The 144,179-nt window shown below is 37.7% G+C and overlaps 3 protein-coding genes and 1 long non-coding RNA gene across 4 annotated transcripts; all 4 read left to right on the top strand.

Moving 5' to 3' along the window:
- Window positions 1–41,383: 41,383 nt before the first annotated feature.
- LOC149243729 (uncharacterized) lies at window positions 41,384–103,154 on the top strand. Its single transcript, XR_016245800.1, has 3 exons — window positions 41,384–41,513; window positions 41,643–41,845; window positions 102,890–103,154. It is a non-coding gene; the product is annotated as an uncharacterized LOC149243729 (long non-coding RNA).
- Window positions 49,270–56,871, top strand: LOC149243730 (disease resistance protein RUN1-like). The gene is made up of 3 exons (XM_089367851.1): window positions 49,270–49,372; window positions 49,468–50,189; window positions 56,588–56,871. Coding segments are annotated over exons 1-3 (804 nt in total). The 5' UTR covers window positions 49,270–49,292; the 3' UTR covers window positions 56,590–56,871.
- LOC149243731 (uncharacterized) lies at window positions 57,095–57,849 on the top strand. The gene is made up of 2 exons (XM_089367852.1): window positions 57,095–57,279; window positions 57,497–57,849. The coding sequence occupies exons 1-2, from the start codon at window positions 57,160–57,162 to the stop codon at window positions 57,782–57,784; spliced, it is 408 nt and encodes a 135-aa protein (XP_089223978.1). The 5' UTR covers window positions 57,095–57,159; the 3' UTR covers window positions 57,785–57,849.
- On the top strand, window positions 57,884–59,948 carry LOC149243732 (uncharacterized). Its single transcript, XM_089367853.1, has 3 exons — window positions 57,884–59,160; window positions 59,294–59,356; window positions 59,451–59,948. The coding sequence occupies exons 1-3, from the start codon at window positions 59,128–59,130 to the stop codon at window positions 59,904–59,906; spliced, it is 552 nt and encodes a 183-aa protein (XP_089223979.1). The 5' UTR covers window positions 57,884–59,127; the 3' UTR covers window positions 59,907–59,948.
- Window positions 103,155–144,179: the final 41,025 nt, after the last annotated feature.

Consider the following 144,179-nt stretch of genomic DNA (forward strand, 5'->3'; position numbering starts at 1 on the left):
CATTTTTAAATTTTTAATATGGAAAACATTTGCAGAATGCAAAGGTATGTACAATATTACAAGGCTTAACCTTAGTCATTCAAAATTATGACTCCTATTGGTATAGGAACCTAACACAACCTATAGCTTACCATTAAAAAATGGGTTGTGATCATTTAGTGCTAGCACAAGTGAGTGTGGATGTCTACATGTAGCTGGCTCAAGACAAGCCAGGATTTGTGTCGGGGGCCTATTAGAGCCCAAGTGTGAACTTGGGTTAATTATGCAAATTTAATATAAATGTAAAATGTACATGTGAAATGACATCAAATGTAAATGCAAAAGGAAAATATGAAGTGATATGAAATGTAAATGCCATGAAATTTGCATTTATGATGGAGGGAAATTTAGATAAAGATATTTTTATTAAAATGTTAAAATAACCCCTCCTATTTTTATGGTTAGGGGGTTTTGAAATGTGTGTGTAATGATATTTTGGAGGAGTTGTCTCTCTCGTTGGAATTGGAGATAAGCTTTTGTGGGCTCCACGCGAGGAGTTTTTGGAGATGTCGTGCAACCTCCTTGCTTCCATGGCAGCTAGGGATGCATATTCTGATGTAAATGTATGTTCATGTTAATAAGAAGAATCTAGATTCTAGTTCCATGTTATTATTTGTAGTAGTTTTTTACGTATTGCAACAACTTGTGGGTTCGTTTGTTGTACATTTTGTGTTGTGACAACATGTTTTCATGTAAACAAATTTGTGAAATGTAATGTGTTGGTTTTGGTTTGTTTTTCATAAATATTGTATGTTCAATTTCTGCAACTCTGTGTCATTTATTTTGTTGTGCATAAATGGTTTTCTGTTGATATTGAGAAGAAAAGTTTTTTTGTGTTTTACTAGCAACAACTTTTTTTAAAGTGTAGTAGCATTACGTGCTTATTTCTAGTTTAGTGTGTTTATTTGTAGTAGCAACCCATGGTCGTTTGTAGTTGTTTGCATCGTACTCTACAAAAACTATGTTTTTGTAGTTTCTGGTTTTATTTACAATAGTGGCATAATGTATGTGTTTCCACCGCAATTGGTGCATAATTGTCTATGTAATTGATGTCGGTGTAGTAGTTTCTCATGTTTCCTGATCTGAACTTAAACAGGAATGCAACAAATTACGGATATAATCATAAACACATAGATGCAGTAGAAAAACACTTCATTTCATTAATAGAAAAGTAATGAACTATGCTTACATATAGAATGGAAATAAGATAGCGCGGGCGATGGTAGCTTATCTCTGAGAAGAGATGTGGCAGTCTACATGGCTCTGAACTGAGTTAAAATGAGGCTCAAGCACCTTTTTATTATTGAAAAATAAGGAAAAACCATAAACAACCAAAATCCTAACCCGAGGAGAGGTAACACCAATATTTTATGGGTCATGTTGGGGTTAGTTGGGCAACCAACTTCCTGGGGTCGTAACTTGGTCATATTATCTTTGTTTGACGCGTATGATACCTCGTTGGAAATACATCTCTAGGGAATACAACTTCAGACATGACTTCCATAGCAATTGCAGAAGGAATGTTTCCAAAAAAACGTCATTTAGGGCCCCAAAACGGCTCTGAAAGTTTAGCACCAAAAAAACTACCAAAAATAGTAAATTGTGCTACAATTAAGGAAACAGACAAAACTGACTGGGTGGTATAGGTGGAATAGGTGGGTGTCCACCAATACAACCAAGATCATTCCCCCCCTTATGAAGCAATGGTCCCCATTGCATTCAGATCCTCCATGAGGTGAGGAAATTTATGTTGAACTTGGTCTGTGGTGAACCACTTGCCCTAGTGACGGAGTTGGCCTGCTTTGACAACTTGATATAGTTGTATCCTCTATTACCGAGTGTTCTTGATATGTGTGTCCATGATTTGATCAGTTGTGGCCTTTTCCATGCAGTCTGGGTTGAGCTCTATTGGTGTGAGTTGTTCTGCAATGTCAGACGTGTCCAACAATGGTGGGAAGTATGGTCAAAGGCGATCTACATTGAACATTGGGTGCAGACCAAGGAACGGTGGGATGTTGAGCTCGAACGCATTATGACCGATGACCTTGGTGATGGTTTATGGCCCATATCGAAGCAGGCAAAGCTTGTGGTGAGGTCCAACGAGGTGCTCTTTCTGCAAATGAAGCCAAACTTTGTCGCCCACCTGGGACTTGTGCGGCACTCGATGTTGATCATGGTGTTGCTTATACATACCATTGGATCTATCCAATATATCATGAACCTGTTGGCGAATGTTTTGAATGTGCTCAATGAATTTGTTATCCCTTTCAGCTTCGGACTGCATGTGAGCCGAATCTATCTAAGTGGCTACAAAAGGTATGGCCACATCAATGGGGCATAATGGCTGAAATCCCAGCCCTACCTGAAAGGGGTTGTGGCTTGTTGAGTTGTGGAGAACTCTATTGTAGCTATGTTGGACATAGGGGAGACCTTCATCCCATGTGTGTGGATGCTCCCAGTTGTACATGCACAGAGTGTGTACGATCATCCTGTTGACAACCTCTGTTTGGCCATCAGTTTGGGGATGGAAAGTCGTGGACTTAGTGAGTTTTGTATCTAGCATCAACCATAGACTTGACCAAAATGCACTCAGGAATCTGTTGTCTCGATCTGAGATAATGGACTAGGAGATCCCAAATTGTACCCACACTCACTCAAATAAGAGCTTAACAGTGGCCTCTGCTATGATACTCTTCTTACATATTGACATGATGGCCATCTTAGAGAATCTGTCGACGACCACGAAAATGTGATCATTGTTGTGCTTAGTGGAAGGAAGGTCCGACATATAATCCATGGAGACAGTTTCCCAAGGCTGAATAGGAGTAGGTAGAGGAGTATGCAGGCCTTGCTTCTTGATGGTTTGTTTGGCATGGCTAAGGCGGTGCAGTATCTAATGTAATTCCCAACATCTTGTGAAAGTTTCGGCCAATAAAAATACTTCTACAATAATGCCATTGTTTTCTCTACTCTGAAATGTCCAGTGACCCAACTGTAGCGTGTCTCTCAAATCATCTGGTCACGCTCACTTGAAGGAACACATATGTGTCCTAAGTGGCATAATAGTGCATCTTGAAGGTTAAAATTTGTAACTTTCTTCCCTTCCAAAATTTTCTAGTATATGCTCCCGAATTCTGGCTCGCTCTTGTAAAGATGTGGCCACCCTGATGTCTCGTTCCCAAAGGAGTTGAGCACAGTGATTAGCACCATGACCGATGGTCGGATGCGACAATCAGCGACATTATTGGTGTTTCCCTTCTTATATTTAATGTTCAAGTGGAACTGTTGCAGATAGGTGGACCCTTTCTGATGGCGATCATTCTGCAACTTCCATTGTGTCTGTATAAAATGTAGTGGTTGGTGGTCTATGTGGATGACCCTTTTCTTCCCCATAATGTAATGCATCCATTGACAGCATGCCTGCACAATGGAATACATTTATTTGTCGTAAGTGGGGTACTTCGGGTCTGTGTCTGAAAGTGTCTCACTGTAGTAAGCCACTGGATGTCCATGTTGAGTAAGAACTGCACCAATAACATGATCAAAGGTATTTATCTCAATCTTAAATGGTTATTGCAGGTCTGGTAATGTAAGAACTGGTACAAAAAAAAGGTGATTATTCAACTTGGAGAATGCTCGTTGTTGGGTTTCCGACCAAAAATAACATTACTTTCACTCTGCCCTTGGTGACTTGACTTAAAGGCCAAGTGATATGAGAGAGCCCCAACACGAACCTACAGTAGAAATTGGCAAGACCCAAAAAGTTGTGGAGATCTGTTAGAGTGGTTGGGGCTGGCTAATCCCGAATGCCTTGTATCTTGGATGTGTCCACATGTACACCCTGTTCATCAATGATCTTGGGTATCTATTCTGGACAATGATCTTGTTCAATGCCTTATAGTCAATACAGAGCCTCGAGGTCCCATCCTTCTTCTATACCATTGCAATCGGGCTCCCACAAGGTGATGATCTTGGCCTGATGTGCCCTTTCTGTAGTAGTTCATGAATCTTCCTCTTGACCTCATTGTTCTCCAGAACATCAATAGATTGGTCCATTGGGAATTGATGCGCCCGGGGTCAGATCGATGGAGTCCTTGACCTGACAGTGCAAAGGTACCCCTGTGGGTGAGGCGAAAATGTCCCTGTACTCCTCCATGACCTTATCCATTTGTTGCTTATGTGCATAGGATCCCTACCTGGAAGTTGTGGCCACAACCTTCTTCCTGCCTTGGGGGTGAATCATAAGGAAAACAAATTTCCTGGTCTTGGAAATTATCTTGTTGCATTTCTTTGCAATGATTAAAGAGATGGTTGTGGGCAGGGCTACCTCTGATATCCTATATAACTTATTAGCCAAAGTAATAATCATAGAGCGAGGTATAGACTCATATACAACATGTTGCTTCCACAAGTATGGTTTTCCTAACAATACATCAGAAACTTCAAGAGGAGAAACATCACATAGTACCTCATCTGTGAAGGGCTTGATACTGTAGGGAAGGTGACACTACTAGCTAACCTGAATATCTTGTCCTTGATGAAGCCACCCGATGTTGTATAGTTGTGGATGTGTTGTTGTCTTTAGGGATAATCGCTTCATGACTTCTTTTGAAATGAGGTTCTTTTGGCTCCCGATGTCGACAATGAACTACAACGGAGAACCCTTTACCCACATCTATGAGTGGAAGAGGTGTTCCCCCTCCTCTGGATCTTCAGGCTCAATTTTATGGATCTTTGTGGTGGCCACAGTGGCACTGGGCTATGTATCAATGATCTGCTTCCCTTTGTCATTCCCCTTATCAGGTTCTGATTCAGATTCGGAACCTACATCTGACTCAGAAGCCTTCAACTCGGCCACTAGTGACTGCTTGGCTCGACACTCACTTGTATTGTGAGTGGAACTCTTATGGAACTCACACAATTTTACTGTGTCCTTCTTCGTCTTCGTGGTGTTGTTCTTTTCTTGCGGCCTTGGCGGGCTGTCTTGGGTAGCCCTGCCTTGGCTTGGTCCCTTGTTCTATGGTTTGTGGGCGTGTTCTCCTTGCTTTGGATTCGCAGATCCAGAGTCCCTCTTCTTCTGTTTAAACTTCTGCTCAATCTTTATAGCATACTTATACGTCGTGCCAAGAGAGGAAATGTCCAGGAACTCCATCTTGTTCTGAATGTACTTGTGTAGATAGTCGCGGTACTTGAGCACCAAATTCCACTCAATATCCTTGGTACCTAGCTTCATGCGAAGGGTATGGAAAGTATTTTTGAACTCCAGCACATCCCTTCCCTGTCGTAGCATGGTCCACTTTATGTATTTATCTTCATATCTCCTCACAGGGTATTACTGATCCTTGATGGAATCTCGGAAAGAATTCCACGTGGGTGCAGCTGAAAACAATGAGGGTTCACTGCCATCCTTTTGTTCACAGTAGGTTTCCCACCAGTCCTTGACGTGTGGGGCGGCTTTGAGAAGTGAAAAGTAATCTTTTCCTGATTGGAAAAGTCATGAACTGAAAAATATCCTTCCAATAGATTTAACCATTTATCTAAGGTGTCTGCTTCTATCAGGACTTTGAATATGGGAATATCGAAGTTAACTTCTACCTTAAAAGGAGTGGCTGCTAGATGAAGATGCATCACCTGTGGGTAGTCGTCAAAGGATTTGGGAAAAGCTATCCATCATCGCATCCCTTCGTCACTTGGGGGCTTCCTCGAGCAACATTTTAAAAGGATCTCCTACCCCCTTGTCTTTCTTTTCTTCCGCCAAGAGAGGTTTTCAGGTTTTGTGAGGTTAATCCTACAATGGTTCAACTAGATCGAGCCCTAACTCCTTATACCCTAACCTCGTTGGGGACATGCAAAGAAAAATAGAGAAAGAGAAGACCGCTCTGATACCATTGATTTGAACTTAAATAGGAACACAAAAACTTAAAGATATAATCATAAACACATAGATGCAACAGAAAAACAATTCATTTCATTAATATTAAAATATTGAACTATGCTTACAAACAGAATGGAAATAAGGTAGCTCGAGCAATGGTAGCTTATCTCTTAGAAGAGACGTGGCAGGCTATATGCCTTTGAAATGAGTTACAATTAGGGTCAAGGGTCTTTCTATTATTGAATAATAAGGGAAACCCTAAACAACCAAAACCCTAACTCAAGGAGATGTAACACCAAGAGTTCATGGGCCTCGTTGAGCAGCAACTTCCCGGGGTCGTAACTTTGTCATATTATCTCCTTTTGACACATATGATACCTCGCTGGAAAGATATCTCCGAGGACTACAACTGTTAATGCGATTTCCATAGCTATTACTGATTTAATTTTGCCAAAAACATGTTGTTTAGGGCCTCAAAATGGCTCGGGAAGTTCTGGACCCGAAAAACTGCCAAAAATAGTAAACTATGTGACAATTAAGGAAATAGATGAAACTAAATGGAGGGTCTAGGTGGAATAGGCAAGTGGCCACCAATATCCACCTGGATCATTTCTGTTGTTGGCGGTGTCACACTTATCTTTGTTTCTGTCATTATTTATGTCGCAATTGTCTATGTTATGTCGTTGTTGATGCCGCACTTTTATGTGTTTCCATTGTTGTCTATGTCATCATTTTTTGTGTTATGCTACTATCCATGTAATAGTTGTTTGTGTTTCTACAATTGTATCAGTGTCCCTATGTTGAATTTATTTTTTCTTTTCAATTTTTTTCTATTATTGGTGCTCCTCACCAAATCGGTCCAACAATAATTGAGCTAACCTCATGGGATTAGACATACATATGTGTTTATATATGGAGTTGTGGGCCCACCATATGACATACCATAAACCACCAACCAATCAACATCCCAAAAGTGATAGTGCTACCCCCGTGAACATGTTTCTGCATGGATGGTTTCCAGTCATGATATGATGATCCTTTGTCGTTCCTTCCATTTGATGGTAGTCAGGACTCTAAATCTCCTTTGTTGACATCATAGGTGAAGAAACCCCATCATGATCTTGACCATTTATTCCTCAGAACCCATCCAACAATCTAGATTAAGGCGGGACCTCTCCCATCCCTTGTTGACATCATAGAGAGGGAGGTCTCGTTCTGTTCCCAACCATCAATTTTTACACTTGATCATTTTCATCTGTTTGGTATGGCCTCCACACATGGTTATGCGCTCATTCATATGGACTAAATATCTAACCTTTGAGCTAAGCCCCCATGTGACATGGTGAAACCTGCCACAATTATAGGACAAGTTTTTATAAAATATAAGTGTGAACCCTTCGGACTATACCCCCAACTCATTACATTTTCGCTACCCATGGGGCTCGTTCTTTTGTTTTCAACCATTACGTATGGTCGTATGGGTCTATGATAGCCCCAGGGCTTAAGCCTTTGACTTCGTCTGGTTACAAGACACGATCTTATGGGGCTATAGGCCCCGGATCTTAGGGATAATCCCTAACCAATCGATATTATGTTTACGAATGTTAGAACTCGATATATATATATATATATATATATATATATATATATATATATATATATATATATATATATATAGATATATATATATATAGATACGTTTTTATAAAATATAAGTGCGAACCCTTCGGACTATACCTCCAAGTCATTACATTTTTGCTACCCATGGGGCTCGTTCTTTTGTTTTCGACCATTACATATGGTCGTATGGGGTCTATGATAGCCCTAGGGCTTAAGCCTTTGACTTCGTCTGGTTACAAGACACGATCTTATGGGGCTATAGGCCCCGGATCTTAGGGATAATCCCTAACCAATCGATATGATGTTTACCAATGTTAGAACTCGACATCCCATTCTATATATATATATATATATATATATATATATATATATATATAGATATATATATATATCTAGATATATATATAGATATATGGCATTATATCCAGGCTTGAACACCATAACACTAAAACAACCATTTTCACATATATGTATAATCACATGTATTTCACCATAGGTTACATGGGGCCTCATTTTTCATTTCAACAATAGTTCACACACACACACTTTCAATATGTTATATGTGCACACAACCACGGGTGTAAAAATTTCCATGTGCTCGCATGTTCATTTCATTAAGGTGTGTGAGCCTCGTTATGCTAATTATACCAATGAGTATACCAGTGTTGTGAACATAAGTCGGACCTCACTATACAAGCCCATTGTAATTATCAATCTCCATTGTTTCCAACTTAAACATTGAACTTACATTTAATCAAATTATCATACATGAATATACATTCTCCCAATATTTTATACACAACAACAAAGTTGTATTTAGCCAGTGCATACAAAACTCATACACATGATTTTATATATACATATACTTCCTTCATGAAGAACATTAGCACAAAAATCATGACAATAAGGCACCAAATATTAGAAATTGCTTTGTCGGGCATAAGAGACCATGCATATTTCATACAAAGACACATGCCAACTTAACAATATAAGATACATTTCATGACATATAGTGTATGCGAGGAAAACCTATATTGAGTTAAAGTTAAAGATGGGAAAATGAGAGTAGGACTGTCACTCTCCATTGAACGATAGACAATTGCAGCCAAGACTTACTTGTAATTTTTCCCCCTAAGCCGAATTCCAGTGCTTAAGGCAGAATGCTTTTGGAAGGGAAACCAAATAATTTCTTTAGCTAAATAGGATGTCACAAGATCACAACAACTTCATTCACCAACTACACATATCTCCACTTAGTATTCCAAACTTGCAACCAAGATTAGCAACCCTACTAGGATACCATACAATAGAGAATTTCTAACTCGATATCAGGAGAAGAGAATCTACATTGCAAGAAGTTTCTTCAGTGGATATGCTATTTCTACGTGGAAGGAATTATCTCCCTAGGTGGTTCATAAGAGAGACAAACACCAGTACTTCAGCCCCCAAGGCAGCTCGTGGTGATTCATCAACCTCGCAATCAACTAAGTGATTCTCCCCAATGCCATTGGTTCTTCAACCCTAAGATCTTGGTGGTTTCTTCAACCTTCAGTCAACCCTATGCTCTCTATATTTTCTTCCCAATAAACATCTTCCCGAGGATTATTCGTCTAATATTTCTCATAGCACTCTCCACAACACTCTACCCTTGAGCTTATTTACTATGCACAAACAAACTAGTAAGAGAATCCATATATCATGGTCTAAGTGCATACTCATATACCATAATGATTGAATGGTTGTGTCTCTTAACAGACAAACTATCCATCTCTTCCCAAGGTTCCATGCAACCCACTGCTTCTTGAACAATGCGACCCATGTTGCCCTTAATTCTTTGTCCTCTTCTTGCTTGCTATTGTAGCTGAAGGAAACCTGGGTTTGTCCTTATCTCTACAATAATATTTAATACCTAGTCAACTCATTTAATCTCCTTAGCCAACCATGGCTGATGTATTTAATTTTTTTCCAATTCCTCTAGCGACCTCCCATCTCAAGCAAATTGAAATTTGTGTCCCTTCTCATAACCTTTGAGTAAATTACAATTATTTATAATGGGGAAAATTTAACTAGGGACTGTTATAATTGTCCATATTGGTGATTTTTTTCCAACATACTACAATCATGTTGGTGACTGAAGAATATGTGTTTTTCTTAATATCATTATTTCACTATATACTTGTAATTTCTTATGGATTAGTTTGCCAACATACTGCAACACAACCATGTGGATGACCAAATAGCCTTCACATTAATTAAATTAAGCATGTTGTAGATAGATTTCTTGTTGTATGTAGTGTAAGGTTATTATCTTATGTAGCATAGGTTTCTTGTTTTAAATACTATTATTTACCTTCAATAGTTTGGTTAATCTACGAAAGTGCAATTTAATTCTAGTAGTGTGACAACTCACTTGCAAGTGTGATTTAGTTTTAGTTGTCTCACTTCTCACTTGCAATTATGATTTCATTTTTGTTCCCTTGCTTCTCACTTACAAGTGTCATTAGGGAAATTTTGAGGTAACAAATGAGCCTCAAAACAAAAAAAAATGTATAACAAAATTAATTTTAAAAGAACTAATAGGATTGAAGAAGATGATGTCATCACCAGGGGAAAATATTTTGAAGGGAAAATAAGAAAACTATTTTTTTATTTGTATTTTTGTCCTATCTCCTTATAGGTTTACTTAAATGTCAAGTGTGGGCCCCTGTTGGATGTGGAATTCAGTTCCACATCCAAAGAGTGCCCACTCTACATACTTATGAGTAGACCCACATTGAAAAAAAAAACATATTGAAACACATTTTTTCATGTATTTTCAACACATTTCTTTTCTATGTGGATATACTCAAAAGTATGTAGAGTGGGTACTCATTGGATGTAGAACTAAGTTCCACATCCAACATGTGCCTACACTTCACATTTTATTAAACCTATAAGGAGATAAGGCAAAATTATAAAAAAAAGGTAGTTTCCTTTCTTTTCCCTTAAAACTACTTAGTGAGCTTTGCTAGTGCATGTATTAGGAGAAGCTCGATTGGAAATGGGTTTCCTATATTGTTGGGTTGTGTTATATTCTTTCCATGTAGTTAATAGGGGGTTTGAAGGGCACCCGTAACCCCACTTTATGGGGTCCGGGGCAGCGCCCCAGAAAATTTTGGTTTTGGACCATATGTTAGGATGGGCGGACCCACCTATGGTTTTGTGCATGATTTTCGCACATGTTTTTTGGACACGATGGTTTTTGGTCCATGGTATTGGAGACGATGGTTTTCGGTCCATGGTATTGGATGCTTCGGCATGTATAAATATGTATTATGACATTGAAAGGAACATAATGAAAAATCAAGCTGGTAGTCCCGATTTTGGGATCTAGGGAAAAATCTATGTGCATATGTGTTTTATGGGTTATGCTCTCGCATTGTTTATTTTCTTTGTTTAAGAATTCGTATGCAGGTAATTTATGTACAGGGTTAAAACCTACATTTGGTATCAGAGATGTTTTGGCTTCAAGGGGACGCCTTTGTTGCTGAAGGGTTTCGCTCGGGCCTGTGGTAGACCCTGTTCAGTGGAAGATCTGCGAGATTTATTCTGGTGGTGAAAGAAGATGGCGAGCAGTGGAAAGATAGAGATTGAGAAGTTCAATGGTCAGAATTTTGAGTTGTGGAAACTCAAGATGGAGGATCTGTTGGTGGATAAAGATCAGTGGATCGCGGTAGATCCAGGTACTAAACCATCGGGAGTGACCGATGAAGAATGGAAGAAGTTGGATCGGAAGGAAAAGAGCACAATACGATTGTGTGTCTCGGATTCAGTATTGCTGAATGTATCAGGGGAAGCTACGACAAAGGCTTTGTGGGTCAAGTTAGGGACTTTGTACCAATCTAAGTCTCTGGTGAATAAACTGTTCCTGCGGAAAAAGCTGTATAACCTGAGGATGAAAGATGGAGACTCGGTGACAGAGCATCTGAATGCATTTAATACTGTGGTAAGTCAGTTATTATCTGTTGATATTAAAATTTCAGATGAAGATAAGTGCATCAGTCTGTTGTGTTCTCTACCAGATTCGTGGGATAGTCTGGTTATTGCAATAGGTAGCAATGCAACTGCTTTGTAGTTTGATGAAATAGTCTCAGCCTTGCTAACGGAGGAGATGAGACGGAAAAATATGGACAACCAGAATGGTGATGCCTTGCCTGTACGAGGACGGTCCCAGAACAGAAACAAAAATAAGTCATCGAGTGGGAGATCTAAATCTCCAGGAAAACCTACAAAGGTGGTGTGCTGGAAATGCGGAAAGGAAGGGCACTTCAGAAGGGATTGTAAATCTAAAGCTCCTGATAAAGGAAAGGGATCTGATGATGCTCCTTCTGCAGAGGCGAAAACCACCTCAGATGAAGGTGGCTTCTTCAAGTACGCATGTAGATCATGAGGCATGGTTGATTGACTCAGGTGCATCCTTTCACTTCACTCTCCATAGAGAGTGGTTCTACGAGTATGAGAAATACGATGGTGGTGATGTCTTCTTAGGAGATGATAGGAAGGCTAGAAACATTGGTCGGGGAAAAGTAAAGTTGAATTTGCAAGGTGGAAGGGTTAGAACACTTCCGGGTGTTCTACATATTCTTGCATTGGCCAGAAATCTGATTTCTGTAAGCAAGTTGGATGATGCAGGTGTAAAGACGGTGTTCGAGAAACATACCTACAAGATGGTTCGAGGAGCACTGATATTAATGCGGGGAGTTCGGATTGGAACTCTATACAAGCTGCAAGGTAGCACTATTGTTGATGGGTGCAATAGTTCTATGGTTCCTGAAAATGGAGTATAGAATCTAGTGGTCTATGGAGAGAAGACCATGTTGTGGCATCAAAGGCTTGGACATATTGGAGAGAAGGGCCTTCGAATACTTCATGGTAAAGGTATGGTAGAAGGTATGAATAATAGCTCTCTGGATTTTGATTTCTGTGAAAATTGTGTATATGGGAAGCAGAATCGGGTGAGTTTCCCCTCTGGTGGTAAGAGGACGAAATAGATATTAGAGCTTGTGCACAGTGATGTGTTTGGACATGTGAAGGTTCCATCACTGGGTAAGTCTATGTACTATGTATCATTCATAGATGACTTCTCAAGGAATACATGGATATATTTTCTTAAGAAGAAATATGAAGTCTTTGACAGGTTTAAAGAATTTAATGCTCTGGTGGAAAAACAGACAGAGAAGAAGATAAAGGTGCTGAGGACAGATAATGGTGGAGAATTTTGCAGCAAGGAAGCTGAAGAATTTTGTAAGAAGTGTGGTATAGCACGGCAGAAGACTACTCCATATACACCTCAGCAAAATGGAGTCGCAGAAAGAATGAACAAGACATTGATGGAAAGGGCAAGAAGCATGCTCAGTGGTGCCGGGTTAGGACAGGAATTCTGGGCAGAGGTGGTGGATACTGCATGTTACCTGATCAATAGATCACCTTCATCAGCGTTGGAGGATAAGACTCCACAAGAAGTATGGACTGGTAAGAAACCCTCTCTTTCACATCTAAGGGTATTTGGATGTGATCCATATGTACATGTTCCAAAGGAGAAACGAACCAAGTTGGATGGTAAATCTGAAAAGTGCATCTTTATTGGGTATAAGGATGGTTTAAAGGGTTATAAGATTTGGAACCCAGTCACACGGAAGGTTGTGTACAACCGAGATGTGTTATTCAGAGAGGTAAAAGATGTTATTAAACATGAAGTCCAACCAAAGGAACCTGAGAAGATAGAGTTTCAGCCAAAGGAGGAAGAATCAATCTCTGCAGTAGAGGAGGAATCAGAAGATGAAGAGCCACAAACTCCGGCTGTGAGAAGATCAGTTCGAGAAAGAAGGCATCCAGAAAGGTATAGTCCATCTGCTTTCAATTCAAATTTTGCTTTGTCTGTTACTGATAATGATCCCAGAACTGTGAAGGAAGCAGTGGATTCAGAGGATGGAAAACTCTGGAAAGAGGCCATGGTTGATGAAATGGCATCTTTGCACAAAATTGAGGCTTGGGATCTGGTGGAGTTGCCAGCTAGAAGGAAACCCATTGGCAGCAAATGGGTGTTCAAGAAGAAGACAAATGCATAAGGAAAGGTGGAGAAATACAAAGCTCGGTTGGTAGCAAAAGGTTATTCCCAGGTGTCGGGAATTGATTTTGGTGATATTTTTTCTCCTATTGCCAAGGTAACTTCTATTAGATTAATTTTATCTGTTGCTGCTGCTTTTGATTTTGAGGTAGAACAGATGGATGTGAAGACAACATTTCTTCACGGGGATTTGGAAGAGGAAATCTACATGAAGCAACCTGAAGGCTTTGCGGTGAAGGGTAAGAAAGATCTGGTATGCAAGTTAAAGAAGTCTCTGTATGGGTTAAAACAGTCACCAAGGATGTGGTATCAGAAATTTGATACATTTATACGGGGACTTGGCTTCACGAGAAGAAAAGTAGATCATTGTGTGTATTTTAAATTAATTGGTGACCGTATTATTTATCTGGTCTTGTATGTGGATGATATGTTGCTTGTTGGAAATGACAAAGAAATTATCCAAGATTTGAAGAACCAATTGTCCTCCAAATTCGACATGAAAGATCTTGGTGCTGCAAACTATATTTTGGGCATGGAAATTAAAAGAGATCGGTCAAAGAGGAAGCTCTGGTTAAACCAGAGGAAGTATGTCGAGACAATACTCCAAAGGTTTAATATGCAGGATAGTAAACCGGTGAAGGTTCCTATTCCTATAGGTGTGAGGTTATCTGCTGAACAGTGTCCCAAGACACAAGAAGAGGAAGAGGACATGTCCCATGTTCCATATGCAAGTGCAGTGGGTAGCCTGATGTATGCAATGGTCTGTACTAGACCAGACATTGCACATGCAGTGGGAGTATTGAGCAGGTTTATGTCAAAACCTGGGAAGGAGCACTGGACAACAGTGAAGCGCGTTTTCAGGTATTTGCGTGGCACTAGTGATTATGGTTTGTGCTACTAAGGAAGACCAGGATTGGACAGAGTGTTGGATATTCATGGCTTTGTTGGTGCAGACTGGGCTGGAGATTTGGATCAGAGAAGATCTACAAGTGGGTATGTGTTTAACCTATTTGGAGGTGCAGTCAGTTGGATGAGTAAGAAACAATCTGTAGTGGCACTATCAACTACAGAGGCAGAATACATGGTAGCCACTCATGCAAGCAAGGAAGCAGTTTGGTTGCAGAGATTGTGTTCAAGTATGGGGTTAGTACAGGGAGCTATAAGAATAGACTGTGACAGCCAAAGTGCAATTTTCTTGGCAAAGAACCCTACTTATCATTCAAAGACAAAGCACATTGATGTTCAGTATCACTTTGTGATGGATATGATAGAAGACAGAAAGGTGTTGCTGGTAAAGGTGGACACTTTGAAGAATACTGCAGATGCATTGACAAAATCTGTGAGCTCTGAGAAGTTCTCTTGGTGTAGAGAAGCAATGGGAATCTCAGGGCTGAAAAAATGACTAAGCTCTCCTGTGGCCCCCTATGGAAAGAAAACAAAAAGTGGGAGATTGTTGGGTTGTGTTATATTCTTTCCACGTAGTTAATAGGGGGTTTGAAGGGCACCCATAACCCCACTTTATGGGGTGCCCTGGAAAATTTTGGTTTTGGACCATATGTTAGGATGGGCGGACCCACCTATGGTTTTGTGCATGATTTTCGCACATGTTTTTTTGGACGCGATGGTTTTCGGTCCATGGTATTGGACGCGATGGTTTTCGGTCCATGGTATTGGATGCTTCGGCATGTATAAATATGTATTGTAACATTGAAAGGAACATAATGAAAAATCAAGCTGGTATCCCGGTTTTGGGATCTAGGGAAAAATCTCTGTGCATATGTGTTTTATGGGTTATGCTCTCGCATTGTTTATTTTCTTTGTTTAAGAATTCGTATGCAGGTAATTTCTATACAGGGTTAAAACCTACATATATGTAGGATCCAGGGAGGTGCATATCCTGAAGGTCTTGGCACACCAAGCTACGAAAGGCAAAACAACTGTATTGGCATACAAAATTGATGGTAGTTAAGGCCATCAATTGGGAAGAGGAACAAAATGGTCTAAAACTCACATGGATTTTTAGAGAAGCAAAACATATTCAACTCTACATTATTGGTGTGGCTCATTAGAAAACATGGCAACATATTGCAAGTTCCTCCTCCTCGAGGGCTTTTGCTGACAACACTCGCTGAAGGTACTAGTATGTCCAAGGTCGATCCTATCACTCTTTCTAGATATGGTGCTAATGTAGACCCCCTTGTAATGCCTATGCACTAATTTTTTATGTCCTTTGCTTATGTTATGAAAATGTTTCTAGTGTTGTTACACAACCACTCTATCAAATCTTTTTGGCATAAGTCTAGATTGTAGTTCGTCTATCTATTGAGTCTATTTTGAACTAGTCATTTGTTTTGATAAACTATGATGTGTTATGTCTCTTTTTTAAAATTTTAGGGACCAATGGGAACCCCATACTACCAAAAGTGTAACTACTGTAAAATATTCTTACTTACACACAAAGAAAAAAAATATTATTAAAAATAGAAAAATAAAAGAAATATTATTAAAAGTGTCACTATGTAACTTGTATTTTATTCTGTCAGATACTACAAAATTCACAAATTGTAATTTATTGTTTGCTAATAATTTCTTATATTTTTTTAACATATTGTTGATGGCATTGGACCCGCCAACATGTTAGGGGATCTCCCCGGTAAGAAGTCCCAACTAGACCTCAGACCATTGGAGTAGGAGTCCCAACAATGGGTAGTAAGGTATCACCTTGATTGTAGTTGCGTGTAGAGGTAAGTAAGATGTACTTGTTGGAAGCAAGGGTGTGAACTTGCATCAATTTAGGGAAGATGCATGGAAAGGCTCTAACACATGAAAGTGAAGAGGAGTGCGCCCCTTAAAAGCCTCTAATATTATGCAGCTTGAAAGGGAGCACACGAGTTGAAAGACATAACAAAATGGAAATCAGAATAGTCGACAATCCAAAGTGATGAGTTAAACCAACAACACGCTTCGATAAGATTCATACAAACATATATGGAATAGTCCATACATACATGTATAAGATACAACTACATACATTGTTAGAGTTACCAAAATAGTTGAACTACAATAACAATACATGTGTGAAACATGTTGTCTCTGTTTTATTAAAAGAGCGAAAGATAAAATCATACATACAAACATGATAGCCGCTAGCCCCAATAGTGGAACGTTACAGTCATTGTTGCTTGCTCCTCCAAATAGGTGTACTTGCTCTACACCATGGAGAAGCCAAGGCTCGTTATAATACACTTTAAGCTTTCTCCAAGTTATACCTATCAGAAGCTTGGCTCCCAAAAGCCTATACAATGAGTTATGAGGTTCTATATATAGCAAAGGGTGGGGTGACCCTTGAAATTCCCCTTTATGATTCTTAACATACCCTCACGACTCTTCAACTTACACATGATTGTTTACATTCTACTATTGACACTTCATCTTTCACTTTACAACATGTTTATAATACAATCTGGACATGTACCCATGTGAGACAAAAATGGGCTTGAGTAAGCCATGCAATACATCATTGAGACTCGAACGACTGTGGGAAGACTAAATCATCAACATCCTCTTGGTGATCGTTCGTAGCGAACGGATGCCAAGCTTGGTAGTCTACTATGGTGTCTGCGTACTCTGTGATTACATCCTTCTGAAAGAGAACTCTTGCCTCCGTTGCATCTAGGTACACTGATTTGGCACCTCAATCCAACTCGTCATATAGCATGCACATCATGGTATTGAGTGGAGCCAAACTAGCGATATACTGGTGCATAATGTTTGCGCTCATCTACAAATCTGTGCTAGTGGCTATGTGCATCAACTGATCGAAGTACATGTCTAGCTCAAGTCGGACTTGGTTCTTTGCTTTCACCTCAGTGAGTGTGTTAATGGATGGGATTGCATACGTGTGCATAATGAAATCCATGTTCCTGAACACTCATGCATGTGAAGCCTGTAAGTTGGTGATGAGTTGTGGGAGTTCCTCATAGTTTTGGATCTTACTCTGAATGCGTGCCTTGAACTCCACTGCCTTTGGCTTCATCATCTTAGGCAAGTGCAACAGGGCTCCCTTGTACCTCATTTTCCATATCTGCATGTGATCGAGAGCAATGTGTATGTCTACTAAGATGCATGCTCTCCTAGCACCGCGTTGTTGCTAGCCATTAAGATGGACAACTGACTTATGCACGGTAACAAACCTAAAGTATAGCTTCTGCATGATTGTCTCGGGAGGCGATACTTCATCAAGCATCGCTTTCTTCAACTCTTCTCTAGTGGATGTTGTAGTTTTCTCTTCTCTTTGCTTGGCCACTTGCAAATCCTTAGCCATGCACTCGTTCTCAACTATCAAGAATCTCACACTTGAGCTAGTGGCTTCAGCATATGCATTTGTAGCATTGACCAATGCAGATGGATGTTTGTACACATCAGACACGGTCGCTTGTTCTTGAAAATGTGCATGAGATGCATGGAAATCCAGAGTGGGCACTCTGTGTGAATGCACAAATTTGTGTTGTGACTTGTCAAAGGATATATTGTGCGCATCTACGTCTAGATTTTCATCAATGATTTCAATGTCTCCTTTTAATCACTTGTGGGATTTTCTTTGCTCTCGGATATGGTGAAGTTGGTGGAGTGACCTCTAGGTCCCTAGCCATGAGGTCTGTATTGTAATATTGCTCTAGCTAAACCACATCCGTGTCCATCAGCTCCAACATCTATTTAATCTCCTGAGCAAAGTCTTGCTCCTATGACTGCTCACCCTATTTTCTATCTGCCAGCTCTTCTAATTCAATAACCTGTATTTGTGTAGTTTCATCAATGTGTGCACACTGCGCTTCCTATTGTTCTTGTTCCTGTTGCGCTTCCTTCTCCCTTCTGCACATCTCTTATTCTTCCCTTAGTCGTTGCTTTGTTCCTATAATTTCTTCTCTGCCTCCTCTAGTTTATGATTCTCCCTTTGTCTTTGTGAAATCCTTCTATTTTGTTGTTGCTTCTTTGAGTCAATATTTAAAGTTTCTCTCATTACAAGTGGATCTGCCTTGAACTTGCAGATTTTCTCCACCTCTGCGCTATTGACAACCTTTCTCTTGCCTTTTTCATGCACATGTTTACTGCCCTCTGCTGCTACTGATGTTGTTCCTCTCTAAGATGATGTTTCCTTATGTACTACTAACCATTCTGCAGCCACTTTGATTGGTTCATTGAGCCTTGAGGAGTTGTAGAAGTATCTCCATGGGTCTTCCTCGGGCCAATGACATGCCCCGTGGATCCAAGTATGATACACTCTTGTACAGTGGTCCTTCACTAAGAAATATAGGTCATATGGATTGAAACTTCTAGTGTTGAAGGTGAATCTCTTGAATTCCTCTGTCTCAGGCTTAGTATGCTTGAGACTTTGGATCTCATACAACCCGATCCTCAAAGGAAGAGCAGTCCAACTTGACTTCTTCTTCATGTTCAGTCTTGTTGACAACCTTTTTGAGATGTCGTATGTGACTTCTTGCATGACCAACTTGTGCATCGAAAACTTCGGTAACACATGCAGAACCTTCTCCGTGTTGTACATCTGGATGAAGGTGCCAAGGGGAGAGACATACCAACTTGCTATGTTAACCAATGCCTCCATCGTTGCCTATGACATGCAAGGCAGATCCTAATCAAAGATCATCCTGTACACCGGGCTGATGAAGTGGTCTGATAGCTATAGTATAACTCCACAGAAACTAGACTCAGAGAACAACCTACAATAGATGTCCACAGAGGTTTTTGAAGGTGTCCATGCCCAACCCAAGCAAGGAAATTGCTAACGGGCACAAATTTCATCAAGCATGTAGGTGGACATGAATAACTTTTCTTGTTGACCCTTGGGAGGATGTCGAGCATTCGTTACTTACCCCTTTAGCTTGAGAGCAAACATGTCATACCAATTGAAAGGTCTTCCTTCATTCGCTAGCTGATCCAACACAATCACCCAACTCTGCAGGAAGGTTTCTGTACTCTATTGGTCGTATAGGCAGCATGCGAATATGACCAAGAACTGATAAGCCTTCAACATTGTCTTTGTCTTGTATACTTGGTTGGGTTTCGTCTTGAACTTAGATGACTCTCTCACCCAACTCTTCAAGATGTCTCTTGAATTCACACTCCTGCTGGGATTGGTGAAGAGTGCATCCATTTTGTTCACCAGCTACAACAAGTGATACATCTCCTGAAAATTCTCTGCCCTGAAGGTAGCAAGTTCTGTTCCCCTCACACTGCTCAACACCATTGTCTCTGGATCAGTATGTGAAACAATCCATTGGATCATGTTCGCACATGGAAATGAGGGATACTTGCATGAAACCCCGTACAAGCCAGACTTATGTATGTTGACATAGACTCTGTGGTCCTCCATATTCTCTTCAAAGGTTCCTGAAAAGATGTCATTGATGTCTTTCCATGTGATCTTGATCTAATTGTCTATGAACAACTTAGTATCTTCATATATGGGCAAGCTCAGAGACACTTGCTCGACCACATCTCCAATTGTGCTCTCAATGGTGTCATTTAACCCTGCTCTCTTGGAATCGATTGTACATGTACTACTGAGAGATTGATGAACACCCGTGATTCCTGGAGATAGAGAAAAAATCATGGTAGCAAATATGTCAGTTGAAAACCAAAAGAAACTTGAGGATTGACATGCAACATACTTGATTGAGCGATTAGAAAAATTGCACAATTTTCTCTAGGAGAGGGTAGGACAATAACTGTTGAAACTGTGCAGAGCACAATCTCAACTACAATGATATGAATGATTTTTGAAACTGCGTATAGCCAGTCTAGCTTGGCCTGCTGAGGACTGGAACTGCGCAGTGCATAGTTTCATTCAACATGACTGCTACTCGGGAAATTGCACTATGCAATCCTGAGGGCCAACTGAGACATTACCTCTTAAAATTGCACAGAGCACATCCTAGGAGGCCATTGTGAGGCAAGCTCTACGCAATTCCTGGGAGAAAGGCAAGGCCTTCCATCCCAAAAATGCGTAGAGCAAGCTGGGCAAGGCAAGGTTCGAGCCAAGGCAACTCAGACCTGCCAACGGGTGACTGAAAAGAGTAAGGACTGAATACATGTGCAAATCTAGTGTAGACATGAGTGGATGAACATGCATGTGATCCGTAAGTGCAGGATTCAGTAAGATGGGAAAACAATGAGGTGTGTGAAGCGAGTCGCCGCAACGATGATTGTTAGTGCAAAAACAGTGTCATGCATGCGACAATAAGGAAATGCAATGCAAAACTTGCAACAATGCTTCTACAAGATAACATACATTGAAAAGAAAACAAGTGTTCAACAAAACCAAGCAAACCACATTCACAAAAACTAAAATGTAAAAAGTGATAGAAAAGCAGCAAAAAGCATGAAAAGTGGACTTACCAAGAAAAGGTCGTGATGAGTGTGCCAAAGGTTCCTAAATGCGTTGGGAATGCTAGAGCTCCAAGAACGAAAGTGAAGAATGAATTATGAGGTGTCGAATAAATAGTTTTGACAAGATCGAGCCTTATGACGCGCATGCCACAATTCTAGGAAAAAGCGACACTTGGCGGGAGGTTTCCAAAATGACTTTTGAATGTAACCCCCAGCTGCTAAAAAAAGATCACTAAAATCTAGGGATGCCTTTTGATTTTTTTTCTTTTTGCTTTTTCAAGAAAAATATTCCCAAGCATGCAAGGCAAGATTGCATAGTTCTGGAGGGAAACAGTCAAACTGTGAGCACATGCAATGGTTAGCAAGCCTTGGGATGACTTCTATGTAGTTTCTTAACCGAGGGGAAACTCTGGTTGCCGCTCAAGCTCTGTGCAATTTCTAGAATGAAGCCAAGGCTGCCGGTCAGGACTGCGCAAATTCTGAGAGCAGACCTGGTGATGGGCTGCTCTGTGCAATTTTCTTAGGGAAGACAACCTGCCTACTCTACGCAATTTTGAGAGTAGTGCTGGCTGCTAGGATGCACTGCGCAATTTTAGAGAGCAAGGTTGGCTGTCCTCCAGTGCTGCACAATTTTCCAATTCAACACAAGAACCAGTTTGAGACCAAGTCAAGGGGAGTCATCTTGCGGGTGAAAGACAAACAAGTTAGCAAATACAAGTAGATAAGCCAAAGAAACTCAACTGAAGGCATAAGTACCTAGGTAGTGCAAGACACGCTGCTAAGGATGGTTGGTAGCAAGGCTCCAAAATGAAGCTAGGGAAAAAATTTGGAGGATGGTTGTAACCACTACAACACATATTTAAAATAAATCTACACCAAGCAAGTTAATTTGTCAAAATGAATACCAAAAACTCTTACAGAAGAATTCAAAATCTTCTACCATATTTAAAAAAGAAGAAATAAAGATACATAGTAAATGAACTAAAATTGTCTTTCAAACTAATTAATTGTTAAAAATCTCTCATTGTGACTTATTACTTAATTCACAATTAGTTTCTTAGAATTTTCTCCAAATTCCAATCAACTAAGATTTTCCTTGCAACAACTTTGTCTTGTAAACATTATACTGTGGAGAGGTTATACGAAGTTCACGAGTAGAACGGTAATAGCGATCAACATAATTTTTTAATGTTTTTTCCATTGTTTATGAGAATATATAACCCTACAGTGTTTCCAAGAAGGGACCAAAGATATTCAACTTGTCCTGACGATGAGCCACACTTGCTGGTTCGAAACACGTCGACAAAGATCTCTCTATATGTGATTTATGCCGAAGCTCCTCTTACAAATATTCATAGCTAGTTCAGACGTGGACAAAGTCATGCATTAAGTTGTTTCTTGGAGTTTTCTCTTCTCTTTCCATGAAAAGAGCTTTTTAGACAAGTTAGCCAACATATTTGTGTTTTGTGTAACTAACTATGTTTAAATCCGGTTTAATCGTTCAAAGTAGCAAGGGTCATTGAAAATATGTGGATAAGCAATTTTTCGGTGGCATCCAATGTTTCGAAAACTACTCTCTTAAAAAAAAAAATAGGAAACCTACTGGGAAATGCGCTTATCAGTGGACAAGTTCATTGAAAAGTAGTTGAACGTGGGACATTCCTTCATATCATCCCAGGATCGAGACGCTCCACGCACCCTAGAACACGGTTTAGAAGGACACCTCTGGCACTCACAGGTTTCGCACTACTGAATTTATTTCTGAAGTTCGCCAGGGCTTCTCCCAGTGGGGTTTTGACTGTGCATTGCATCGGTAGGTTGCGGCTACGAATCCCTTTGATAGGCATTTTATTTATTTTTTCTTCATCTCTCCTATCTTTCTGTCTTCAAGAATTCTCGTTAGTGTTTTTCATTTTGGATTTTGAGAAATGTCGTTCATTTTGTTAAAATAAGATAATTACTCTTGCATGAGGAGTTGGCTAAACATAGAGAGATAGTTAACTGAGTGATTCAGTGTTGAGTGAAATCAATTGATAGATGACTTTTAGTGTGTGACATGTGGATACATGTCAAGATATTTTAGGCAAGTTGCTAGTTGGAAAAGGATAAATACCCTTCACCGGGTTCATTGTAAGCATCATGTTTTGTGTGATCAATAGAAGAGACGCATCGTGTATATTTGTGTGTCAATTTATGCTTTGTCTCCTCTGCCTTTCCAGCAAATTGGTATCAGAGTGAGATTTCACGAGTAAAAAAAAAAAGACAGAGCGCAGTTGTAGTCTATAGAGTCACAATTTTTTTTTATATTGAGAGAGTCGTGATTGGCGACCAGTCTACAGAGCCACCATATTTACTGGGCAGGCTCAGCGACAGCCGTGACATTGTGAAGAGCCCGTGAAAAAAATAAATCACAGTCGCAACTGTCGTAAACTACCGTGTTTTCCTTGAACTATCATTCAGTGTCATCAAAGAACTCCGCCTACTGAAGATGTCAACGTTTCACTCGGACGTATTGTCATTATTGTGATTCAACATAGGTTTACAGTTTACGAAATCTTTTTTTGACCAGTGAAAGTTATTCCAAAGGTTATATGTTACGTGGAGTTTAAGTGGGCGTTTTAATTTTATGATGAAAAAGGATTGTTTCATTAAAGTTTTCAAAAATGGTTTTTTGAAAAAGTTTTTTTTTAAGTTTTTTTTTTATATATAAAATAAAAACTTGGGGTTTTATTGAATTTTTTTAAAAGGAGCTTTACAAAGTTTATAAAGGAGAAAATTTAAGGTTTTTTTAAGAGAAGTTCTTTTAAAGAAATATGGAAATCTCAAATTTCCAGCCCCAGTTCCCATCATTTACAGGGAAATATTATGATGTGTGGGCCATTAAGATGGCGACCATGTTGCAAGCACATGATGTTTGGGATATGTCCAGACCTAAGAATGAAGCAAAAGAACAAGATCTTAGTAATACAGAGAGGGAACAATGGAAGAAAGACAAGAAGAAGAATGCACAAGCATTGCAGCTTATCCAACAGGGAGTGGACCAAGTAGTTTTCCAGAAGATTATGATCACGTCTTCAGCAAAAGTAGCATGGGATACTTTGGCGAAAAACTATACAGGTATGGCCAAAGTCAATATTGTTAAGTTGCAGAATACTAGGAGAGATTTTGAAAGTCTGCAAATGAAGGAGACAGAGGACATCGATTCTTTCATGAATCAGGTTATAACTATCGTAAATCAGTTAAAAATCTATGGTGAGGAAATTAAAGATCAAATAGTGGTTGAGAAGGTCCTCAGATGTTGAATTGAGGCTTCTGTGATCCATATCAAGTTTACGATAGATTTTTCGGCATAAATCACATGGCATTTCATTTGTCGACGCGTTTCGAACCAACCAGTGTGGTTCATCGTCAGGACAAGTTGAATGAATAGATCTCGCTTTGCATATTAAATAGATAAAGCAGAACATCCAACAGGTAAATCTCATGACCAGGTAACAGCTAAATTGACAACGGCTAGATTTGAACGATTAGTATGGACAAGATTAGGGGTAAAAGTTAATTAAATAAGTTAATTCTGCTAGTTATATTCTTATTAAAATCAAAGTAAATGGACCAATTTTATAAGCTTATAATTATAAATATATATTAAAATAAATAAACTATAAAATTAATAGTTAGTTATCAAAGTTATTAAATATAAATATTAGAGTAATTAATAGTTAGTTGTAAAATTATTAAATATGTAAATATTAGATTAATAAATAAGTAGTTAGTTAAATTTTTATATATTTATAAATAAAAAGAAATTAATTATAAATTAATAGTTATTTATAAAAGATATTAAACATATAATTATTAGAGTAATATAAGGGTTGGAAGGAATATTTTAATATTTAAAATTAATTAATAGTTTATTGAAGGGTTAAAAATAGTATATTATCATAGATTAATTTCAAGATTATTTACCTTCTGATACTAGAATAAAACTAATAGCATAAAATAACCATACCTCCAACTATATCAACCCCACCTTAAAGAACAAAGGCCACAAGAAACAAGAAACAAGGGGAAATTACTTACAAGACAACAAGAAAAAGCTATACCAAGGGAGGGGGAGAAAGGAAGAAAATGACTAGGAGGAGAGGGCTGGGACCCAGCAACTGCTAATCTTCCAGCCATCCTCTCTATTGAGATTGTTTGGCCTTTTTTCAATCTCAAGGGCTTCCCTAAATTTCCAGTGATGGAATTGAGACACTCTAGCAATAACACTAGCCTCCTCGATGCAGACATGATGATTGGTTTTCTCCACATGTTTTGCTAAAGAAGAAGACTTGGTTCTCACATGCTTAAGGTCAGCTGTGTGCTCACTAATCCTTTGATTAATGGAGCGACCAGTTTCACCAATATAGGGGGTCCCACATGAACAAGGAATAATGTATAGCCCTTTCATGTCCTTAGGGTCGATAGGATCCTTTACTGATCCAAGGGACCTCAGATCTTTGTCTACAAAATTTGATGTTTTGGTAGCAGCCATTGAAGAAGCCAAGGATTTGGCATCATTGACAGCTGATGAGCTGATGGGATCACTTCTATTGCATGAGGCAAGGATAGACAGAAATAAGGATTCCACTTTAAAGACCGCTTTCAAAAGTCAGGTTTCTATTTGAAGAGACAGAGGTCGAGGCAGAAGTAGAACGGGAGGCAGAGGACAAATCGAAATATATGGTGGTCAGAGAGATGGCCGTGAAGAGCATGAACATGAAAGTGGAAGAAACTACATAAGCTTCAACAATAATCAAAGAGTTGACAAATCAAAGACGAGATGTTATTATTGCAATAAATTTGGTCACTATGCTCGTGATTGCAGGAAGAAGATCGCTGATCAAGGGAAGCAGACAGCTAATGTCACTACAAAGAGTGCTAACTCCATGTTCCTAGATTGCCATACCATGCATGAACCTTCTGCTAGTGTGTGATTGTTAGATAGTTTTTGCAATAACCACATGATAGGCAACAAGGATTTGGTTGCAAATTTCAATCAATCTGTGAAAACATAAGTAAAGTTGGGGACTAACAAGACTTTGGAAGTACATGGCAAAGGAGTGGTCAACATTCTGACCAAGCAGGGGGAGCCAAAGACAATCTCAGAGGTATATTATGTTCCTTGTCTCAAAAATAATTTGTTAAGTGTTGGTCAATTGACATAGAAAGGATACAAAGTTATCTTTCAAGGTCAAGAATGTGTTATATATGAAAATCCCCCAAGCAAGAAACTTACAGAAAAGGTGCAAATGATGAGAAACAAACTCTTTCCTCTAATTATGAATTACAGTGGTCAGGTGAGTTCTTTTATAGTTGCATGTTCTGATGATGATTGGTTATGGCACTTTTGATTTCAACACTTGCACTTTTCTGGTTTAAGATTGTTGCAGCAGAAACAAATGGTTAGAGGATTACCTCCCATGAAAGAACCTGCTAGTACTTGTGAGTGTTGCATCTTGGGAAAGAAACACTGTGAAATTTTTCCAAAGGGAGTTGCATACAGACCAAAGCAACCTCTTGAGCTAGTGCATACAGACTTGTGTGGACCTATGAGGACACAATCGATTGGTGGAAGTTGGTATTTCCTCACTTTCATTGATGACTACAGGAGAAAGACTTGGATTTACTTCTTGAAGTAGAAGTTTGAAACTTTTGCAAAATTCAAAGAATTCAAAGCCTTAGCAGAGAACCAAAGTGATAAACAAATCAAGGAATTGAGGTCAGATCGTGGTGTAGAATATGATTTAGAGGCATTCCATGATTATGAAAGAAAACATGGAATCATAAGACAATTTACAACTAGGTACAAACTACAGCAAAATGGTGTAACAGAGAGAAAGAACTGGACAATTATGAACATGGTAAGAAGCATGTTGAAAGGCAGAAACTTGTCTAATGAGTATTGGGTAGAAGCAGTTACATTTGCTATATATGTGATCAACAAATATCCTACAAAGAGTGTGATGAAGAGAGTACCAGAACAAGCATGGTCAGGTATGTATTATAGCATATCTCATATCATAATATTTGGGTGTGTAGCTTATGCACATGTGCCTAAGGAGCGAAGAGGAAAATTGGATGATAAAAGTGAAAAATGCATATTCACTAGTTATAGTGAGAAATCAAAAGCTTACAAATTGTATAACCCTGTCACAAAGAAGACCATAATTAGCATAGATGTTTTGTTCAAAGAACAAGAGTCATGGAATGGAATTATAGAGAAAACAATTGATGCACAAGTGCCACTGATAGAAGAAGATGATGTAGCAGAAAAGGAGCAGCAAGAATCACAAGTGAAGACACCAAATAGAGACACACCAACAAGGACTCCAACATTTTCAGAGCAACATGGATCTTCAAGTAGATCAATAGATCAAGATTCTCCCAGCAATCAATCAGGTGATGAATCAAGCAATGGTAAGAGAAAGATGAGAAGTTTGAAATATATTTATGATGATTTGGATGTTAATTCAAAATTTTCATTATTTTTATTCCAACCTTCTTCGTTTAAAGAAGCAATCAGAGATGAAAATTGGGTGCAAGCTATGGATGAAGAAATTGAAGCTATTGAAAAGAATGATACATGGGATTTGATTGATTTACCAAAGGACAAAAATCTCATTGGTATAAATTGGGTGTACAAGACAAATTTGAATGAGAAAGGTGAAATTGACATATTCAAAGCTAGACTTGTAGCGAAAGGATTCTTGCAGCAACCAGGAATAGACTTTGGAGAAATGTTTGCTCTGGTAGCTAGATTGGGTACCGTAAGAGAAGTTCTAACAACAATAGCTTAGAACAAGTGGAAAGTATATCAGATGGATGTGAAATCAACCTTCTTGATTGGAAATCTAGAAGAAGAAATTTATGTGCAACAACCTCCAGGTTATGAAGTTGAAGGTAACGAAGATAAATTTTACAGGTTGAAGAAACCGCTCTATGGAATTAAGCAAGCACCTAGAACTTGGTATAGAAGAATCGATAGCTACATGATTAAGAATGGATTTTGTAGAAGCAACATTGAACCTACCTTATACACAAAGGTAAATGAGCATGGACAGATTTTGATTGTTTTCTTATATGTTGATGACATGAGTTTTATAGGTGATTTTGAGATAGATGAATTTAAATCAGCCATGATGAAAGGATTTGAGATGACGGATCTTGATCTCATGAAATATTTTCTTGGCATCGAAATTGAGCAATCTAGAAAAGGAATTTTTATTTTTCAAAAAAAATATGCCAAAGATTTATTGAAAATATTCATGATGGAAAATTGCAAACATGTGCCTACACCAATTGCAACAGATACAAAGTTAAGCAAGGATGATGAATGATCAGATGTCAATCCAACTTTATTCAAAATATTGGTTGGTAGCCTCATGTATCTAACAACTACAACAACAGATATCACGCAAGGAGTGAGGTTGATTTCCAGATTTATGGAGACTCCAAAAGACACACATTTGAGTGTAGGAAAAAGAATTCTAAGATACGTAACAGGAACTAGAGATTGTGGCATAATGTATGCAAGCACAAAAAAGAAGGATTTGATTGGATACACATATAGTGATTTTGAAGCCAAATTGGATGGTAGGAAGAGAACTTCTGATTATTTGTTCCACCTTGGTTTAGATGTGATTTCATGGGCATATAAGAAGCATCCCATTGTGACACTTTCATCGGTAGAAGAAGAATATGTAGCAGCAACATTAACAGCATGTCAAGCAGTGTAGTTAAGAAGACTATTTGATGGACTCAACCAGAAACAACAAGGATCAACAACAATATATTGTGACAACACCTCAGCGATTGCACTATCCAAGAATATCGTGTTTCATCAAAAGAGCAAGCATATTGATACTAGATATCACTTTATTAGAGAACTTGTGGGCAATAGAGAAGTTCACTTGAAGCCTTGTAAATCTAGTGATTAATTTTCTCATATATTTACTAAGTCATTAGCACAAGATGTGTTTGAGTTTTATAGAATAAACTTGGGTGTTGTAACCCTAGCTAAGACATAGACCAGCAGGCATGTTTGAGTTGTCATGAGTCATGTTTTAGTTTAGCAGTCGTAATTAAGGGGGAGTATTAAAATAAGATGATTACTCCTGCATGAGGAGTTGGCTAAAGATAGAGAGTTAGTTAACTGAGTGATTGAGTGTTTGAGTGTTGAGTCAAGTCACGTTAAGTGATAGATGACTTTTAGTGTGTGGTTGCATGTGGATGCAAGTCAAGATGTTTTAGGTGAGTCGCTAGTTGGAAAAGGATAAATACCCTTCACTAGGTTCATTGTTAGCATCATGTTTTGTGTGATCAATAGAAGAGAAGCAAGTCGTGGATTTGTGTGAATTTATGCTTTGTCTCCTCCGCCTTTCCAACACATTTCAGTGTACGTCAAGGTGAACTATGCTGGTGGCCTCTATGGGGTTTTGACAATATCGGCGCACTAGTGGTTATTGTGAAAGCACAAAGCGATAATACAGAACAAACGTGACATTGAGCACAGCATTTTCAGCTGGGAATGATTAAAGCTTTAAGTTTCTTTGTCATTTACTCTGTCTCGCTAATCAGCTGCAACAAGGCGCCCATCAGCACCCTTAGATTTAACTTTGGTTAGTGCTGAGATAAACCCTCGGAATTGCTTCGTTTCAGGGCAGATTCGCACATTTTGTTGTTTTTAATTTAAGTCTTATGAATGCCTGGTCGGTTTTATTTATATTTTGACATAGATGGTTGTGTGATTCAATCTTTAAACATTAGCCTTGGAAGTTGTGGAATATAATGTCGATCTGCGTGTTTAACTGAAAAATGGGTTATCTTGATTTCTTTACTTCTGATTGTAGTTCATCAAGAAAAATACATGGCAACAGAATGCTACATGGGTTTCTTAGAGACTAGTTTCCATTTGGTGGTTCACTTCCACGCAACTATTTTGGGATAATTTAAAATATACCTCTTTGAGAACGGTTTTGTTCTGATTTACGTATTTTGATAAATTTATTATTGTTTTAATAAAATGCATCATATATTGCATGATAAAACTAGATTACATATGCATAATAATGTATATATTTAATAGTCAATTTGATGAGCATCAATATCGTATTAAAATTATTTAGTCTTTTAATAAAAATTGGGTTGTAAATTTTGTTGAAACTATATTAAAAATTGAAACTAAATCTATATTTTTCATTTTATTTTTACTTTCTCTTTCTTAGTTTCTTGATTGTGAAACCTCCAAACTCCTTTGCTCATACCATTGTCCCGTTTCTCGTTTCTGGTAACATAGCTTTTGTGTTTAGCAAAAAAACATATGAAATATAATGCCACCTTTGTTGCTTAGCAAGGAAATATATGGTCATAGAATGCTACTTTGGTTTGTTCGAGACTAGTAAGTGTTTGTCCAACATTGTCCTTTTCTATTTATGCATAATTTAGAGTAAATCTATTTGTATATTATTTTATTCTAATTAAAAATGCATCATATATATATATATATATATATATATATATATATATATATATATATATATATATATATATATATATATATATATATCTTACATGGAAAATGCATTTACATGCATATTGGAAATTTCAGAGGAAAGAAACACAAAATTCCCCTGCCCACTGAAAGACTCTCTCTATGTTTTTTGAAAAATAACCATTCTGAAAATCCCTGTGAGTATAAAAGCAATGAAAGCCAACGTAATCACCCTGACCATCTCCGAATATAGTCTTAAGTAGCAACCACTGCTCAGTTGAGTAGAAGGGAAATTTCCATGTATTAAATGGCGTTGGTCTCGGCCTACAAACCACTTAGATAGCCTACCCTGGAGAAATGGGAGACTCTCAAACCTTCAATTTTTCCAAAAGAGTGCTAAATCCATGTTCCTAGATTGCCATACCATGCATGAACCTTCTGCTAGTGTGTGATTGTTAGATAGTTTTTGCAATAACCACATGATAGGCAACAAGGATTTGGTTGCAAATTTCAATCAATCTGTGAAAACATAAGTAAAGTTGGGGACTAACAAGACTTTGGAAGTAGATGGAAAAGGAGTGGTCAACATTCTGACCAAGTAGGGGGAGCCAAATACAACCTCAGAGGTATATTATGTTCCTTGTCTCAAAAATAATTTGTTAAGTGTTGGTCAATTGACATAGAAAGGATACAAAGTTATCTTTCAAGGTCAAGAATGTGTTATATATGAAAATCCCCTAAGCAAGCAACTTATAGAAAAGGTGCAAATGATGAGAAACAAACTCTTTCCTCTAATTATGAATTACAGTGGTCAGGTGAGTTCTTTTATAGTTGCATGTTCTGATGATTATTGGTTATGGCACTTTTGATTTCGACACTTGCACTTTTCTGGTTTAAGATTGTTGCAGCAGAAACAAATGGTTAGAGGATTACCTCCCATGAAAGAACCTGCTAGTACTTATGAGTGTTGCATCTTGGGAAAGAAACACCGTGAAATTTTTCCAAAGGGAGTTGCATACAAACCAAAGCAACCTCTTGAGCTAGTGCATACAGACTTGTGTGGACCTATGAGGACACAATCGATTGGCAGAAGTTGGTATTTCCTCACTTTCATTGATGACTACAGGAGAAAGACTTGGATTTACTTCTTGAAGTAGAAGTCTGAAACTTTTTCAAAGTTCAAAGAATTCAAAGCCTTAGCAGAGAACCAAAGTGATAAACAAATCAAGGTATTGAGGTCAGATCGTGGTGTAGAATATGATTTAGAGGCATTCCATGATTATGAAATAAAACATGGAATCATAAGACAATTTACAACTAGGTACACACTACAGCAGAATGGTGTAACAGAGAGAAAGAACTGGACAATTATGAACATGGTAAGAAGCATGTTGAAAGGCAGAAACTTGTCTAATGAGTATTGGGTAGAAGCAGTTACATTTGCTATATATGTGATCAACAAATATCCTACAAAGAGTGTGATGAACAGAGTACCAGAACAAGCATGGTCAAGTATGTATTATAGCATATCTCATATCATAATATTTGGATGTGTAGCTTATGCACATGTGCCTAAGGAGCGAAGAGGAAAATTGGATGATAAAAGTGAAAAATTCATATTCACTAGTTATAGTGAGAAATCAAAAGCTTACAAATTGTATAACCCTATCACAAAGAAGACCATAATTAGCAGAGATGTTTTGTTCATAGAACAAGAGTCATGGAATGGAATTATAAACAAAACAATTGATGCACAAGTGCCACTGATAGAAGAAGATGATGTAGCAGAAAAGGAGCAGCAAGAATCACAAGTGAAGACACCAAATAGAGACACACCAACAAGGACTCCAACATTTTCATAGCAACATGGATCTTCAAGTAGATCAATAGATCAAGATTCTCCCAGCAATCAATCAAGTGATGAATCAAGCAATGGTAAGAGAAATATGATAATTTTGAAATATATTTATGATGATTTGGATGTTAGTTCAAATTTTGCATTATTTTTATTCCAACATTCTTCGTTTAAAGAAGCAATCAGAGATGAAAATTGGGTGCAAGCTATGGATGAAGAAATTGAAGCTATTGAAAAGAATGATACATGGGATTTGATTGATTTACCAAAGGACAAAAATCTCATTGGTGTAAATTGGGTGTACAATACAAAGTTGAATGAGAAAGGTGAAATTGACATATTCAAAGCTAGACTTGTAGCAAAAGGATTCTTGCAGCAACCAGGAATGGACTTTGGAGAAATGTTTGCTCTAGTAGCTAGATTGGGTACCGTAAGAGAAGTTCTAGCCACAATAGCTTAGAACAAGTGGAAAGTATATCAGATGGATGTGAAATCAACCTTCTTGATTGGAAATCTAGAAGAAGAAATTTATGTGCAACAACCTCCAGGTTATGAAGTTGAAGGTAACGAAGATAAATTTTACAGGTTGAAGAAACCGCTCTATGGAATTAAGCAAGCACCTAGAACTTGGTATAGAAGAATCGATAGCTACATGATTAAGAATGGATTTTGTAGAAGCAACATTGAACCTACCTTATACACAAAGGTAAATGAGCATGGACAGATTTTGATTGTTTTCTTATATGTTGATGACATGATCTTTATAGGTGATTTTGAGATAGATGAATTTAAATCAGCCATGATGAAAGGATTTGAGATGACGGATCTTGATCTCATGAAATATTTTCTTGGCATAGAAATTGAGCAATCTAGAAAAGGAATTTTTATTTTTCAAAAAAAATATGCCAAAGATTTATTGAAAATATTCATGATGGAAAATTGCAAACATGTGCCTACACCAGTTGCAACAGATACAAAGTTAAGCAAGGATGATGAATGATCAGATGTCAATCCAACTTTATTCAAAATATTGGTTGGTAGCCTCATGTATCTAACAACTACAACACCAGATATCACGCAAGGAGTGAGGTTGATTTCCAAATTTATGGAGACTCCAAAAGACACACATTGGAGTGTAGGAAAAAGAATTCTAAGATACATAACAGGAACTAGAGATTGTGGCATAATGTATGCAAGCACAAAAAAGAAGTATTTGATTGGATACACAGATAATGATTTTGAAGCCAAATTGGACGGTAGGAAGAGAACTTCTGGTTATTTGTTCCACCTTGGTTCAGGTGTGATTTCATGGGCATATAAGAAGCATCCCATTGTGACACTTTCATCGGTAGAAGAAGAATATGTAGCAGCAACATTAAAAGCATGTCAAGCAGTGTAGTTAAGAAGAGTATTTGATGGACTCAACCAGAAACAACAAGGATCAACAACAATATATTGTGACAACACCTCAGCGATTGCACTATCCAAGAATATCGTGTTTCATCAAAAGATCAAGCATATTGATACTAGATATCACTTTATTAGAGAACTTGTGGGCAATGGAGAAGTTCACTTGAAGCCTTGTAAATCTAGTGATTAATTGTCTGATATATTTACTAAGTCATTAGCACAAGATGTGTTTGAGTTTTATAGAATAAACTTGGGTGTTGTAACCCTAGCTAAGACATAGACCAGCAGGCATGTTTGAGTTGTAATGAGTCATGTTTTAGTTTAGCAATCGTAATTGAGGGGAGTATTAAAATATGATGATTACTCCTGCATGAGGAGTTGGCTAAACATAGAGAGTCAGTTAACTGAGTGATTGAGTGATTGAGTGTTTGAGTGTTGAGTCAAGTCACGTTAAGTGATGGATGACTTTTAGTGTGTCGTTGCATGTGGATGCATGTCAAGATGTTTTAGGCGAGTCGCTAGTTGGAAAAGGATAAATACCCTTCACTAGGTTCATTGTTAGCATCATGTTTTGTGTGATCAATAGAAGAGAAGCAAGTCGTGGATTTGTGTGTGAATTTATGCTTTGTCTCCTCCGCCTTTCCAACACATTTCAGTGTACGTCAAGGTGAACTATGCTGGTGGCCTCTATGGGGTTTTGACAATATCGGCGCGCTAGTGGTTATTGTGAAAGCACAAAGCGATAATACAGAACAAACGTGACATTGAGCACAACATTTTCAGCTGGGAATGATTAAAACTTTAAGTTTCTTTGTCATTTACTCTGTCTCGCTAATCAGCTGCAACAAGGCGCCCATCAGCACCCTTGGATTTAACTTTGGTTAGTGCTGAGATAAACCCTCGGAATTGCTTTGTTTCAGGGCAGATTCGCACATTTTGTTGTTTTAAATTTAAGTCTTATGAATTCCTGGTTGGTTTTATTTCTATTTTGACATAGATGGTTGTGTGATTCAATCTTTAAACATTAGCCTTGGAAGTTGTGGAATCTAATGTCGATCTGCGTGTTTAACTGAAAAATGGGTTATCTTGATTTCTTTACTTCTGATTGCAGTTCATCAAGAAAAATACATGGCAATAGAATGCTACATGGGTTTCTTAGAGACTAGTTTCCATTTGGTGGTTCGCTTCCCCACAACTATTTTGGGAGAATTTAAAATATACCTCTTTGAGAACGATTTTGTTCTGATTTACGTATTTTGATAAATTTATTATTGTTTTAATAAAATGCATCATATATTGCATGATAAAACTAGATTACATATGCATAATAATGTATATATTTAATAGTCAATTTGATGAGCATCAATATGGTATTAAAATTATTTAGTCTTTTAATAAAAATTGGGTTGTAAATTTTGTTGAAACTATATTAAAAATTGAAACTAAATCTATATTTTTCATTTTATGCTTATTTTCTCTTTCTTAGTTTCTTGAGTGTGAAACCTCAAAACTCCTTTGCTCGTACCATTGTCCCGTTTCTCATTTCTGGTAACATAGCTTTTGTGTTTAGCAACAAAACATATGAAATATAATGCCACCTTTGTTGTTTAGCAAGGAAATATATGGTCATAGAATGCTACTTTGGTTTGTTCGAGACTAGTAAGCGTTTGTCCAACATTGTCCTTTTCTATTTATGCATAATTTAGAGTAGATATATTTGTATATTATTTTATTCTAATTAAAAAAGCATCATATATATATATATATATATATATATATATATATATATATATATATATATATATATATATATATATATATATATATATATATATATATATATATATATATATATATATATATATATATATATTACATGGAAAATGCATTTACATGCATATTGGAAATTTCAGAGGAAAGAAACACAAAATTCCCCTACCCACTGAAAGACTCTCTCTATGTTTTTGAAAAATAACCATTCTGAAAATCCCTGTGAGTATAAAAGCAAGGAAAGCCAACATAATCACCCTGACCATCTCCGAATATAGTCTTAAGTAGCAACCACTGCTCAGTTGAGTAGAAGGGAAATTTCCATGTATTAAATGGCGTTGATCTCGGCCTACAAACCACTTAGATAGCCTACCCTGGAGAAATGGGAGACTCTCAAACCTTCAATTTTTCCAAATGGGTAGCGCTTCCGATGCCTATATGAATCAAAGTACCTATGAGGTCCAATGAATAGCCCCATTGTTGCTCCTTTTTCACGACACTCAATCATTTCAGAAGCTGAGTATCTCCGGCCAAGTTTCGACGGATGAATGATATGGGCGACAAAAAGAATCTTAGTAGACAGTCGAAAGAGTTTGATCATCAGAAGTCATGCCACACAATTTTCGAGAACTTCCTATTCAATATTCTTTGATATTATTTTCAACCCTACGGAATTTCTCTCACAGTTCTTCCAAAGTATAGTTGAATTTGGTTATAATTTCTTTAATAAATTTCAACTTTTTCATCATACCGGCTTTAGGTTCATGATAAATTAAAACGGTTACAATAATATTTATCATAAATTTAAGAATATTCAACATTTTTATTGGGTGTATATATATATATATAGATATATTATAGCTTGATATCTCTTAGGATTTAAAACAACTCTAAATTGATAATTATTATAAAAAATGATATATCATTTATAAGAATAAATTTTAAGGGAAAAAATATTATATAGTTATACACCTATTTATATTAGATATTTCATTCTACAATTAATTATATTAGATATAATATAATGAATTATTTAATTAATATTTAATATATATATTATTTATTTATAGCAATGGATATTGGATGCAACTTTGACTGTGCCAGTGGATTCTGGACTTCCTAGGAAGGAGGTGAATCCTGGTACTAGTTTTGAGGGTGGAGGTGGTTTAACCTCTAGATTCCCTTGTTGATTGATATGGGCATTGTATATTTTATTTGCTGGTTTAAAAAATGTGCATTTGTGTATATGTGTTTAATCTAAATACCGTAATGAGTTGTGATTTAAAGCTCCAGTATGTGGTATGGTTGTTATATGGTCCTGTTGTCATGATTTTTTTTACTTTTGAGCAGGTCATTCATTGCAAATACTGCAATGAGCTAAGTTATAAATCTCCATGGGCAGTATATTTTCTTTTTAGCAATCTTGCTAAGGTCTTGTTGTGGTTTAACATAGAGGATGATGTTTCCAAGGGGGAGGGTTCTGTAACAACCCTGGTGAAAATTCCATGTAATAAGTAAATAAAGGAAAAAATAAGACCATGGTTAAGGGACATGTATTCCAAGTTTAATGTTAGTTAAATATATCCTAGTGGACATCACTTAATGTGTGTATTGGCTAAGGAAAATTGGTAAAGGATAAGGCAAAGGCATTAAAAAGAAAAAAATGTATTTTTCACACATTTATTTATGAAAATAAAGGAAATTAGGAGAAAAGTAAGGTGAAAGGTCACAAGTTGCATGTGAGGAGTAAATTGAAGGAAAATAATGGAAAATGAAGAAATTAGAGGCCTCAATAATAAAAAGGCTTCTGAGGATCAGTTGACAAGCTTAGTGTTAAGCTCTTGTTCAGTTCAAGTTTGGAGCTCTCTCATTATTCTCTCTCTCTCTCTCTCACTCTTGGTCACAGAGTTTTCTTGGAGCACTCTAGTTTTGGAGAAAGGAAGGAAAAGCAAGCAAGGGAAAGGAAGGAAAGCAAGGATCAGGGAAAGGAAAACAGGGTCAAACAACTTTAGCAGGAATACTTGCAGGTAACCTTTTGCATGTGTGATTTCCTAGCTAGTTTGGACATGCATGGATTTACATGTTGATGTATGATTCGCATGGCATGGTTTTTCCGAGTTATGACAGTGGTTTTCAGCCTAACCTTGCCTTTTTCCGGATTTCGTGGAATGTTGGGATGTTTATCTCAATTTTGAGCCATGGTTCGCTAGATGGATTTCAGAATCTGGGGTAGAGGTGGTCTCAAGTTCCATTCCAAAAGGCCTAGGAATCCCTTAACTCGTTTTGAAGGGATACACAATAAAGCTTGAGGGAGGAGTCTCGGTTTAGGGCCTAGTGATCTAGGTTTGAATTGCGGTAAATCCTGAGATATTGGTCTCAGTTTAGGGCCTAGTGATCTAGGATTGGGTTGTGGTAAAGCTTGAGAGACAAGGAGACGGAAAATTCCTCAAGGATAGTGATGGATTCCAGATGGCAATCCAAAATCGGTTCGGTTGTGATCGGAGCACCGATTTTGGTGTGATCACGGTTTGATGAGGGTGGAGGTGGTCTAATATTTGGATTCCCTTAGTTGTTTTTAGATTGTTTATTCTATGAGATCCCACATTCATGCTTGGAATATGGCATGGGGGTGAATGGCTGAAAGAAAGATTTGGTTCAACCATGTCTACGGTCGGGTGGTACGTAGAAGTGCTGAACCTGGTCGGATATGCCTATGATTAATGAAAGGTCATTTCTCCTTGTATTTCTATGAGTATTATACTGGTTTATATGTGGATCTCATGGTTGATATATTTATGGTATTTTTTTGTTGCTGTGTTGGTTATATTTATGTTTTATGACATCAGCTATGTATGACTCTCATCATGTTTTTACTTGTAAATGAATGAACAATGTATCTATGACCTAATGGGTGGAATGACAGTTAAAGCGATAAGGAAATAATTCTTCATGGCGAATCTTAGATAATTATGAGACACCTATGCTCAGATATGTTATTTACACTTGTAGGTTGCATATTTACTAAGTGTTTGACAAAATGTCTGTCATGGTTAGGCTTGGTTAGGTCAAGCCCTTGATCAAGTTTTGTGTTAGACGCTTTTTCGTGGTGTCATTTATTATCTTGGAAGGTCTCATCAAATTCTAGGTATTGGTTTGGAGACTAACCCTGAAAAAGTGGCTTAAATCTTGCAGTCTCTAGCACAGAACTCGCTGAAAAGGACTGTAGTATCTCCCTTGCAGGCATTGTGGGAGCGATTATAGGGTTCCAATCACATGCATGCCTTGTCATGGGAGTGACTGTGGGTTTAATTCATTAAAATTCTAGGTTAACTCAAGGGTTGGGCACCTGGAGTGGTGGATTAGCTCCTTGGGGTCCTTAAGCATCTAAGGGAGGTCTGTAAGGTCTTGTTTTGTCAACTCCATTTCGTTAAGGTTACCTAGGAGGTTGAGTCTAATCATAGTGACCCTCATCTTATGTTTACCCCAAGAAAGCTGGTGAAAGTGGGTAAATGTGGGTGGAGGCATTACACATATCCTCAAGGTCTTGGGACACCAAGCTACGAAAGACCAAACAATTGTATTGGCATACAAAATTGATGGTAGCTAAGGCCATCAATTGGGAAGAGGAACAACAGGGTCTAAAAAGCGCACGGACTTGTTACAGAAGCAAAACATATTCAACTCTACATTACTGGTGTGGTCATTAAAAAACATGGAAACATATTGCAAGTTTCGCCTCCTGGAGGCTTTTTGCAGACAACACCTGTTGAGAGTACTAGTCTATCCAAGGTTGATCCTATCACTCTTTCTAAAGATGGTGCTAAAGTAGACCCCCTTGTAATGCCTCTGCACCAATTCTGTATTTCCTTTGCTTATATTATGCAAATGTTGCTAGTGTTGTTACATAACCACTCTATCAAATCTTTTTGACATAAGTCTAGGTTGTAGTTCCTTGGTCTATTGAGTCTATTTTGAACTAGCCATTTGTTTTGATAAACTCTGAATGTCACTTTTTTTAAATTTTAGGGACCAATGAGCACCCATACTATCAAAAGCGTAACTACTGAAATATTCTTACTTACACACAAAGAAAAAAAATATTATTAAAAATAGAAAAAAAAAGAAATATTATTGAAAATGTCCCTATGTAACTTGTATTTTATTCTCGTATAATACAAAATTTACAAAGTGTAATTTATTTTTTGCTAATATTTTTTTTATATTTTTTTAACATATTTAAAATAAAACTACACCAAACAAGTTAACTGGTCAAAATGACTACAAAAACTCTTATAGAATTCATAATCTTCTTTTATATTTAAAAAAAGAAAAGAAAAAATACTATATATATAAACTAAAATTATCTTTCAAACTAATTAATTGGTCAACATCGTTCACTCACTGTAACTTATACTTAATTCACAAATAGTTTCTTAGAGTTTTCTCCAAATTCCAATCAACTAAGAATTTCTTGGAACAACTTTGTCTCGTAAACATTACAGGGTGCAGAGGTTCTACGAAGTTCATGAGTTGAAGGGTAATCTCGACCAAAGTAATTTTGTAATGTTTTTTCCATTGTTTATGAGAATATATAAGCCTAGCCTATATTCATACCTAGCTGAGACGTGGACAAAGTCGTGCATTAAGTTGTTTTTTGGAGTTTTCGCTTCTCTTTCCACGAAGAAAGCTTTTTTGACAAGTTAGCCTACATATTTGTGTTTTGTGTAATCAACTATGTTTAACTCCACACGCAATTCCAAACCTACTTTAATCAATAAAATTTATTTAAGGTCATTTTCGCGGATTTTTTAATTGCAAATTAATGAACTGAACATTAGGTAACAAATCACATCTCCAATTATACAAATCATAGAAAATTTCCCTTTAGAACCCGAAACTTCCCCAGAAGGTCTCTTAATAATACTAATCTTAATTAAAAAGACACGTAGCGTAAACCAGAAGCAATATTGGTTTGAAAATTCTAAGACAACTCTATTCACATTATAAAATAAAAAATCATCATAATACAACATTTAGTTTTTAAAAATCTTAATAATTTAATTAAATATAATAACATAGATTTGAGATAGGATTTTGTATTAAATAATTAAAATACAGTGGCACATTTTTTTTAAGATTTCTTTCTCTCTATATTAGGATTTAATATTGATCACTAAAAATAAACAAAGCTAGGACATTGGTTATATTATTTATTAAATTATTTAGAAATTCACAGTACTCATTGAACAAGCAAAAGCTTTGACTTTACATATTACATTATTTAAACAATTTTACAACAAAATAAAAAATTAGATCAATAAAATTCATATATATTAAAATCTTGATAACAAGATTATCATCCAATTGCTAAGGTCTTTAACAATATATTAATAAACATAAATAGCAATAATACACATATCCATAACAATGAATTTTAATAGTGCAATGGTATACGAACTCCAACGAAAAAAAGGAACGAGAGATATTCATAGCTAGTTGAGACGTTGACAAAGTCGTGCATTAAGTTGTTTCTCTCTTTCCACGAAGAGAGGCTTATAGACAAGATAGCCAACATATCTGTGTTTTGTGAGTTATCCGAAAGCTTATAGCTTTGTGTAATTAACTATGTTTAACTCCAGTTTAACCCTTCAAAGTCGCAAGGGTTGTTGGAAATTTGTGGAATTTAAGCAATTATTCTCCTTCAAAAAATTAATAATTAGGAAAGCTACACCAGTGGACAAGTTCCTCGAAGTAGTTGAACGCGAATCGAGTCCCTCCACGCACTCCAGAACACGGTTTAGAAGGACACCTCTGGCACTCACAGGTTTCGCGCTATTGAATTTCTTTCTGAAGTTCGTCGGGGCTTCTCCCGGCAGGGTTTTGACTCTGCATTGCATCGGTAGGTCGCGGCTACAAATCCCTTTGCTACGCCTTTTATTTATTTTTTCTTCATCTCTGGTATCTTTCTGTCTTCCAGAATTCTCGTTACTGTTTTTCATTCTGGATTTGAGAATGCCGTTCATTTCAGTGTACTTCAGGGTGGACTATGCTGGCGGCCCCTATCGGGTTTTGACAATCTCGATAAAGAGCAGAGCGATAATACAGAGCAAACGTGACAGTGCACGGGGTTTCAGCTGGGAACGATCGGATCTTTAAGTTTCTCTGTCATTTCCTCTGTTTCGCTAATCAGCTGCAACAAGGCGCTCATCAGCACCCTTGGATTTAACCTTGGTTAGTGCTAAGATAAACCCTCAGAATTGCTTCGTTTCAGGGCAGATTCGCACATTTTGCTGTTTTAAATTTAAAACTTACGAACGATTTGTTGGTATTTATTTCCATTCTGACATAGATGGCTGCGTTATTCAGTCTTTAACCATTTATTTTGAATCTGATGTCGATCTGCGTGTTTAACTGAAAGTAGAAGTTATCCAGGAAGAGGTATCATCCCAGCATCCATAATATAATCCTCCATCTTAATCTCAATGTGCATCCCGTCCAGTTCATATAGTAACCCCCTCTTCGAGAGTCTGTCTGTGGATTGATTGAACTCCCTTCTAATGTGCTTGATCGTTGAGCCATAAAAAAATCCAAAGCTGTTGAACTTGGAATAGCCATCCTTGGAGTGTAGGTTGGTAAATTTGCGCTTGTACCGGAACATAATCAATGGGAATCTTGGAATCCCCAAATATATGCGTAGTAAGGATGTTCAGATATCTAGAGAACCATAGAAGTCTCCAGCGTGCCATAAGTTCTTCCTTCCTGTTTGTGCTGCAGCGAGCACTCCAGTGAACCCAAAATCCCTATCGCGGAGAATAGGCAATCAAGAAGCCACATCCACACCTATTCCTTTGTGAAGCTATGTCAAAATAGCCAACCGGGTAGACCAACTTTGGGTCAATTGGTTTATGAATGGTATCCTTGGGTCCTTTACCCTGTAGAGTGCCAATAGACAAACCCAATATGATGAGCTCCAGAACCCGTGATTCAGAATCTCTGAGATTGTTGAAGATTATGTTGTTTCTCCATCTCCAGATCTCCCAGAAGAAATTAAGGGGAATGTTGCGCCATGTAGGTTGTTGTTTGCTCCACCAGCTTAAGCAGTCAAAGATATGATCAAATTGTTGATATGGGAAACTAGTATAAACAACAAGTTTTTGCCAGAGTTGTATAATCTTAGGACAAAGTAAGAATAAGTGTAAATTGTTCTCCTCCGCAGCCCTGCAAATAACACAAAAACCCGGCCCATACCAATGCCTCTTTTAGAGGTTTTCCCACGTGAGATTTTTATTTTTCCATACTAGCCAAAGGAAAAGAATAATCTTAATGGGAGAATTGGATTTCCAGAAGATTGTGAACCAACATACCTCAGGATGTAATGTCTCCTGACGGCAGAGAGAAAAATATGTGTCAGCCACCATATGACCACCTTCCTTCATTTTTCCAGTCCAGGAAATCTAGTCCCTTTCAACCACATGGCAAACTCTAGCAAGTTGCATGTTAGATCTAATATGTTCCCATTCTCTCGCCATCTGCTCATCTAGTCTCAGTTCCAAAGCCCTTTTCCAGATAGGACATCTATCTTGCCATGATGAAATGACCTGATGCCAGAAGAAGATGTCACGACTATTTAAACAATATATGAGATCATCTGATATATTGGAGGCAACATCAATCCCCTGAATATGATCGAAACCAATGATAATGCAGTGGCTAATACTCAATTTACATGCCAGTTGTAGTAGGAAGTAGTAGTGAATTTTGATGAAATTGAGACAAATTGTTGATCCTGTAGTGATCCCAATACTTTGGCGTCGCATCCAGATAGAGAAATCATAGTTCTTTAAATACTTGTGACGAATGATCATATCCCAGGTGCCATCATTGAAAAACCCTCTCCACATAGATTTAAGTAATCATGCCTAGCCAAATCTTCTCAGATTCAGAATACCCCAGCCACCCAGACGCTTTGGAAGAGTGTGGTGGTCCAATTTGGCAAGGTGGTATTTGTTCTTATTTTTCATACGAGACCAAATGAAGTTTTCTGTAATACTTTTGAGCCTTTTTATAATGGTGAGGGGAAACTGGTATAAGTATGCCCAGTACACTCCCAATTGAGTGATTACAGCCCGTGTCAAGGTGATTTGGCCTCCCAAAGATAAGCATCTGAACTCCCAGCCAGATATTTTCTTATAGAAACAATCTACGAGCCACATCCAGTTGTTGACTTTATAGCTACAAGGCTTGATGTGAAATCTGAGGTATTTCATACCCCCCATCAATGGTTCAGAAGCCACACCAAATAATATTTTTATATATGTAATAATATCCTCATCACATATGTCATGGAGAATGATGGATTTCTAGAGATTCATGAGCAAACCAGAGGCATTTCCAAACTTAGCAAAAATATTAAAAAAATAGAGCCATGCAAACCTGTTAAGTATCCCCATGATGAGGACGTCGTCAACAAAGAAACTATGTGAAATATATATATCCCGCCCCATATGCAATGCTTGAAATTGCCCTTCTACCACAGCTTTTTGTATGTGAAGGCTCAGCCCATCCATAGCCAAGATGAAGAGAAGTGGAGATAGTGAGCAGCCTTGTCTGAGACCCCTCCCCACCTTGAAGAAATCTGAAGGATAGCCATTTATAACAACCGCATAATGTACATTTGAGACACAAGCCATAATCCACTCTGCAGGTCCGGCTTGAATACCAATTTTGTGAAGGACTAGCCTCAAGTAGCCCCAATCAAGACAATCAAAAGCCTTTTGTAGATCAACTTTCATTATAGCAACGTCTAATTTTTATGGTGGATAGAGTGCATACATTCCTGGGCAATCACCACAGCATCATGGATCTGTCTATTTCTGAGGAACCCAAACTGTTGAGGAGATATAAATTTGGACAATGTGTGCTTCATCCTATTTGCGATAGTTTTAGAGATGATCTTGTAGATAAGATTGCATAGAGAAATAGGTCTATATTCCAAGAAGGTGGTGGATGGAGACCTTTTCGGAATAAGAGAAATGTATGTAGAGTTTATATGAGGGTGTATATATCCACTGGTTCGGGATTCCTCAACCATGTCCATAAGATCCTGCTTGAAGAGGTCAAAAAAATGAGTGAAAAGTTCCACTGTCCACCCATCAGGTCCAGGGCTCTTATCCCCCTTGAAAGATTTTAGCACACCTAGAATTTCTTCCTCCGAAACAGGTTTAAAAAGAGTCGAGTTAGCAGCCTCATCAAACATGATTGGAAATAATTCTACACCCCAAAGTTGATCCTCCGAATAGTCCAGATCCCATTGTCGGTATGCATTATGAAAATGTTGAACAACAACTTTATAAATATCTTGTTGCGATTGAACCTTAGTGTCGGTCGCATCATTAATCTCCCAAATAGAGTTTACCTTCCTTTGGAAGTTTGCATATCTGTGATTTTTTTTTGTATTTTTGTCCCCCTCTCGAAGCCAGATGGCCCTGCTCTTTAGTCGCCAGGTGGTCTCTTTGATAAGCAGAAGTTGCTTCTTTTTGAGTTCGAGAGCATGTATGTGGTTTCTGATATGAACAGGAATATTATGCTCAAGGAGGTGTGGGTGGATCTTGTAATGCTTTAGTTATGTCATTAAGCTCTTTATTCATATGCCTACGTTTTCTTTTCTCCCATGCCTTAACCTCCATCCGAAGGGTCTTAAGCTTCTCCTAAATATGCACCACAGGGGAGCAGGATCGAATTCCATCACGATTCCAGACATCACGCACAAGGCAATTGAAATCTGGGTCATCAAGCCAAACCTAATTAAACTTAAAGGAATCCCGCCTCTATAGTCTCCCCTCCTCTAGTGAAGGGTGATAGGACGATGATCAGAGATATGATTACACACCACTTCAAAGTGGACCGTCCCGAGCCGCTCAATAATTTGTTCATGCATGAGAAAACGATCCAACTGCTTTGCAACATAAGCATCCCCAGAGATGCCATTATCCCAAGTTGGTGAAAGTGTGGAAGGGAAAATATGAACAAGATTGTGCTAAAAAACGATCTCCTTCATTCAGTCAGCTAGAGCATACACCCTTCAAGAACACCCCCATACCTCATTTAGACCAATTGTAAAATTAAAATCCCCTACAATGATAAGAGAAGCAAGATCAAGAATTTCCGAACCAATTAAGTGATCCCAGAAGGAGATGTGATCTTTGTATGGAGCATATACATTTAATATATGAACTTTACCCTGTAGGCCACGAATGTGCCCAGCTAGAAAGATGCCAACAAAACATGAAAAAGATTTAACGTTAACCCATTGTGGATCCCAAATAGCCACCAATCCCCCCGAGAGGCCATCAACATTAGTGGCCTCCATGTGCCAAGCAGGAAGCATCTTCCTGAAGTACTTAACCACCTGTGGAACCGCATGCATAGTTTCCTGCAATAGAATAATATATGGATGAAGAGAAGAGAAGAGCGCCTTGAGGGCCAAATATTTAGGAGCGGCCCCCAAACCCCAGATATTAAGAGAGAGGATGAATGTTGAAACATGAGTGGGCGTTTGTGCTCCAAGGGCCCAAGGGGGGAAAGAACCAGTGATAGGAACATCAATGAGGAAAGAAGGGTCAACAGGACTGAACGGGTGAGGCGGAGAGCGACCTCGAAAATGTCGGCTATCACGATTTTGTTTTGTGACATACAATTATATTCAAAGTAGAGGAGGCGCTGATACGGGGAGATGAAGACCCAGGTAGCTTGTGAATGGTGAGAGTGTGAAGATCTAGTGTCCTCTTCTGCAGAAGAAAATCCAAATGATGAAGACCCAGGTGGCTTGTGAATGGTGAGAGTGCGAAGATCTAGTGTCTTCTTCTGCAGAAGAAAATCCAGATCATTGTCAATCGAATTAGTGGGTGAATTAAGTGGTGAAAGTGGTGATGTAGGGCGGGTTCCAGTCGCCAGTGGGCGGGATGTGTCACATGAAGGAGACGACACAGGGATATACAAGATGTGTGAAGATGAGGGCTCATCACGTGACATTGGACGATATGATGTGAGACGTGAAGGAGGATAGTCATTGAGTGGAGGAGGGATCTTATCCGGAGGAGGAGGTGAGGTGGCGTCGGTCAGAGGAATGCCAGAACCATCCGAAGATCGGGGAAGAAGGTGTTAATATGTGTAGAGATATTCAGTTTAACAGCCTGATGTACAAAAAAAGGAGGATTCGAAATACATGTAGACTGAAGGGGGCTACGTCTAGGAGGAGGTGTCTCATACTAGCTACGTGGAGAAAAAGAAAGATGAGAATCATTTTTTCCCGACATATCATGATGATAGCATCGATGAGTCCTAAGTCTACCGCCCAGTGGTTGTGGACATTGCGCCAGAAGATGACCTGTATGGTGGCAGTAAAGACACCGAAAAGGAACCCCCCAGAAGTCGAGCCGTTGAACCAGATGAGTGGCAGCCCAGTTGATTTCAATAAGATCTGAAAAGCCCCCTCTGTATTTTTTTTCAATTAAGATCCAAGCAACGCATTTGCCTTGTGCGCCCAAACATCGCGGATCAACATACACAAATATGGTCTCGTAGCCAATGAGTGTTTGTCCAACATTGTCCTTTTTTATTTCTGCAGAATTTAGAGTAAAATCTATTTGTATATTGTTTTATTCTAATTGAAAATGCATTATATATATATATATATATATATTTCATGGAAAATGCAATTGCATGCATATTGAAAATTTCAAAGGAAAGAAACACAAAATTCTCTTGCCCACTGAAAGACTCTCTCTATGTTTATGAAAAATAACCATTCTGAAAGCAAGGAAATCCAACATAATCACCCTCATTATCTCCAAATATAATCTGAAGTAGCAACCACTGCTCAATTGAGTAGAAGGGAAATTGCCCTGTATCAAATGGCGCTGGTCTTGGCTAGCAAACCACTTAAATAGCTTGCCCTAGAAAAATGGCAGACTCTCAAACCTTCAATTTTTCCAAATGGGCAACGCTTTCGATGCCTATATGAATCAAAGTGCCTTTGAGTTCCAATGAATAGCCCTGTTGCTACTCCTTTTTCACAACACTCCATCATTTCAGAAGCTGAGTATCTCTAGCCAAGTTTTGACGGATGAATGATATGGGTGACGACCAGAAAGGTTAGTAGAGAGTCGAAAGATTCTGATCATGAGAAGTCATGCCACACAATTTCTGAGAACTTCCTATTCAATATTCTCTTATATTATTTTCAACCCTGTGCAATTTCTCTCACAGTTCTTCTAAATTATTGCTGAATTTGGTTGAAAGTTCTTTAATAAATTTCAACTTTTTCATTATATCGGGTTTAGGTTCATAATAAATTAAAACAATTACAATAATATTTATCATAAATTTAACAATATCTAACATTTTTATTTTTATTAAGTAATATATATATATATATATATATATATAATAATTATAATTAAATTAGTTTGGTATGAGAAGAGTTAAAATAGTTCTAAATTGATAATTAGTATAACTTTAATATATTATTAATAAAAAATGATATATTATTTATACGAATAAATTTTAAGAAAAGAAAATACTTTTTAATTTTACAGCTATTTATATTAGATATTTCGTTTTACCATTAATTATATTAGATATAATATAATGATTTATTTATTTAATATTTAATATATATTATTATTTATTATTTGTTTAATATTTTAATATATATTATTTTAAATTAATAAAAATTCATAATTATGGATGGTTTTTCAAGTTTTGGTTAAATTTTAACTTAGGTTTGAAAAATCTAAAGTTAAAATAAATATGAACATTTTTAAATTTGAAACTTTGATAGCAATGTAAAGTATTTAACTAGATTGAGAAGAAAACCAACACAAAAGATTGAATTCACAATCAATTACGGAAAGCAAGAATGTTGTCTTCCTAACCTAATCCTTAAACTTCAGGTTGAAGATTCATCGAACCCACAATCACTGCTTTCTTATATGGTTATGTGTGCCTTCATTTAAGTTTCTCGTTTGCAATGTAGCTCTGTTGCTGCGCTCATATTTACTATTTCATTATAGTTATAACGATTCTGGAGCTAACATATCCTAACTGCCTATGAACAGCTGGCTAGTAGACATCCGGCTACCTTCGCTAACGTAACATGCTCTCTTTTACGCTGGCGGAAAATCCATTATTTTAAATACCGTTCGCCATTTTCTGAGTCGCATATCGATCTTTCTCTCTCGCACGCGAAGTGTTCCCTTCATCCATGGAGCAAGTGCCAGAGACGGTGCTAGTGGCGGTACCATACCAGGTGTTGATAAATCACAGGGGACCTGATGTCAAGAAAACCCTTGCCAGCCTCATCCACAATCGCCTCACTAGATGTCACGGCCTATGGGTTTTTCTTGATGAAAAGGAGATTGACAAGGGAGATGCTCTCTCCCCTGCAATCATCGGCGCCATACAGACTGCCTCAGTTCACGTTACCATATTTTCTGGGCGTTATGCTGAATCAAATCGGTGTTTGGATGAATTGTGTTTGATTTTGAGATCACAACAGGAGCGCAAGGCCAAGATTATTCCCGTTTTTTCCGACGTTGAGCCTTCGGACCTTCGTCACATTGAGGGCGGGCGTTATGCATGCGCCTTTGAAAACCACCAAGAGAAACGTAGAGTGGCCATGGAAGTGTTGCAGAAATGGAAGACAGCCCTGAACAATGCCTCCCATATTTCTGGCCTGCCTTTTAAAACGAATGGAAGGTGAATTCACACTTCATTTATTACTAACCTTGAAGCATATTTATTGATAACTTTGGATTTATTACACCACCCTAATGATTTGCTTTTTCATTCAGTGACTATGGGGACATAGTGGAGAAAATTGTGGATAGTGTATTACGAGAGGTATATAGACGGGAAGCCATAGAAGTCGCCAAATACCCAGTCGGCCTCGACCAAGCCGTTGAAGATTTTCAAAGAGAAATTCCGCAATTTGGCCATTCAAACGCTACTATGATTGTGGGCATTGCCGGAATGGTCGGTGCAGGAAAATCAACTCTGGCCAAACATCTCTACAACTTGAGACGCGCCTGTTTTAGCAGATCAAGTATATGTGAAGTCAGAGAAAAGGGTTTGCCATCTTCGCAGCAGAAACTTCTTCGTGATCTGCTGGGTAACTATAATCCGCACCACATTGACAGTATCTCTCAAGGGAAACGTATTTTACAGGACAAACTACCACGTCTTCCCCCAGTTTTTGTTGTTCTGAATGATGTTGATAATCTAGATCACATAGAGAGTCTGCTGAATGTGGATGCCGTGGCATCTGGGAGCCTGATACTGATCACATCTCGTGATAAGGATGTACTCAGACGCTCCTCTGTAAACGCTCTAGTATATGATGTAAAAGCATTGCATCAAAATCATGCCCGAGAACTCTTCTGCCGGCATGCTTTTTGTCAATCTAAACCATCTGAAGAGCTCGACGATTTGATTGAGAAGTTCTTGAAAATTTGTGGGGGATTGCCTCTGTCCTTGAAAGTTTTGGGAGGACACTTATCTGGTCAGTGCGAGAAATGTTGAAAATATAATTTCAACTGCGATCGCCGATATCGCATCGGCAAAGTCGAAGTGAAGGAATTATAAAGGAGCTTTTGTGTTTCCGACGAGCGATCGCCGATATCGCAATTGGCACATCGCTATCGGCAATATCATAGGGTCAGGGTCTTTAACATGAGTAAAGTTGCGATGCGATGAAGCGGACCCGACAACATTTTAAATAATTTTTGATAAACTTTCAAGTCCGCGCTCAGGGCTTCCGATATCATTTTCGCCGTTCGATCTGCTTCACTCCCTTCAACCGTTGATTGCCCAAACCTGCATACGAACATACATTAATGCTATTGCGTGGAGTAAATTAAAAGCATGGTTGACCGCAGTAAAATAATTATGAAATTAATTGTTACCGTAGGAGTATTGGTAAGGGTTTAAATTTTAATGTTTTTTTATATATCGGGGGTATGGGCGTATATGCTTATTACATAAATTTTGTATGTTTTTTAAGCGTTGACCATTTTTTTGAGAAACGTGCGGCAGTAAAAACCAATAGGCTGTAATGCTTTAGACATATGTTGGCCATCAAAAAACTGAGGTGCAGCGAAAACCATGTGTGGTATGTATTGAACACACAGCAGTGTGTAAAAAGATACGAACCAGGTGATGTAATTTTTGGAGTTGTAAGAAAACCATGTGTGGTTTTTGCACAAGCAGTGCATAAAGAAAATGGTGAAGTTTTTTTTGTAAGTGTGTGAATTTTGTTTACAGCAGTAAACTTATGTAAACTTTTATTACAGCAGTAAGTTGCTTTCACTGCAGTGAATGTAAAAAAGGATTTACAGCAGTTAACCCAGTAATTTCTCAGAAATCTTTTATGGTGTTGAAATACTCTGTCTCTCAGTAAATTTTTTTTAGTCTTCTGTGCACAAAAGGATCCTGGAGAAAAGTAAAAATAGAGCATTGCCTCTGTGTGTTTGAATGTTTGGTTTTTGGTATTTTCTCCATGAAAAATTACCCAACAGTGGTATCAGAGCAGGCTTAGGCTCTTGAAGGTGTTCAAGAAGCTGAAGGGAGAAGGTTGTTGCTGCAGCAAAACTTCTCAGGCAGACAGAAGACTCAGACATCAAAGGATTCAGGTATTTCTCAAAGATTTTTCTTTGTGTTGCTGCTGAAAGAAACAATCAGTTTTTTTTTAAATACACAGTCAAGGAATGGCCAGCACAAGCACTGGTATGGGTTTGTTTAACACCCAGCTCCCACAGTTTAATGGGAAGAACTATGATTATTGGTCAATAACTATGACAACCCTGCTTGCCTCCCAAGACTTATGGGAAATAGTTGAAGAAGGTTTTGAAGAACCAGCAGATGAAACTGAGTTCAATGCATTAACTCAGGGAGAGAAGGATCTGCTAAAGAACAATAGGAAGAAGGACTCAAAAGCCCGTGTGTTGTTGTATCTAGCAGTAGACCAGAGTATGTTTCCAAGGTTAGCAGCAGCTAAGACAGCCAATGAAGCATGGCAAACCCTTAAGACAACCTATCAAGGCATGGAGAGAGTGAAGACAGCTAAACTACAATTGCTGAGAAAGGATTTTGAGAACTTGAACATGAAGGAGTCAGATAACATTGACTCATTCTTCACTCATGTGATTGGTGTAATCACACAAATGAGAACTCATGGAGAAACCATTGAAGACAGAAGAATTGTGGAGAAAATATTGAGGGTCTTACCCTCAAGGTTTGATGCCATAGTCACCACCATTGAAGAGACAAAGGATCTCTCAAGCTATTCAGTTGATGAGCTACATGCATCACTGATAACACATGAGCAGAGGTTGAGTAGGAATGAAAACTCATCTCTTGAGCAAGCCTTCAAGACCCAGATGTCCTTTGGAAGAGGCAAAGGTCAAGGCAGAGGAAACAAAAGAGGAAGAGGCAGAAGCCAAAATAGAGGAGGAGTGAACAGCTCATCAAATGCACAAGGAAGAGGCAGCAATCCAAATCAGAACCAAGGCCAAGGCAGCAGCCAACAAAGAGATCAACATCATGCTCAAGGACAAAGGTATGATAAATCTAATGTTCAATGCTATTATTGCAAAAGGTATGGACATTATGCTAGTGATTGTAGAAAGAAACATCATGATATGAACAGTAGACAGAATGCAAATGTTACAAGAGAAAACAACAGTCAAGAAAATGTCCTGTTAGCTTGTAACATGGCTGAAACACATAGTGAAGACATATGGTTTTTAGACTCAGGTTGCAGCAACCATATGACAGGGAATATAGCCCTCTTTTCAGCCTTAAATCAGAATTTGAAATCAGAGGTCACACTAGGAACTGATAGTAAAGTGTCTGTTATGGGAAAAGGGGAGGTAAAAATATTTTCAAAACAAGGAGAAAGGAAAACCATAGCAGATGTCTACTATGTCCCCGGAATGAGATGTAACCTATTGAGTGTTGGACAGCTTATCCAAAAGGGTTACAATGTTTACTTTGAAAATGATGTGTGCACCATCAAGGATATACCACCCAGCAAAAGATGCATTGCTGAAGTGAAGATGACAAGGAACAGGATGTTCCCTCTCAGGATCAGGGCAGACTTGAAGAACAAGAATGTAATTGCAGCAGTCACCCAAGAGGCCTTCCAAAGCGTGCCAAAGGATGAGAACTGGTTATGGCACTTGAGATTTGGGCATCTCAATTTTGGAGGCCTAAACTTATTGAGCAGAAAAGGAATGGTAAAGGGATTACCATTGATAGAGAAATCGGACAGCCTATGTGAAGGCTGCATTTTGGGAAAACAACATAGAGAAAGTTTTCCATCAGGGAAGAGCATAAGGGCAAAGGCACCCTTAGAGATTATCCACTCAGATTTGTGTGGACCAATGCAAGCACCATCATTAGCTGGCAGCCTATATTTCCTAACATTCATTGATGACTGTACAAGAAAGACTTGGATATATTTCCTTAAAAACAAAAGTGAAGTGTTTGAGAAATTCCAAAACTTCAAAGCACTTGTGGAGAACCAAAGCGGGCTGCACATAAAAGTATTGAGAACTGATAGAGGAGGTGAGTATATCTCCAAGGAATTCCTAAGATTCTGTAGAGAAAATGGAATTCATAAACAGTTTACAACTCGGTACACCCCACAACAAAATGGAGTTGCTGAAAGGAAGAACAGGACCATCATGGATATGGCGAGGAGCATGTTGAAGGCAAAGCATTTGCCAAATGAGTATTGGGCTGAAGCTGTACATTGTGCAGTTTATATATTGAACAGGTGTCCTACAAAAGCAGTCATGAACAAGGTGCCAGAAGAGGCATGGAGTGGGAGAAAGCAAGGAGTCACCCACATGAGAGTTTTTGGGTGTGTGGCCTATGCACACATACCAGATCAGCTAAGGAGGAAGTTGGACAGCAAAGGGGAGAAATGCATCTTCATTGGATACAGTGATGAATCCAAAGCCTACAGGCTGTACATTCCATCTACCAAGAAGTTCTTTGTAAGCAGGGATGTTCAATTCATTGAAGAGGAAGCTTGGGATGGAAGCATAGAGAAAACAGTGAATGTCAAGAACTGTTTGTCTCATGATGAAGATGAAGAGGAAGTGGCTGAAATGAATCCCCAAACAGCAGCGCCAACACAAGGACAGCAAGGGACACCATTGAGGACAACACAAGGACAGCAAGGTACACCATTGAGGATAAATGAGGGTGCTTCTCCAAGCACACCACAAGGAGGAAATTCAAGTGCATCTTCAAGCACTTGCACACCAAGTGAAAGAGGTAAGAAATTTAGAAATCTAAGTGACATTTATGATGAAGGAATGAATTCCTTATTTGCCTTGTTTTGTCATGTTGATGATCCTATTCATTTCGAAGATGCAATCAAAGATAGGAAATGGATAGAAGCTATGGATGAGGAGATGAATGCCATAGAGAGAAACAAAACATGGGATTTGGTTGAGCTACCAAAAGGCAAAGAAGTCATTGGTGTGAAATGGGTCTATAAGACCAAGAGCAATGCTGAAGGCAAGATAGAAAGGCACAAGGCAAGGCTGGTTGTCAAGGGGTACAAGCAGCAGTATGGAAGAGATTATGAGGAGACTTTCGCCCCGGTTGCAAGAATGGAAACCGTGAGAGCAGTGCTGTCCATAGCAGCACAAAACAAATGGAAAGTCTACCAAATGGATGTGAAATCAGCATTCCTAAATGGAGTGTTAATGGAAGAGGTCTATGTGGAACAGCCTCTCAGATATGAGAAGAAAGGTGAAGAGCACAAAGTGTGCAAATTGAAGAAAGCTCTTTATGGGCTGAAGCAAGCGCCAAGAGCATGGTACAGCAGGATAGACTCATATCTATTGGATAATGAATTTGACAAATGTGAAGGAGAACCCACAGTCTACATCAAGGAAAAGGATGGTAAAATTTTAATTGTTGTCTTGTATGTAGATGATGTTATTTTCACTGGAAATGATATTTATCTTATTGAGAATTTTAAATCAGTCATGAAGGATGAATTTGAAATGACTGACATGGGTTTGTTGAGATACTTCTTAGGCATAGAAGTAGAGCAAAATGAAAAAGGAATTTTTATATCTCAAGCAAGATATGTAAATCAAATTTTGAGCAGATTTAAGATGGAAGAATGCAAGGCAGCAATCACTCCCACAGTGATGGGATTAAAGCTCAGCAGAGAGGACAGCAGCAAGGATTTTGATCCTAGCTTGTATAAAAGTATTGTAGGCAGCCTTATGTATTTAACAGCAACTAGGCCTGATTTAATGTATGTTGTTAGCTTAATTTCCAGATTTATGGAGAGGCCAAAGGAGTCACATTGGCAGGCAGCAAAGAGAATTTTGAGGTATGTCAAAGGCACTAAAATGTTTGGAATTCTATATCATGCCTCAGAACATTCAAATTTGGTTGGGTACACAGATAGCGATTGGGCTGGAAGTGTAGATGATCGGAAGAGCACTTCCGGTTATGTTTTTCATATGGGTTCAGGAGCCATTTCATGGGCTTCTAAGAAACAGTCCATTGTAGCATTGTCTACAGCAGAGGCTGAATATGTGGCAGCGACAGCAGCAGCTTGTCAGGCAGTATGGATGAGAAGAATGTTGAGAAGCTTAGGCCAAGAGCAGGCAAAAGCGACAGTCATCTTTTGTGACAATAGCTCAGCCATTGCATTGTCAAAGAATTCAGTGTTTCATAAGAGAACGAAACACATTGATACAAGGTTTCACTACATCAGAGAATTGGTGAACAATGGAGAAATTGTCTTGGAACATTGCAGGACTCAAGAACAGGTAGCAGACATCTTGACAAAGCCATTGGATCAGAAAAGCTTTGAATTTTTGAGGAAGTGTTTGGGTATGATTGAATGCCCGACAGTTGAAATTAAAGGGGAGTGTTGAAAATATAATTTCAACTGCGATCGCCGATATCGCATCGGCAAAGTCGAAGTGAAGGAATTATAAAGGAGCTTTTGTGTTTCCGACGAGCGATCGCCGATATCGCAATCGGCACATCGCTATCGGCAATATCATAGGGTCAGGGTCTTTAACATGAGTAAAGTTGCGATGCGATGAAGCGGACCCGACAACATTTTAAATAATTTTTGATAAACTTTCAAGTCCGCGCTCAGGGCTTCCGATATCATTTTCGCCGTTCGATCTGCTTCACTCCCTTCAACCGTTGATTGCCCAAACCTGCATACGAACATACATTAATGCTATTGCGTGGAGTAAATTAAAAGCATGGTTGACCGCAGTAAAATAATTATGGAATTAATTGTTACCGTAGGAGTATTGGTAAGGGTTTAAATTTTAATGTTTTTTTATATATCGGGGGTATGGGCATATATGCTTATTACATAAATTTTGTATGTTTTTTAAGCGTTGACCATTTTTTTGAGAAACGTGCGGCAGTAAAAACCAATAGGCTGTAATGCTTTAGACATATGTTGGCCATCAAAAAACTGAGGTGCAGCGAAAACCATGTGTGGTATGTATTGAACACATAGCAGTGTGTAAAAAGATAAGAACCAGGTGATGTAATTTTTGGAGTTGTAAGAAAACCATGTGTGGTTTTTGCACAAGCAGTGCATAAAGAAAATGGTGAAGTTTTTTTTGTAAGTGTGTGAATTTTGTTTACAGCAGTAAACTTATGTAAACTTTTATTACAGCAGTAAGTTGCTTTCACTGCAGTGAATGTAAAAAGGGATTTACAGCAGTTAACCCAGTAATTTCTCAGAAATCTTTTATGGTGTTGAAATACTCTGTCTCTCAGTAAATTTTTTTTAGTCTTCTGTGCACAAAAGGATCCTGGAGAAAAGTAAAAACAGAGCATTGCCTCTGTGTGTTTGAATGTTTGGTTTTTGGTATTTTCTCCATGAAAAATTACCCAACAAGAAAGAGTACTGGGAGCGGCAGTTGGAAAAGTTGTCTACAACACTGCCAATCCAAATAATAGACTCGTTCAAAGTGAGTTACGAGGCTCTGGATGCTGACGAGAAGGAGGTATTTTTGGACATCGGATGTTTTTTGGTTGGAGAAGAGAAGGAATTAGCTATTCGAGTGTTGGAAGGATTACATGGCAACAACAGAATTGGGGACCATCTTGAAAGTCTACGTCAAAAATGCCTTGTGAACTTTGAGTATGGTGTGCACTTGGAGGATTACTGGGCGCGGAATGAGGAACCCATGGTAAGAATTGCTTTTTTTCAGCGCAGTGACACCAGTGTTCATTAATCTTTGTCGGGTTAAAAGAAAATGCCCCATAACTGCGTTGTGAAATTTGTTTATGATGTGCAGACGATTACTGGCGTGTTGGTGAACAATGCTGATGTCAGAAAACAGAAACCTCTGGTAAGAATTAAGTTCTTTTTGCGCAGTCACACTAACAGTTTTCTGGGATTCTGATTCTTATATTTGCAATAACAGTTTTTTGAGAAGATTGGATACGATTATATTCGCCTATCGATTACAATGCACGATCAAGTCAAGCAATTCGCAAGACATATTGCCCGAGAACAGTGTCGCAGGTTTCCAACGCTTAACCCACTACGCCTTATCTCCTCAAATGATGTGCGTATTTTGCAAGGGCAGGTATGTGTCTTTCGTCATGTTTTTATCATGAAAATATTATTTGATTGTATATTTGCTGATTTTGATTATGATAGTACTTATTTTTAAAAATAGTTAAATTATTTTTAAAATAAAACGAAAACTTTTAAATATTTTAACTATATATAAAAAATTATTTTAATTTGTATAAAAAAACAAATAACAGTTACATTTTCCCTGTCTTGAATATCGTTGTCAGACCACAGGAAGCTTACAGATACGGGGGATCAGGTCCTGGAAAGGTTGCGATAAATGGTTTACTCTACGGAATATTAAAGCGGAAGGTCTGCGTCTTTTTGTAGCTGAACATGCAGGTTTTGAAAATATGTTGGATATCTGGCAGCTGAATATGTTGGGAGAGTTGGTATGGCTTCGCTTGTGCTCTTTGCCCTCATCCTTGCGCTCTTTGCCCTCAACGTCTCTGCTAAAATTAAGAGTTTTGGAAATTTACGGTTCCCGTAGAGTCAGGGTACGCAGATCTTGGTGAACATTTTGTCGTTCACTTTGTTTCACCTTAAATGAAATTAATAAATTATATGTGGTTTGCAGCATCGGAACTTATATGAATATCTGCTTTCCCCGCGACCACATACTTTGACGGGACGCCAGCCAAATAGTGGTTTGCAGCATCGGAACTTAAATGAATCGGGTCTGCTTTCCCCGCCACCACATACTTTGACGGGACGCCAGCCAAATAGCTCCACTAAGGTGAAGCGAACAGAATCTTCAGGGCAGAGTTCACTAATTCCCCAGTCTGGGACAACAGAATCTTCAGGGCAGAGTTCATTAATTCCGCGGTCTGGGACCACTGAATCTTCTTTTCATGGCTTTCTAGAAAGCGTGGTTAATGGCATGATTACTTTGACAAAGCTAGTGCTGAATAATCTTGGATTCCTGCGATCACTTCCAATCGATTTTTCCCAACTTCCAAACCTAAGACATTTAGATCTTTCTGGCTGCTATGAACTGACTGAATTGCCCAATACCTTCCCCAAGTTATTGCAGCTTCAATATTTAGCATTGCAATACTGTTCCGAGCTATCAATCCCATTCCATATTTTGGGAGAAATCTCCACGCTTGAGTATGTTGACTTCAAAGGCTGCGCTAAATTGGTATGCTTGCCAGAGAGAATTCCATATCAAAGGCATTTAAGATATCTTAATTTACTAGACACCGGTTTATTACAATTACCTGACAACTTGGGAATGCTTGACAAGTTAGAACAAATAACAATAGGGAGCCCAGCATTAAAAGAAATACCACTCACTATAGCCAATTTGAAGGGCTTAACAGAACTGTTTCTGATTCACTGCTCCGGTCTACAGCAAATCTCACCGGAAGGAATTGCAGCTCCAAATATCAAAATTTTAGCTATAGATGGTGGTCGCATAGATGACTTTAGCTTTCAGGCTCAGGGGAACTTGGATGCTCAAAACATAAATTTCAGAGTTGGCATGCGTTTTTTAAGAGATCTCATTTTGACTAACACATTCTTATCCCAGATATCCATTCCTGATTGTGTTACCCCCAGGCTCGAAACTATTGATCTTTCAGGAAATATTTATCTAATGCGCGTCAATGCCTTGCCATCAGCACTAGTAAGCCTAAACCTGCAAAACTGCCGTGGATTGAAAACATTAACAAGCCTTTCAAATCTAGTAAATCTTAAATTCCTAAACATAAATAGGTGTTTTAACCTGCAAACACTGAATATCGAAAGACTTGAATCACTGGAAGAGATTAAAGCGGAGGAATGTTAGGAGCTGCAGAGGATACAAGGATTGAATCAGCGGGAACGATTGAATTGTGTCCACATTTCAACAGACAATATGGTTTTCTGGGAAGATATTGGCGAATTTTTCGTGAGTCTATGTTCTTCATTTCATCCAATATTTATTCATGCGAGAACAACTGTTATAATTTGTGCAAATTAAAACCAATACATTATACTTTTGTCGTTGAATGATACGAATCGTATTTGGGAAATGTGTGCAGGGGTCGCCTACTCACCAAGTGCCATCGAGTGCCATCTTTAGTGGAAAAGCGGATAATTACAAGGTGGGTGTTTAATTTTCCTCAAACCAGGAAAGTTATTAGAATTGAATAATCGCTGCTTTCAATCTACTGAAAATAAATTATGGAATTTGTGCAGATGTTCGGTGAAGGAGATATGCTGCGGTTCGCTGAGATGTTTAATCTTCGGATGCATGATATTGCCTCATTGCTTCCTGTCCATAAATCAGTGGATTTGCGTTTACATGGTGCAATATTGGTGTGCTTGACCTCCCACTATGTCAAGCCGCAATACCTGCATGTCACATTTACACCGGTTACTCATGGTATAGTAGCTCCGCATCGTGAATCAGCTCTGAAGTACTCAATCATGACTGGAAGCAGAGGTGGAAGAGGCGTAAATGTATTTATGTGGACTGACGAGTCTCGTGTGTTTAAAGAGTACAATGTTTATAGCGAAATCCATGTAACACTCAACGTGAGTCGGGGGAGTAGCAGTTACAGAGTGGAGAAAGGGATGGCATGCATAGTGGGGGTCGATAAGAACACGAATGTTTCACAAGTCTGCAGAGAGTTCATAGTGGCATGTGTATAAACGTACATTTGTTCCCCTGGTGTTTCCAATTAACATAACAGAAAGTCCTTTGTCAGATTCTAAGCCCTTTGATCCATGGGTTCGTTTGATGCCGCTTATTTCCATTTGTGACTCTTGTTGCAGATTTGTAAAGTGTGGCCCCAATTGAGTAGTTGGGGCATTCTCTCCCTGTGTATATGTCTGTCTCATTTGATAATCAGGTTCTGTCTGGGTCTCTGTAGGCTCCTCATTTATGTCTTCTTCTTCCAATGGGTCGGTGTGCTGCCAGCCTTTAGGCTTTTTCTGCTGTTTCTTGGTTCTCCTGGGGTCCTTTCGAGCAGATGGGCAATCATATTGGAGGTGCCCTGTTTGCATGCATCCCCTGCACCGGAACGCTGTGTTCTCATAGTCAAGTTGTTGTATCCATTGTGAATTATTGAAATTCAGTGTGATGTGGTCTGGTAGTCCCTGACTCAAATCCACTTCTACACATATTCTGGCAAATGTGAATATTCCCCTGATAGCTCTGTCCTCATCCATTTTTAGGTATTTCCCCAGGGTATTCCCAATAGCAGCTAATACTTTTTGATGCCAAAAGTGTAGAGGAAGGCCATGTAGCCTTACCCACACAGGCATCGTAGAGACTTTCATTGTGTTGGCATCAAACTCAGAAAACCAGGGGGTGAGAAAGAGGCCAGCACTGCCCTAGAACCAAGGCCCCTATTTGATAATGCTGTCTCGTTCTTGTTCCGTGTTGAATCTAACTATGAAGTACCCTTTGGGGCATAGGTAAATTTCACAATTTGTAGTCCATGTAGTATAGATCCACTGGTGCACGGCATCTGATTTTGGCCAGAAACCATTAAATCTACAAATAACTGCACTTTTAGATAAATCAGAGTGTAGACTGGTTACCTCTGGCATGGAGACTATTAGCGTTGGTGATTCTGGTTTCAATGTAGGGTCCTAGTAGCTCTGTTGGTTGAGCTGCTTTATTTTTCATTTTTTCCTTCCCTTTCACTGCATCCCGAAAGGAGCTTGCATTTTTAGAGCTGGTTCCTGTGCTTCCACCTCGCAGTCGGAGATTAAGAATAATGGTTGAATCCTTGGCAATGCCGTAGTGCTGTAGTGTTTGGTTGTCCTGCAGACTGTAACCTGAATATATGAGGTTTTGATATTGTGCTGGGGTTCCAAGGTGACCCTGGATCTCTTTTTTTAACACATGGATGCTCATTCCTTTACTGAGCTGCATGCAAAAGTGTTTGCCCCCAATCGATTTGATGAAAATCTGGATCGGGCCTGCGTCCTTGCGGAGTAGATCGGTCCTGAGGAAACCTCGTTTTGTTGGATCTAGCTGTTCTTCTTTGAATCCAGATGGATCTACCCTATCCAGTTCCTGGTTCACTGGTTTGTAAGCCAGATCTGGCGGAAGAATGGCATATCCAGGGTTTATATCTCATCCCACTGTGTAAGAGAACTGGCCGCCTCCAAACAGCCATTTTCCGGGTGCTGCCTTAGCAGATCCAATGTGTAGTCCGGCAGATCCAGAGCACCCAATAGAGATGTCGTACGATCTGCGTGTACCAGGTCCAGACGCTTTGCCGTTCTCATGTTCCATTACGCCCTTGCATTCGTGTTTTGGATCTGCTGCGAGATCCCTGTTCTGGGTACTTTGCACCCATCTAGCCAAACGGAGGCAGGGGTTTTTCACTACCAGGTGAATCATCCATGTGCCGCACAGTTGATTGCAAGGGAACCCAGCTACCTGCGGATTTTGGGGAGTTCCCTCCTCTGCGTGTGCGGCGGCGTTGTAAACCCTAGCGCACGGTGCCATTGCAGATCCCTTCTTAGTGATACATTGTTATATAGATTCTTTCTCCTTTATATCAAATCCCTCAAACATGCCTAGAATGGGATGTAACTCCTTCATAAATCTAATCCCCATGTCTGTGCCAAAATTAGGAGTGTAACCCATCAATGAATGAACCCTCACTACTAGTGTGTTGGCTCACTCAATAAACCATCTTAACTATTGATAGGAATAGGTGTAACACTCTCACTAAATCTCTCTCATACCTATCAGAAATAGGTTTCTAACTCCCACACTGAGACACTCACATACTGTGCTAAAAGATAGGAAGATAACTTTGCCAATGAAATGTCCTCTTTGTGTGCTAATGATAGTTGTGTAACTTCTCCCTAAAAGAGCCTCAAATTTTGGCACCTTCATGCTACCTCAATTCTTGCTTACATGTTTGAAAGTATCCTACACGGAAATGGTATCCTTCATTAAGAATAACTTCCAAAAGTGTTCCCTTTTAATGATTATGTGTGTGTCAAAAATAAGACCCATATGTGTATGTCTTGCATGTTACTTTATGTGTGTGTCTTGCATGTTGTTAATCTAAGTGTGAAATAGGTATTCAAAATAGTCTAGAAGGAGGAACTAGAAAGGGTAAGAAAGATGAATATTCAAACCCAAGGTAAGAAGGTGGTTAGTCACATGAAATGTTTCAAGTTTTGTTAGAAATGACATTATGCTAGCCAATTTCCAGAGAAGAAGAAAGAGAAGGCCAAGGAATGGAAAAAACGTATTGCAAGGAGTTTAGAGACTATAGCTAGATTGGACAAGATAGAGTCCAAGTATGAGACTGCCTTCTCCATGGTCTCTTGTAATTCAACCAACATTATGTCCAATGTTGGATGGTATATAGACAATGGTGATTCAAAATGTCCGACTTATGATAGGAATATCTTTAGCAAGTTTCAAGAACAAGAGGGAGGAATGCGACTAGAGTTGGGTGATGATGCCACTTGTCCTATGAAGAGAGTGGGCTCCATCATTTTCCAGATGCCTTCAATTGATGTTCTTGAATTGAATGATGTTTTGTTTGTTTCATGCCCTCCTCTCCTTAGTTTTTGAGTAATAAATACCTCAATTTGGTGAGAAATAAATAATCTACATCAAGTGAAAAATTATTCTCGGTTTTATAAATAAATATTTTTTTCATCATCGTGTTCTTTAAGAGAGGACATGAAAGTTGGATACATTATATAATAGAGGAATTGAAATATGGCTTGACTAGATGGGAGAGGAAGCAAAAGGCAACTTGACTAAAAGGAGAGGAAGCAAATGTTGGATTGATTATGTGGGAGAGGAAGTGGGAAAAAGGAGAGTGGGGAGGCATGTAGAAATTCTGCAAATTCTCTACAAATCTACCTCTAATATCATGTAGAAAATTTGTCTGTAGATTAACCCGATAATGCAATATAACTAAAGCAAAATACTATAATCTACTTCTACTATCAATTTGCTTTGTGGAAGCTTAAAGATTTAGCTGAATTAGAGTTGAACACATATAACCATAAGAAGAAGAATCAATGCACATGAAACACAGAAAATACTCAGGGGAAAGCCTCAGCTAAAAACTCCACTCTCTGTATTATCATACAAGGTGGAAATACATCAGAATTATACAAAGCCTTAGCTCTCACAGCTAGTCAGCTCTCAGTACAATCCTCCTAGATGCTCATAGGCAAACAAAGCTTCTCACAAGCCTTCTCCTCTGCCCTCCAAGCTCTTATTTCCTTGTGCAGTTTCTCCTGGGTGATCCTCCTGTTACCAAATGGAAAACTGATCTCTCACACTGATCTCACACCTTGTCAGAACTGCGCAATCCTCAAGGAACCTTTCCTTGACTGCATGCATGAGTTTTCTTTATAGGAGAAAACATGCAACTAATAGTACATTGTCCTTGACATTTAGCTCAACTGGGTCTTTCTCAGAATAGACATGCATGAGTTACTGATGAGGGAATCTTTAGTTATCTAGAGTACACTAGTTGAGCGCATGCATGCATCAACTGACTGATAACTCACAATTAGTTCCTCAAACAATTTGGAACTAATTTAACTGGACTTAACTCAGTAAACTGAGTTAACTAATTACAACTAAAATATAACTCAATCTTATCTCCTGAATTTAAGGGATAACTGTTGCGTGACTTCACAAAGACTTCTAACTTGAATTTCTCCAACTAGTTAATCCATAATGAATTAATTAATTATTCCCAAGTAGCTGGTAAGACTAAATTCTAATTTTAATTCGCAATTTTTATTCAAGGACAAATTAAAATTGGAATATTCAGGATTCTATTTTTCTCATTTCTTGTTGCTATTTTCAACACTCCCTCTCAACAAGAAAAGAATTCAACTCAATCTCGATCATGAACCTTTGGAATGTTATGCATGCAACACTTCTCTCTAGTGTTGTTGCTCCATCAACTTCAGAAACAAAAGAACATCCAACTTGAATCAGTATGATGCATATGTCATCAAAGTCTCTGACTGCTATTGCCTTTGTCAACTAAAACTTTGCGCTTCTGCTGACTTTGCCTTTCTACGTTGTTGTCAAAACTTCTCTGCACTCTTCAAAATCTGACTTCTCTAGCCTCTGTCACTTTGATCTCTGACTACATCAATCCCACTGTTTCCTCCCACTATTATGTACTTTGGGCTCTCATAGCAAGGTACGATCCATGAGATAAACCCTCTCAATGGACCCTGCCCAATTTCAACCTTCTTGGGACTATCACTTCACATCGCCCCACGTCACATCTTGAGGTATGGCTGCATGTGATCCCTCTTCCCACTTCTCTAATTGTGGCTCCTCCACAATTGTCTGAGACTTCTTCTGGGGCTGCATGTTGAGAGGTAATTTACTTTCCCTCTCAACCACCAAGTCTCTAACATTTTCCTTGCTCCTAAAGGCTTTGCATGCATCTTGAACCTCAAGAGCATACAGGTTCTTAACTTGTGAACCGATCTGTTTCACCTGTCTCATAGTGATGCGTCTAAGGAAAACCTTTCCCTTACTAAAAAACACATCATAGCCACGGTCTTCCAATATCGCGACCGATACCAAGTTCTTCTTCAGTCCAGGCACATACTTCACATCTATCAAGGCGATAGGAGCTCCATGCTCCCTCTGAAAAGCAACTGTGCCCACTCTTGAAACAATATACTTTCCGTCGTCACCCATCTCTATGCGCATCTTGAGGTTTTTCTCCTCCAAGGTACTGAATAAACTTTTATCGCCGGTCATGTGAAATGAGGCTCCACTGTGAAGATACCAACCACAACCCATCATCGATGACACCATGCATGCAATGAGGGTAAAGTCCATTTCAAACTGAGAGGCTAAAACCTCACCTTCCAATCCTTCTGAGGATCCCTTCTTAGACTTCTTCAATGGGCAATTAGTTGCATAATGTCCCATCTCGTGACAAGTAAAGCATCTCACTTTAGACATGTCACCCTTTTTCCCTCCATGAGAATAATTCGATTTGGAATGGGAAGCCTTCCCTTTCCCTTTACTTGCCATTGGCCAAACCTTGAAGTATGATATGAATTCGATTTGCACCTGCAACCTCGAACTTCAAAACTTCAAATTCTCTTCTCTGTATACTGTTCACAGCTCCGATAAATTAGGCTCCAATACCATGTAGAAATTCCGCAAATTCTCTACAAATCTACCTCTAAGATCATGTAGAAAATATCACTATAGATTAACCCGATAATGCAATATAACTAAAGCAAAATACTATAATCTACTTCTACTATCAATTTTCTTTGCGGAAGCTTAAAGATCTAGCTGAATCAGAGCTGAACACATATAACCATGAGAAGAAGAATCAATGAACATGAAACACAAAAAATACCCAGGGGAAAGCCTCAGCTAAAAAACCCACTATCTGTATTATCATACAAGGTGGAAATACATCAGAATTATATAAAGCCTTGGCTCTCACAGCTAGCCAGCTCTCAGTATAATCCTCCTGGACGCTCACAGGAAAAAAAAGCTTCCCACAAGCCTTCTCCTCTGCCCTCCAAGCTCTTATTTCCTTGCGCAGTTTCTCCTGGGTGATCCTCCTATTACTAAGTGGAAAACTGATCTCTCACACCGATCTCACACCCTACTAGAACTGTGCAATCCTCAAGGAACCTTTACTTGACCGCATGCATGATTTTCTTTATAGGAGAAAACATGTAACTGATAGTACATTGTCCTTGACATTTAGCTCAATTGGGTCTTTCTCAGAATAGACATGCATGAGTTACTAATGAGGGAATCTTCAGTTATCTAGAGTACCTAGTTGAGTGCATGCATGCATCAACTAACTGATAACTCACAATTAGTTCCTCAAACAGTTTGTAACTAATTTAACTGGACTTAACTTGGTAAACTGAGTTAACTAATTACAACTCAAATATAACTCAATCTTATCTCCTTAATTAAGTGATAATCTCCTTAATTCAAGGGATAACTGTTACATGACTTCACAAAGACTTCTAACTTGAATTTATCCAACTAATTAATCCATAATGAATTAATTAATTATTTCCAAGTAGCTGGTAAGACTAAATTCGAATTTTAATTCAAGGACAAATAAAATTGGAATATTCTGGATTCTATTTTGATCATTTCTTGTTGCTATTTTCAACAAGGCACCATTATTCAAGGAATTATGACTTACTAATGTTAGGTTCGAACCTTGCCCCACTCGCTTACAAGATCGAGGGGTGAGTTTACAAGCTACTCTAAAGATTGCTAAGAGGGAAAGGAATGATGACAAGAAGATGACCCACATGAAAAAGAAGGACTTTGAGTGCCCATATGCATTATAATATATCAAGCTTGTTAGTTCCTTTACTCACCCAAGTAATTGAGGAATAAGAAAAAATAAATGACTTAGTTCCCTTGCACCTTTTTTTGGTTCTTTTCCACTTTCAAACTTCATTTATTTAGCTCCTTAGTTATTTGAAATGTTATAGTAAGCCCCCCCTACCCATCAACCTAGAGTCATTTGGGATCATAAAGAGGATGCATATGAAGTGGATATTAATTTCGTGAGCCCTTGTTGATTTTGTGTTGTTATTGTAGGAAGGGAGAATAATTTATTTGCATCTTTGGAATAGGGTTCATTGATGGAAGAAAGTAGTACTTAAGTTCAGTAACATACCAAATGCATTCTTATTTTATGGCCTAGGGAACAACAATCAATAGGGTGGTCCAAGGCCTCATGTTTTTACTCCTACTAGTTTTGAAGCATATACCTCTTTTTTTTAGTGAATAATGTGATTGTTGCTTTATGCTCCCTTGAAATGATATCTATGGGGCAGGGGAAGGGAAATTCTAGATGAATGAAGTAGATAGATATATGAGAGAGTAGAGAAAGGTGAAAGTGAGGGAGTGATGCATGAAAACTTAAATATGGCCTCATCTTATGATCAACCAAATGAACTTCTATATCTATTCTATTATGTAACCAGATCACAAAATAGAAGAATAAATAGATCAACAGATTCAAAATAAGCCTCTTCGAGGGGGCAACCTCCTTTTACATCACATAAATAAACAACTCTTGTATGACACAAGTGACAAGACCTACTTGATATATAGAGTCCAAGTGTTGTTGGGAAAAGTATCCAATTCGGAATGCCCCTATCCCACTCTAAGAGGTGATAGTGCCTTAGCAACAAACAAGGAAAACTATATGAGTATTCTTCTTTATGAGATGTAAATAGAGTAAGAAGGATGTAACTAACCGATGTCTTCTGCTAGTTTGTCGATCCAAACACTCTCTCTTTTGTTCGCTTCCCGCTTCCTGCTCTTTCACTGATCCAGCTTCACCCAATTCCTGCAAGATCACAAGAGAGAAAAACTACACAAAAGACATATATTCACATTCATAACTAGTTTAGGATCAGATATAAACTAAATATGCAAATATAACAAAACATCATTGAAATACAAGCATATAGGAGAAACTCAAGTAGCTTTATTGATATGATAACAAGGTTCAAGAGGAGATACAACCAAATGAGTCCCGATCCAGCATCTACCTCCCAGTAAAGGAATCCCTTCCTCTCCTCCAACAAAGCATAAATCACCCAATGTACTAATCTCAATCTCAAACCAACAGCAATTCTCTGCAAAATACCAAATTCCAGCCTCCTGAACCTCTGGGTGAGAGATCCATATATAGATGTAACCAGAGAGGATGAGTCAGCTTATTTTTTGACTTTTGGCTTCTCTCTGTCAGTTCTTGCTTCCACTTGGAGGTTGAGAACCTCTTACTCATCACTAGTCGAATTCATTGAGGCAAGTGTCATTGAGGAAGATTCTGGAAGCTTCCAGGGTCTTTCCACCTCGTTGAATGAGCTTGCCATTTGTCACTTCCCGCTCAGCGCACCCTGGTAGTGCTTCTACCTGCGTTGCAGTGCACCTAGCCAGTGTAATCTCTGCATTTCAGCGCAGACAGCTAGTGGAGCCTCTGAATTGATCCTGAATTGACTGTTTCTGAGTGTTTTTTGGTGGAGAACTTCTGGGAGAAGCTGTCTTTGGTTGACCTTGTTCCTTTAGGGGCAGGAACAACTTATTTAGGGACTTTGGATCCCTTGGATTATGGACATTTCATGCTCAATGTTGTAAGGCACAAAAATGTCTATAACAGTTGCCCCCTAAAGTATGAGGCCGTTTATCGGGTGAAATGCTTTATTAGGAGGATCCGAAGTTCTTCCAATGCTGGGAGGAGACCTGTAATAAGATACAATACAATACATTATTTTTCATACTGCTTTCATGATCTGGCTGAGGCGGGCATTCCCATGCTCAGCTTTATAAATTCATTTTTCTGTACATAGAACAGACAATCGTCTGATGGTAGACTGATGATTTTGACGAAATCATCATCCTTTTGGTAGGATGATTATCTGTTGCAATGTTGTACATGTCAATGTTTTTATTTTTCCTGAATATATATTGCAGCCCGGATGGATGAAACTAGATCCGGGGTCTTCAATCTCATTCGATCTTCACTCTAAGTACAAGTCGATCCATGTGAGAAATGTTCTGAAGTCGAACATGGAAGGACATCGCTTGATTACCAGTCAATGATCTAAACTGTTAACAAGCGCGAGAGGAATCACCGATAATGATAATGACCCTCAAGGTACTACAGTACAATTCACGTGGTGTGAATAAAGGACTTGGCGTCGAACACCACGCAAAATCTTTCGGTCGAAGGTCATTGATGTATACCTGTCGCCGGAAGTGAGAAACTTGCCATTGAGGCATGCAAGCTTCAAAGTACTGAAGGGGGTGTTCCTAGATCAACTTCTTGGATAATGAGATGATGTCGACAAGAAGCGATCCGTCAAAGGAGGGCCTTAATGTATCCCACATCAGTGACACAGAACGGAGCAAATGATTTTGATGGAGGTGAAAACGATCTGATGATATATGGTTCAGGGTGGCGGTCATGAAAGGATGAATGATAATGTATGGTAGTGGATGGGACACGGTTGACTTCTCTGGATGACTTCTCTTGAACATATCGGTGACACTTGTGTGATGGATTGGTAGCATTTACCCCAAAGATGGATGGTATTGGCGAGACCATGGTGATGTGACCGGTGAATGAAACAACCCAACCCGACTCAGGCACGGAGCGGAAGTGTCATGTTCAAGAGTGACTTGCTACCAATAAAAGTTCCTTGAGTTTCTTCCCAATTTTTCCCCAGTCATTTCTGACCAGTACCTCTTTATTTTTGTCAAGCTTGAGGAGGATAACATATGCTTGTTCTATAATTTGCCCTTCGGGCAAACCCATCGCTATGTTTTAACGAGCCTAGCGATAGTGAAACTCGTTCTCGTCTAAAGACAAGTTTGTCGCTATTAATGCTTTTTAACGAGTCTAACGACAAAGATAACTCGCTCCTTTTCATTTTTAGAGAGTCTGAAAAGGTACGTAAAGATAACTCCAAAGTTCCTTTTTCGTCATCTAATCCCTTAAGTCCGAAAAAGTATAAAACAATACAGAAGGGATGAGTTTTCGATAGTTTTAATGAGCTGAACAATACAAGCGCTCGATCTTTTTGTGCAATAATCCCTCAGGTCCAAAAAGATTAAAATCTAGAGGAGGGATAGCACTTCCGGTCGCTTTAACGAGCTGGAAGGCCAAAACTTGGCAATCTTTTCATATTTTACGAGTCAGATGAAAAGAGCTTAAAGAAGACTCGTCTTTTGAGGAACGAGTGATAAAACGGGTTAGCAGCTGATTCCAGGTAAGGGTTGGAATTTTCCAATCACGGCAGTGTCACAAGGATGGCTAGTGAAATCACTCTTCGCAGCTGTTCCTCAAAATGGGTAAACAATCATTATGGAGGTGAATGATCGGCCAAATGAAAAGTGGAGGTGACGGTGCAAACACGACCAAGGCTTTAATGGCTGATAATGTTACATTCACTGTGGTTATTTACCAGAGGGTAGTTCATTTTTTAACGAGCTTAAACGCGGAAAAACACTGCTCGGTCTTATGTTTATTTTTTAACGAGCATGAACTATGTGCTAAAACTGCTCGATTATCCAGTCATATGATAAGAATGTCTCATGTAAGATTCCATTTTTTATGGAGCTTGCGCCTTACCAAAGCTATGCCCCGCATCCTTTCTTTATGCAAGTTAGGAAACGATTAACCCAAAAAACAGATAAATAACCGCTCTTTGCTTGCACTCCAAAAGGTTTGCATGCCCCCAGGTATAAAACAGAGTTTCAAGGTTACCTCTACTTCACTTCCGCTAAAACAATTGTTTTACCGAGAGAGACCTACCTCTTTCAGGTTACCCAAAGATTGTCTTGTTAATCTTTCAAACAAAACACTTCTTCGGCGATATCTACCGAGATAGACAAAGGTGAGTGACAACGAGCACCAAACACATAACTTTAACAAGAGAATCTTATTCCAGAACAACCCCACTTCCAACCACGGACGGGGTACGGACTAGTCATATTCTCCCGCGGAAACCTACCTTATACTCAAAGTTTTCCTGCCGAAGCAGACCAGGATGCATGCCCCCTAGGTTCCAGTCATATCCCTCCGAATCACTCACGCTCATCGGGGGGACGGACCGTGGGTTGAGACATTTCTTGCGTGAAGAGACCATTTAGGGATGGTATATGACTATTTGTGATGCGTGATCCGGGAAATGAAAGCTGGTCCACGAGCTTGACCACTCTTCCTTCGTGCGGAAAACACATTACTCTAAAGAGTGAGGAGACAATGGCTCCCATGCAATATATATAGTCTCGTCCAAGGAGTACGTTATAATCCAAGGGTCCTTGAACGACCATCACGTTCATTTGAACGGTCTTCCCTCTCAATGTTATGGGCACATTGGGGAGGATCCCTAAAGGTCGACTGGTTCCTTTATCAAAGCCTGTCAGATTTCTCATTTCAGGCAAAAGCGCTGGCGAACCAAGCGCTTTCCAAGCAGTAGAGGAAAGGATACTCACAGATGCCCCCTCATCAATGATGGTGCCAACCATGACCATTCTGTATATTTGGACGATAATTCTGAATGGTATGCTTGCTGGCAAACGGGGTCTGCCTAGTTGGTTCCAGTCGAAGGAGACAACTAGGTTGCTTGGTGGTGGGACCGAGTAGACGGCCGAGCATCGCTCTGACGAACTTCCTTCCTGCGATAAAGGAATGGGGGAATTGCCCCTATGTTCGTCGGAGTCTGTGCTGATGAAGAGAATCTGGATGGTGTCATCTTTATTATCCTTAGTGACTGTATCATTCGAAGACAAAACCTCTGAAGGCAAGACCGGGTCAACTGCCGCCTCGACCTTTTGACTTTCGTCGGGTATGGATTCAGCTGGTTCATCTTCAATGACTGGCGCTTCAGCTGACCACTTGAGCAGGCCAGCTGGATTTTCAACTAACGAAGGACTCGGCAAGAGTTTTTTATATCCAGGTGGAAGTCGTAACGGTGAAACCGGACGATCATCCAAAACTCTTTTCGCTTCGTCTAAGAAGGGACAACGGTGGATGGCGTGGTTTCCTTCACACAGTCTACAGGGAGATCTAGCTCTTCCTTTTTGTCCAAGGACTTCACTTTCGCTAGTTGATAGTATGCATTCAACATGGCTATCAAAGGTTGATGCCACCGGATTGTGCAAACGAGGAGACCAGTCCCTTAATATCCGAGGGATGCAGGGACAATCTCTGTGGCAGTGGTCTCCCTTGCATATGACGCATGGCGATTTAGGCCTAATCAGTGCTGTGTGTGGATTTTATCAGACGACACTTGTTTGCCCCAGTCGCTTTTGGCTCCTTCTTCTTCTTCTCTTTCTTCTTCTTTTCCTTCTTCTCCTTAGGAACTTGGTTTTTTGTTTTACCAGTTCCGTCAAGCGAAGAGGAAGGAGGAGAGGAAGAATTAGAGGAAGTAGAAGGCTGGTGGGCAACTCTGGACTGGTCTAACTGTTGATTCGACTGTTCAGGAATAGTGGTGTTCTGAACGACATTGGTTGAGAAGAGCCAGACCGGCAAGCCAATTTTTAGTCCTAGAAGCGACAATGTGGCCATATGGGGCGCACCAACATCTCCCCAAGAGGAGAAAGGACTAGGATTTCCACCAAGGGGAATTCCTTGGTTGGTGGGCTCCATTTTCTCAACCTAACGATCAACGCAGGAAAAAGGGGGAAATGTTCCGTTTAAAATAAATTTTAACGACGCTTTAGACACAACTTGCTTTTTCACTTTTAAAGAGTCGAGAAAAAGCTAAAGATGACTCTAGTCTCCTTCGATGTTTTAACGAGCCCGAAGTGACAAATGCTCGGATGGACTTTTTCTGTTATAGAGTCTGAAAAAGGCCAAAAGGAACTGCTCTGGAGTTCTAGGTAGAGGGTGTGCCAAACTTTTCGCAAAACCGCAGAATAATTTTTAAGGTACGGGCGGTCAATCTTCCCGAATGCTGTGTTCAATGCATTGCGATCAGTAGGGCGGCCGACACGGCTTCCTAAGGATAAAGGTTTTATTCCTATAGGGGTCTCCCAATATATACTCGACGGTACGTGGGAGCACAATCCGCACTGGCGCTATCGTCTCTTAGGAGGAATCACCCAACCATCAGCGAGATCGACAGTCACCAGGTTTTACGACGCCGGAACATGTCTCTAGCCTAGACCTCTATGTTGTGTGTTAAGTTACAAAGCGTTGTTAAGTTCATTCAATTTATTTTAGGTTGATCTTTTTTAGAAGTTTTCCTTTTTGGATCACCACGAGATGTATGATACAATTCCTAAATGCAGTCTAAAGATGATAAGCAAGCTTTTATATCTTTTCAACAATGAAAATCCTAGCTACAAGGGGAAAAGAAAGACACCATCTTTTCTCAAAGAGCATAGAGCACACAGTAATGCACTTTTCCCTAAATCAACATACAAACTGTCAAAATGCAAATGCACATATGCATGTATTTGTTTTCACTTTCTTAATATTGATGCCTAAAAAGAAAGCTGTTATATAAATTTGAATTCGATTTCAAGTGAAAACACAAACAAGTTCCTTTTTCGAAATCAAAAAGACGATTACGACACTTTATGATTTACTTGTTTCGACACTCGAAATGCATAAATTCAAACCAAAAGACAAAAGTAAAAGCTAAATCAACTGTGAACAGCAAACAAACTCACTCTTAAGATCAAAACGACACTTATGACAGGTCTAGATCTAAGGGCGACAGTATGACTAGTTTACTTTTGTAATGGGAAACTGCAAATGATGTAACAAATACACAAAGAACAAATACAGTTTCTTTATACAACTGAGGCAGAATTGAGGCAAAGAAAAGGGGTTTCAGATTGGTACACTGACTGATAACAGGCTGCAAAAAACAGAGATGAAATTGAGCAAAAGGAAGCAGGGAACCATAGCTGCATAAGGCAAAGACTGATCAGCGCACTCCCAACACAGAGGATTTGACATTCAGCGCAGGTAGCCTTCACGAGACCTGCGTTGAAATGCAGAACCTCTTCACAAAGTCTGCGCTGAAGCAGAAACGAGAATTGTTTCTGGGTTCTGGGTTACGGTTTGCAGTTTGATCTACAGTTTTTGGCCGGATAAAAGCTATCAATTAGGTGCAATTAGGAGGATGATTTATAGGAGGACTAAGATCTATCACAAAGGACTGTTAGAACACTTGTGGATCAGTTTGTTCAGATCATAAAAACAGGCCCAGTGAGTGGGCTAGAGTGGCAGATTTCTACTTTGCATTTAAAAATGGCAAATGCATTTCGATTCGGCACTCTTGAGTTTATGAGAAGAACAACAATAGAAACACAAATAAACTAACAAGATACTCTCCCCAGCGGAGTCGCCAATTTGTTGTTGGGAAAAGTATCCAATTCGGAATGCCCCTATCCCACTCTAAGAGGTGATAGTGCCTTAGCAACAAACAAGGAAAACTATCTGAGTATTCTTCTTTATGAGATGTAAATAGAGTAAGAAGGATGTAACTAACCGGTGTCTTCCGCTAGTTTGTCGATCCAATCACTCTCTCTTTTGTTTGCTTCCCGCTTCCTGCTCTTTCACTGATCCAGCTTCACCCAGTTCCTGTAAGATCACAAGAGAGAAAAACTACACAAAAGACATAGATTCACATTCATAACTAGTTTAGGATCAGATATAAACTAAATATGCAAATATAACAAAACATCATTGAAATACAAGCATATAGGAGAAAATCAAGTAGCTTTATTGATATGATAACAAGGTTCAAGAGGAGATACAACCAAATGAGTCCCGATCCAGCATCTACCGCCCAGCAAAGGAATCCCTTCCTCTCCTCCAACAAAGCATAAATCACCCAATGTACTAATATCAATCTCAAACCAACAACAATTCTCTGCAAAATACCAAATTCCAGCCTCCTGAACCTCTGGGTGAGAGATCCATATATAGATGTAAGTAGAGAGGATGAGTCAGCTTATGTTTTGACTTGTGGCTTCTCTCTGTCAGTTCTTGCTTCCACTTGGAGGTTGAGAACCTCTTACTCATCACTAGTCGAATTCATTGAGGCAAGTGTCATTGAGGAAGATTCAGGAAGCTTCCAGGGTCGTTCCACCTCGTTGAATGAGCTTGCCATTTGTCACTTCCCGCTCAGCGCACCCTGGTAGTGCTTCTACCTGCGTTGCAGTGCACCTAGCCAGTGTAATCTCTGCATTTCAGCGTAGACAGCTAGTGGAGCCTCTGAATTGATCCTGAATTGACTGTTTCTGAGTGTTTTTTGGTGGAGAACTTCTGGGAGAAGCTGTCTTTGGTTGACCTTGTTCCTTTAGGGGCAGGAACAACTTATTTAGGGACTTTGGATCCCTTGGATTATGGACATTTCATGCTCAATGCTGTAAGGCACAAAAATTTCTATAACACCAAGGGGTCACAATATAATCAATATAATTAAAAAATATTTTAATTATGTATAAAAAACAAATAACAGTTACATTTTCCCTTGTTTTGAATATCATTGTCAGAGAACAAGAAGCTTACAGATACAGGGGATCAAGTCCTGGAAAGGTAAGGATCAATGGATTACTCTATGTTATATGAGAATTAGGGGAATTTTGAGGTCTAAATGGGCCTCCTAGGAAAAATGTACAACCAAAATAAACTTTAGAAGAACCAATAGGATTCAAGATGATTATGTCAACCATGGGGGATGATTCACCATTTTTGGAGTAAAAATGTAAAAGGTTTAAAAAATAATAAAATAATAAAACTACTCTTTCAACTCATATTTTCAACTTATCTCCCTAAAGTTTTACTCAAATTTCGAGCGAGAGTACTCGTTGGATGCGAAATTTGATTCCTCGTCCAAGGACTACCCATGTTACATACTTTTGATGGATCCCACAACATGAAAAATGAGAAATACATGAAAAAACTTGAATGCAATTATGTTTTCCATGTATTTTTCATTTTTAATGTAGCAGGGTTCATCAAAAGTATGCAACATGGGTACTCCTTGGATGAGGAATCAAATTTTGCATCTAACGAGTACTCATGCTCAAAATTTGAGTAAAAACTTAGGGAGATAAGTTGAAAATACGAGTTCAAAAAGTAGTTTTTTCTTTTTTCCCTCTAAAATTTGATGATGTAATCAAATCTTATTTTACTATTTCCCCTATTATTTTATAATTTCCCTAGCAGACCCATTTTATACCTCAAAATTCCCCTAATGGGAAGGTGTGCTTCTTCTTGTAGTTGGACATGAAGGTTTTGAAGAATTGTTGGATGTCTGGCAGCTGAATATGTTGGGAGAGGTGGCATGGCTTCGCTTGTGCTCTCTCTACCCTCGACATCACTGCAAAAATTTAAAGTTTTGGAAATTCACGGTTTCGGTAAAGACAATGTACTCACATCTTAATAAGCATATCATCATTCACTTTGTTTCACTTTAAATGAAACTAATAAATGATACGTTGTTTGCAGCATTAGAACTTAAATGAGTTGGATCCTCTTTCCCAACTACCATATACTTTGATGGGTCTACAGCCAAATAGCTCCACGAAGGTGAAGCAAACATAATCTTCAGGGCAGAGTTATTTCATTTCCTAGTCTGGGACCACTGAATCTTCTTTTCATGGATTTCTAGAAGACGTGGTTAATGGTATGATTACTTTGAAAAACGTAGTGCTGAAAAATCTTGGATTCCTGTGATCACTTCAATCAATTTTTCCCAACTTCCAAACCTAAGACATTTAGATCTTTCTGGTTGCTCTCAACTGGCTTAATTGCCCAAGAGCTTTCCCAAGTTATTGAAACTTCAATATTTAGCATTGTAGTACTGCTCCAGACTATCAATCACATTTGATATTTTGGGAGAAATCTCCACGCTTGAGTATGTTGACTTCAAAGGTTATGCTAAATCGGTTTTCTTGCCAGAGAGAATTCTATATCAAAGGCATTTAAGATATCTTAATTTACTAAACACCAGTTTATTACGATTACTTGACAACTTGGGATGCTTGACACGTTAGAACAAATAACAATAGGGAGCCCAACATTAAAAGAAATACCACTCATTGTAGCCAAATTGAAGGGCTTAACACAGCTGTTTTGGATTTAGTGCTCCTGTCTATAGAAAATCTCACCGGAAGGAATTGCAACCCCAAATATCAAAATTATAGCTATAGAGGGTGGTCCCATAGCTGACTTTAGTTTTTAGGATAAGGGGAACTTGGATGCTCAAAACATACATTTCAGAGTTGGCATGCGTTTTTTAAGAGATATCATTTTGATTAACACATTATTATCCCAGACATTTATTTCTGATTGTGTTGCCCCTAGTCTCGAAACTATTGATATTTCAGGAAATATTAAGCTAATGTGCATTAATGCTTTTCCATCGGGACTAGTAAGCCTAAACCTGTAAAACTATTGTGGATTGAAGACATTACCAAGCATTTCAAATCTAGTAAATCTTAAATTCCTCAACATAAATAAGTGGTTTCACCTAAAAACCCTCAATATGGAAGGCCCTACATCACTGGAAGAGATTAATGCGAAAGAATGTTGAGAGTTACAGAGGATACAAGGATTGGATTAGCAGAAACGGTTGAATTGTGTCCACATTTCAACAAAAAATAGAGTTATCTGGAATGATATTGGCTTCTTTTTGGTGAGTATTTGTTCTTCCTTACATCGAAATATTCCTTCATACAAAAAGCATCGATACTTTTGAGCTAATCAAGAAAAGTGACACTAATCTTGTTGTGTTACGAATGGTGTGTGGTGGTGCAAGTGTGGGCGTGTAATCTTAGGATTTACCTACTGTTGGGATTACACTTTGAATTTGTAAAAGCAATACATTATACATGTACCATTAGATATTGAAATGTAATTTGGGAAATATGTGCAGAGATCGCCCAGCAACCAACAACCATCAACTGTGTTCTTTAGTGGAAGAGCGGATAATGAGAAGGTGAGTGTTGAATTCTCTCGAAAGCAAAGAAGGGAAGAAAGATATTATAATTGAATTAATAATCATTATTTTCAATTGATTGAAAAGGATTTATAAAATTTTTGTAGATATGTGATGGAGGAGGTATGCTGCGGATTGGTGAAAAGTTTGATCTTCTCATAGTTGATGTTTTATTTGCGAGAGACGAATCAATGTTTTCCACTAAGCAATAATATCATCATGCCCTATATAATTTCCATCCATAAAATGAAATATTAATGATCCAAAATGGATCTTAAACCATCTAAAAATGTAAGTCTTCAACTATCGGAAAACAGAGTGAAGCGGATCGTAAAGTCTCGCTGCACAGGAGATGTCAGATCGGCCAGATCAACGACCCAGATCAAATCAGTGATATCGCTTCGGCAGAGAGGCCAGCGGAGTATATCAAAGGCGGCCCTAATGGAAATGCGACTGCGATCGGCAATAGAACATGGACCGTTGATCGAGCGCGCAGATCAACGGCGGAGATTACATATCGCATCGTAGATTTGCTAATGGGAGGACTTACCGCAGGCTAAAGACTCAGCGATATGCGATTGCGCTTTATCGCATCGCAATATTGCATCGCAACAATATATGGGAATGGACCATGGCCCGTGGCATTGCGAAGGGCCGATGTGTGATAGCGATCGGCGATAGTTATTGCATCGCAGATTCCCAAAGGGGAGGGACCAAGACTTGCGACCATGCGATATGCAATATGCGATGGGCCGATAGCGCCGATTGGCGATTGGTGATCAATGAATCAAATACAAAGGGCCAATGCGACATGTGATAAAGCCAGACCCGAAAGGGTTTATAGATGCGGCTTTATATAATTGAGTTCCGATAATAAGCATTTTGTCAAGGTTTTCTATGTGTTTCAGTGTATTTTCATGTATTCCCCATGAAAATGGAAAAGTGTGTTCTCAGGGATTTTCACCCGCGCCTGGCCCTTCCGTTTGTAAACAAGTGGCCTTAATGCCTTAAGCATTTTTGCAATGATTGTTTAAACGCTTAACAAGGAGATGAAGAGACAGCGCTGGGAGCCAGAGAGCCCAAGAAGGGGATTGGACCGACAACGTCGATAGGCTTAAAAGCCATTCAATGGTAGAACAGAAAGGGGGAGAAGTCAGTTGAAGACAGTCACAAAAAGATAGTCAGTTATTCAGATTGAGGTAGATTGAATAGAGGAACAAGATAGAAGGAGAGTCCGTGCACTCTTTTAGACTCGAGGTTTTCGAGAAGATCTCTCTTTGATGTCACTGTTGGTTGAGACTCTGTTTTTGAGCTCACTCTTGTAATAATCTGTTCTTAAAGACTTAATATAGAGGTCAACACTGAAAGCTGGACTAGGAGACGTAGCTAGGAAGTCTGGTGAAATCCTTTATTATTTTGGTTGTGTTGATGTGTGTGTCTGTTATTTTTTCTGACTGTTAATTGTCTATATTATTCACAATCTTTTAGATCCATTGCACTGAATCATATAGGAATTCCTGCACATGAGTCTGTAATACCTTTTCTTCTTGATTTAGTATCCATTTTGGATCAAGTGGTATCAGAGCATTTGGTTTTGGTTTTATTAAGGTTAGACAATCTTGTGCTGGATTTTGAATGCTAACTAGATTAAAACTAAAACTAGGAGGAGAACTTGTTGAGGCTAATCCAGAGATTGGAAGAGTCTATTCTTAAAGGAGAATGGCAGAAGAAGCCCCATTGGGATTAGAATCTCAATTTATAGAAATTTTTATGATAATCCGAGCTATGGTGGAAGAGATGTATCTGGAGTTTAAGAAGGGTCAAGGTGAAAGCACTGCAACACCCAAACCAGACAAAGGAGTAGAGGAACCTTTTCTAGTTGCCTCTCCAAAAGGCAAAGGAAAAGGAGGAATGCCTCCTCCACCATCTCCTCCATCATCACCTTCGTCATCCTCATCATCTTCTTCGCATGACACTAACTCTTCTAAGAATAAGAAGAAAACTTCCTTAATCAAATTATATGTGAAGTTTGATTTGCCAATTTATGTGGAGAAATCAATGCAGAAAAGATACATAATTGGATAAGACAAATTGATGTATATTGCAAGGTATAGAACGTTGACTCAGAAAGGAGGAAGATTCAACGGGCTAGCCTTCGACTTGGAGGAACTACACTAGTATGGTGGGAAGGCAAGACACAAGTTGATCTGCAAGAACATGGTAAGATCATTTCTACTTGGAATGAATTTGTTTCTGCTATCAAAAAGCAATTCTATCCTTTAGCTTACATGTAGTAGGCAATGATGAGTTGGCAAACTCTTTGTCAATTGAAGGGTCAAAGTGTACAAAGTTATACTCATGAATTCAGAAAGAGAGCTTTAACTCTAGGTATATCATTGGACTCACCTGAGACTTTATTGAAGTATATAGGTGGTCTTCATGGCTATTTAAAGCATACTATTCTCATGTTTAATCCCACTAGCTTAGATGATGTATCAGTTCAAGCCACACATCTAGAAGCTAGAGGTAAGAATGTAAACCCAGAGGTTGGGAAATCATCTAAATATTCTATAAGCAAGAATAAGGAAAAGAAGAAACTGAAATGGAAGGAGAGGAAAGAAAACACTATAAAGAAGGATAAACCTTCATGCACTCCACTATTAGAAGGAAGGACATGGTGAGGCACACTACTGGTCTTTGCATCCAGTACATAAACCTAAGAAGTTTGGTGGAAAGAAGAAAAAGAATGTTGCTGCTATTCAGCAGGACTTGGGATCATATTCAGGCGATGAAACAATAGTTACAACCATAGGTATTAAAGGTAAAGACTCTGAAGCATCCACAAGTAATTCTTCACAATCTGTTGATAATGAAAGTAATGAGAGGGAAAGAAATGAGCTTTTTCGTATTAGAGTAATTTCCAAGCACAATAAGATTGATACTTTGTTTGATAGTGGATCACAAGTAAATTTGATTTCTGAAACAATTCTAAAGAAGTTGGGATTACAAATAAAACCTCATGAGAAGCCATATACATTAGGTTGGGTGTGTGATAAAACAAAGCTACAAGTAACGAGACAATGTAAACTTTGGTTTGCTATTTGATCAACATTTGTAGATGAGGTTGAATTAGATATAGTTCCATTGGATATATGTGGTATTGTTTTGGGAATTCCATACTTGTATGATAGGAAAGCTATTTTATATAGAGCTGAGAATAAGTATCAACTCACTAAAGATGGAATAGAATATCTTATAAGAGCTCATAAACTCAAAGGTAATTATTCTCTCATAAACTCGGGGCAGATGAAAAGAATTGTGAATTCAAGTAAGAAATTTTTACTGATGGTTGTAAAGGCAAAGGATCCTGAAAAATCCAATGCATTTGAAGGTTGTGATTCTAAACAAAAAGTTGATTTAGTTAAAGTTGTTTCAGAGTATGATGTTCTATTTCAAGAACCAAAAGGTCTACCACCCAAGCGAGAAATAGTACATGATATTTATTTGCAGCAAGATGCTCCATTACCTAACATTGGAATGTACAGGTTGTCAGCTTTAGAGAATGCATAGATAAAGAAGCAGGTACAGGAATTACTCGATAAAGGGTTTATACGACCAAGCACATCACCATGTGGATCTCCAATCGTGCTGGTGAGAAAGAAAGATTGTTCGTGGAGAATGTGCATTGATTATAGAGTGCTAAATAAAAAAATGATCAAGAATCGTTATCCTCTTCCTCGTATTGATGATTTATTAGATCAATTGAAAGAAGCAATTTACTTTTCTAAGTTAGACTTGCGAAGTGGTTATCATCAGGTCAGAGTTGCAGAACAGGATGCATGGAAGACTGCTTTCAAGACAAAGCAAGGACTTTATGAATGGTTGGTTATGCCTTTTGGCTTAACTAATGCTCCTGCTACATTTATGAGAGTTATGAATGATGTACTCAGACCATTTATTGATGACTTTGTAATTGTTTATTTAGATGACATTCTTGTTTTTAGTAAGACATGGGAAGACCATGTAAAGCATGTAAAGAAAACTTTAGATGTTTTAAAAAGAGAAAATCTCTATGTAAAACTGTCAAAATTTGAATTTGGCAGAACATATTTAAATTATTTGGGTTATATTGTAGGGGGTGGTGAATTGAAGATAGATCCCTCTAAGGTTGAAGTCATTGTGAATTGACCTAAACCCAAATCTGCTACAGAGGTTAGGAGTTTCCTAGGGGCAGCACAATACTGGAGAAAGTTTATTGCTAACTTTTCTTTGATTGCAGCTCCATTACATGCTTTAGCAGGATTGAAACAAGAGTTTAAGTGGGGGGGCAAACAACAGAAAGCCTTCGACACCTTAAAAGAGAAAATCAGTACAACACCAGTACTAGCACTGCCAGATCTTCAACATCCATTTGAGATTGAGACAAATGCTAGTGACTATGCCATGGGAGCAGTGTTGATGCAACACAGAAAACCCATTTGCTATCATTCTGAGACATTTTCTTCTGCAGTAGTTAATTATCCCACATATGATAAAGAATTGTATGCATTAATACAAAGTGTGAAAATGTGGAAACATTACATAATGGGTAAAGAAACAATCATACATACAGATCATCAACCACTTCAATATGTGCACTCACAAACTAAATTGCAACAATCAAGACATTATAGGTGGATGGGTTTTCTATAGCAATTTCATCTTGTCATCAGATATAAGAAGGGAATACACAATAAGGTTACAAACATGTTATTAAGACCAATCATAAATGCATCTACTATACTTAAGCATAACTCAGTAATGCATGAAAGTTACATTGAACAATATGCTCAAGATGTAGACTTTAAAGATGTATATGCAACTTTAAGTCATGGCAAGCAAGTAGAAGAATTGGATTATTATGTAAAGGACCAACTCTTATATCATTTGGGAAAGTTATGCATTCCACAAATTGAAAGAGTTAACATAATCTGAGAAGCACATACTTCTCTCATATTAGGTCATTTTGGTGTAAGTAAAACAGTTGCACAATTGCAAAGGTTTTGTTATTGGCCAAGAATGCATGAGATAGTTTCTAGATATATCAAAGGGTGTACTATGTGTGCTACAAGCAAGCCCAATAATCAGAAATTAGGCTTGTACACTCCACTTCCAATTCCTTCTCATCCTTGGGAAAGTGTTTCCATGGATTTTGTTGGGGATTGCCAAAATCTAGGAAAGGTCATGATTATTTGTATGTTGTTGTGGATAGGTTCAGTAAAATGTGTATTTTGATACCATGTAACAAGCAGGTTACAACTGAACAAACAACAAAGTTGTTCTTTCAGAATGTATGGGTTCATTTTGGGTTACCCACTTCTATTGTATCTGATCGAGATTCTTGATTTGTTGGGAAGTTTTGGTCAAGTTCATGGGAGTTGATGGACACCAGGTTGAAGAAGAGCACAACATTTCATCCACAAATAGATGGTTAGACAGAAGTGGTCAATAGGACAATGATCCAGTTTCTCAGAGGCCATTGCAGCAAGCATCCCAAGTTTTGGGATGAGCATTTTTGTTATGTGCGGCATGCTTACAACCCTGCTAAGCACTCTTCTACTCAGAGATCTCCTTTTGAGACTTGTTTGGTTTTATACCAAAGTCTCCCTTGGATTTTGTCTTTGGTAAAGACATAGCAGTTGATGGACACAGTGATGTGGACAAAACAACCAAGTTCATTGAACAAATCCAGGAAATTCACCAGGCAGTACAGGAACAGCTGGAAAGAAGTCAAGCCAAGCACAAGGCAAGACATGACAAGCATAAAACTGAACATAGTTTTCAATTTGGTGATCAAGCCTAGTTGTACATCAACAAAGATAGAATGCAAGGTGAAGGTAAGAAGCTAAAACCAATAAGGCATGGACCTTTCAAGATACTTGATAAAATTGGTGAAAATGCTTTTTGCCTTGATTTTCCGGCTTATATGCAGATCTATTCAGTCGTTAATGCAGAAAACTTGAGATTGTATGAACCTTCATTGATTGAAGATCCTGAAGAGCAAAGTTAGTTGCCTTCTATGGGGGATTTATTGCCTGAGTATCTCAATGAGTTATAGGAGGACACAACTTTGGATAGGAAGGTAAGAACTACACATCAAGGGGATGTTGTGTACCTGAGAGTGGGACTCAAAGGGTCAAATCCAAGCAAAGCACGATGGATAGAAGTTAGATAGGTGAAGGAGTAGTATCCTCACTTGATCGATGCCTAAAACAAACTTTTGGTGGTCCAAAAGCTTTTCAGTGGGAAGGCATGATCCAAAATGGATCTTAAACCCTCTAAAAATGTAAGTCTTCAACTATCGTAAAATAGAGTGAAGCAGAGCGTAAAGTCTCATTACACAGGAGCCGTCAGATCGACCAGATCAATGGCCCAGATCAAATTAGTGATAGCACATCGACGGAGAGACCATCAGAATATATTGGAGGTGGCCCTAAGGGAAATGCGACTGCGATTGGCGACACAATGTGGACCGTTGATCGAGCGCACAGATCAACGACGGAGATTACATATCGTATCGTAGATTTGCCAAAGGGAGGACTTACCACAAGCTGAAGAATCAGCGATATGCGATTGCGCTTTATCGCATCGCAACAATATATTGGAATGGACTATGGCCTGTGACATTGCGAAGGGCCGATGTGTGATAGCGATGGGCGATAGTTATCGCATTGCAGATTCCCAAAGGGGAGGGACCAAGACCCGCGACCATGTGATATGCGATGGGCCGAAGCATCGATTGGTGATCGGCAATCAGTGAATCAAATACAAAGGGCCAATTTGACATGCGATAAAGTCAAACCGAAAGGGTTTATAGATGCGGCTTTATATAATTGAGTTCTGATAATAAGCTTTTTGTCGGGGTTTTCTATGTGTTTCAGTGTATTTCTGTGTATTCCTCGTTAAAATGGAAAAGTGTGTTCTCAGGGATTTTCACCCACGCCCAGTCCTTTCGTTTGTAAACAAAATGGCCTCAATGCCTTAAGCATTTTTGCAATGATTGTTTAAACACTCAGTAGGGAGATGAAGGGACAACGCCGAGAGCCAGAGAGCCCAAGAAGGGGATTGAACCGACAACGCCGATAGGCTTAAAAGCCATTCAATGCCAGAACAGAAAGGGGGAGAAGTCAGTTGAAGAAAATCAGTCAGTCAAATTGAGGCAGATTGAATAGAGGAACAGGACAGAGGGAGATTCTGTGCACTCTTTTAGACTCGAGGTTTTCGATTAGATCCCTCTTTGATGTCGCTGTCGGTTGAGACTTTGTTTTTGAGCTCACTCTTGTAATAATCTATTCTTAAAGACTTAATATAGAGGTCGACACTGAAAGCTGGACCAGGAGACGTAGCCAGGAAGTCTGGTGAACTCCTTTATTATTTTGGCTGTGTTGATGTGTGTGTCTGTTATGTTTTTTGATTGTTAATTGTCTATATTATTTGCAATATTTTTGATTCGTTGCACTAAATAATATAGGCATTCTTGCACATGAGTCTGTAATACCTTTTCTTCTTGATTTAGTATCCATTTCGGATCAATTAATTTTCTTTATCACCAACTCTATCAAGTCGTGCTTACATGTCACTTTTACGCCAATGCTTGGTTATAATCAATCAAACCTACAATACTAAACCTGCCATGGAAACGGAGGTGGAAGAGGCGTACATGTACTTATGTGGAAAAAAGAGCATCCCTTGTTTAAAAAGTACAGTGAGTGTGGTGAGATCAATGTACTTTTCTCATGGCTCAACATGACTGAGTACAGTAGGGAGGCGAGATTGCAAATGAGTTTCATTAGATCAGATGAGGCAACACCACGGATAAGAGAGTTGAGACGGGAAGGGATTTTGAGACATTATAATGGGGAGGAAGAGAGGGGATGGATAGTTCTAGTCAGTAAGAAGACGGATGTTCAAGGTTTTTCACAAATTGATAGAGGCATGGACATAAACATAATACACATTTATTCATGTGGTATTTCCTATCAACATAACATAAGTTAGGGTTGTACTACGCTATTTACATATCATCTATGTGGGGAATTTTTGTTACTTGAGGATGGAATTGGTTATAATGATTTTTGCTTTTGTGTATACGAAACTTTTGTGATGGGCGAGTGAATAATTTTTGTATTGCAGGGATAAGAAATCTTGTGAGAGTGAATTAAATCATGTGCAATGGTTGTAAAAAACTTATAGATATTTCACTATTATGGAATGGGATGCTATTGATTAAAAAATTATTTATGATTTCAGTACATATAAGTGAACTGAAATGGTTGAGATTTGGTTGAGATGGTTTTTTTGTTAAGATGTGAGTTTCTTTTAATATGATGGTATAATTTAAGAATAATAAATAGATGATTTATTAAATCTATTTATAAACAAGAGTTGTATGGTAGTTTACTAGTATTTTCTATACAAGTTTATGAGAAAGATATAGAAAAAGATATTACTTAATCATTAATATAAACTAAGTGATTATAAAAATATTTAATTCAATTTTATTTATGGATTTATATGAATTCAATCTTTATGAACTTATTATAATGATTTTTTGTAGTTGATTTACAAAGAACTAAATGAATTTTGTCAAGAGTTGCACAGGGAAGACATGAAATGACAAACCAACACAAGAGGAGCTCACAGGTGTGGATCAGCAGGAGCTCCTACAAGAAAAACACCACACGGGCTTCACGTTAATCTCCAATAATAAATAGATACAATTGTTAGGGAAAACAAATCATATCCCTGAATAATAGGAATTGAATGACTAAGAAAAGTAGAATGCACAACTACGTAACAACAATAACCTATTCTCCATTAATTCTAACACTCCCCCTTAATGGAGAAAGGGTTCTTAAACACACCTAATATGTCCCTAAACAAATCAAACTTTAGTCTTCCTAGAGGCTTAGTAAATATATCAACCATATTATCACAAGAATTACAATATTCAACACAAATCTCTTTGGACTACACCTTTTCCCTAAAAAATGAAATTGAGTGTCTATGTGCTTAGTTTTTTTATGAATCATAGGATTGTAAGCTAGTTTGATGGAACTTTGATTATCACAATTGATAACCGTAGCTTCTGTCTGTTCTTCCCCTGCATCTTGGAGAAGTTTGCGCAACCAAACTGCCTCACATGCTGCTACACACATAGCTTGATATTTTGCTTCTGCTGAGGATAAGGATACAGTATGCTGCTTCTTGCTACACCAAGAGATGACCTCAGACCCAATGCTAAAGGCATAACATATAATTGATCTTCTATCATATAAATTTCCTGCCCAATCAGAGTTTGTATAACCTATCAAGCTAACATCAAATGAGTCAGAATACAAAATACCAAAGTCTGAAGTTCCTTGTAGATACCTCAATACTCCTTTCGCTACAAGCCAATGGTTCTCATGAGGTTGATTCATGAACTAACTCAAAACACTCACTACATACGCTAGATCTGGTCTTGTTGCAGTCAAATAGATAAGACTACCAACCAACTGTCTGTACAATGTTGCATCTGCATATTTCGAACCATCATTCACTTGAAGTTTGTTGTTCTACTATAAAGGCACAAATGCAGCCTTGCACTGATCCATTTTAAATTTATTCAACAAACTCTTAGCATACTTACTCTGGGACAAGAAAGTTTGGCTTGAATCTCTCCAAACTTCTAGACCTAAACAATAATGCATTTCTCCAAGGTCCTTCATCTCAAATTTATGGGATAACTGCTGCTTGATTTCTTCAATGAGATTTTCTACACTTCTTATCATGATCAGATCATCTACATATAAAGAAATCAACACTATCTACCCCTCATCATTAAACACAGTATACAAATTAGGATCATTTTTGCTCTGTTTATAACCATGCATGAGGAAAAAAGAATCAATTTTGTCATACCAGGATCTAGGAGCCTGTCTTAAACCATATAAAGCTTTCTTTAGTCTACAAACTAAATGCTCTTCTCCCCTCTTAACAAACCCCTCATGCTACACTAAGTATACTTATTCTTTTAAATCACCATTTAAGAAAGCAGATTTAACATCTAATTGATGTATTTTCCAATGATGCTTGGTGGCTAAAGCAATAATCATTCTGATAGTATTTAATTTTGCAACATGGGCAAATGTTTCCTCAAAATCAGTACCTTCTTTCTGGGAATACCTCTTTGCAACCAACCTTGCTTTATACTTATCAACAGATCCATCTGCTTAAAACTTTAACTTAAAGAACCATCTGCAACCTATGGGTTGTTTACCATGAGGAAGCTTTACTAGATCCCAAGTATTATTCTTAATAATAGATTCATATTCCTCTTTCATTGCTTCCTTCCATTTAGAACTCTTACTAGCTTCATGAAAATTAGAAGGTTCTGCAATGTTTAACATACCAGTCATGAGCGTACAATCCCTATATCGAGTTGGTAATTGTTTCGGCTTGCTAGATATCCTGAGTGGTGGGGTGTCAATTATTTTTTGATGTTCTTCTCTTTGTGGACTAAACTCAATTTCCTCCTCTTTATCCTGCTGCTGCTGCAACTGTTGTTGTTGTTGTTGACTAATCCCTGTTTCAACATCCTCATCTGAAAAAGGGTACATGCCATTCTTCATTATCTTGAACAGGATTTCCATCATCAACTTGTTCATGGAATAATATGTCTCTACTAACAAACACCTTGTGTGTAGTAGGATCAAACAATTTAAAAGCCTTATACTAACTGTAGTATCCAATGAAGGTACATTTAATGGCTTTTGAATCTAACTTCTTCCTGTTTTCTTTGGGAAAACGCGCAAAGGCTTTACAACCAAATACTCTAAGGTGACTTATTGTCGGCTTGAAGCCAAGCAATGCTTAAAAAGGAGTTTTATAATCAAGACTTTTAGTGGGACTCCTATTCTTCAAATACACTGCAGTATTGATAGTTTCTGCCCAAAAACCATTAGTTAGATTCTTACCTTTCAACATACTATGAGCACACTCTACCAGTGTTCTGTTTTTCCTCTCAGATACTCCATTCTTCTGAGGAGTGTAAGGTGTTGTAAATTGTTGCTATATCCCATGCACTTTGCAGTATTTGTTGAAATCCCCTTTCTTGAATTCTCTGCCTTGATCTGATCGAAGAATCTTGTTGAACCTTCATATCTGCTTCTCGATCATGTTCCTGAACTGCTTGAAATACTCAAAAGCATGACTCTTTTGTCTAACAAAATACACCCATGTGAATCTTGTACAATCATCAACGGAGATTAGAAAATAGTAGGCCCCACCTAACGATCTTGTCTACATAGGGCCACATAAATCAGTGTGCACAAGTTTGAGTATATCCCTCTATTTCCTATCTTTAATAGTAAGAAATTCATCTCTATGTTGTTTACCGAATGCACATGCTTCACAATCAATATGCAACTTTTTCAAAACAGGAAGACCATCTACCATACCTTTGTTCTGCAATAGAAGAAGGTCACTGAAATTGATGTGCCCAAGTCGCTGATGTCACAAATTTTCAGCAGACTTATCCAATGACATCAATGCTTGTTGTGGTGTACTCTTCACATCTAGTTTGTAGAGTCCTCCTATACGAATACCTGTAGCTGTAGGCTTCATCCGGTCCAACAAGTCTTTAATAATACAATAATATTTAAAGAATTCTACCTTGAGATCTTGATCTGTAATTTTTGATACAGAAATCAGGTTCTTCTTAATACCATGAACATACCACGCATCATATATATTCCTGATCTTTCCATTAGGCAGAGTGACAAGGACATCTCCATGTCCCTTGATCTCATACCCTATATTATCTCCAAGGTATACTTTTACTCAGTGTTGGATTCTCTAAAATTTATGAACTATTGCTTTTTACTTGTCATATGTGAGGAGGATCCAGAATCTACGAACTAAATATCTGATTCATCCTCCTCAGTGGCTAGTGTATTCTCAACAATAAATAATCTAACATCCTAGTTCTGATCTGCATTAGCCACATGACCTGCATGTCTTCTTTGCTTGTACCTCTCCCCATCTGCCTTTTTCTTATGGAAAAATTTACCAATATGGCCTATCTTGCCACAATAAAAACATGTAGGAGAAGAGTCATGTTTATGCGAGGTCATACCTTGTGGTGTTATTTTTCGTGATACACTGCCCTTCCGTGATCAGCCACCGCTTTCCATTTTGGCTTGAACTTGGTCATCAATGCAAGATCTGGATTTTGAGGTTTGAGAGACAACCTCCTTTCCTCTTCTTGTAGCAAGATCCCAGTAAGCTCTTCAAAGCCTGGAGGCTTTTATCTTGCATTCAATCCCGTTATAAACATCTGATAATCATCCATCATGCCTTTCATGGTAATCGTTACCAGATCATCATTCGCCACAGTTTGACCGATATCAGTCAGTGTATCTTTAACCTCCTTTATCCGGGATATCAATGAAGAAACAGACTCATTCTCCTCCATCTTGATGGAGAGAATCTTCTTCCTGAGGTACAAGGTTCGACTGGTGTTATTGATCTCGTACATATCTTTGAGTGTCGTCCATATATCATTCACTGCCTTGCACTCCCGAATGTGAGGGATGATGCAATCTTTGACTGATAACTTGAGTAGCACCTTTGCCTTCATCTCCCTTTTCTCCCAGTCTTGAATCACTGTATTTGATCCACCAGTTGTAGCAGTTGGCTTGACCTCATCACTGGTGGCAATGCCATAGGCATTCTGTCCCTCAAGCAGGGTCTGGAGCTTAAACTTCCAATTGGTGTAATTGGAACCATCAAGCTTATTACTCTCATTGAGATAAGCTTCAACAATTTGATTATTCATCTTGAATGAATAAAAACTTCAATAATTTAAACAAACCTTAGATCTTAAAAAAAAAGCCCCAATCTCTGCGAATTTCCTTCAAAAAAATGCCCCCTTTACACAAATAATTAATTCCTCCAAATAATGCAGAGTTCTTCAATTTAAAGAAACTCCAGATTTTTTTAATTAAAGATTTAGAAAACTTTAATTATGCAAGGGGCCACCTCAACATATATTAAGGAAAACAATAGATTACTTGATACCAGATTCGTCCCTCTTCCAATAACACTGTGTCAAGCCTAGCTCCTTATATGCACAACTCCACAACAGCCATAATAGGGAATTTCACTGATGGAAGGATGTCAGTGAACGTTGGGTCTTCCGTGGACAGATAGGCTCAATGGCTATTCACTCCTCCTTGCAGCTCTTCTTAGCGATCTAGCCTCCTTCTCATCGCAAGTCCAGCTTGAACACCTCCTCCCTGCGGCCTCTTGAATGAGGATCTCACACAACTCCATAAAAAAATACTACACTGACTCAAACAGTCATACTTCTAGCATACACTGAATCTCTTGTGTAGCTTCATGTTGTAGGCCACCTCTTGATTTCCAAGATCTCCACACTCTCACCTGTGTGTAGTTCAGGGTTCCACGGTGTGCTTTCGAGAAATCTCCATGATGCCTCCTCTCCAATTATGAAACATGCCCCACGCTGACCACAACACTTTCACACACAGCCCTTTCAAAAGAAAAAAAGAAAAAAACACGTAGCCCCCAGCACACAGCCTTTTGCATAGTCAGCGCGAGTCAGTACCATGGTCTTGCGAAGATTGTCGCGCTAATACACCACATTCCCATGCCAAGCTTTCGGAATGAAATTGTCGAGAAGTGCTTCTCTGCACCGTCGTGTTTATCTATCCAAATCATGCGTCGATTTCACTTCAGTCGCGCCCTCCACTTAGCATACAAGATTAATAGTCCTGCTGCTCTGATACCATGTCAACAGTTGCATAGGGAAGATATGAAATGACAAACCAACACAAGAGGAGCTCACAGGTGCGGATCACCAGGAGCTCCTACAAGCAAAACGCCACACAAGCTTCACATTAATCTCCAATAATAAATAGATACAATTTGTTAGGGACATCAAATCATATCCCTGAATAGTAGGAACTGAATGGCTAAGAAAAGTAGAATGCACAACTACGTAACAACAATAACCTATTCTCCATTAATTCTAACAAATTTAAACCATGAGTGATATAAGAACTATTTATAAGATTATTATCATTCCTTTGAGAAAGGCTCCCTAGGTGCCACTTTGCACCACTATGTACCTTCAGATTTAATTTTAGACTATTGAACATAGATCATGTTTTCATTGAAAAGCTGGAGAAAGAATCAAGATGTGGGAAATCCATTGGCTTCTTAAGTTAGAATGGAATAGTGAGTTGTTTTCACTAGTAGTTTGGTTTTAAATGAAGTCTCCACTATTTTAATGCTTTAATGGGTAGTTTTGTACGCTTTCATTTAATGCGCTCTGCAGTGACTTCCAGTTCTTTTTTTTTTCGGTTTTTTTATTATGCTCATTTTTCCATTTTTCCATGTAAAGTTTTTTATTACACACATCTTTCCATGTAACTACTTCAGTTCCAATTTAGTCGGAAAAATGCTAAGGTGTTGTAGATCCGAACGATGTAAAGGAATATGTTGTATGTGGAAACTGTAATGTATTATCTGTGAGAAGCTTACGGCTGAGTTGTTACCCTCGCATCGTGCAAAAAAATAAAGATTTGGGTTATATGAATGTTTGAATCAACAGTTTGAATCTATTATTTTGGGAGACTTTTACGAATGTTACTTTATGTTTTTGTGTTGATCTCCACATACCTGTTGGATCCAGTTGAATATGATGTGTTTTTTTTGGTGTTGAACTTCATTTACTTGCAGAGCCAATGGAATGTAATGCGTGTCTTTTTTCTGTTTAACTCCATTTCTTGGTGGTACTACTTGAATGTAATGTGTTTCTTGAAGAAATATCAGCATCTTTTGATTGTGTTCCGTAAAGAAAATGCAGTTAAGCTAGTACACAAGCAGTGGGGCTTGACTTGCTTGACGTGAAGTTTTATTTTCTGGTTTAAGGTTTTCTTGTCATATGGATAGCTTTGGTCACACTAGATACCTTTTGATTAACATTTGTAACCATAGTACTGAGATGCAAGTAAATATTAAACAAAATATGAACTTGATGCTTTTTATTTCAAGGTTTTAATGTCTGAACTACTACTTCTGTAGAATGTGCATGTTTGTGCTACTACTTCTGTAGAATGTGCATGTTTGTCTGCAAAAATAAATCACAAGTTTCGGTTGATTCATTTGAAATATGTTGGTTGAAATTGTTCTTTTATAATTTGCAAGAGTTTTTTCTTTGCTAAATGAACATAGTGCATCGATTTAACAAAGTATTTTCCATTTGATAGCAAAACCTTCAGGCCTTGAATCTCACATCCACAATTTTTTTCTTTAATTCTTTTTCCATCGACGATATTTTGTTGGAAATATTAATCTCAACTACCGCAGTTAATTAGATTGAAAACAAAAATACGTGTGGCACACCTCAACTATAGTTTGCGATTTTGTTTGGAGGCTGGAGGACTGAAGCTCTGAGCAAAAGTACAAGGCAACACATTAGATAGTTAAAGCACTTAATGAAGGGTTGGTAAATATGTATGGGCAAACATTTATTTTGCAACTCTTACTTGCAGTCCACAACCTCTACAAGTTTTGAAAATCACTCATTTTGTATCATCGTCCATTAAGGCAACACATTAGATAGTTAAAGCACTTAATGAAGAGTTGGTAAATATGTATGGGAAAACATTTACTGCGCAACTCTTACTTGCAGTCCACAACCTCTACAAGTTCAGAAATAGTTAAAGCACTTAATGAAGAGTTGGTAAATATGTATGTGCAAACATTTAATGCGCAACCCTTACTTGCAGTCTACAACCTCCCTAACCTCTACAAGTTCAGAAAATCACTCATTTTGTATTATCGTCCATCCCATGTCTTAAATTTTTTCTTTGTCATGTATTAATGAGTCAATTTGTATGTTTTGATAAATATGAATATAAAAGTCATTTTCATAAGTGGGTAGAGATTGGAGGGTGTAAGTCTGAGAGGTGAAGAGAGAAAATGGTGGAGCAAATTTTGGTGGGCACGTGAAAACAACAGTTATTGTGTGTTACTCCGCAATCCCTGGTGAAGTGTAAATCACCGCAAGAATTTTTATTTACATGTTGAATGAGCCGCAGTCTCATTTGAATGTATTTTCATGCATTAGAAATATAATCTAAAGTCTTATTGTGTTTCTCCAAGCTTTTACTCTGTTTTTCCGTGAGTAATTTTTTTTTATTTTTTAAGCCTCTGTCTAGCTGCGATTTGCTTTCCATAGATTTGAATTCCACAACTGATTTGTTGAGTTGACTCCTCTTCTCTTCCCCTTGTAAAATTTCTAACACTTTGTTGCATCAGCCATAGCAGCCAAATTCCCTCATTTGCGTGGGATTCAGAGTTGACACTAGCAACTCCATGTTGAAGCAAAGATGTTAAGCCTTTGGAGTGGGTTGTCAACTTACCTGCTACCATTTATTCATAATATCCCCTGATACACTAAATAGGTTCATAACAAAGGATCTCCAAGATTTAATTTTAGAATGCCTTAATTTTCTATTAGATACTATGGACAAAGAATAACTGACTAACTAATTAGTTTTGTTTCCGAAGCATTTGGGCCATCCAAAATCTACTTTAATGGCGAAGCTTCTAAGAAAATTTGATCTAATAATTCATGGCGGGATGATCCTCATGTCCACTAAATCACTGTTGAATTTAGTGGGAGTGTCACTGACATCCACCAAACAAACTAATTAATACAGTTTTCTCAAATAATTGTGTACAATCATAATTGTTGGCCTTTATAACATTTTTCAGAACCCTTGTGGCTTGGAAATTAGTTGAATAGAATCAACACCAAGGTTTTATAGTCATTTAAATTTCATGTTTGATAGATTTTGTTGATTGCGTCGTATATCTATTAATGTGTGTGTAGATTGATTTTCCCGACTAGTACTCAATATTGGATTCTCTAAAGCTTCTTTGATAGATTTTTAAAGTTACATAGAAAACAACGGATCAAAACAAGAACACAAGAAAACCACACTCATCAAAAACTAATATGATTTTTCAATTAAAAAATAAGATCACACATGAATTTACAACACGTCAAGCAACTACAATTGCATACAATTCAAACTCTATGTCTCGATTGTGCATGACTACAACAAACTACAAAACTACTACTAAAAGAGCATGTAACTACAACTGTGTACAACTTCGACTATACTATCTTTGTTTTGCTTCATCTACATTTATACAAAAAATAAGTCAGTTAACTACCTCTTCAGGTTGGAAGTGTTGAAGAAAGTGTAACTAGGTTTGGTCTTCATGACATTGTAATTATGATTTTTGTAAAACAAGAAAATGAATTTATTATTATTCCTTGCTACATGGGTTTCATGAAAAAGATGTTTATTTTATAGATGGATCCCATTGAGAGCCTTAGGATATCAAAGAGTCAATGGAATGCTCTTCTTGAGCCTATATGTAATGTATACAAGTCTATATAAAGGTCTAGAATAGACCTCCAAGACAAGCACAATCCTCTTGAAGAAGGCAACACGCAACACGATAAAGAGGGAAGTCATGTCGGCCTCAAATTGAATTAAATAAACTAAATAAAGTCATGTCAGATCAATAAAAGGACATAACACTTCACAATGTCATGTCGGCTCAAATACAGAGACATAACTACTACATATACACAGTTAGGGTCACCACAAAAAAGCAAGATTTCAAATTCTTCTCTGAACTTCAAATGGGTGTAGGAGGTACAGGAATCTTGAATCAAGGTAGGAGAATAGTGTCTCTGATCTCTGAAACTTAGGTTAAGCACATGACCTCAGATCCTCTCGGATGGGTACAAGAATCTGAACCTCACATTTCAGGAGGACACATTCGAGATACCCTTGCTATTTCAGGGATAATTTCAGTAAGCAGATTACAATCTTCTCCTCCTTGGTGGTGGGTATCTAAGGTGCATGGAAATACCACAATCAAAATTTCGTTATATATGTAATGACATAGACCTTAGTGTTGATCATTGTATCAGTATGTTTATTATGAAGAAGATGAAGATGATACATTGATCACTGTCTCAACATAATAGTAATCCCACAACAATTCTTTCTCAACATACTGTACATAGTTATGACCTCATCATAATGATCTTAGTGAAGATGAGGGCATGATGAAGACCTCAGTGCATCGATGAAGACATGGTGATGATACAAAAGAAGAATGCAAAAATGATCTAGGTGAAGGCTTAGCAATGGTGCAACAATAATGACCTCAATGATGCAGTAAGTGATGACCTCAATGGTGCCGCAATGATGATGATCTCATCAGTGACAAAGAAGAGGATTGGTTTCTTGGTCTTAGAGTGGAATAACATGTCAAGGGTCATGGTCTTGGTATTTGTCAATTGGAATCTCTATAAGAATAATTTTATGCGGGTTTTCCTCTCCAAGAGGGAGAGGTTTTTGCCTTGGCAGAAAGCCAAACATCTTGAGTTCTTGTATCTATGTTTTGGAAGCTATTTGATGAACTAAAAAATACACACTCTAATAATAAAAAGTGAAGAATATGTTAAGAAGAAAAGTTAAAACACCTCACAAATAGTTATCAAGTCTTAAAGAATCCTATTAAATCTAATTTCCCTAGATTCTTCAACATGGAATCAGAGCTAAGATGATGAAGTCAAAGGAAGGGCAACAAAGATAAATTCAAGGATCAAGCTTTAAGAAGAAAATAAAAGCAAATTGAAGGGTTTTGTCAAGATTGAAGGATCAAGAAGCAGTTTACACAATAAGAAACTTTTCTCCACAATCATCATCAAAAGTCCACCAAGACTCCTATCAAGATATCTACAAAGCAATTTAACTCAATGGACATCACAATAAAAATATCATCATCTTGGAAAATATTGAAGCATTCTTGATCCACTCTACAAAAGAAGGCAAATAATATTAAAGGCGAGAAGGAATTGTCATCTTCAAGGTTATAATCAAGCAAAGATCATCTCCTTATCTGAGAAGAAGATCATTTGAAAATGTAACAAATCATCCTCATCAAAAGGAGCAACATTTTCTATTGAGGAAAGGTTCTCTCATTTGGAAGAAGGTCACCCAAGAAGAAGCCCTCATATATCTTCTGCAACCATCATCAAAGAAATCAAGGTGAATATTTCATCTTCAAATGATAAGTAAGTATCTTTTCATTCTATAATTAAGTTTGGTTAAATGACTTCATGACTGCAAGGACATCTATAAATTGGATGGGTCATCAAGATTCCTTGCATGAAGAGGGAGGATAGACATAGTCCTCTAAGTAGCAGAAGTCATCAAAAGGTCTCCGTTGAATTCATGAAAAGGGATACTTATGAAAGATCCCTTCATATAGAAATATTGGAAACATCAAAGGAAAACTCACTCTCTGAAGGTGAAATGAAGAAGGTCACATGAAATATGATCTACATGGAAGAAAAGGTATCAAAGGATGTAGTATATCCTCATAAGGTCCCATCTACAAGATCGAGGAAGGAAGATAACCATCACTGGTCCATAATGCACTAACAGATAATCAAGGTAAAAAATATCCATGAGTTACCTCATTCGATGATTTATGGTCTCTATGCTAAATAGTGAAAGACAAGTCGATGGAAAAAGTATTGAAGGTTAAAAGGACTCAAACATGTGAAAAAATGAAAGGCAAGTTTGAAATAAGCATAGCTAAGATTCAATGCTATGAAAAGTTTATAGAAAGAAGCTCATATTTCTAGAAAGATGGAGGAAGTTGAAGAAAGGGACCAATGAAAGAGGGAATAACAAATCTCTCCTATGAGTAACATGGTATTCCCCACAAAATGGTCCTATCATAAGCTCCTAAATCTTGTGTTAGAGATATCACCAAGATAATAATATGCATCATGGCATCATGGAAGGACTAGAAACAAGAGCCCTTCACCTTACCTCTGATACCATGTTAATTTTTCAGATTGTTCTATGTTGTAACAATTACTTTAGCCCAATTCAATACTTCAATTAGCAATATTTTCATTCATTAACAATAATTGAAGATAGAACAATAAATGTAATGACAAAGGAAAAATCAACACATCAACAAGAGATGTCAGGTTTGGTCAAAGACGAGGAAAAAACCCCACTAGGGGGAAAACCCTTTCAAATTATTCTTCTATTAGATTGTCATAAAATGTTCAATAGAGAGTACAATTAGCCCAATAAAATATCATCCAACAAAACAACCCAATAACATTTAGAAATAAGTTTCCAATATTAGAATATATCACAGAAAGGTTTTCCCTTCTGCGGTCAACTGTAGTCAACTTTGGTGAATGGTCAATTTCAGTAAAACTTCCCTGTCGCACGCATGAGGAGATGTGCGAGCAACTAGATACTTCCAGTCGCACCCTTGATGCTTTCAATCCAGTGATTGTGGATGTTTTTTCTCTGTGATGTGCCTGTGATTGTAGCCCATAAACCCTAAATCAGATGTGAGCCTCAGACCATGTAATTTCAGACCTTTGCAAACTTCTTTCGTAGTCCTTGCCTCAAACCTATGTGAACCAATCAATGAGAAGAGAAGAAGAAGATTCTTGGCGATGTCCAAATGATATTGAGGTCTCTTGTATTTATAGTCTTCCAAAGGTGACCAATTTCTATTAGGGTCGACCTGTCCAAATGTGCATATGTGGGATTTCCTTCATACGTACACTTTCCCTTATCTGATTTGAGTGATCTATAGGTCGATTTTGGTCCTCTAAAAGATAGGAATTTAATGCAATCATCATCTCCATAAAATGAGCTGTCAAAAGTGTAATTTTACCATAATTTCATAATTTTAACACGGCCAACCATGGCTGATGTATTTTATTATTTTTCCAAATCCTCAAGTGACCTCCCACCTCAAGAACATTGGAATTCATGTCCCTTCTCTTAGTATTTGAGTAAATTGCAATTATTTATAATGGGGAATTAACTAGGGGTTGTTAAAAACCCCTCCCCCTTGGGGGAACATCATCCTCAATGTTTTGATTCTGAAACACGAACTAGTCATGCTTAACCTGCGTATAATAATAGTCATCTTTATAATTGTAGCTCATTTACATTCAACCTTACACACACAGTTGGTCACCTAGTAACTAAATTTTTATAGAATCCAGTAAATTGACCATATTATAGTGGTTCTCTTGTAATCCTCTAGTGCTTTTTTGCACACTCTGATATCATTCGGTGGTCACTATTCCTCTTGCAACCAAGTTCACTCACCCAAACTGACAATCCATTGCCCTACATCACAACATAAGACTGCACATGAAATTCATCATATAGAAATTGCAATGAAAACAAGCATACCCTCATGAGCTAATTTCCTCATGAAACTAATCTCTACAATATGGCTTAGAATCATGTTCATTCATTCTTTTGTGAGAATGATCCTTGAATAACAACCTATCAATGGCATTATTATTTCATACAATCGTTTATTTGTTAGCATGATCAAGAACCCAACACACATCTACATATGTTAATAAGGTCAATGTTGGGAGATCTTCCCCTACACCATTCTCATGGTTTCTTTGCCACTATCCACTTATCCTATTCTTCCTTCATGTATCCAAATTCCCATTGATTTTATATTGGAATTCATTCAGATCCTCTCCCATTGTCAGATTCTACTCATCCCTCCCTCAAATTCATTATCTTTCATATATGCCAATAGATTTCCTAAGACCCAAGGCATTAAAGGAAAAATAAAGGAGGATGAAAAATTCATAACAATCTGCAAAAAAACAATACCGAACATAAACAATGTAGCATGACCAAGCACGAGTCAACACACAAAAAAAAAGAAAAAACAGTAGAATCAACATGAGTGTAAGTACATAGGAAAAATTAACAAACCACACACTACCAAGAGTCTAAAACACCAAATGCACAGAAACATTCAACAGTGACAACAACCCAATTCCCAATAATATAATTCAACTTTTGCATAGATGATTTAGAATTTATTTACATTTCTTTAAATGGCGATATGAAAATAATGTTTCCATATCTAACCAACCCTCTAACTAGTTGAGGTCGAATGACCATCATGCCAATATTCCACAACTGCATAGATCCTGGGCACATTTAGAGCTGCATCCCAAACTGTATCTACTTCTTGAATGTGGTACAACCTTGAGCCATCATGATTTTATTTTGGGCAATCCTTTATCAGGTGATTCTCCCCATAAGCCCAACACTTGAAGGGTATTTGATGTAAATTTTTGGATCTTCTCATGTAGTATGAGTAGGTCGATCTTTATAAGCATCAATTAACCTTTTTGAGTATCACCTATGTTGGTGGAAAAACTTCTTGCCTTCTCCTTTGGTTTATGGCCCAAATTTCTATGCTTTCTTCTTTTAGGTTCAAAGTTACCCCTTGCCTTGAAATCAACCTTAGCTTTGGCCTGTGTTTTGATTGTTCATAATAATGTTTTAGTTTTTTTTGTGTCATCCAATGTTTGAGGTTCCAAAATTTCAATTTGATCCTTCATTGATAGTGGTAGCCCACTAATGAACCTTTGGATTTTTTCTTTCTCATCTATAAGATATGACACATATCTAAACAATTCCAAAAACTTGGTGACATACTCTTCATCTCAATTTTGTCTCATTTTTCAGCTCATAAATTATTTTTCTTTTTTTTTCCATAACATTGATGCGATAAATGTTTATTTTTGAAGAGTCTTTCAAATTCTTTCTAGTTCAACTCCTCTTCTCTTATGCACTTAACGTTCTTAAAATCTTCCCACCATATGTCTACTTTCCATTTGAAACTATATGTGGTTATATTTTCCTTCATGTCTTTAGAATAGTTATGGATTTTGATGAACTTCTTCATTCCAAGAAACCAAGCTCTCGAATATTCAATTTTTTTTATTTCTCCATAAAATCAAGACAATTTGCCCTTCTTAAATTCTTATGGCATCCAGTCCCTTTCTTCTCTTCTTTGATGATAATAATGATGATGATGCATCCTAGTAGAAGAGCTAGAATGACTACTGAAGTGATGCCCATAAGTACTCGTCCTTCTCTCTAGGGTGCTAGTGCATTCCCTCTCATAGTGTCCTCACTTTCCCTTCTATGCCTCTTCTTGGACCTGATACCATCTGCCCCATTTTTTCTCTCTTCTGGTGCCAAAGGGCTTTGCCTATCTTTATGAATAGACCCCAACTCATATTGCCTCTGCCTTTGTAAGTCTGAGAGGCTTTGTAGTATCACTACATTCACCTTGGGTTTCTTTTCCTGATCATCACCAAAATTTCATTATCATCCTTACAACTCCTAGTCTCGACCTTTAGGCTCCTCAAGGTATCCATTAAGTCAGAAGAGTTTACCCCTCACCCTTGGTTAAATGGTCTTTCTTCTTTCCCTGGTTGTGTTTGGTCAGAACTATATTCTACCATCTTCTTGTTCATTTCTTTGTCCTCATAATTTATTTTGTACCATCCTTTTATGTTCTTGGTGATCTTCATGTGTTGTCGTTCACAGAAACACCTTTTACAATTAATAGAATTCAATATACAAAGTGAAGGTTATCACCTTGATTCCTCTCAGGAGGTTGTTTACATGTAGTTGTCTAAAACTAATCATATTAGGTTAGAACATAATATCAATCAAACCAAAACAGGTCATTAGCATATATCATAATAAGATCATGTCACACATTAGTATCTGCTACATAGTGAAATAACCAGGTAAGCACATCAATATACTTGAAATCAATCAATCATAGACTGACTTTTAACACCTATGCATTTGTTATATCCATTTTCTAAAATTCATTGTGAAAACCCTTTTGTTGTGATAACTCTATAACAGAGTGCCAACTTATTCCTAAGGCTTAGAAGAGACATTTCCATTATTTTTCTCATGGTAGAGCCCATCCGGTCCAAGTGGTGAACCTGGATGCTTGATACCACTATGTAAACACCCCACCTTACCCTTTATGAAGTGTTCACTTACTAACCCAACTTCCATGGTACAGTTAAAAAAATGGGGTAGTTAGTTTTTTTTTTTACTCTTTCTCGAAGTTTTTTTTTTCAAAGCTCTGAATGGATGTCACCATCACACTCGTGTCAGTAAGACATTTTTGGTGATATAAATTTTTTCCAAATTTGGACTTATGGATCTCAAATTATGCTCCTTCAAGGGTGCTTCAAGGTTTTATAGTTAATTAGTCATATAATTCTCTCTTCTTCCATGTGGCACACAAGTGATCCCCACGCAATGTCCACGCAATCCCTCCTAGGTTTAGAGTTAGGGGGTTTTGAAATGTATGTGTAATGATATTTTGGAGGAGCTTTCTCTCTAGTTGGAATTGAGGATAGGTTTTGTGGGATGCATTTGAGAAATTTTTGGAGAGGCTATGCATCCTTCCTACTGCCATGGTAGGGAGGGATGCATATTTTGATGTAAATGTCTTTCACTTTAATGAGAAGAATCTGTATTCTACTGCCATGTTCTTATTTGTAGTAGTTTTTTGTACATTGTAGCAACTTGTGGGTTAGTTTCTTGTACAAATCTATGTTGCAGCATCATGTTTTCATGTACAACAATTTGTGGAATTTAATGTGTTGGTTTTTTTTATTCCATAGTTGTTGTATGTTCAATTTCTACAATCGTGTGTCATTCATTTTGTTGTGTATAAATGGTTTTCTATTGAGGTTGAGAAGAAACATTTATGTGTTTTATTGGTAGTAGCTTTCTGTTTTAAAGTATAGTAGTGTTATGTGCTTATTTCTAGTTTAGTGTGTTTATTTGTAGCAACAATCCCTGGTCATTTGCATTTTTTTTGTCATACTCTGCAACAACTATGTTTTCAAAGTATCTAGTTTTATTTACGACGGTGGCATAGTGTCCATGTTTCCGCCATTGTCAGTGCACAATTTTCTATGTAGTCGTTTTCAGTGTCACAACTGTTTGTTTTTCATTGTTGTCAGTGTCATAGATGTATGCATTTATGTCGCTATCTGTGTTGTGGCTATCTGTGTTCCACTGGTGTCCTTGTAGCAATTGTATGTGCAACATATGTCTTTATTTCTATGATTGTGTCAATCTACATGTATCGAATTTAATATTTCTTTTCACTTGCAGGTTCATTTGACAGAGCGGGAGAAGCTAAAGTTGAATGTATGGGCTAGAATAATGTTATATAAAGAGTATTTTGATTGGGTTGTTGTTCCTTTGTTTGAGTGCAACATTTGTGAAGTTTTTGGTTGGATTGCCTCTTCGAGTAGCCCACTTTCCCTTGGTATATCATGGTCAAGTTTACAGGAAAGTAACAATGAACTCATTCGGAGAACAACATCAGATGGAAGGATGACCCAGTACTCAAGCGATTATGATGTAGTTGTTGAGATACCCAACTTGAATAGATTGAAAGAAATCTATGTTGAGGAGTTGCTTTAGGTTTGATACAATTGTCTTTAAAATTGCTTATTGTGTTAGCCTTAGAGGATTTTTAGAGTAATAAGATTACAGATCATTAAAGAAAACATTTTTTGTTGTTTTGAAAGAGAATGCAACTACATAGATGAAACTGAAATATGTTTTCTATTTTAATTTTTGGAATATGCATGTGTGATTTTCATACAATTGCAAACTAGTAATAATAATGTTCTTTATTGTGAACAAGGCATTCATGTTGTTGAGTAGCTTTTGTGATCTTGTTGACTAATAAATACACTCCAAACCTATAGGCCTTATACATTTGTCACATAATCTACAAGAAAACCACATAATTACCCAATATTGTAACGTGCCTCCCACGAAATGTGATGAAAACCATGCTCTTTTAGGCTCAAATTTGCATATTTGGTGAAAAGCCTTTTGTGTTCAATGTCCAGTCAAAACTCTAGAAACTTTTATGGGATTGTTTGGTTAAGGATATTTATGGTACTATTATACTTGATGAATAATTGCAAAATTTTCATAGATAGTCAAGATGCATCCTTTGACTACTATTTTTTGAATTGACATTGTTGAGATATGTATTCCCCATGGAGGGTTACTTGTTAGATAAATGGTGAGATTCAGTTGTTTTATTTTTATTTTATTTTTTTAATCTTTTTATTTTATTTTTTATTTTTTTTATCCAACAATACCTAGTAGGTTGTATTATTCTTTACAATGTAAGGATGCATGCATAATGATTGAAATTTACTCATAACAGAGTCAATGCTTAACTGTTGAGCACTTTAGGTTCACTATGTCATTAGAGATTTGATTTCACCATGTTTTGTAGTGAATCTACAGTTGGTGTTGGATAAACACGTCGAATACGTAGACTGCAATTGAAATTGCATGTTTTTGGTTATTTAATTCCTTTCTTTTAACAATTTGGCAAATTCTACTTCTTATGTATAATTGTACCTATAGTTGTTATCTGTCTAGAAATTGATTTATTCCTTATAGTGAGTAATGGAGTATTATATTGCTCTCTGAAATATAATTCTATTTTTTTTTGATATAGGATCCCAAAAGAAAGGTTCATAAACCAGTTAAAGGAAGTCTTAGGTTCGAAGTTGAAAAACTGCAGGGCATTCACCTTGACATAGAAACTCTTTTTGAAAATGTTAGCCTCAACAATGATTCAAATGATGTTGCTGAAAGACTTGGAGAAACAGGGATGTTAAAAAGAACTGGAACTAGTACTTGCAGAACATCCAATGGTGGTTCAAAATGGAATATCCATGAAGGAAGGGAAGTTGGTGCTAGTCATTCAAATATGACTCAAGGAGCTATGCTAGAAAATGGCAATGATGACATGAGTATCTCCTACCTTCCATTTTTGGGAGCATGCAAGAGTGATTTAATTGATTCGTTGTTTACATGAATGTTTTATTGACATCAAAATGTTATTTTTAACTTTGTAAAACTAAAAATATAGTTGTTAGACATGGCTTTGAGGGTTGGTATTGATATTTGTTGGATTTACTATAATTTATTGATTGGTATCTGAAAAATAATGTGTAAATTGCAAAAGAGCATGTTGTATCAAGACTTGAGAAAATAAGTTATGTGATGTTCCACTTTTATAATTAGAGGAACTCTTAAAATTATACATGCTCACATATTTTGTAATTGTTGTCCACCATCTGTATTTATGGGCTTTTTAATTTTGAGCATTGACAAAGAACAAGCCTTTTTCTCAACTGCTTCACTATCTATTTGTGTATCCTTTAATAGTTAACTTGAGTATAAAGAACAATATTTTCATGTGGGTTGAGTTGTGGAAGGACGATATGGATATTCGTAAAAATGCACTAGAGGTTGGGAAAATAGCTTCTATTGTACTTTACCATATGCCTTAGTATTTTTCAATAGTAATTTTTTTCCTAATATCTTCTTTTTTGTATGGGTATATGATGAGTAGGTTATACATCCAAAAGACAGTGTTGTGTCATTTCAAAAGTAGGCTTAGACACGGGTTGTTATTGGTGCTCAAACAACCTGCTACCATGACGAGATTAAGCTCTACATTCCAGTTATTCTTACTGCCCAACATCATTTGTGCTTTACATTTTATCATATTGATCTTCAAACAAAGCTTGAAGCTCCAAAGCCAGTTAGTTTTTTGCATTCTTGCCTCATGTGGTAGTGTTATAATGTTGATGATGAAGTGATGCATGACATATTTAAATGATTTAAGATAAGTACTCCTTGATAGAATAAATGTATGCCATAGTCTCTAGTGTTGGCCTAGATATAAATAAGTCATTTATATGGTTAAAATGGCATCACTTTTTGTGATACATGATTCACTATGATTAAAGTTATGAAATATGCAATGGTATGGATTTTCAAAATACTTGTGGTTCATATCATACAAGCACAAAAATTCATGTTTTTAAGAAAATTTGTCATTTGTTTTGATTGTGTGAAAGTTGCATCTTTAATGTGATGTAGAATCTCAAAATATGTTTTGTTATTTTTTTCTAATTAAGATATGTAGCATCTTGATGATTCCAATTCCTCCCTAGTGGCGTAATAAATGGGTCGATAGAGGAAAAAATGAAAATAAGGATACCATCTTTGTTTAGTGTTGCTCTAAGATCAATATATAAAATGTTTTCATTGAAGCTGATGCAATTGATTAAGATAGTTGGGGATTATTGTGATCCATTTAGTATATTCATACAAGGATATGTGTATCCTTGTTTTCTACTGCTCATTTATGGATGATTGTGATCCATTTTTAGTATGTACATTGCATACAAGGATATGGGTATCAATGTGGGTTGTTGCTCAGTTATGGCACTACTAGATGTTAATTTCATAAATTAGTTTTAGTAATTTAACTTGATGTGTAATCATGTTTTACTATAATATGTTCATCATATGGTTTTTCATCATCAACTACAATTTATGATCTTCAATATCTGATGTTATTATAATTTTGTATAGAGATGCAAGTTTTTTTTATATAACATAAAAATTTATGGTTTTGGATCTACACACACGAACTTACTAGGAGCATAAGAACTTTTTTAGAATATCATATTAGTATGCAAGAGATTTAGTCTCATAGGATAATTTATGAGACTATTATAGATTAGAACATATTGATTTTGAAACACTGTACTTGCTACTTACTGAACATTGATACCTAGACATATTTAAGAGACCATTTTATAGGTCATAGATCTTTGAACCTATTTCTTTTGAAGCTTGCATATGTTTCTAAATATTTTTCTCTATTATGCTACTTTAACTCCTTGCTCATTTATATGTTTATGAATTTTAGATTATCTATTTGCAGCTATTTATTTTCCTTCTATTGTGCTTGCAATGGTATTAGGTTTGAGACTACATTCATGTGGTAGACTTAGCTGATGGTCATATTTCTGAGCTTTATAAGATATTTAATGCAAGTGACATAGGTATATTTCCCTCAAGTTTCATCATTGATATCTCTGCCATAAATTTAGATCACATGATAAGGAGATCTCAAAACATTTTTAAGTGACAATGTATCTTTTTTATGCCAGAAAAAAGGCTTGTGTATATTTTTTGTATTGATTCCTTTATTTTTTAATATAGACCTCAAATTTAGTTGTTTGATATGAAGAATTCATTGATATTTTGACATTTCAATATGTTAAGGGTCTTCTCTTAAGAAGACATTATGCGTATATTTTACATTTTCAGTAAATATATGCCCTTTTCTGCTACAACTACATATTAGTATTCCCAATGGCTAGTGAATATATGGGAAAATTTAAATAGTTTTTTCAAGTATTGGATGTGAAATTTTCGTCCTATCCTTCAATTTTCTAGTTTTCTAGTTATCTATATAGGATGAAATTTTGCATGAAGAGACCTACCTTAGCTCTGGTTCATGGAAATGAGAGATAAAATTTGTTGTATCCATTTATAGGTGAAAACGCTAAGGAAACTCAACTACTTTTCATGCTCGCGGACAAACACAAGTCTAGAATTTATGAATTAGTGCCTTTTGACAATCTCAAGTGCACTCCTAGTCTTGTATGGGAGGAAGTCAAGAAACTATTTTGAATAACAGGGCCTATGATTAGAGTGAACCTATTGTAATACTACTTGCAAGTGATATACATTATATTCATGCAACATTGGAAAAGATTGCACTTTCGACTTCTTTTATTGCTAGTTCTTTTACGATATATATTGGCTTATGAGGTTTCTTTTGATTAAAACCCAAAACATAGGATGTATTTATATGGGCCATTCTATTTCCCTTTCGAAATTTATGTGAATTCTATCCAATATGTATCAAATGCTACATATTTTGAATGTGATTTTTTAAAGTATCTAAAGAATCATTTGAGTAACTACATTTGTCTAATTAGCAAGTCAAATTTTCATTTCAATTAGGTTTTCTCAACAAAGATTGATATTCGACTAAAATTAAATTGCTTCTTCTATGTAATAAGTTTTGCAAATGAGCATGTGGTGTGATGGAAAGTGAGACCATTTTTTCGTAGCCCATCACATTAAAGTGTGCATAATCCATCTCAATTCACTTGCCATTTTAGATATGAATATTTGTTGAATGTAATATTTTTTGAAATGCTTATTATCCTCTCTAGTTTGTTACCTAAATCACAACTTCAAATGTCAGTGTTCTCCATCTATTAAATATCTCATCGTTGATAAATTTATTATACATAAAGCTTCATATTCACATTTTCTTTTCCACTACTAATAAACCTTTTTTCCTATTTTGAGCTCATTTTTTCTTATTTTCAACCTGAACACTTCTTTGCTTGCATATATGATTCCCTTTGGTTTGGGTGTTACTGTGAGGTTGGTACAACTGATCTTGGATGTATAGTTTTGTCCCATTTTACCCACTTATCATGGTCATTCATCAGACATTAATAATCTTATAGTATCTTATTCAATCATTAGATCCTTCATTGTCCTCTTCAGTTATTTATCTCATTCGATAGCAGTACTCTTGGAAATAAAATTATGGATTTGAAGTCTTTGATATAATAACTACTTCTAGTTGACCTAAAATGTATAAAAATTTCAGTGGAAGTAATTGCAGAAAATACATATAGATATTTTCCAACTTTGCAACACTTTCAATAAATTATATAGTGCTTAAAGTTATACAAAGATGACCATTCTAAAAAAAATGATATGAAGAGGAGAAGGAAGGTAGTGTCCTTGTATTTTCTCTTCTCTTTGATCTTGTCCAGGGTTCTTGGTTGATCAATGTTTACGTCAGGGATAGCAGGAGATCAAGATTACAAATTTTCCTTAATCAAGGCCAACATACCATAGCAGAAATGATGCTTAGCTACTCTTCATAGGAATTACTGTCACCATTGGACTACATAAATTTGTAATTTTTTTCGATGTATAGATTGCAGGAAAAACCTTTACCATGTTAAGTATGGAAAGGTATTGATCATCGCAACTCCATTTTTTCTCTACAAAATAATATAATCTTGTTCAAAACAAGGCATTATTTGAGAGATAACAATAAAATTTTTGTTCCATATTCCCCTTCCTTCACTGCGATTGACACAATTGGATTTATATCTATATTAATCACGTACAATGCCCACGAATATTGTAGGAGGAAAACAGTTGTGCAAAACAAGTTTCTTGGAATTGACATCTCATTGAGATGAAACTAAGTTTCTCCATATCAATTTGAACGAACCATTGCCAAATAAATAAAGTTATAAATCTTCATTACAACCAATGAGGTAGGTTTCTCACCAAAAAAAATCATTTTAGCACAACATTTTCAATTCATATCTTTTTTCTATGAAGGATTTAATTGATAAACTCGAAACTTGTCAATAGTCTAGACTCCAATTTAGCTATATTTAAATTAAGCAACAGGTATTGACTATCACATAACACTTCTTTATTATATGTTATCTTTTTATTTCCATATTTTTTCCCAAGTTATCTACAACTTGAGCTTTTTAGCATGTACCTTAGTTATTATGATTGTGCCTAAGCTTTTCGTGAAGGTTGAATACTAACTTCCTAAGGTGTTATTTTCTATGATGATATTTTATTTGCTTTGTTTATACATGTCATTTGGCCACATAATGGCCACTATTTCCCAAGTGAATAGAAACTTGTTCGGATTTCTTTCTTTTCTGGGGGGAAATGGCATTGACATTTTTGATGTTGAGGTATATGTCATATAAATCCTTTATAGTCTATAGACATTCCTTGAAATTTTCCATTTTCTCTAATGAATAATCTAAAAACTAGTTTCTTCTCATTAAGGCACGTAATTTCTCTGCTTATTTTGTAGTGGAATATAACTAAATTAAAAACACATTCATAATATACAATAACATAATTTCTTAGGTAACCCGACTAAGAAAACCCTCTGCTTGTTTGAGAATGTTATTAATAGAAATTCGAGCAATAGATATCTTACAATACAATTCTTTCAATCAGAAAATGATCTTGTTCTCCCTCTAGTTGTCCTAAGCTTGAAACACCTTGCGAGAACCCTAATCTCCTTCCTAAATCCCAAGGAATTCTCTTCTATCAATATGCACACAAGCTTCTCCTTAGTATGCACTTCCCACACACACAAGGTCGTGCACATAAATGCATGCTCTCTATTGTCTTGTCTCACCAACTCATGCTCACAAAATAATGATCGATTTTGTGCCTTCGCTCTCCTTATAAGCTTTCCGACCCATCTAAATTTGACAAGTTTATTTTTCAGAACTCTAACATGTGGTTGACTAGTTAACTGAGTCTAACTGACTCATGCAACTCATCCTAGCCACAAATAACCTTTGAGACTAGTCATTTTTCCTTTTCCAAAACTAGCTCGCACTAGGAGACGAATAACGAACCCTCCAACTATTCTCATGAGTAAAATTGCTTCATGCACTCATCTTGCTTTTTATGAACTCCACCTAAATTTTAGGAATTCATCCTAAATTATTGGAACTTTTGCATGCTAAGGATAGGACTACTTGTGGTCTCTTTTACTAAGGCACACGTCAAAGTAGACCTTCACTTGCTACTTTTCAACACTCCCTCTTAGTGAGGTAGGTGCTTCTAGAAGAACCTTGTCCACCTAGATCTGTCTCTAATACTAACCCATTTTCCATTGTTGCAGTTTCTCCCTCTAAACTATAAGACTTCCTTGATTTCTTATGTGAAACCTAATATAAAGACTTTTTCTTTCCCACCATGCTCTATGCGTCTATCACGTATGTCATAAGTCCCATGTACCCTGTGTACCTCTGTGGTTTCTTCTTCTTGATAAAGGTGATAATGGAAGATCCAAATCTCTCTTGATCTCCCTTAAAAAAATCCTCTACCCACTTGGCTCAAACTTTTCCTATACTGGGAGTCACTAGATGAGTGGTCACCTCGACTCACCTTAGGCTATGCTCCTCATCATCTTATTGGCTAGTCGAACTTTCTACACCAAATCTGTCTCAAAGGACCTCACCACCTAGTAATGCATCAGCATGGAAGAACAACAAGAATACCTTTGCAATGGATGACTTCCACTGCCTTAAATCTCATTTTCCTGTTCATCCAATCCTAAGGTTTCAATCCTCTGGTTAGGGCAGATGTACAATAATACACAACCTATGTCTTGGCCTCTAAACCTCCTTCAAAACATGTATAACCCTCCCTCTACAATCATTCCTTCACTGTGTTGTAACTCGTCCTTCCTTAAAATGGTGTTCTAGCCATTTATGAGCACAAACCAACCCTAAACTAGGGAATGACCCTTCCTATAAAAGCATTGAAAACTAGATGACCTATCCACATAGAATAGTCCCCAAAACCATGCATGAAAATAACCCATAAATACTCTTTTTCCACTTGGCCTACTCCCTACCAAACTCAACCTTCCAACCAGTCACAAGAAAGACACGATTAGTCCCTTCTCACCTTTGGTTAGGCTCTAATGGTTTGCGGCCAACTCGGAAATCTCTTCTCCTTAAGATGCTCACTCTTGTGATGAGTTTAATTATGTCCCATGCTCTGATGCCATATAGAATTTCCTTGAAATTCTACAACTACTCTAATTAACAATTTGAAAACTAGTTTCTTCTCATTAAGACACAAAAATTAAAGTACTTATTTTGCAGCAGAATAGAATACAATTAAAAAGACATTCATACAATACAATAACACATAATTTTCTAGGGAATCAAATTTGGAAAACCCTATACTTGTTTGAGAATTTTATTGATAGAAGTTTGAGCAATATATCTCTTACAAAACAAGTATTTCAATTATAAAACAATCTTGTTCTCCCTTTGCTTGTCCTAAGGTTGAAACTTGTGCAAGAACCCTGATCTGCTTCCTAAATCGCAAGGAGTTCTCTTGGATCAATATGTGCACAAGTTTCTCCTTAATACGCCCTTCCCAAAAACATAAGCTACTGCACACAAAATCATGCTCTTTATTGTCTTGCCTCACAACGTCGTGCTCACAAAAGAATGATCAAGTATGTGCCTTCATCCCCCTTATGTTCTTTTCCACCCATCTAAATTTGGAAATTTTATTTTTTTAGAACTCGACATGTGATTGACTAGTTAACTGATTCTAACTGACTCATGCAACTCATCATAGCCACAAATAACCTTTGAGACTGGTCGCTTGTCCTTTTCTGAAGCTAGCTTGCACTAGGAGACAAATAAATTGCTGGAAATAATACTGAGAGGGGGGGTGAATCAGTATATCAAATTCTTTTCAATATATCTTCCTTATTTATACTTTGAATCATTCTTCAAATATTGATCATTACTTTGTATGTCAGTATCATAAAATAATGAGCAGGAACAAGAAAAGCAGATAGTCACACAAAAGAACACCAGATATAAGGTGGAAACCCAATGTGGGTGAAAACCACCTACTGCAATATGTCTCTATCTTCTTTTAATAAGAAACTCCTTTTACAATGATTTTGTACTGGTGCAGTCCTTTACCAGTACGCAGGCTACAACCTGCAGAGAGCTACAACTCTCTCTCTCGTTTTCCAGTCTCTCCTGGAAGGGAGCTACAACCCCCTACTTCTTTTCTTTCAAGGACCACTTTTCATTAATTTTCAGACTGGATCCAAGAACATCAAAAACCCATCAACTACACTTGCATCATCAATCTCTGATTTATCCAATACTGAGTCAATGCTTTCACCCAGATCTGCAAATATTTCCTTATAACTTTGCAGTTGTTCCATACATCAGACATACCCAGATCATAACATGTGTACAATAAAACATGCATCGATAATTCAGATCTATAAATTCATTCTTTCAAATATTTAGATATTAGTTAACCCAGATTATTAGATTTATAGATCAAGCGTGTGCCACATATCACAGATCAAAATCATATAGAGATACCACTATTCCAGCCCTAAGATTTTGACCCATCAATAGAACTTATCCTTCTCCTTACGCTCAGGTTCCTTCTTCATTCAGATCCAGATCTGCACCATAACCCAATCACCATATTCCAGATCTAGCACTTTATCAGATATTCGATAATTCAGAAGATGCTTTGCCAAATGATCTCCTTCCTCTTTTATAGCCTTAGTCCTTTCTCAATACCACGGTCCAAAACCATAGGATCAAAAAACTGTTGGACTAATACCATGAACCAACCATGAAAGTGCGTGAGATCAACACTTTTGGATGGAATACCACGGACCAAAACCATAGGATCAAAAACTGTCGGACTAATACCATGAACCAACCATGAAAGTCCATGAGATCAACACGTTTGGATGCAATACCACGGACCAAAACCATAGGATCAAAAACTGTCGGACTAATACCATGAACCAACCATGAAAGTGTGTGAACTTTTCTCTTGCATGAAAGTGCGTAAACGTTTCTCTACATGAAATAAACTTTTCTCTGCATAAAAGTGCGTGAACTTTTCTATACATGGAATAAACTTTTCTCTGCATAAAAGTGCGTGAACTTTTCTCTACATGGAATAAACTGTTCTCTGCATAAAAGTGCGTGAACTTTTCTCTACATGAAGGAAACTTTGTTTCACTATAATTTATCAAATAAATTTGCTGCACTATAATTTATCATTTGTGTGATTTGCCATCAAGGAAAACACTTGTCTCATAATGCCAACAATCTCCCCCTTTGGACTTGTCATACTAAGAATTGTCATCTGATATCTCTTCCGTAGATTCATCTAGATATATATAAGTGAGTTGATCTTCTATGAGTTGTTTGCCATCAAGTACAACACATGCATCATAATGCCAATAATATCCCCCTTTGGACTTGATGGCAATAGTACCAAATCACTCTCCCCCTTTGACATCAAGGGCAAAGGGCGAGCCAAGATATTCTCTTTCCTAGAAAGGCATTTCGTTGTTCATACTCCCCCTGAGTACCTGTTGAAATCTCTGAATGAACTCCCCCTTTGTATATGCCAAGGTGTACCAATCTGTTCATGCTACATGCTGAAAGCTCTGCTCTTTCTGAGTTGTGTTTTTCATGCTCCCCCTGACTGTAGGAAAGATCTACAAAAGATGTTCTTCAAGAAGAACCAAGACTTATACATCATGAAAGAGATAGAGACGTATTGCAGCAATATTCAGACCAGCATCCATGATCTCCTTCTATACTTCCTCCATAATGCGAACAATGCATGATATGCTCCCCCTAAACCTGTGCCATTCGATCTTCGACCAATGTACGCATATACTTCAGATGAACCTTGCGTACAACCAACAATTAGAAGAGATTCAACAACAAGATGATACATCAACAACCCCCAGATTTTGTCTGAGGTATTCAAAGGTCTCCCTAGGCAATGGTTTGGTGAGTATATTAGCAACATGTTCCTTAGAAGGAACATACTCCAACTTGACCTTTTGTTCAAGCACTTTTTCCCGGAGAAAGTGATACTTGATTGGTATGTGCTTGGTTTTTGAGTGCATGACTGGGTTCTTTGAAATGTTGATTTCACTTGTATTATCACATAAGATGGAGATAGGTGGTATACAAGTGATTTGAAAATCCTGCAGGGTCTGCATCATCCAAAGGAGTTGAGTGCAGCAGCAACATATTCTGCTTCAGCTGTAGACAAGGCAATCGAACTCTGTTTCTTGCTGAACCAAGATACTAATCTGGAACCCATAAAGAAGGCACCACCACTTGTGCTCTTCCTGTCATCCACGCTTCCGGCCCAATCTGCATCATTATAAGCATGAAGTGTGAGATTTGTATCTCTAGGATACCATAAGCCATAATTTTGAGTCCCTTGAAGATATTTGAAGATTCTCTTTACTGCCTGAAGATGAGTTTCCTTTGGATTTTCCTGAAATCTTCCAACTATTCCCACTGCATGCATGATTTCTGGTCGGGTACCTGTCAAATAAAGTAGACTTCCAATCATAGATCTGTAGGTTGGTTGAGGTACTGCTACTGATTCATCATTTGCACTGAGGCTACATCCTGTGACCATGGGTGTACATACTGGTTTTGCATCTTCCATGCCATATTTCTTCAAAATCTACTTGAGATACTTGGTTTGAGACAAGAATATCCCTCCTTCCTTTTGTTGGATTTGCAGGCCAAGAAAATATGTCAATTCTCCAAGCAAGGACATTTCGAATTCTTTCTGCATCACCAAGGCAAAGATTTGACTCATAGATTCTTCATTGCTGCCAAAGATAATGTCATCTACATACACAATAAGTATTAGCAATTTGTCATTTTCAATTTTTATATAAAGATTGCTATCTGCTGATCCTTTTGAAAAACCTTGTTGATGAAGATATTTGTCCAAACGATAGTACCAAGCCCTTGGAGCTTGTTTAAGACCATAGAGAGCCTTTTTTAGTCTGCATACAAGATTTGTATCATTTCCAAGAATGAACCCATCTGGCTGCTCAATGTATACTTCTTCTTCTAAGTCTCCATTTAGAAAGGCTGATTTCACGTCCATTTGAAATAATTTGAACTTTTGAAAGCTTGAGAGAGCAAGGAACATTCGGATGGCCTCAAGTCTTGCAACAGGAGAAAACGTTTCCTCAAAATCTATTCCTTCTTGCTGCGCACACCCTTTACAAACAAGTCTTTCCTTGTTTCTAATTACTTCCCCATTTTCATTCAACTTATTTTTGAAGACCCATTTTGTCCCTATAACATTCTTATCCTTTGGTCTAGGAACCAACTCCCAAGTGTTGTTCTTTTCGATCTGCTCAAGTTCTTCATCCATTGCTTTGACCCAACATTCATCTTTGCATGCCTCTTTTACATTTTGTGGTTCAGTGGAGGAGAGTAATGCCAAATAGCTTGAAGCTTCTGCAATTGTTCTTCTTGTTTGTACACCTACTTCTTTCTGCCCCAAAATCTGAGATTCTGGATGATTCTTCTGAACGTACCGAGATGGAGTCTTCTCTTCTATTCTTATCTGTTCCTCTGGTGCTCCTTGAGGTTCTTCTTCTTCATCATTCTGTCTTTGAGGGTAGTCTTCATCTTCTTCGATATTTTCATGATTTACTTGCCTAGGAATGTATCCCTTTTCATCAACCACTACATCAATGCTGTCAACAATTCTTCCAAGTCTTTTATTGTAGCACTTATATGCTTTGCTGTGTGGAGAATAACCAAGAAGAATGCCTTCATCTGCTCTAGGTTCAAGTTTGCCAAGTTGCTCATCAGTATTCTTAATATAGCATTTGCTCCCAAATATTTTGAAGTGCTTTATCGAAGGAGTCTCACCATACCAGAGCTCATGAGGATTTTGAGTGCTGTTCACTCGGACATTTGTTTTGTTGAGAATAACAACCGCAGCATATGCGGCTTCACCCCAGAAAGTTGCGGGAGTTCTAGACTCATCCAGCATAACACGAGCCATTTGTTGGACTGTTCTGTTCATCCTTTCCACCACTCCATTTTGCTGAGGAGTTCTAGCTATAGAGAATTCTCTTCTTATCCCATGTTCTTCACAGAAATCGAAAAATTCATTTGAGGTAAACTCCCCACCTCTGTCAGACCTGAGGCACTTAATTTTGTAACCTGATTCATTTTCAACCAAGGCTTTGAAGGATTTGAATTTCTCGAATGCTTCGTCTTTGTGCTTCATAAGTCCTAACCAAACAAACCTGGAGAAATTGTCAATGAATAATATCAAGTATTCTTCTCCTCGAGGTGTCCTTTTCCTAAATGGACCACATACATCTGTATGGACTAGCTCAAGAGGCATGCTAGTTGATCCTTCCTTCTCTGGAAAGTTAGTTCTGGTTTGCTTTCCAAACTGACATGATTTTCATATGGTGTTGTCTGGAATTTTGATATCTGGAAGACCACAAACTGCCTGATATTTGCATGCTTTCCTTATTTGTGAAAAGCTTAGATGCCCCAACCTCCGGTGCCATAACCAGTGTTCATCATCCTTGCTCAAATAGCATTGTTGTTGTCCTTCTTCAAATATGTATAGATTATTTGGAGTTCTTCTACCTTTGATCACTGTTTCACCTGTATCAAGATCACGAACACGACATCCATTTGATCTAAATATCACCTCGGTTCCTTGATCACACATCTGGCTAACACTTAGAAGATTATGCTTCAATCCATCAACATACAAAACATTTCTAGCTTTGACCTTTTCTTTGAACTGAGCAGTGCCTTTTCCTTTTATAGCTGTAGGAGTATCATTTCCAAAAGAAACTTTCTTTCCCTTTTCTAAAGCAGAATATGATTCAAGTTTTTCTTTATCACCTGTCATATGTTTCGAACATCCACTGTCAATGTACCATAGATTTTCTTGTCCTTCTGCATAAAATGCTATCCCACATCTTTCTGTTTGTGGTTCCTTTATTCTCCATGTTCCGGTGCTTGAGGCTTGTTCCTTTGTCTGCTGAAACCTGCTCCTGCATTGAGAATCTTCATGACCAAAGTTATTGCAAATAGAACATTCAACTTCATTTTCAAGAGCCGAAAAGTTGTTATAGGTCCTTTTTGTAATCCCGATCATACTTCTTTGTTTTTGAGCTTCTCTAGTCATGATTGTTTTATATGCAACACATTGAGCTGCTTTGTGACCAAAGTTATGGCAAGAGAAACATTGCCCATTGAAGAAACTTCTGCGATTATCAAATCTACCGGCCAAATGATTGTAATTTCTATTGTCATCCATTCTTGAAGCAAATTGAGAAGATTTTACCTGTGGCTGGTTGTAGCTTTTGTTCATCCTTAAGACAGATTGCCCCTGGTTTACCTAATAGTCTTTGTTCGTTCTTGATGTAATTCGTCCCTACTTTACCTGGTGATCTCCATTGTGCTTTTGCTCATTCCTTCTTGCTGCATCAAGATAACTCTTTGAGGTGGATGCTTGAGATGTTTCTCCATTATACCCCAGACCTGTCTTGTTTAGCGGAGAACGCTGTACATTGATGATCTCATCCAGAGTTTCAGATCCTTTGACAAACTTAAGATTAATAGCCTTTGTTTTCTCAATTTCTTTTCTAAGGTCAACAATTTCACCTTCTAACTTTTCAAGATATTTTTCTTTTTCATCAATTTGAAATTGTAGAGTATCAATGATCATATTCTTTTCTTCTATACATGTCTTAAGTCTAGAAATCTCTTCATAAAAACTATCCACATCTATAGCATCCAGGTAATCATCATCTTCAAATGCCATTAAAATTTTATAGTCATTACCTCGTTCATCTTCATCACTATTTGATAGACCATCATTGTCTTCATGAGTGTAGTAGCTTTTCTTATTTGCATTCTGTTTCTTGTTCCATCTAGCAGGTTCCTTTCCTTTGTCAATATTATCCTTATGAGGACATTTGGCAGCATAATGACCTACTCTTCCACAAGCAAAACATTTAAAAGGTAGCTTACCTCTGAACCTTCCAGTACCCCGTTGAATATTTCTGACAAAATTTGTTTCTTCTTCTTCTTCTGGCACGTGACTTGATTCATAGTAGTCTCCTTTGCCTGAAGCCTTAAAAGTAGCTTCTCTCCTGTTTGATGGACCTCCTTTTCACATTTCATAAGCAGTTAGAATTCCGTGTAGCTGAGACATAGTAAGAGTTCGTAGATTTTCCTTTTCTTCTATTGCAGATACTTTAGATTCAAACTTGGGGGACAATGATCTTAGGACTTTTTCAACCACAACAGCCTCTTTTATTTCTTCACCCAAGTTTTTCATACAATTAACAATCTCATCTACTCGAAGGAAATAGTTAGCCACACTTTCATCATTATACATTCTGAGATTCTCATACTGAATCCTGAGGGTTTGAAGTTTTGCACGTTTTACCTGTTCATCTCTTTCGTAGCTCAAAACAATCTTGTCCCATATTTCTTTTGTGGATTTATATTGCATAACCTTCACGAATTCAGATTGAGATAGACATCCTAGAAGAGTATTAACCGCCTTTGCATTTGTTTCATATTTCTTCTTCTCAACTGAATCTGTAGGAGTAGCTGATGGAAAAGTATACCCTGTTTCTATAATGTCCCATACTTCTGTACCCAAAGATTGAAGATAGCCAATAACTCTTACCTTCCAATATACGTAGTTTGTCCCATCAAAAATTGGTGGCCTGATTGATGCTTCCCTCTCGTAGTTGCTCATGATGTTAGATCTTCCTTCAAGCAATCAAGCTTCTTAAGAAGGACCTGCTCTGATACCGATTGTTGGAAATAATACTGAGAGGGGGGGTGAATCAGTATTATCAAATTCTTTTCAATATATCTTTCTTATTTATACTTTGAATAATTCTTCAAATATTGATCATTACTTTGTATGTCAGTATCATAAAATAATGAGCAGGAACAAGAAAAGCAAATAGTCACACAAAAGAACACCAGATATAAGGTGGAAACCCAATGTGGGTGAAAACCACCTACTGCAATATGTCTCTATCTTCTTTTAATAAGAAACTCCTTTTACAATGATTTTGTACTGGTGCAGTCCTTTACCAGTACGCAGGCTACAACCTGCAGAGAGCTACAACTCTCTCTCTCGTTTTCCAGTCTCTCCTGGAAGGGAGCTACAACCCCCTACTTCTTTTCTTTCAAGGACCACTTTTCATTAATTTTCAGACTGGATCCAAGAACATCAAAAACCCATCAACTACACTTGCATCATCAATCTCTGATTTACCCAATACTGAATCAATGCTTTCACCAAAGCCAACCCACATACAGATCTGCAAATATTTCCTTATAACTTTGCAGTTGTTCCATACATCAGACATACCCAGATCATAACATGTGTACAATAAAACATGCATCGATAATTCAGATCTATAAATTCATTCTTTCAAATATTTAGATATTAGTTAACCCAGATTATTAGATTTATAGATCAAGCGTGTGCCACATATCACAGATCAAAATCATATAGAGATACCACTATTCCAGCCTTAAGATTTTGACCGATCAATAGAACTTATCCTTCTCCTTATGCTCAGGTTCCTTCTTCATTCAGATCCAGATCTGCACCATAACCCAATCACCATATTCCAGATCTAGCACTTTATCAGATATTCGATAATTCAGAAGATGCTTTGCCAAATGGTCTCCTTCCTCTTTTATAGCCTTAGTCCTTTCTCAATACCACGGTCCAAAACCATAGGATCAAAAAACTGTTGGACTAATACCATGAACCAACCATGAAAGTGCGTGAGATCAACACTTTTGGATGGAATACCACGGACCAAAACCATAGGATCAAAAACTGTCGGACTAATACCATGAACCAACCATGAAAGTGCGTGAGATCAACACTTTTGGATGCAATACCACGGACCAAAACCATAAGATCAAAAACTGTCGGACTAATACCATGAACCAACCATGAAAGTGTGTGAACTTTTCTCTTGCATGAAAGTGCGTAAACTTTTCTCTACATGAAATAAACTTTTCTTTGCATAAAAGTGCGTGATCTTTTCTCTACATGGAATAAACTTTTCTCTGCATAAAAGTGCGTGAACTTTTCTCTACATGGAATAAACTTTTCTCTGCATAAAAGTGTGTGAACTTTTCTCTACATGAAGGAAAATTTGTTGCACTATAATTTATCAAATAAATTTGCTGCACTATAATTTATCATTTGTGTGATTTGCCATCAAGGACAACACTTGTCTCATAATGCCAACAATCTCCCCCTTTGGACTTGTCATACTGAGAATTGTCATCTGATATCTCTTCCGTAGATTCATCTAGATATATATAAGTGAGTTGATCTTCTATGAGTTGTTTGCCATCAAGTACAACACATGCATCATAATGCCAACATAAATAAGCCTCCAACTATTTCCATGAGTAAAAGTGCTTCATGCACTCATCCTAATTTTTAGGCACAAGTCAAAGAAGACGTTCGCTCGCTATTTTTCAACATAGTCTACTTTAGTTTATATTTTAGTGTTTATCGTCTTTCATGTCTTATGCTTTGCATTGTATCTTATTTCATTCTCAAAAGAGAGACTCAGTATTGATCGTAAGAAGTAGGAATTGAAGAAACAGGAGAAAAATAACACTTGAGCGACAAATGTAGAAAGAGAGAGAGAGAAGAGAACTGATCTAGTGATACCTTAAAGCCAATATCCCGCATGAGACACACATATAGAAACTGATGGTCAAGTCTTTAGAGATGGTGAATTCACTTGCAATGCCTTGGAAACACAATAATAATGTTTTGAAGTGATGAAACCATATTTCATGTGTAAATTGTAGTCCAACCAATATTAAGTTGGAAACTCATATTGTAATACTTGACATTTCATATAATGTAATTTATGTGGTTGAAATTATTTATAGTTGTACTTGATATTATTATCCCTGCCATAAGGCAGGTATGATGCATTGGGTAAGTGCGTTTTCCTTTAATTAATCCGAAATTTACTAAAAATAAAATTACAACACATAAGGTTAAATTTATAAAACAAAAATATTGTTTTTCAAATCTTTTAATTTTATTTATTTCAATTCTCATTGGTTAAGTTACATTGGCTCTTATTTTGTCATCATGGATGACATACAACCCTTGTACCACCATTACCTCACAGTCACTTCTCATCCAATTAAGTTCATTTCCGCCTCTTGCGCAAACCGAAAGCCGATGTTGAAATTTCTTGACAATTAGCCTAACTTTTGACCTCTACCTAGTGCCTACAACATTTTCTGGGCAGTGAAAGTAAATTCCCTCTTATTTCGTGTCCTATCAGCCATCATTATTTTCCTTGCAAAGCATTCATTCTTTCATTCCTTTTGCATAGGGTAATGCTCGCAGCTTGCATCCTTCATTCAACTTACGTCCTTTATTCAATATGTTTTTTAACATTGGTTATGTTATCCCATCAATCACACTGCCATTGTTCAATGGTCATGTTATACGATCAATCAAATGTATTGTTATCCAAATACTGATACGTATATGGGAAATATCTATGGGTTTAAGAAATATATGATGATCCCATACCTACCAAATTCCAAACCTAAATTTTTGAAATCGACAATGGAATGATGTTTGATAATTACAAAGCTTAATGGCCAAGGAAACTCATAACCTGTTATTGGAATATACACTCAATAATTTAATGCCACAATAATTAAAATTAAGAAAATAATACAATCAAATTGGCAACATGACAATAATGAAATAGTACAATATTTAAAAGTGAAAACATGCAACAATAATATGATACAATAACTATCAAAGTGACAACCGAACAATAAATTATAGCAGTCAATAGCACATGATGATAAAGTCATAGTTGTATAGTCAATGGATGTCGATTGTATTAAATTTGACTAGATTTTATTTCACATGTTCCCCACTTGGAAATGAAATTTGTAGATAAGATGTTAATGCTCCCTTACTATGTATAAGGGTCAAAGTTCAAGTTCTTGAAACAATAATAATGAAGAGGAACCAATTTACAATTAAATTAGTTTAATGTGGGAACACCTTATAAAAAATATATTTTGTTGAATTCATAATAATAGAAAAGGTGTGGCCTTGTAATTGTTTAACATGTGGTAACCAACGCGAAAACTAAATAACTACATAATTGTATGGCATAATTTTAAACTATTGTTTTGTAATTAACAACTAGTTTCATAAAAATGCTTCTCATATTTTTAAAAATAAAAATTATATATTACTTATTCATCTATTTATAATTTGTATTTAGTAATTACATATAACTTTAATGTGTATTTCACCTTTCTAATGACATTAATAAACTTCCTCTACTCAAGTATTTTATTTATAATGAAGAAAGATTTGCACCTTTAGAGATTCGATCCCTTTCAAAGCTTGATAGATTGGAGTTAATTTTATTTTTATGTAATCTCACTAAGTCAAAATGTTTTAATTAATAATTTTGTTAGAGATCATTTAGAAAGAATTTAGTTTTCTCGTAATGGATTGATCACAATTGGTAACTGTAGATGACTTCAACCCCATCAAAACATGGGAACTACAAAATGATAATGAGGTCCCAAGGGGAGTGATTATGTCTGTATTGTTTTTCACTCTAATTTAACTATCTTTAAACTAAGCATTCAAAGTTCAATAATTAAATTAAGAGGCAGAGAATGCTAGCTATGTGGCCTTATTTAGTATTGTAATTAATATATGTAAATTTGTGTTTTCATATTAGATGAAAATGCACATTGTATGACACTATTTAATTTAGTTGCAAAATCATAGTAATTAATTTATGTTGATTAATAATGAACACATAAAACCAATATAAAATCACTGAATTAGTACTTTATATTGATGAACACAAATAAAATGAACATACATTGATTGAATTAGTCATTTATAATGATTAGTAATGAAAGTAAATGAAATTAATATAAACTACTAAATTAGTTGTTTATATAATGAATATGAAACTACCAAAAATAGATAAATGGCTACTGTAAATGATAAATTTGTGATTACAAATGACGACTAAATTTTGCATATATATGACTACTAGTAGCTAATTTACAATATATTATAACATGTTTGAAATTTAGTCAAATTTCTTTGGTCATTAATTGGTTTCAAATAGTGACTATTACTAGCAAATTTATAGTATCTTATAAAGCGACGAACATTTTGGTCATTAATTAGTTTTCTTGGGTGCTCATGTAATAATATATTTTGTTATGTATTTGATCATTAATTATGAAAATTAATGACTAAATAGACTACTAGATGATACAATTGAGACAACCAATTAGTGATTAAGCTAAATACGACTAAAAGTTGGTCACATTATAAGATATTGTAAATTAACCACTATTGGCCATTGTCTGAAAAATGGTCATTTATATGCAAAATTTAGTATTTTTTTAATAACTAATTAGTCGTTTTTGTACTAGTGTAGTCAAGAATACGAAGGACTCAAATTTTTTTTTTTTAGTTATAAGTCAAACTTTTCCCGCAAACTGCACCAGCCATTTGTCATTGTATTGTTCTATTTTTCTAATTTTCAAAGGAGCCATGCAACATTGAAATAAGATTTGGGGTAGAGCATATGGGTAGTCTTCATTAAGATCCCCGCTAGTGTTGCTAGCTGGTCCTATGCAAACCAGCTAGCACATTCCTTTCTTAGTTGTCTGAAAACAACAAATATGTAAAATGCGGACTTTTTTATCCGAAATTAAACAGGAACACAACAAAACACATATATAACCATAGATATAGAGTTGCAGCAAAAATAAAACTTTATTTCATGAACATAAAAGAACTCAAATATGCTTACATACAGAATGGGAATAAACTAGCTCGGGCGATGGTAGCTTATCTCTGAGAAGAGATGTTGTGAATACATTCCTTTTGTTAATGTTAGTATTTGCAACCTTCCTCCAGTGATCAAACATTCTCTTACAAAGTAATTTTAACGTGTCAAGGTCAAATTTTGTCATTTCAGTGAGTCTTCAAGCAAAATTTGGTCACTAGGTATTAGGTCTAGGGTTTGCTTTTACTCCTGTCAAAGTTGTCCAAATGTCGGTTCATGTCACTATTCAGCTGAGTCTACCATCATTCAGAGGGTTGTCATCATCATGTCAGGTTCCAATGGGTCATTTTACACCTTGTTCATGCTTCAATTGCGCCTAGGTAAGGTCATTTCCCTCTCCTAGGGTTTTGAAGGCAATTTCTCTTGGATGGTCAAATCATCAGAAAAATTTGTATCCTGAGGTTCATCCACCTTACCCTATCCTTAATGTACCTTATTAAACACTTCCCATCACTGAGATTGACCCAGAGAGAGCCCTCTCCTGTCCTCGTAGGGCTAGCTACGAGGCTGAGCGTGGTTTGATGTGGACCTAGAACCTTGTCTTTTCAGCCTGAGGCAAATCTAGGCTATAACACCTTTGAATTGTGTTAAAATGAGGCTTGAAGACCTATTTATTATTGAGAAACAATGGAAATCCCTAAACATCCAAAAACTTAACCCTTAGAGATGAAATACCAAAATTGTGGGCCCCGTTGGGGTAAATTGGTACATAAACTTCCCAGGGTCATAACTTTGACATAAGATCTTCGTTTGACATGCACGATACCTCATTCGAAATATCTATCCGAGGAGTAAAACTTTTGGTTGCAAATGTGAGCCACAGACTCACATTTGCCCATTTTCCAAAAAGTAGTCATTTAGGGCCTCAAAATGGCTTCCGAAGTTCAGGCCAAAAATAGTAAATTGTGCTACAATTACGGAAAATTAAAAACTAAAAGAAAATGTTAGGGGTCTAAGTGGAATAGGTGGGTGGCCACCAATATCCACTTGGATCAGTCCTCCACCCTTAGGAAGCAATTGTCCCCATTGTAATGACTGCTTGCATGAGATGGGGAAACTTTCGCTGAAATTGGTACCTGGTGAGCCACTTGCCTTGGTGCAGGAGTTGGTTAGCTTTGAAAACCTGATACAGTTGGATCTTCTGCTGGTGAGTGTTCTTGATTTTTGTATCCATGATATTATCAGTCGTGCCTTGTTCGATATAGCTTGGGTTGAGCTCTGTTGGCATCAGTTGCTCAACAATGTTTGATGTATCCAGCAATGGGGGAAAGTATGGCCACAACCGGTCCACATTGAATACTGGGTGCATGCTATTGAATGGTGGAATTTTGAGCTCAAAATAACTATCTCCTATAGCCTTGGTGATGGTGTAAGGTCCATATCAGAGCGGGTGAAGCTTGGGATGGGCCCTAGCAAGGTACTCCTTCTGCAAATGTAGCCAAAATTTATCGCCCACCTAGAAATCATGTGGCACCTGATGCTGATCATGACATTATTTGTACCTAGCATTTTCTATGTTCAATATGTCATGGACTTTCTGGCAGATGTGTTGAATCCATTCAATGAAGTTGGTATATTTGTCAGCTTTAGACTGGACATGATCTGAAGTTGCCTGAGTAACTACAAATGGTATGGTGACATCAATAGGTCACAATGGTTGGAATCCCAATCCTACCTGAAAGGGTTTGTGGCCAGTGGAGGTGTGGAGAGCCCTGTTGTAGTTATGTTGGACATAGGGGAGGCTTTCATCCCATGTGCGTGGATACTTCGAGTTGTACATGCGAAAAATGTGCACGATCATCCTGTTGACGACCTCTATTTGACCATCAGTTTGGGGTGGAAATTCATGGACTTAGTGAGCTTGGTGTCCAACATTGACCAGAGACTTGACCAAAATTTACTAAGGACCCTGCTTTCATGATATGACATAATGGATTGTGGGATTCCAAAGTGTACCCACACTCATTCAAAGAAGAGCTTAGCAATGGCTGCTGTGATACTCTTCTTGCAGACCACGAGAATGGCCATCTTAGAGAATATATCGACAACCATGAAAGCATAATTGTTGCCATGCTTAGTAGAAGGAAGGCTAGACATGTAATCCATGGATATGGATTCCCAAGGTCGATTAGGATTACGCAAAGGAGTATATAGGCCTTGCTTCTTGATGGTTGGTTTGGTAATGACACATGCAGTATAGGATCTGATGTACTTCCCAACATCTTATCATAGGTTCGGCCAATAAAAATATTTCTGCAACACTGCCACTTTTTTCTATATAACAAATGTCCAATGACCCAACTATAGTACACCTCCCAAATCATATTTACATGCTTGCATGAAGGAACAAAGATGTGTCCCAGGTGGCATAACAATGCATCTTAGAGGTGAAAATTTGGAAATTGCTTACCTTCAAGGAGCGTTTACTATGTGTTGCCAAATTCAGGATCACTCTTGTAAATATGCAACCATCTTGAAGTCTCGTGCGCACAAGAGTCGATCACAAGGATTAGCGCCATGGCCGGAAGTTGGCTGAGGCAATTTGTGATCTAAAATGATCATATGTTAAACTGAAGTAGAATTTATTAATGCCAACAGTGAACTGAATGTTAACTTAAAGTGCTTAAAACATGAGAACTACTTGAGAATAAAGACTTTACAAAAGATGATAAACATAAGAAAGATGTAAAACAGAAGTGAAAAGCAGCAAAAAATAGTGATACCAGACAGCAAGATTGATTACGAAGTTCGTCCCTGATGGACTACATCTCCAGGTCCACTTTCAAGATGGGCGACCGCTTTATTAGGATTGAATCTGAGGAGGTCGATTACACAGAAAATTGCCCAGATTGATCATGCATACAAGCACTTCTAGTCACTGTCACAAGAAAGCTCTCTGAATTATCTTTCCAACACCTATCTCGGTTCCCAATTCTGACTCCCGATGCTCCTGTTACATTGAAAACAAAACAACCTATATCCTCTAGAATCTGCATACAAAACTAAAAAACCACTCCTCCTTCACTTCAACGAGCCAATTGGATTTATAACCCTGCAAATTCACTCTAACCTCTGCTGCCCAACTTTAGAATGCATGTGCTGACTTTAGGGATAAGTTTAGGGTTGTAGGTTTTAGTGAATTAATGTCAAATAGTGACATTTTGGCTTATGTGTCTTTAACACATTAAAAATCTGAATAACAACCCACTTTAGAACCTTATTATAGCCCACAACTGTTAGCGGTTATCTAACCAGGTGGAGGGCACTGATAGTGCATGTGTACATGCGGACCACCCCCAGCGTTAGGGCTCTGGCAGTTCTGCTGACTAACCTGCTGATAGTTTACTGCCCTATTCATATGCCAAGGTTTACTCTGCGGTTTCTGCGTTGTGGTTATTGTAACCTCTGACACCGTGGCAACTATCTCCACCGCTCACATGACAACGGTTATGTGGATTCTCCGTGCAGTTAATCTTTAATGTTTGTAAACCCCGACTGCAAGTTAACTGCCATCAAAATTACTCACATGGCCTCTTTTCCATGGTCCCGCTGTGGTTAACTCCTGCGGTTAGGGACTGCGGTTTATGACTGTGTTTTTATTGTTTTCCAATTTTTTTATGTTGTGCAATGTGTTTACAAGGTCCGAGGGTTAGGAACCTTCAGATTAATGTATTTTAATGTGTTTTAATACATGGATTAGGTTCTAGGTTTAGGTTTTTAGGTGTTAGGTCTAGGAATTAGGTTATACATTAGGGTTTTAATATGATAATATTTAGAGTTAGTCTTTTAGATTTTGTCACATAATCAAAAGAAACTATTTTTTACAACATTTGTCACAATGTGACATAAAAACCCCAGAAGACTACATGTTCCATCTTTGACAACCAAACCCCGACGCATTGACAACAACCATACATCGACAACTAGGAACATATCCTTCGAACACCATGAAAACCATATCAACCATTGAAATCCACTAGACAACTTGAACCATAAATATCACTGTTGAAGTTGAAGACATCGGACACTAAATGCTGACGACGAAACTGAACCTGTGCAACTCTGATCTGACAAGATCCTCCTAGATCAGTCTGTGACATTATTGGTGTTGCCCTTCTTGTACTTAATGTTCCAATGGAATTATTGTAAGTATGTGGACCATTTCTGATGGTGATCATTTTTCAACTTCCCTTGTGTCTGTATAAACTACAAGCGTCAGTGGTCTGTGTGGATGATTGTTTCCTTCCCCATAATGTAATGCTTCCATTATCGGTAGGCCTACATAATGGAGTACATTTCTTTTTTATAGGTGGGATAATTTTGGACTGTGTCTGAAAGTGTCTCACTGTGATATGCCACTGGATGCCTCTGCTGAGTAAGAACTGCACCAATAGAATAATCCGAGGCATCTATCTTAATCTCAAATGGTTGTTGTAGGTCTGGTAATGTGAGCACGGATGCAAAGCGGCGATGCTTCAAATCACAAAACTCCTTTTGTTGGGATTCAGACCAAATAAATTTTCTTTTGCTCTACCCTTGGTGACTTGACTTAAAGGCCAATTGGTATGAGAGAACCCCAACACGAACCTGTGGTAGAAATTGGCAAGACCTAGAAAGATGGGGAACTCTATTAGAGTGGTTGGGGCTAGCCAATCTCAAATGACTTGCATCTTGGCTAGGTCCACATGCGCACCCCACTCATCAATGATGTACCCCAGATATTGAACTTGTGTCATAGCAAAAGTGCATTTCACCAAATTGGCACACAACTTGTGTTGTCACAAGGTTTGAAGGACCTGTCGAATATGGTGGAGGTGATCTTCCCAACTCTAGATAAAGATTAGGATGTCATCCAAATACACCACCATGAATGAGTTAGTGAAGGGCCGTAAGATGTCATCTATCAACCTCATGAAGGTTGTGGGGGCATTCGTCAACCCGAAAGAAAAAACCATCTATTCGAAAAGGCCCTCCTTGGATTTGAAGGCAGTCTTCCACACATCAGACGGTTCAATTAGTACCTGGTGATAACCGTAATTCAAATCAATCTTGTTAAAATCTTTGGCTCCCTTTAGCTGGTCTAGAAGGTAATCAATATGTGGGATTATATACTTATTTCAAACAATGATATTATTCAGTGCCTGATAGTCAGTACAGAGTGTCCAGGTCTCATCCTTCTTTTGTACCAACACGATCGAGCTCCCACAGGGTGATGAACTTGGCCTGATGTGCCCTTTTTGCAACTTTCTCTAGAACAAAACTTTGGTAGATTGGTCCATTGAGTAGCGGCATGCCCGAGGTCAAATCGATGGGGTGCTTGACATGAAAGTGTAGAGGTACCCCTACGGGTGAGGTGAGAATGTCCCTGTACTCCTCCACAACCTTGTCCATCTGCTGTGATCGTGTGGAGGAGCCCTATCTGGAGGTCGTGGCCACAATATTCTTCTTTCCCTGAGGGAGACTCATAAGGAAAACATATTTCCTATTCTGGGAAAATATCTTACTACATTTCTTTGCATTGATCACATAGATGATGGTAGGTGGTGCTACCTCCAGTATCTTGTTTTTATTCCCCAAAGTAATAATAATAGTGTGAGGCCTAGACTCATACACAACATGCCACTTCCACAAGTATGCTTGTCCTAATAATACATCACAAACTTCAAGAGGAGCAACATCACATAGTACCTCATCCATGAAGGGCTTGATGCTGTAGGGAAGGTGGCACTGTTGGCTAACTCAAAGATCTCATCCTTCATGAAGCTACCTGATGGTGTATGGCTGCAGGTGTGTTGTAGTCGGTAGGTCGAGTTGCTTCATGAACTCTACTGAAATGAGATTCTTTTGGCTCCTGTTATCAACAATGAACTACAATGGAGAACCCTTCACCCACATTTGTGAGTGGAAGAGGCACTCCCACTCCTCTGAATCTTTGGGCTCTTTCTTCTGGATCTTGGTGGTAGCAACTGTGGCACTAGGTTCCACGTCAATAATATTCTTCCCTTTTCCATTCCCCTTGTCGGGTTTTTACTCAGGATCGAAACATGCATCTAATTTGGAAGCGTTCAACTCTGCCACCACTGTCTGCTTGACCTGACACTCACTTGTATTGTGAATGGGGCTCTTATTGACCTCACACCATTTTCTCATGCCCTTCTTTGTCTTCGTGGTGTTGTTCTTCGCATGCACCTTTGATGGGTTGTCCTAAGTCACCCTTTCTTAGCTTTTTCATTTCCTCTACGGTTTAGGGGCACCTTTCTCTTGCTTCAGATTCACAAATCTAAAGTCTCGCTTCTTTTGTTTATATTTCTGCACGATCTTGATAGTGTATCAATAAGTCATGTCGAGCGAGGAGATGTATAGGAACTCCATCTTTCCCTGGATGTACTTATGTAGACAGTCACGGTAATTGAGTACCAAATGCCACTCAAAATCCTTGATACCCATCTTTGTGCAAAGGGTATGAAAAATATTTTTGAACTTTGGCACATCTTGGTCCCTTTATTACCGCAACGTGGTCCACTTTATGTGATTATCCTCATAGTACTCGATAGGGTAATACTACTCCTTGATGGCATCCCAGAAAGAATTCCAAGTGGGTGCGGCTGAAAATATTGAGGGTGCACTCTCGTCCCTCTTCTCATAGTAGGTTTCCCACTATTCCTTGATGTAGGGGTGACTTTGAGGAGTGCAAAGGTAATCTCTTTCTTGATTGGAAAATCATGAACTGAAAAATATCCTTCTAGCATATTTAACCATTTATCTATGGCATTTGCATCTATCTGACCTTCAAATATTGGGATGTCAAAGTTAACTTGAAATTTAAAGGGTGTGGTGCTTCCAAAGTGGTTGCTGGAAGGAGATGTGTCACCTGTGGATGGCCACCAAAGGATTTGGGCAAAGTTGTCCATCATCGCGTTCCTTTGTCGCTTGATGGCTTCTTCGAGCAATAGTTTGAAAGGATCTCCTACCCCCTCTTCTTTCCTTTATTCTGCCATGGGAGGTCGTCGGGGTTTGTGAGGCTAGCCTTGAAAAGGTTCAACCAGTTTGAGCCGTAACTCCTTATACCCAAGCCTTATTGTGGACATGCAAAGAAAAACAGAGAAAGAGCAGACTGCTCTGATACCACTAATTTGAAATTAAATAAGAACGCAACAAAATACATATATAACCATAAATACAGAGTTGCATTAGAAATAACACTTCATTGCATTAACATCAAAGAACTAAAATATGTTTACATACAGAATGGGAATGAAATAGCTCAGGCGATGGTAGTTTATCTCTGAGAAGAGATGTGGCAGCTACATGACTCTGAACTGGTTACAATGAGGATAGAATTCCTATTTATTATTGAGAAACAATGGAAAACCCTAAACATCCAAAAAATTTATCCTAGGAGATAAAATGCAAAAACTATGGGCCAAGTTGGGGTAAATTGGTACATCAACTTCCCGGGGTCGTAACTTTGGCATACAATCTCCATTTGACGTGCACGATACCTCGCTAGAAATATATATCCGAAGAATACAACTTTTGGCTGCAAATGTGAGTCTTTGACTCACATTTTCCTGTTTTCTAAAAAATGTTGTTTTGTAGGAATTTACAGGGCAAGTTCCTCAGAAAGAACACCAAATGGACACCGCTCACAACCAGATCTCAAATCAATACACCAGTATTTTTGACGTGGTTAAAACCCTCAAAGAGGGAAACAGTCCACGGCCTGAGCCAACGTGGTCACTTCAGGCAATTTATTAATCAAAGAATGAAAATTTACATAAGCTTTCTCTCATAGACGGATCACCCGAACAATGACCCTCCATGCGCTTTAAATAGAACTCATGGACCAATCGGGTGTCAAGCCACGGATCAAGTGTCGGTAATACCGAGGAGAGAGTGAACCGTCGGATCACTACAGATCGTGACCGTCGGATTGTAAGTTACAAAATGTACAACGGTAAAGAAACACACTTTACCTAACTCTATACCTAACTCTATACTAGACCAAGTTGAACTTAACTATTTCCTATGTGTCGGAATATCCTAACATCCCCCCTTAAGAACAACTTGGGATAGGATTGAAGGATTTACAAATATGACACAATAGGAGAAGGAAGGAGGCACTAGAGCCTATCCCCCTTAGTGACAACTTCCTGAACTCCAAGCATATATCGAAGTTTAGTGAACTTCGCCTCTGTGAGAGCCTTTGTGAAGATGTCTGCAACCTGATCATCTGTTGAACAATATTGCACTTCAAGAACATGGTCATGAATGAGCTTTCTGATGAAGTGCATGTGTATTTCAATGTGTTTGCTGCGCTGATACTAGACTGGATCTTTACATAGCTGAATGGCACTTTGATTATCATACCAAAGTGTGGTTGGATGCTGCTGCTCAAAGCCAAACTCTGATAGGATCTGACGAAGCCACAAGGCTTCCTTACTAGCTTCCACGACACCATGATACTCTGCTTCTACTGACGAAAGAGAAATGGCAGCTTGTTTCTTACAAGTCCATGTAATAGGTCCTGAACCAAGAGTGAAGACATAATCGGCAGTAGACTTCCGATCATCAGGGTCACCAGCCCAATCAGAATCAGTGAAACCAACTAATAGAGGAGCTTCTTTGGCACTGTAATGAATCCCAAACTGTACTGTACCTCGAACATAACGAAGTATTCTTTTAGCTGCTTTCCAATGACTTTCACAGGGGTTTTGCATAAAACGAGCAACAAGGCCAACAGCAAAGGAAAGGTCAGGACGAGTATGGGTTAAATACAAGAGTTTTCCTACAAGTTGACGGTATAAGGTAGCATCAACTTCAGGAGAAGTACAAGAGACTGAAAGTTTGACTCCAGACTGAAAGGGAGAAGGGGCTGGCTTACAGTCTTCCATGTGAAAATGACGAAGAATATCACAAGCATACTTGGACTGGGAAAGGGAAATACCCTCCTTGGATTGCAAGACTTGAAGACCGAGAAAATAGTGTAAGTGTCCTAAGTCTGTCATTTCAAATTTCTTTTTAAGGCTGGACTTCACATGGTTTATAAGGTTGGGATCACTACCAGTAAGAATAAGATCATCAACATAAAGAACAAGGATGATAAGGGAGTTGTCCACTTTCTTGGTGTAGACAGTATTGTCAGAATAACACCTAGAAAAGCCAGATTCTAAAAGAAAGATATCCATTTTGGCATACCAAGCCCGAGGAGCTTGCTTGAGACCATAAAGGGATTTCTTAAGTCGACATACAAGGCTGGAGTCTGTTTGGATGAAGCCAATGGGTTGTTCCATATAGATTTCTTCATGCAAGTCCCCATGCAAGAAGGCAGATTTAACATCCATTTGATGGACTTCCCATTTTAAAGAGGCAGCAAGGGAAAGAACAAGGCGGATAGAGTTCATTTTGGCAACAGGGGAGAAGCTTTCAGTGTAGTCAATGCCTTCAACCTGTGAAAATCCCTTAGCAACAAGACGAGCTTTATGTTTATCTACTTTCCCATCTGGTCCATACTTGGTTCTGTAAACCCATTTACATCTAACAAGTTTGTGTCCCTTTGGTAGAGGAACAAGATCCCATGTATTATTTGCCAACAATGAATGATATTCTTCATTCATAGCTACTTCCCAATGTGGATGTCCTGAAGCTTATGCAAAAGTGTCAGGATCATGATTTACTGGAGCTTGAGCCAGTAAAGAAGAGGCTCTTTCAAACTGAGAACGTGTACGTCGCTGATCTGTAGGATCACCGGCAAGATCACCTGCTGCATCCCGAGTAGCACGGACCCATCTTGGAAGTTGAGGATCCTGAGAAGGTGGGGGAGGATTGTCATCCTCACTTTCATCATCTGAAGAAGAAATGTTTTCAAAAGTAGAAGAGATAGGAAGATGTGGCACATCCGCCGGACTAGGCTCGCAGGCCGATTTATTTTCATCAAATTTTACATCTCTTCTAATGATAACATTTTTGGACTTAAATGGAATAAGTCTATAACCTTTTACATCTTCAGAATATCCAACAAAAGTACATTTCTCACTCTTAGGTTCTAAAGCTTTATGCTTTTCATCTGGAATATGGGCTCATGCTTCAGTTCCAAAAACACGAAAGTGACTTACATCTAGTTTAATTGAACTCCAAGCTTCTTCTGGAGTGATATTCTTTAGAACCTTAGTAGGAGTGCGATTGATTATATAATTTGCACAATTAATTGCTTCGGCCCAAAAAATAAGACTGAGTCCTTTAGATTGCAGCATACAATTAGCCATTTCCTTTAAGGTGCGATTTTTCCTTTCAGCTACACCATTTTGTTGTGGAGCGTATGGAACAGTATGTTGCATTTGAATTCCATTTTCGGTGCAAAAGTTGATGAATGTGTTTTTAACATATTCTCCACCATTATCAGTTCTTAGCTTAAGAATTTGATGTCCAGATTGTTTTTCAACAAAGGCTTTGAAGGCCAAAAATGTGTTAAATACTTCGCTCTTGAGTTTTAAGAAATATACCCAAGTGCTTCTGGAGAAATCATCAATGAAAGTTAAGAAATACTTGCAGCCAGAGAATGAAGCAACAGGAAGTGGACCACATAAATCACTGTGCAGAAGCTGTAAAGGGGCTGAGGCGTGCCAAGAGGCACGTTTTTCAAAACTATCCCGATGATGTTTTCCAAGTACACATCCGGAACAAACACCATCTCTGCAAGATACCATAGGAAGACCTGTCACCATATTTTCTTTACATAGATGCTGAAGGGAGCGATAGTTTAAGTGACCAAATCGCTCATGCCAAAGTTTGCTCACTTCATCATTATGAGCAACAAATACTGAGGGAAGATTTGATGACCCAAAGTTGTGAAACTTATACAACCTTGTGGAATCATCAGCAATACCAGTAGCTAGAATCTGTTTAGGATCTCTTAGATCCTTGATTACAACATCATGAGGTGAAAATTCAACAATTTTACCTTCACCTGAATGAGTTATCTGATATACAGATAGAAGGTTGCAGGATAAGGTTGGAACACATAATACATCATTAAACTGACCATTGTCTAGATGAACAGTTCCAGTCCCTACAACATTAAGAGATCTATCATCACCAACATATATATTTTTGGTGTTACAATCATTTAAAGAAGAAAACATGGCTTTGTTTTTGGCCATGTGATAAGAGGCTCCAGAATCAATGAGCCACTCATGAGAATGAGAAGAAGAAGATGCATTTAATGCATAACCAGACTGAGATGATTGACAACGACATGCAGAAAGTGCCATTCCTGAAGATGAAGTTGAAGTTGAAGTTGAAGAATGCTCCACGTGGATGTTATGTTTCTTCATTGCGGCTTCCAAGGCTTCCATCTTCTTAAAGCATTTAGATTCTAAGTGGCCATCTCGATTACAAAAGTTACAATGTCTATCAGTCTTCTTCCATTTGTTTTTATTGGTCCTATCATTTTGCTGAAATGATCTTTCATTTTGAGGCTGAGTTTGCTTAGGACCCTTGTTTGGTTTAGGACCATTCCTTTTAGGATATGACTTCTTAGGATTCTTTGAATTTGGTTGCTGCTGGGCGGCTAACGCTTTCTTGGAAGAGTTTCCAAGATTAAGAAGACCAAGGTGTAAGAGTTTTTCTTGTTCTCTTATTAAAGAATCACAAAAAGAGTCAAAGGAAGGGGCCTTGTAGTCTTTTCCTTGACAAATGAAAGCTTCCCTTGTAGAATGGAAGGTGGAAACAGATACAGAGTAGGCTGGTCCCAACTTAGTAAGGATGGAATAAATAAGGTTACTATCTTCTTTCTTAACCTTAACACCTTCCAAGAGATATCTAAGGGTCTTGAATTTGGACAAGAAATCTTCAATGCAAGAAAAATTATTAGGATCCAATGTAAGCAGCTCATTTTCAAGTTGATGGGCTCTAATTTCATTTTTAATCCCAAAAACTTTAGTGATTTGTTCCAATGCTTCATGAGGAGTATCAAGTTCTGCAATATGGAATCTAAGATCAGGAGAAATAGACATCCCTATCAAACCACGTGCTTGATCTTGTCTATTTTCCCATTTTGCAACCTTGTCTTCATCTTTTGGTTTCTTCTCTTGGCCTGTGGCTATTCTGTAGAGACCTTTACTTCTAAGTAAATCTTCCATGTAGGCTATCCATTGGAAGTAGTTAGTGCTGTCAAGAATGACTTGGCATGGAATTTCCATTTTTTTTAAAAAAACTAAAGCTGAAGATGCTGAAAGTAAGTGTTCCAATGGATAGATCTCGAAAAAATACGCTGTTTTAAAAAAAAACGGCTCTGAAAAAGGCTTCCGGATGAAGAAGTTGTGGCGTTTTTTGAAAAAAATTGTTGAAGTTGCCGGCAAAGTGCGCGAATGTGCGGGAATGAAAAAAAACGCCCCCACAAAATGGAGATTTGAACCCAAGACCTCTACTCTCTTAAAATAGCTTTGAACCAATTGCGCTATACAAAAAATTTGAGAGAGAGAGAGAGAGAGAGAGAGAGGGGGGGGGGGGGGGCTTGGGTTGCGTGCTTGCCTTGAGAAAGCTCTTTTTTCCTACAAAACAAAAACACAAAACCCAACACGAATATGCAAAGAAAAACGAACCTTACGGCTCAAAGTTAGCTTTAGTCGGAAACTAAATATTTTTCTCAATGTTTCTGATTTTCCAAGATCACACTAAGGTGCAGGGGAAAGAGCATACGCATGAGAAAAAAAACTTCCTTTCTGTTTCTGATTTGCCCAGATCGCACGGAGTCGCAGGGCAAAGAGCATACGCAGAAATGAAAGGTATAGATCCGGTAATAAAAAAAAAGCTAAATAAACAGAAACCGAAATAACCAGAGAGAAAATAACAGTAAACTGCAGATAAACACTGTATACCTCCAGATCTTAAAAATGACGCAGATAGGGCTACCGGAAACCTTTTCGTGTGAAACGAAAGGGGTTCCTCACTGGAACAGATGCTCCGAACACAACAGAGCAGTCCTCTCAGCTCGAAAGCAGTCAGAAACAGTAGATCTAGGAAACGACATCCGCATGCAGTTCTACCGGCTTCGGATTTGGATCACCAACGGACGCGGCCCTCAAATAGCTCCGATACCATGTAGGAATTTACAAGGTAAGTTCCTCAGAAAGAACACCAAAAGGACACCGCTCACAACCAGATCTCAAATCAATACACCAGTATTTTTGACGTGGTTAAAACCCTCAAAGAGGGAAACAGTCCACGGCCTGAGCCAACGTGGCCACTTCAGGCAATTTATTAATCAAAGAATGAAAATTTACATAAGCTTTCTCTCATAGACGGATCACCCGAACAATGACCCTCCATGCGCTTTAAATAGAACTCATGGACCAATCGGGTGTCAAGCCACGGATCAAGTGTCGGTAATACCGAGGAGAGAGTGAACTGTCAGATCACTACATATCGTGACTGTCGGATTGTAAGTTACAAAATGTACAACGGTAAAGAAACACACTTTACCTAACTCTATACTAGACCAAGTTGAACTTAACTATTTCCTATGTGTCGGAATATCCTAACATGTTTAGGGCCTCAAAACGGCTTCAGAAGTTCAAGACCCGAAAAAATGCCAAAAATAGTAAACTATGCTACAATTAAGGAAACTGAAAAACTGAAAGAAAAAATGGTGGAGATCCAAGTCGAATAGGTGGGTGGCCACCAATATCCACTTGGATCACTTTTGTAAGTGAAGACCCTAAATACCCTAACCCAATAGAAATAAAGGAATCCAACAACAACAACAACTTAAGAGGACATAATATCCAAGTAGATGCAATAGACATGGGTAGTGGAAGTAGGGAGAACATCAGGACATTGAATGCTGGTTGCAATAGATTAGAGTAGAAAAGAAGAGAGTGGGGTCTTTTGAGCAAAGAAGGTTGGGACACTCAAAGGAGTAGAGAAGATACAAGGTCTTACAAGCGAGAGGCTAGGACACCCATAGTGGAAGAGGTGCACCAAGATGAAGCGCAATAACAAAGTAGAGTAGAGGATAATGCACAACCTATAACTTAGCATTCATAAAATTTGGTTTGGGATCGTTCAATGAGAAAAAAGGTGATTGTTGATTTTCAACTGCAACTGGCTCAAGATGAGCCAAGATTTGTGTCGGGGGCTATTGGAGCCCAAGTGTGAACTTGGGTTAATTATGAAAATTTAATGTAAACGTAAATGTACATGTGAAATGACATCAAATGTAAATGCAAAAGGAAAATGTGAAGTGATATGAAATGTAATGACATGAAATTTAAATGCCATGAAATGTGCATTTCTAATGGAGAGAAATTTAGCTAAAGATATTTTTAATAAAATATTAAGATAATCCCTCCTAGGTTTAGGGTTAGGGGGTTTTGAAATGTATGTCTAATGATAGTTTGGAGAAGTTGTCTCTCTTGTTGGAATTGGAGATAGGGTTCTGTGGGCTTCGCGTGAGGAATTTTTGGAGAGGTTGTGAAACCTCCTTGTTGCCATGGTATGCAGGGTTGCATATTTTGATGTAAATGCCTATTCATGTTAATGAGAAGAATCTAGATTCTAGTGCCATGTTCTTATTTGTAGTAGTTTAATGTGTATTGCATCAACTTGTGGGTTAGTTTGTTGTACAGTTTTGTGTTGCAGCAACATGTTTTCAAGTACGCTAATTTTTGAAATGTAATGTGTTGGTTTTAGTTTGTTGTTCATAGTTGTTGTATGTTCAATTTTTGCAACTGTGTGTCATTTATTTTTTTGTGCATAAATGTCTTTCCATTGAAGAATAAAAGTTTTGTGTTTTATTGGCAACACCTTTATGTTTTAAAGTGCAGTAGTGTTATGTGCTTATTTCCAGTTTAGTGTGTTTATTTGTAGTAGTAATCCATGGACATTTGCAATTGTTTGTGTCGTACTCTGTAGTAGCTATGTTTTTACAGTGTCTATTTTTATTTACAACGGTGGCATATTGTTTGTGTTTCCACCGTTGTCGGTGCAGAACTATCTATATACACAATGTCAATGTCATAACTACCTTTTTTTCCATTGTTGTTGATGTCGCACTCGTCTATGTTTTTGTCGTTGTTTGTATCACAATGGTTTGTGTTTTTTCATTGTTGATGTCACACCTCTCTGTATTTCCACCGTTGTATGTGTCCTAATTGTTTGTGTTATGTCGTTGTTCATGTAGTAGTTTTCTGTGTTTCTGCATTTTTGTCAGTGTCTGTGTGTTGAATTTATTTTTAATTTTCATTTTTTTTCTATCGTTGGCACTCCTAGCCAGAGCGCATCAACAACAATTTAGCTAACCCCGTGGAATTAGACATACATATGTGTTTAAATATGGAGTTGTGGGCACACCATCCAACGACCCATAATCCGCCAACCAATCAACGACCCAAAAGTGATAATGCTACTCCCGTGAACAAGGTTCTACATGGATGGTTTCCGGTCATGATCCAACAACCCTTTTCCATTTCGTCCATACGAAAATAGGTGAGACTCTAACTCTCCTCTATCGACATCATAGGTGAAGAACCCCCATCGAGATATTGATTGTTCATTCCTCATAACCCATCCAAAATCCAGTTTGAGGCAGGACCTCTCCCCTCCCTTGTTGATGTCATAGGAAGGGAGGTCTTGTTCTGTTCCCAACCATCAATCCTCACACTTGATCGTCGTTGTTTGTTTGGTATGGCGTCCACACATGATTACACGCTTAATCATATGGACTAAATATTTAACCTTTGAGCTAAGTCCCCATGTGACACGGTGAAACCCTCCACAATTATGGTACATGGTTGTATGAAATATAGGTGTCGGCCCTTGGGACTAAACCCCTGACTCATTACATTTTTTCCACTCGTGGGACCCATGCTTCTATTCTTGACCATGTTGTATGGTCGTATGGGGTCTGTGATAGCCCCAAGGCTTAAGCCTTTAACTTCGTTTGGTTACGAGACACGATCTTATGGGGGTATAGGCCCTATATATTGGGGTTAATCCCCAACCAACCAATATGGTGTTTACTAATGTTAAAACTTGATGGCCCTATATATATATATATATATATATATATATATATATATATATATATATATATATATATATATATATATATATATATATATATATAGCTGTGTGTGTGTATGTGAGTGTGGCATTAGACCCAAGTTTGAACATCACAACAATAAAACTACCATCTTCACATATGTGTATAGTCACATGTATTTCACCATAGGTTACATGGGTCGTCATTTTTCATTTCAACAATAGTTCACATACACACATATATATACACTTTTCAATACGTTATATGCACACACAATCATGGGCGTAAACAATTCCCTACACTCTCATGTTCATTTCATTAAGGTGTGTGAGCCTCATTACACTAATTATACCAATGAGCATATCAGTGCCATGAAAATGAGTCCGACCTCACTATACAAGCCCATTGCAATTCTAAATCTTCATTATTTCTATCTTAAACATTGAACTCACATTTAATCAAATTTTCATGCATGACTATACATTCTCCCATTCTCTTCTACACAACAACACAATTGTATTTAGCTAGTGCATACAACACTCATACATATGTTTTTATATATAAACATATACTTCTTCAATGAAGAACATTAGCGCAAAAACTGCAATAATAAGGCAACAAATATTAGAAACTCCTTTCTCAGGCACATGAGACCATGCATATTTCATACAAGAATGCAGACCAACTTAATAATATAACAAACATTTCATGAAATATAGTGTATGTGAGGAAAACCTATCTTGAGTTAAAGTTGAAAATGGGCAACTGGGAGTAGGACTATCACTCTTCATCAAACCATAGATAGTTGTAGCCAAGACTTACTTGTAAATGTCACCCCCGAGCCAGATGTTAGTGCTTGAGGTGGAATGATTTTGGAAGGAAAACCAAATAGTGTCTTCAATTGAACAAGATGTCACAAGGTCACAACACCTTCATCCACTAGTTGCATAAATCTCCACTCAGTCTTCCAGACTTACAACCGGGATTAACATCCCTACCAAGATACAATACATCACATAATTACCAACTCATTGTCAGGAGAAGAGAATCCACACTATAGGAAGTTTCTCTAGTGGATAAGCTATTGCTAAGTGGAAGGGATCACCTATTCAGGTGGTTCATCAATGAGATAAACACCAATAATTCGAACCCAAAGAAACTCGTGGTGATTCATCAACCTCACAATCACTTGAGTGATTCTCCCCAATATAGTAGGTTCTTCAATCCTTAGCTCTTGATGGTTTCTTCAACCTTCATTCAAGTCTCTTCTCTCTATATTTTCTTCTTAACAAGCCTCTTCTAGAGGATTCTTCATATGATATTTCTCATAACACTCTCCACAGTGCTCTTCACAACACTCTTCCCTTGATATTCTTTATTATGCACTAACCAGCGAGTAAGAGAAACCATAGGCTGTGGTTTGAGTGCATACTCGTAACCCATAATGATTGAATCCCCTTTGATCATGTCTCTTAAGAGATAATAACGTCCCTCTCTTCCTAAGGTTCCATGCAACCCATTGCTTCTTGGACAACATGACCCATGCTACCCTTAATTCTTTGTCCTCTTCTTACTTCTTGTTATATCTGAAGGACACTTGGGTCTATCTTGATCTCTATAGTAATCTTCAATACCCAGTCAAATCATTTAATCTCCTCAACCAACTATGGCTGATGTATTTCACTTTTTTTCCAATTCCGCTAGTGACCTCCCACCTCAAGAAAACTGGAATTTGTGTCCCTTCTCTTACCCTTTGAGTAAATTATAATTATTTATAGTGGGGAAAATTTAATGAGAGGCTATTATAGTTGTGCATATTAGTGATTTCTTTTCCAACATACTACAATCATGTTGGTGACCAAAGAATATTTTTTTTCTTAATATCGTTATTTCACTATATACTTGTAATTTTGTATAGATTAGTTTGCCAACATACCGCAACACAACCATGTGGATGGCCAAATAGCATTCACATTAATTAAATTAAGCATGTTGAAGATAGATTTATTGTTGTATTTAGTGTAAGGTTCTTACCTTATGTAGCATAGGTTTCTTGTTTTAAATACTATGATTTACCTTCAATAGTTTGGTTAATCTATGCAAGTGTAATTTAATTCTAATAGTGTGACAACTCACTTGCAAGTGTGATTTAGTTTTAGTTGTCTCACTTCTCACTTGCAAGTATGATTTCCTTTTTGTCCCCTGGCTTCTCACTTACAAGTGTCATTAGGGAAATTTTGAGGTAACAAATGAGCCTCAAAAAAAAAACAAACGTATAACAAAATTAATTTTAAAAGAACCAATAAGATTGAAGATGATGTTTGCATCACCAAGGGAAAATATTTTGAAGGGAAAATAAGAAAAATATTTTTTTAATTGTATTTTTGGCTTATCTCCTTATAGATTTACTCAAATGTCAAGTGTGGGCACCTCTTGGATGTGGAATTCAGTTCCACATCCAATGAGTACCCACTCTACATACTTCTGAGTAGACCCACATCGAAAAAAAAACATATTGAAACACATTTTTTCATGTATTTTCAACACGTTTTTTTTTCAATGTGGATCTACTCAAAAGTATGTAGAGTGGGTACTCATTGGATGTAGAACTAAGTTCCACATCCAACATGTGCCTACACCTCACATTTTAGTAAACCTATAAGGAGATAAGGCAAAAGTATTAAAAAAAAAGTAGTTTCCTTTCTTTTTCCTTAAAACTACCTACTGAGCTTTGCTAGTGCATGCATTAGGAGCGACTCGATTGGAAATGGGTTGCCTATATGTAGGATCCAAGGACGTGCATATCCTCAATGTCTTGGGACACCAAGCTACGAAAGGAAAAATGATTGTATTGGTGTAAAAAAACTATGGTAGCTAAGGCCATAAATCGACAAGAGGAACAACAAGACCTAAAAAGCACATGGACATTTTAGAGAAGAAAAACAAGTTCAACTCTATATTGTTGGCGTGGCTCATTAAAAAACATGGCAACATATTGCAAGTTCCGCCACTTGGAGGTTTTTTGTAGACAACACTCACTGAAGGTCTAGTATGTCCAAGGTCGATCCTATCACTCTTTCTAAAGATGTTGCTAAAGTAAACCCCCTTGTAATGCCTCTGCACCATTTTTTTATGTCCTTCGCTTATATTATGCAAATGTTGCTATCGTTGTTACACAACCACTCTCTCAAATCTTTTTGACATAAGTCTAGGTTGTAGTTTGTTGGTCTATTGAGTCTATTTTGAACTAGTAGTTTGTTTTGATAAACTCTAATGCGCTATGTCTCTTTTTTAAAATTTTAGAGACCAATGAGCACCCCATACTATAAAAATTATAACTAATATAAAATCTTCTTACTTACACACAAAGAAAAAGAAACATTATTAAAAATAGAAAAAAGAAAAGAAATATTATTAAAAGTGTCACTATGTAACTTATATTTTATTCTCTCAGATACTACAAAATTCACAAATTGTAATTTATTTTTTCCTAATAATTTTTTATATTTTTTTAACATATAAAATAAATCTACAGCAATCAAGTTAATCTTTCAAAATGACACCAAAAACTCTTACATCGGAATCTTCTCACATATTTAAAAACGAAAAAGAAAAGATACATAATAAATTAACTAAAATTATCTTTCAAACTAATTAATTTGTCAACATCGCTCAGTGTAACTTGTACTTAATTCACAAGTAGTTTCTTAAAATTTTCTCCGAATTCCAATCAACTAAGAATTTCTTGGAACAACTTTTTCCTGTAAACGTTACAGAGTGCAGAGGTTCTACGAAGTTCATGAGTTGAAGGGTAATATCGACCAAAGTAGATTTTTAATGTTTTTTCCATTTTTTATGAGAATATATAAGTCAGGGTGTTTCCAGGAAGGGACGAGAGACATGGACAAAGTCGTGCATTAAGTTGTTTCTTGGAGTTTCCTCTTCTATTTCCACGAAGAGAGCCTTTTAGATCATATTTGTGTTTTGTGAGTTATCCGAGAGCTTATAGCTTTGTATAATTAACCATGTTTAACTTTGAAGGTTTAATCCTTCAAAGTCACAAGGGTTGTTGTAAATATGTGGAATTTAAGCAATTT

Source organism: Pinus tabuliformis, chromosome 8, assembly GCF_031772625.1.
Source record: "Pinus tabuliformis cultivar Carrire ecotype Pingquan chromosome 8, CPIR1, whole genome shotgun sequence".
Classification (NCBI taxonomy): domain Eukaryota; kingdom Viridiplantae; phylum Streptophyta; class Pinopsida; order Pinales; family Pinaceae; genus Pinus; species Pinus tabuliformis.

Coding starts and splice junctions, on each gene's coding strand:
- LOC149243730 (XM_089367851.1), top strand. CDS start 49,293: ATGGAAGTGTTGCAGAAATGGAAGACAGCCCTGAACAATGCCTCCCAT. Junction 49,373..49,467: donor CCTTTTAAAACGAATGGAAG/GTGAATTCACAC, acceptor TTTTTCATTCAG/TGACTATGGGGACATAGTGG.
- LOC149243731 (XM_089367852.1), top strand. CDS start 57,160: ATGCACGATCAAGTCAAGCAATTCGCAAGACATATTGCCCGAGAACAG. Junction 57,280..57,496: donor TGCGTATTTTGCAAGGGCAG/GTATGTGTCTTT, acceptor TATCGTTGTCAG/ACCACAGGAAGCTTACAGAT.
- LOC149243732 (XM_089367853.1), top strand. CDS start 59,128: ATGGTTTTCTGGGAAGATATTGGCGAATTTTTC. Junction 59,161..59,293: donor AAGATATTGGCGAATTTTTC/GTGAGTCTATGT, acceptor AAATGTGTGCAG/GGGTCGCCTACTCACCAAGT. Junction 59,357..59,450: donor GAAAAGCGGATAATTACAAG/GTGGGTGTTTAA, acceptor GAATTTGTGCAG/ATGTTCGGTGAAGGAGATAT.